At 47.8% G+C, this 142,757-nt stretch overlaps 1 protein-coding gene and 1 long non-coding RNA gene across 3 annotated transcripts; one reads left to right on the top strand and one right to left on the bottom strand.

Annotated features, from left to right (window-relative positions):
* Positions 1 to 72,924: 72,924 nt before the first annotated feature.
* Positions 72,925 to 89,976, bottom strand: LOC114016681 (uncharacterized). 2 transcript variants are annotated; one of them, XR_003561299.2, is made up of 4 exons: positions 89,799 to 89,975; positions 79,662 to 79,820; positions 77,007 to 78,873; positions 72,925 to 73,393 (listed from the first exon to the last, which is right to left on the bottom strand). It is a non-coding gene; the product is annotated as an uncharacterized LOC114016681 (long non-coding RNA). The 2 variants fall into 2 exon arrangements; XR_008732011.1 differs by having other exon boundaries at positions 77,007 to 79,820; positions 89,799 to 89,976.
* A 16,284-nt stretch (positions 89,977 to 106,260) lies between these two features.
* On the top strand, positions 106,261 to 135,346 carry GARS1 (glycyl-tRNA synthetase 1). Its single transcript, XM_055708773.1, has 17 exons — positions 106,261 to 106,535; positions 110,147 to 110,248; positions 113,165 to 113,267; positions 114,383 to 114,524; positions 115,525 to 115,613; positions 116,986 to 117,062; positions 118,784 to 118,929; positions 119,982 to 120,131; positions 121,678 to 121,840; positions 122,739 to 122,903; positions 125,570 to 125,678; positions 126,223 to 126,367; positions 128,178 to 128,263; positions 130,955 to 131,064; positions 132,410 to 132,503; positions 133,447 to 133,637; positions 134,999 to 135,346. Exons 1-17 carry the CDS (start codon positions 106,365 to 106,367, stop codon positions 135,122 to 135,124), a joined length of 2,169 nt encoding a protein of 722 aa, XP_055564748.1. The 5' UTR covers positions 106,261 to 106,364; the 3' UTR covers positions 135,125 to 135,346.
* The last annotated feature ends 7,411 nt before the right edge of the window (positions 135,347 to 142,757 follow it).

Raw genomic sequence — 142,757 nt, 5'->3', positions numbered from 1 at the left:
GCCGGCTACAGCACCCAACCGTGTGCAGTCACCTCCGAGGGGTAGGAGGGGAAGGGAGGTGGGCTGTGTGGCAGAGCTGGGCTCTCTCTAAACACCACCCTGCAAACAGCAGCCAAGACCTTCTCCAGCCAGAGCTGGTCACAACAGTGTGCAGTTGCAGGAGTGGTAACATCCAATAGTGAGCAAATAAACACCGCACCTGATTTAAGTAAAGAGAAAGACAACTGAGGCTCTGCACAAGGCAGACCAAAGGTGGGACTCCTTTTAGCTGCATCTCAGGACTCCTATCTGCAAGCAGAGATCAACTCCTTGCTCTTTGGTATTTTATTATTTTTTTTAAAGATGGCTTAGATGCATGCAGAACTGCACCGGTGCTCCTGCCGCAGCACTGGGGTGTCATAAGAACACAGGAAAAACAAATATCACAGAGTCTCTAGATAAAGTCACTGTGCACGTTCAGGTTGACACCTGGGTGGGATGAGTTGAAACATTTCCAAGAGACCTGTTGTGGAGGTTTCAGAAAGCATTTTCAAGCCAATGACCTTGTCACTTGAGCTTCCGAACCTTGTGATGGCCAAAAAACCTTCATCCCTGTGTGGTGTCCTCACCTTCTTTATATAAACTCAAGCCCCAGGCAAGGGCAGTCGGCCAAGCAAGTACACACAAATTCATTCCTTCCCTCCTTCCACCCTCTGCTCTGCTCAATGACAGGCCCGACATGGGGCCTTGGAGAGAAAGGTCAGGACCATTTGGTGTCCTCTTACTTTGGCTAGTGAGAGGGTGTCTCTGGCTGTGCAGGCTTCTAAAAATAACTCGTGCTTGCAGAGTGGTTTAGCTCTCCACCATGTACAGGAATAAAAGGATGAGAAAGGTCTCCAGTGAGGGAGATGTCCAAAAGAGGTGCCACGTGGCACACTGCTTCTCTAGCAAACCCACACATATGCTTCCTCCTCCGTGTGAGCATCCCTCATGCTGGGAGAGGGGCTGAGAGGGAGCGAGAGACCTCAGAAAACCTCTCTTGGCCACCTGCATGGGTCTCACATGGGAATGCAGATGCCCCAGAGGGGCCAGTGACCGGGCAAGGAGACCTCCGGCGGTGAGCCCCTGGCGAGTGGGCTGGCAGCGGGGCCAGGGGATGCTGGCAAGATGCTTGCGGGCGGGCAGCGTGCCACCCTGCCAGATGCTGCATGTGGGTATGCAGCAGGCAGTGCGCCAGGCCGTGGGGAGCTGCTTCTGGTGGCCATGGTTTGGGGGGAGACTGTGTCTCCTGCAAGGGGACTGTGGGCTGCTCCTGTGCCGTCAAGCTGCTGGGTCAGGAGCGCTGCCTGGGGCAGGAGGTGAAGATGCTGGAGATAATCCTTCAGGAGCAGGTCTGCCTGCTAGAGGCAGCCCCTGGGAGAAGGCACTGAGGGAGATTTTAGGGCTTCATCTAACTCCCTCAGGACCCTGAGGGGTGCAGCACCACAGAGCACATTGCAGAGGTAGCCATAGCAGTGATATGTTGAGCTTTGATGGGGATCTCCTACCATCAGAGCTGGCCAGTATAAACCAGTCCACTGAAGGGTTCACCTTCTTATCTTTTTTCTTCTTTGGCTTACCGAGGAAGTACATCCTGTGACAGCAGTTACCCTGTGATTTTGTATACTGAATCCAGCTGAATGTTCTGCGAAAGGCATTTCTCACTTGGCTTTTCTCAGGCAATCCTGTATCAACCAATTAATTCCTCCTCTAAACATGCCCACAAAGTGTGACAAAGTCAGCAAGAGACAGCAGAAAAATGGGCCAGGAAAAGACGGAGTTACCCTTCCTTTCAAAATCAGGGGAGTGTTTCTAGCATGCTTACGGAGAGCTTGGAAGATTTCATCCTGAACGCTGCATGCGGGTCCCTTGGGTACAAGGAGGGGGATTTTAACCTGAAGGAGGAGGCAGACGAGAGCTGTGAGGAAGGTCAGAGGAATGGAGAGTCATCCCCAGGAGAAGGGACTAAATCCTTCTGTTGTTTTAGATGGATTTCAGTCATTGTATGAGCAGTATTATATTTTATGGCTGCCTAAAACAGCTGATTGTGGGATGTGAGAAATCACTGGCCATATATTCTGCGCTGTAATCAGGAATTAATCTGGCCGATTGCCTATAGCTCTGTGATTGCATCTCTCCAAAAAGAGAGCAGGGCCTTGTAGTATTTCTTGACTGAGGTCGGGGGCGGGGGGCAAATACCGAGAACAGTCATCAATTTCTGACAAGGCAGAGCAAGTGATGGTGAAGATAAATAAAGTAGAGGTCAATCTGATTTCCTTCCACAGGCCATTGTGAGAAGAAAGGGGCACGTGTGTGAACGACCTGACATTGTCCAGGCAACCATGCTATTAACCGTCCCCCCCACCTCTTTCAGCAGGTAAGAGTGTAAAACATCCCCAGGGTCCTTCGACACCCAACAGGGATTTTACATCCCCAATGCAAATCAGGCAGAGTGCAGGAGCTGTGGAAGCAGATGCCAGGAACACAGAGCAGAGCTTGTATGTGTGTGTCCCGCATGGTGACGGCTGCCTGGATGTGTGTACGGCAAAGCCTGGGGAAAACTTCTTTATGGGAGGGGAAACTAAGAGCTCTCTGCTCAGTTACTCCAACACAAAGCCCCGGGCAACTGCTGTGCTGTAGATTAAAGCTGTCTGAAAGCACAGCGTCAGAGGCAGCTCTGGTGCTTACGCTGGAGGACAATTTATCTAGCCTGGCTGAGCTGAAAAATAATAAAAAAATAAAAGTCCTGGTGGTAACCTGGGAAGGCTGTTGTTTCCCCAGAAAAAAAGATTCACCTAAAAGCCTTCTTGTCCTCCTGTCTCCTACATGAATAACAGGGAAAGGCACCGCGCTGGGAGTCGTGATTTCAGCAGCAGTCCCAGCTCTGCGCTTGTGGTCTGCCTTTCACTGTCTCCTCTCTGTGAGCTGGGGATAATCATACCTAAGAAACATTGCAAAGTTCTTCAGCGAGCATTTGACAGACATTGACTGCTCTTATTAAACGTGTTGGATTCACTTGGATGACGTCCTAACCAACATCCATCTCCCAAACCAACCTGATGTGAGCAAACCATTCTTCAGGCTATAAAACGATAGCTGTGGTGGGCAGGAAACAATCCACGTAACACTTCCAATTAACAGATCAGCCATCGCTTAGAAAACAGCTTTGGTCACAAGCAAAGAAGGATCCCAAAGGCTGATGTGGTCCCTCTTTTCTTGTTACAAGCCTCTATGTGCTGCTAGAAACCCATTTGCATCGTGCTCTGCAGAGAGGGGAAAGCTGGCCAAGGGAAGCAATACAAAATCTGTGCCTGGAGGTTCATTTTGCAGGGAGCTGCAGGGACTTTCACACACGTATAGAAACTTATTAATAATAAACAGAGCCGTCTGGAACATTCATACATCCCGCATAGGGCTTAGTGCTTCCAAGTCAGGGAAATTTAGCAGATGAGCAAAGAGGGACTGCAGGGGTACGCGGGAACGCCGGCGTAAGGCTGTACCCAGAGCTGTGAATCCCAGGAGAAGGGGGTGGGGAATCGCCTGCCCCTGATTCCAGGAGAGCCGGCCCAGAAACCAGAGCCAACAAAGGCTGTTATTGCTGGCAACCGTAATGAAATTAAAGAGATGCTTTGCTATCCATCATCAGGTGTGTCAGTTTTCAACACTTAATGGTTGGAAGTTAAAGCCTTTCTCAGCTACGTTTCCAGTCGTTGGCTTTCAGTTTCGGGCACAAGGAAGGGAATTACGTTAGAGGTACTGCAGGTGAGATTTTCTCCCTCCTGCCACACATTTCCGTGGTAATGCATCAGTAATGAGACTCTATGCGTAGCATCTTCCTTGCCAAAACAGGATAATTAATTCAGTTCTTTACCTAGTTAGTTGTCCAAAATTGCTTGGATTATGGGACAGAGACTAAGCCAGTCCTTTTCTTTGGTATATGACTGCCACATGTCACACACCACATCACGTCACCACCCCTCCTTGCAGAGACGGGGTATCTGAGGGGCAAAGCATCGTGCTGAGATCTCACCAGGAATCTGGGGGCTGTGCTCAGCCTCTCCAGGTGTGGTCCCAGGGCTGTCCAGGCTTTCCTTTAGCAGCCCAGGGTGAGGAACAGATACACGGGGCACATTTCAACTCAGTTCAGTTGAAGTGGTGTTGAATAAACCCTACTTCACCCTTTGCCGTAGGTTCAGTTCTGGAGTGAAGAAATGAACAGAACCACACAGAGTGTGAGAGTAACAGCGTATGAAGCATGGGAGGACTGAAGAAAAGAGCCCCTTTGCTTTCACAGCCACATAATGTGTGTGTTAGAGATACAGACTCCTTTTTGGCATTTGTCAGACAACAGCAGTTTTTCAAGGCTGTTTCTGACGGCGTCATATGGATTTTCCTTTTATAACAATCTCTCTCGTGGAAATCCCCATTGGTCCCTGCTATTCCAGTGAAGGAGACTGTCTAATTCAGCTCATTTTCCCCCTGGAAGATCCAGCTGATTATGCAATAGCAATGTGTACCAGCACATTAATGGCGCTTGGCACCTTCCTGGGCTGCACGGGAGGCAGTGGATATTGCTGTCGTTATGGAATTAGTCACGCTGGAAACACCGCAGGGTTTGTTTAATCCAAGGAGAAAAGAAAAAATTTGTTGGGGTGGGGTGGAGAGAGGCAACAACTGCAGCTTTCTGAGCCAGATGGCCAGGGACCCATGGCAGGATCCCGGCACCTTGGCTGGTGAGTGAGTGTCCCAGGACTTCCCCATGTTCCAGGCGCCTGTGGGTGTTCGTGGGTTTTAACTAGCTGTTGGCTGGAGTTTGGGGATTTTTCACCATGCAGGACCTTGACAGCTGTTTGGATTTTAACTGGTATAGAAATAATCAGGTCCCTGCAGACCCCCATGGGAGAAGGGTTCTAGAGGGAAAGACCCTGCCTCACCATTGCTGCAGGTGCTCGCCGAGGGGAGATGTTTCTGGAGAACCAGTGGTCATGAGTTGGGGATGCTCTTCTGCTGAGGAGAGGAGGGGTCCAGGCCAGTGCTCCCTGCTCTGCTGCTCTCCAGCTTTCATTGAAACACTGCACCCATGTCTGCCGTTCTGCAGATTCCCTCTGCCTCCCCCAGGCCTCTAGTGCCTTTATGGAGTTAAGCACTGCTGCCGCACCCTTCCTCCAGCATCCTCTCTTTGGAACTGAAGACCCAGCCCGAGGGACCACCAGCCGAATGATCTCGGTCTGAGCCCTTGTGCCTGACCATCTCCTGGCTGAAAGAAGAGGCGTGTCCTTCATGTGATTGGCTGCAGATGCCCCATGAGGTGTGTCCAACTCCTTTGGACCATCCTGGAGACATCTCTGCAGATGAGCTTGCAGCAGCTCAGGCCCACACTCACTCCACTGGCTCTTCAGCCCATCAGGGTTTCAGGCACCTCTGTTTCACAGCTGCGGTTGTATGCAAGCCCTCCTGGTGCCCCATGCCACCGGCTCAGTGCCAAGGAACCACAGGAATCACGCCAGCTGGAGATCATCTGCCTCCAGTCTCCTCCTCCCAAGCCAAGACGTAATGGTGTTGCAGCAAACTCGGTGGCTGCTTGTCCCTGACCTGTGCCTGCGTCAGGGCTGCTTAAATTTCATGTGCCATCAAGGGGCTTCAGATGGTGCCAGCAGAGCCAGCCCCCACAGGACCAGGAGAAGATTGATCTGGACTAAATTAATGCACAGACAGATCCCCAAAGGTGCTATGAGCCGCTCAGCCCATGGGAAACATTGCAGTGTGGTAATGCCACAGGGAACACAGCCAGAAGACTTGGCCCAAGGAGAAGGGATGTCTGTTCCTCCTGCAACCAGCCACCCACACCATAACCTGTCACGTGAGTTTTCCTGCTGTGCGCAAGGTCCTGACAAGGGACATTTTCTACCCCGCTGACCGGGTTGTTTCTGGTACCACAAAAAAATGACTGCAGCAAATCTGGCTGTGTGTTGGAGCGTGTCCCCCTCTCCCATCTCTGTGTGACATGGAGGAGAGCTCCCATCAGCGGTCTCTCAGTCATGGCAAGGGGAAAGCAAGACACAGTGGGGATGTGTCCTCCCCTGCTGGGTACTGCTAATTAACGTAAGAAACAGTACCAGAGGCTACGAGGCATTGGACTGGAGCATAATTATCTACATGGGATTCGCTAAGTGTGTTGATCTAGACAACAAGCAGGAAACCTCAGGGCCAGCCTCAGCTGAAGAGCTGCTGTATGAAAGCAGCACACCCCCCCCAGCCCTCCCCACCCCCCACCCCACACCCCACCCCGGGGATGCTCGGTGCTGCTGTCCAAGCCTGTGGGTCGTTTTGTGCCTGGCACAAGTCTGTATCGGGATGTATGCAACCACACGGGTCCTGCTCCCTGCCCCGGATGTCAATGGCGCAGACATTTCTCTCCTCAGTGCAGCTTATTTAATATTTATGCACCCAAATGCTTGGGAATTTCCTAATACTTAGTGTGCTCAAAGGTCCAGAGCTCTGCCAAGATACTTTGCTGCCTGGGTCTCCTTTCCCCTTGCACCAGGCTCTGTGTAGATGCCGTCACTGGGTTGGTCTGGTCTCCTGCACGGGGTTGGGAACAAGCTCCCCAGCTGGTGTTGGGGTCTCTCTTCATCTCCTCCATTTGCTTCTCCCAGGCACAGAGGGCAGGATGCCCTGGGCAGGCACCAACACTGGATTTCATCATGTCGTCTCCCTTTGCAGGCCATGGAAATGTAGTGAATGCCAAGAGGTAGGTGTCCAAAACGTGCCAGATGAATCACACCTCCAGAGGCACCTGGTTTTGTCCACTGAGTGCCAGTGGCTCAATAGTAAGTGTCACTCACTGTCAGACCCAGACAGCTCGTCACATGCCATAGGACCTGTGGGCTTTCGGGACAGTGAGCCCGAGGTAGTAAATATCTTCTGCTGCTTCTGGTCTCTGTGGGTGCCTCTTTGTGAGAGGCTGGAATTGAATGTACCTGCTTTTATCTAGCCTTTACTGGGACAACAAAACTACCCATTTTCATCTCTAAAGGCTTGGGAAGCCTGGGACAAAGGGATTTATCCTTAAGAGGCTAAACCAGGGGCTGCAGGACAACCCACCTCTCTTGGATTAGCCAAGAGGGGACGAAAATAGCCTCAGTCCCACCAGAAGCCTGAATCTGCAAAAGCAAACGGGGCTGGTGATTCATGCTGTGGCCGGCTGCCCGCAGGGTTTGCACGGGACTGTGCGCAGCCGCGAGCAGAGCTGTCAGGTTTCTGGCCCTGGCCGTCCTGAGAGCCTGCAGGAAGGATGAACCCCTTCTGAAACACGCCAAGACTTGGAAAGGAACATCACATCATGCCTGGCAGGAGGAACCTGCTCCAAACATAATGTGGCTTCTGTTCAAGGCACCCTTTGCTATTTTTGCATGTGCGGAGAGTGGAAAATGTGCTTTTTTATTTTGCCTTTAAAAAAAATACACGCAGAATGAAACGCAAAGCACAGGGCACTGGAGGCATGCTGGCACGGGGTGACGGGGAAAGGGAAGACAAAGCAGTGACCAAAACCCTATCACCTGCTGTTAATGTTAGAGGAGGGGTTTGGCCCTGTTACTGCTGTGTGTGCTCTCCTGCTGCCAGCCTGGCAGTCCTTGCCTTTGCTTTATAAAAAAGGAGTCAAGATGACTCACAGGAGTGATGAGGTAAAGGCTCTGGTGACCCATGGAGCAACACCACGGCTTCACGGTCAGGATCTGGGGCTGTGATCCGCAGCAGCAGCTCAGGGATGAGCAGGGATGAGGGTGACAGCCCGTGTGGCAGCTTTGGCACTGAAGTAATCCTTCCCAGGGCTTCTCCCCTGGATGGAGCCTTTTTTTGCACAGATTTTAGGGATCTTCCTCATCTTGATGGAAGAGGAACAGACCTGTATGGCCAGAGATCAAGAAAGCCCCAAATGAGGGGGCGGAGGGGGGAAAGAATAATACTCTCTCACTTAATATTTGATGAAAGCCGGTTCTGTCTCAGCCCACAGTGATCTGGTTTAGCTGTAGTGCGCAGGGGAAATTTCTTACATGTGTTTGCAGACAGACGCTGAGCCTCTCGGGTTATGCTGTTATCTCATGAGCTATCGTTCCTGCTGGAGTAAATGAGAAAAAGTTTGGGATGAGGGGAGGGGCTCTGGGTGCAAGGAAACCCCCAGGAATGGTTTTGAATGGTAACTGCAATCACCTGCACTGAGATTTGCCCAGAGGGTGGGACATAAACGCTCATCTCCTTTGTGGAGTGGGAAATTCTTTAATTGCCCATCTTGCATCTGAAAAAAAAAAATAATTCCTTGGGTAGGAAAGCTTCATCTTTTCCCATTCCCAGTGTTTGCAGTAAATAAAAGCTGTTCCCTGCTGCTTCTCTCGCCTCTCTGGTCTCTGGTGTTTCTCAGCTCTGGCTTCATGCTAGAGGTTTGAGCTGTGTTCTGCAGCTAAAAGCAAAGAAGATGGGATGGGGCTTTCTGCAGGGCAGGTGTGACACAGGGTGACAGCAGGTGTGGTGGGGTGGGATGGCAGGGGCTGGGCTCCCTTCCCCCCAGCCGGAGGCATGGGTGACGGCTCTCATCCCTCTCTGCTTTTTCTCTCTTTGGGAGAGAAGGACTGGCACCTCCCTCTGAGATCAGGGCTCCCTGAGGTGACTGTCACCCAGATGTGGTAGGACTGCAGCTTGGTATTTTGGTAATTAATTGCTATTTCCTGAGAGAGAGAGAACAGAAGACACTTTTTTTTTTTTTTTGGGGGGGGACGACGACGACATGGCTCCTCTGGGCCCCAAAGCTTTGGTCAAACTCTCCCTTGGCAAATCGTCTCTCCTTGGGAAGGTGCTCGGACTCTTCTGAAAATCCCACCCACATGGCATCACACGGGGCGCTGCTACCCATGGGGCTGATATGCTGCTGCATTGCTCCCACCTCCCTCCTTTGGGACCTCCGTGGTGATGCCATGGCCTTGCTCGAGCAGCGTGGTTAGGGCTGACAGATTCACATGCCAAACTAGGCAGGGTGTGGAGAAGATTAAAATATTTCCACTCATGGCTATCAGTGGCTTCTACTCATGGTTACTCCATGTCTGGCAGACTTTGCTGCTGTCTTGGTTGGATTGACCATGGGGTGGTACCCTGAGGGTAGGTCCCACCTGGACCTCTGCTTTAGAGGTTGGATTTAGAGACAGCTATAAGATGCTGCTGGGACATATGGATCATGCTGAATCTAGCACCGGGTGGCCATTCACTAAGAGAAGCTCTGGGGTGGCTGTGGCAGGTACCCTCGCTCCTTTCCACCTGCAAGGCATCTGCAACAACAGAATGATGCATAAATAGTGGCACTGGCCAGTTTCTTCCAACAGCACGGGGTGAAATGGCCCCGTGCTTGCATTGTCAGTTTAATTCCTCAGCTGCAAGCCTCATTTCTCCTGACACACTGCTCTGGACACAATGTGAGGTCTCACTGACTCTGTTTCCTCAGAACCAAAGGTCATTTACTCATATCTGATGCCACAGGTTGGTGCCACAGGGCAAGCGGTCCAAAAAATGAAGCAGATGTTTCAGCTTTCCAAACGGAGAAACCAGCATGTAAATTAAAGACGGTTAACTAAAAGAGCCAGTTCCCCACTCTTGCAAACTAAAATACTGTGTTTATCTACCTTCACATGCAGCTTTAAATGTGTCTTCCCCAACACAGGTCATCGGCACCTTACAGATTTAACCTCACTGTACATTTATGAAGAAAGAAGGTAAAAATAATACAGCTTCTCTGGTCCTTTGATCAAGGTAGACTATCCTGAAAGAGCTTGTTGTACCTCCAACAAGCCACAAGCACCAGGCGGAAGCTCCTGCATGGTGTCCACTTGGAAGTTAGACTGTGTGAGTGCAAATCCACTTCTTGCCTTGACAAGGTCCGTCTCCCTGCTCTGCCCCTCAGCTCTGGGAAGTGTGGAGCAGGGACAGGTCAACGGCTACTGCTTAATTTTGCTGAGGATGGTGCTGTAGCAGACTGTGCTGGCCTAAAGCAAGGGCTTAAATTTAAATGATAATATGCAGGAGAGTCCTGAAAGGGCTTTTTTTATGTTGGCTTTTAAGGGCTTTTGTCACTGTCTTGAAAGCACATCAGCTATGCCTGGGCTGTTAACCTAAACAAGACCAGGGCCAGCATGTGGACTCCTGTGATCGTCCACAGCATGTGTGCTCTCCCAGACCAATTAATTCTCCCACAGATGGTACTCAGGATCTTTCCTAACATGCAGGCAGGACACTGCAGCCCTGTTTGGGGTAGCAAGAAGGTGAGGATGTGCGCTGTGTGGTGCAGAAAGCCGGCCCTGACCCGTCTTATGAGTATAGATGTAGGATGCAGGCTCGCCTCTACGTGGGAAAATAACGCCCTTCCCAAAGTGAGCCAAGGGCATCGTTCCCCTGCAGACCTGCCTGGGGCTTTGAGGGTAGATGGATGTTTTGGGAACTATGAGCCAAGGCAAAAAATTAGCTAGAAAAACAGCCTGGGAGCCAAGCCCAGCAGAGTTCCTCAATGCCTCATTAGCCTCCCAAGCGTTGTCCGAGTTGCCCAGAAACATGCAGACATTTTTCCTCTGGACTAAGAACCATCCATGAAACTCCTGGCAGGGACCTGGCCACCGAGGCTGGCTTTGCATTGGGACCTGTCTTCACCACCCACATCCTACCTCACTGGTGCTGAGCTCCACTCGCACGCCTTGTGAATGACAGGGTTTTTTTTGGAAGTCATAAAAACCCAATCCAGAAGTGGAATAAGCTGATTAGGTCCAGGTTTGGTTGGTGCCATGAGGTGGGAGTGATGGGCAGAGTGTGGCCATCTCTCTGCTGGGGCACTGTGGGTGAAGGGTGCATCCCACCATCCCCTCCCATGGGTGAAGACCAGTCTCTGAAGCTGTGTGAGACACTCCACATGCTGCTGCAGGTCACCACCCAGTCCCCAAAATTTTCTCTAAGAGAGAATTTTTGAAAACGATGGGGGGAGGGGGAGGGGAGTCCCCTTGTTTGTTTGTTTCTTCCATCTATGTTTGGAGAGACAGGATTTATGGAAGTCAGTTCAGCTCCCTGTCTTGCCTTGGCTGATATATTTCTCCCCGTCCTCACTTCACTGCCATCAAGGAAGAGTTCAGGTGAGTGCTTGGGCCTGATGCTAAACCCTGGGATGCAGAGGGAGGCACACTGGGAACAGGAAAACCATGCTGGGAGCATGCAACACCACGTTAACGGCCGCTGTCCTGCAGCTTTTCCCACTGGGAGACATCAGCATGCTCAAATCCACCTCTGCCTTACAGAGAGGGAGGTGGAGGTCCAGGCACAGCCAGTGGGAGAGGCAAGGGATGGGAGGCAGGTCCCCTGTGGGACCAGGGATGTGCAGCCCTGGCGTGCTTGCACGCTCGCCGACTCGGCACAGCTGCTCCCCTCATCTGTGCGCATTCAGCGAGGCTCCATTCAGCAGCACCGCTTCCTGGAGCTTGAAAGGGCTGCTGATTATTTTTAATGAGCCTTCGCCTTGCTGGAGGTTTGTTTCACGCTGATTGCGTGGGCAGTGCCGTAGAGCCCTCCCGCCAGGCAGGTTTGCCCACCCTGCACTCCCTGGCAGTGCTCAGCACCTATGGGGAGCTTGTGGGGGGGGACCCAGCAGGTTTGGGGAGCAAATATGTAGGTTATGGATTGATCAGTGCCATGCCCCACTTGAGGATGGAGGAACCCTGTGGGAATGCAGGGCCCTGAAACGGGGGAAGGCAGCATACCCTCCAGCCTCGCTCTTGGAGAAGGTTTGACCTCCGCAACATCTGCAGGGCTTCCAGGGCACTGCGTGATGCCCACCCAGCTGTGACGTCCTCCCTCCCACCTAGCAGCAAGGTTAGGACATTTGGGAGGCTCCTGCCTTGCCCTCTAGCCTTCCCACACACCTGCGCCAAGGGCCCAGGGCATGATTCAGCTCATCCCAAAGCAGAGCAGGTGATTCACATCCTGTAAGTGCCTAAACCTCTCCATCAGCTCCAATGGGAGCCTGGGATGGAGAGCTGAGCTGACTGTCTTTGGATGCTGGGTCAGGCCCTTTACACCCGAGAAGACTGAGCAGCATCCTGGCTTTGCAGGAATTAAAATTAACGTGACAGAGGGTGATCTTGCAGCAATAGTGGTGCAAGGTGCAGTGCTTGGGGCTGTTGCTAGAAAACCCCAGTTCTGCTGAACATGGGGCTGCTCCATGCACTAGCTGCCTCATTCATTAGTCCGTGTAGTCTGATGGGACATACCCTGTTGAAACCTGCTACCCAGCTTTATTTTTTCATGTTACCCTTGCTGCATTTTTTTTTTCCTGAGAAATTATTTAAACAGATGGCTGAGCTTGATATTAATACACTTATTGCAGCATTTGCGTAGAGCATCTGTTAGGGGAAAAAAAAAAGTTTTGCAGGTTTAAAAAAATATTTTTTTTTTTCATCTTTGACTTGAATTCCAAGAATCTCAGAAGACGAGTACCTCTTCCAAGAATGTATAAAAGCTTCATTTATATACCAGTAGGATGCCACTCCACTGAAATGTCACTCACTGGCAGAAGATTTGGAAGAGGAGAGGGAGATGAATGCGTATATTACAGAACTGATCAAGCCTAGACCAAAAAAAGGGGACACTTTTAAAAGCAAGCTCCCAACCTAGTCTTTCTGTTGTTATTTGGGTCAGTCAAATAATTTAGCAACAAATTGTCTCATTTTCCTCCCTATATAGTTCCTCATTTATTGAGCTGTTCTGCTTGCATTGCTGATTTGGTATGTGGTGGTCGTCTCCTGGCCGTGCCCTGAGTTGACAGCCCGCTGAGCCCCCTTTCCTTTCTCCTGCTGCCTTCTGCCTTCCTTGGAAAGGAAAACAATGGGCACAGCCCAGGAGGTACCACCAGTGCATCCTCCCATCTTTGCCTTGGCTGTTCAGAGGGCCAGGATCTCAAGGTATATCTGGTATGTCCTTAAAGAGTGGCCTAGGTGAAGCTGTTGAGAAATTGCATCTTTTTTCTCTTAAGCAAGATCTGACAGTTTGTCTGAATTCCATATACCTCTTTCTTCCCCAGTAAAAAGTCTCCCATGATTATTTTGGATTATTAATTTTTGGACTAGCCCTCAGAGGGGCCACAATAAACATAGAACCTCATGAAGACCTGTGTGGTTCATCACTACACATACAGAGCAAGGGGACATTCCCTTCTGTTCAAACTCTCCAGATCACCTTGTTACCCCCAGGGGCCAATGCTTATCTCCCACCCAAAGGACTAGTTTGATGCTCAGTTACTTTATTTCTCCCTGTTATGACTGTGTCAAGCAAAGCTGAATAGTAAACCTTTTTCTGATGTTTTCAGCTGGCCTCAACAGCATGGTGTCTGCTCTGATGAACTTTAATAACAACATCTGCCCATCACCGAAAGCTGTAGGTCAGGCTAAGCCCTCAATCCATATGTGCATTTGTGTCATTGCCTCTGCAACAGGATTTCTCTCTAGTTTGCTGCTGTATGGTTTTACGAAGATGGCTATTGGTGCCTTCAGTTTTTATGTTGTCTTCCTCACGATTCCCACTCAAGTAGCATGGAGGATGCAGTCAGACAGCCAGGCCCCACTTTCTGACTCGTGATGGAGACTCTGATCTCAGCAGATCTCAGCTGCTATGGAGTCACCCAACCTACAGCAACGTCGAGTCAGAGTAGCACCTTTGATCTGGAATCATTCTGGATTTGGGGTTTCACATTGCAAGGGCAACAATAGCCTTTCCAGCTATATCCACACTGGTTTTCCCTTGGTTTTATACATCGCTGTATCCAGAGACACTATGGTCTAGTGTATCACAGGCGAGAGGCAGTATTATAAATCATAGCACGTACATGCTTTAATTATTTTGTCAAAATGATTTATAAACTCTAACTTACTGGAAAGTACCAGGCTGTACCCGTGGACCAATCTTTTCTGGTCTTTACCTGTGTTAACTCTGAGGACCTGCCATCCATCCCCCCTGCTATGCACCAGCCACCCCCCACCCCCGCCACATCCCCACAACAGGGTAACTCTGTTTATCCCATAACGAACTTCTCTGACAGGGTGTCAGCTCAGCCAGAGGAATAAAGATTCACAGCCATAGCCAAGGCAATGCCAAAAATACTTGGCATAAATGACCGCATCTCAGCACCCAGGTAACGTGGCTGTGGTTCAGGTCCCTTGCAGCGAGGGAGGAGGGAGAGGAAGGGATGCTGCTTTTTGAACATTTTTCCAGTGTTTTCACTTTTTAATGATCTACTTAACCCATTGCTGAAGGGTGTAATTTATTCCTTTGAAATATAACCAGGGGGTTTGCAGCCTCCATGCTTTCGCTCCGGCTGCTTTATCACTCGGTTCATTCCTCACAGTTTTGCATGACAGCACAAGGGCTGAGTGCAATGAACGGTATGCAGATAAAAACAGGGGAGAGAGGCTTTCTTTCAAAGGCCAAGTGCTGGTGGAAGAGCGAAGGGGAGGAGGGATGGGGGGGGAATGTGCTTGGGGGAGGCTCGGGAGAAGCTGTGAAATGCCTTTGGAGCAGACAGTGGGAGATACACAGAAGAAGTGATGTCGGAGGCTGCCTGATGGAAATCAAGGGCTGGATGTAACCCCACAGGTACTGACGGGTGGGAAAATCACAACCTTTTGCACTAGGGTGATGGGGTCAGAGGCAGTGATGGTCACCCAGGGGTATCCCATCTGCCCTCTCTGTGCAGACCCTGGCTGCTGAGACTGAACCTTGGGACATCTTGTGAGTGTGCACATGCGTCCTGCTCCCTTCCTGCGCAGTGAGGGTTTTGCTTTGGGCTTGCACTGGCCTTACGTGCTCCAGCCTCAGATCCTGGGAAGCGAAGAGACCCTGCAGGGAAGCTGAATGCTGTGCACGGAAAGGCAAGGGGGCACCCCTACAGCTTCCGTCATCACAGCAATTTTTGAGGTGTCGAGTGAAGATGTGCCCCTTTCCCGTGCCCTTTAGTGGAGGAGGGGGGGGGGGAGCAGGGAGGAGGAACTCCTGCCTGCTCCTCTGCACTGAGCTGCCTTCCCTGCAGGATCCAGCGCTATATTTAGAGGAGAGGCAACATGAGGGAGGGTTGACATGGCAGAGGACTTGTTTCCTCCTGGCTGGGGTTTTAAGTTGGGAGCAGAGCAGTGAAGCCTTGGGACCGGTTATCTCCCTGCAGATGGACCTGGAAGAGGCTCCTGCTCGTGTCCAGAGGCTGGAGCTGCGGTCCTACACCTCATCGCCTTTCCAGCCTGATGGGATCCAGGTTTTGTCAGCAATAGTGGGGCCAGAGCTGGGTCACAGCCCTTGACTCTGTGCTAAAGGATGAGGCTAGAGTCCCTGTGTTTCTCACCCCAGCTTCACCAGAGACACAATTTAACACTGCTAAAAAGCGCCGAGCTGGGGATTCCCTTCATGCTCATGCTAAATCTTTGCAGAAGGTCTGAGCCAGGTTGGGGCAATCCACACCCATTCCTGTTCCTGGTCTTCATATACCCACTCAGAAAATAAAAGTGCAGAGCTTTGCCTCCTCCTGCTTTTCATGAGAGTCTGCCTCCAGAAATGTGCTCCCTTGCTCTGGCTATTTCCATAATTAAAGCAATAAGCGGTGGATGTGATTTAAATCAAGCCTGAGTTCTTGAAAAGCCACCTGTGGTGTTAAAAGCAAGTCAATAAAGTGTGTTAATAGAAGAGTTAACATTTCAGCAGTGTACAGGCAGTGTTAATTATGACATTCCCCATCAGGCAGGTTGTTCCAGTGTCCCTCAAGGAACAGGCCATGGTGACAGGTTTTGGGTCTGAGCACTGTGCTCAGGAGCAGCACAGGTCATGAGTGGAACAGTATCAGGCAGGGTAGGCAGAAAGCATGGGAGAGGTGGTCTGATTTGCTAGTTAGACCCCTTAAATGCAGGCTGGTATCCCAGCCTGGGTCCCAGAGCCACTGGCTACCTGCTATTCTAGCTCCTTCGACTGGGATTTAAGCACATTTGCCCACAGACAAAGGCTGGCTTGAAATCACCCCAGGACAGGAGAGGGGACTAAAACATCCTTCTGGGCATCAGTGCCATCACCCTGGGGTGATCCCTGCAGGCAGTTTGCAGCTTTTGCCATCTGTCCCATGGGTTCAGTCTGTCCTGCTGAAGGCTCCTAGTGGCCTTCTCTGGCATGACCACACAGCTGGTTCTTTGCCCGTGAGGCTGAGTCCAGATTATAATCCTATTTATCACCTCCTTGGCACTTGGAGGTTCTCTCGGACAGGTATGAGGCATTAAAGCTCTGGGAAGAGGTATTCCAGCAGCAGAATGAGCACAGGACCCTCTACCCTCAGCCCCTCTTACCCCAGGGCTGGTGCGCTGGGATACTTGGGAACAATTTAGACCCATCCTGGCTTCAGAAGCATTGCAACTACAGATGGGTCAAGATGTGCTGGACCAGCTCTGCCCTGGGCTATTGTAAATAAATACCTTTGCCCACTTGCAGATTTACTTTTCCCAAAAATTGGAAAGCTCAGTCCATGCGCAGTTTGATAATGATATTGTTCTAAGTGGAAAGCAGAGGAGAATGGAAACAGGAGAATTTTACATTTGCAAGTGCCAAAATATTCAAACCAATGAATCTCAAACCAAATAAATTGCAAAATGCTTTGCTCTTCCAGACTGTTGTGATGGGTCTGCTCACATGTGCAGAGGGACAGGCTCCAAGGAGAAACAATGACACCAGCACCTTCTCAGAAAAGCCCTGAATTAGCGAGAGGTTTGGCACATACTTAATATTAAGCATGTGCTTAAATCCATCCCCCAACAGCACAGCTCTTAAACACGGTGGGGAATCCACTCTGGAGCCAGCCGGTAGCTGATACTCCAGAGCCGTCAGCAGGGACTGAAAACACGTCCTCAAGTGCTCTGCAAGGCAGGGGCCAAAGTCCCACTGAGTCAGCTGAGTCTCTGTCTCTCCATTTTTAATTAAATTCCATTTTTACAGTAGGAAAAAAAAAAAAAAGCTCGTCAGCATTTGATTAGAGCTGTTTCAGGTTTTTGATCAGCATGGGACAGATGACATGTTCAGTCTGTCATTAAACATCCTCCGACAGCTTCTAGAACTCAAATACTTGTCTTTAAAAAATGTGTTGTATTAGATTTCTTTCTATTCCATACTTGCTGCTTCATGATTTTGCCTTCTCCAAGTGAGCCCTCAGTGTGTATGGAGGACAGAGGAGCATTTCTGCTTGCGCTGCTCCATGTAGTGTGTGTTTTACGCAGCACAGACCCTGTTTCTGCAGAGCTTCAAGGGAAGTGGCATCCTTACCCCCATTACACATGGGGGAAACGAGGTGGAGAATTTGAGTGAATAGACCAAGGGCATGTAATAAGTTGGCAGCAGGGACGGAAACTGGGATGCTTTCACTTTGGCTCCTTGGACTGTGCCCTCTAATACCAACTGAACTTGGGATGCAGGTATTTATTTCTAAGGATATAACCATTCTCTTAGTGCGTTAACTAAAATGGCAGTGTCTGACTTGATTTTTGTCAAATGAGTGTGTGGTTCAGAAAGAGCCTGGGAGAGCCTGTGGGATGTGGAGAGCAGCTGGTGGCAGAATCAGGGGATCATTCTGGAAACATCCCAGCAGGACTATGTCCTCTCCTTCTCCTGGAGAGGGTAGATAATGCAAAGGGGTGACACAACCAGCTTCCCAGAGCAGGTCAGCATCCTCACACCGCCTGGGGTTTTAACCCCGGGGATGTTTTGCCTTGTCTGTGTCACCTGCAGATCCATGCAGGATCAATTTACTGGTGCTGAGGTTGGTCGCAGACATCTCCAAGGGAACAGCAGCTCAGGAGGAGCTCCCTGGGGAGAATGTTTTGGGGGGCGGCAGGGTGTGCTGGTTGTGTCGTCCAGCATCATGGGTCCTGCCAGCAGACAGGAGAGAGCACAACTCTGTGCTAATCTTTTTCCCAGTCCTGTGGTGAAGCAGATCGTGGGTGGATGAAAGAGACAAGGAGGGAGCAAAGGAGCTGTGGAAAAATGTTAGCTCTGCATCCCGTCCAGGACACCTGCTCTGTGTGCTGCTCGTTGCAAATGCAGGAGATGCCATCTCTTTCTTCAGGCCTCTGCCTCTTGCGCATTCATGGCTGGTGCCATACTCTCTTTGCTTTTCTCCTCCTCTCTCTTTAAGAGAGCTGCAAACTCCTGAGTGGCTTCTCCCCTGTGTGTTTCCTACCAGCACTTTGATCCGATGTGGTTGGGTTGCCTCACTCTTGCTTAAAACAACTCCTTGCTTGCAAATGTGGCTTCTCAACCTATCCTAAGCTGCCAAGATTGTTCTGAATCTGGAAGAAGGGGTCTAGAGAAGTGGGCTACACCTGGATGCCCTCAGGACCAGGGCTGTAGGTCTCCCTCCTCCAACCTGGATGGATTCCAGCTCACCCCATGTCATTCACCGAGCTCTGCAAGAGGAGCAGGGCACTGGAAGGGGATGGTATGATGCAGGTATGCCATGGTGGCAATGCTGGCCCTCCCTTCTCAGATCATCACACAAATATCTTCCCTGCTCCCCCCCACTATCAGGAGGAAGGAAATCTGCCCAAACAAAATCATTTTTGCTCTCTGTAAGTTCCTTGCCCAGGGCTCGACAGCAAAGCCCACTGTCTGCTGCAGTGCAGGACCTGCCTGCTCCTCCTTCGTCAGACCCTGCTCTCTGCCTGTCTCCATCCCTCACCTTTCATTCGATACCTGAAGCTACCAATGTGTAGTGCAGGGAATATCCTGCAGGATGTATGAAGCCTGGTACTCTGGTCTGTGATTGTTTCTTGGGTATTATTTTAACACTAACAATTAAAGGCCTGTGATAAGCCATTCCCTGCCCCTCACCACAAAGGCAAACTTACTGTTTCCACCCTGGCTGCTCTGTCTGCTTTCAGACTCTTCAGGCATTTCCTTTCTTGGCGTTTATCACTTCCAGTATATCTACATGGGCTTTATTTTTCTTACTAAGACAGACTGAAAAAACATCAGTTTCTTGACTGCTGTCCCCTTGGCCTGTCACTAAATATTCTTCATCTCAGGATACGCTCTTGAAAAACATAGAGATTCAAGTTCTGCCTCTCACGGCTGCCATTTATAGCTAAGATATATGTGTTATTATTCATCTCTCCAGTCTCTCCTCAGAAGCCAGCCCTTCTACTCACCACCGTGGCTGGATTCCCCTGTTACATATAACGTCTGCCTTTTCCCTGGATGGAGACGTTATTTATTGCCTCTTTCTTGCTTGGCTACAGAGAGAATAAAACCCTCCCCGCAGTTACCACACTTCTCTGAAAGGTGCAATGGCCTCATTTATCCGGTCTCCAGCACGAGCTAAGTCTGCCAGTGAAAACTAACGTCGGCGGCCGCCGGCGAACACGAACCACGCCAGACCTGCAAAGCTCAGCAGGTTTTCCCTGGAGATCTAGCAGTGATGGAGCGTGCAGGAGACCATGAATCATCACCCTGAGGGTGAGGCAAGGGCTGATAGTGATGATGGGGTGGGCAGCAGCACCAGAGGGAACTTCTGCCACAGCTGCTGACCACGAAGCGAGGGTGAGAGCTCACAGCTCTCTGTTAAGCATGTCTTTGATTTTCAGTCATGTGCTGTAATAAATTCTCCCAATTCAGTTCTTTTGGGACCCCTGAACGTGTGCAGCAGAGTGTGCAAGCTTGGTGGACCAAGCATGGTGGTCAGAGTGAGGCCACAGGGGAAGAGGAGCCCACCTCCTTTTCTCTCCCAATTGTTCCAGCTGGCTCCTTGGTACCTCCACCTACAACAAGGGAAACAGGGCAGGCAGTGACTACCCTGAGGACTTTGCTCCATGGGGCACCCCGGTGGGACGGGGACGGGCTTTTCAGTGCGGGAGGAGGATGACAGATGGCTGGGAGCTGCAGGCTGAGCAGAGCATCCTTGTCTCAGCTGTGGGGTGAGGGCAGGCACCCAGCTCTTCCTCTGCAGGCAGAAGGAGCAGGCATGGGCATGGCTGGAGGGCAGAGCAACAGCTCCTGCTGCTGCACCAGGGACCTGTCCGAGCTGCTTGGTGTTTAAGCATCCTTCTGTCATCTCCCCAGCTTCACTAGAAGCCAATTCACAGGTTTCTTGCTGGCTTCCTTCTCCCAGACGCTTTGAACCACCCAAAAATTGTAACTCAAGCCCCACAGGATCTGGAGATTGGGGGAGAAAACTTCTCTATCAAGGTTTTTTTTAAAAAAAACCAACACATGCAGGGTACTTTTCCTGTCTGGTTGCACTATGTAGGGTTGGACTGTGTAGTGCTTTTCACTTTTTCAGTGTTCTTTGCAGTGATGAGAGACTCATAAAATCATCTCAAAAACCAAACAGAGATTTTGCATACAGTTTACAGCTCCAGGAGCCATGGGCTTATTTAAATAAAAACCCGAATGGATTTCTGATGTGACTGGGGGAGCTGGGAAAACAGACTCCAAATTGTACACACGCTTGTTATCAAATGTCACCATCACTAAAACACATCAAAAGAAGGAAAACCCCAGGAGAGTTAAATCCCTTTGCAGAGCTGAAAGCCGGGGCTGCAGAGCCCGTGGTTCTGCCAGTACATCGCTTTGGGATGAATACTTACAGATACAGTCATTTTCCTAAGCAGGACGTCAGCTGCTTGACGCTTATTAGTGCTAATGAAAATCATACAGTCCGAGTTTGTGCTCCAGCCAGTAATTCCTCCAAGTGCTGCCATTTTCACTGTCATCTCAGGGAAGAAGCTGGAGATAGTGAACTTTAAACCCTTGCCAGTTTTAAACAAAGCAAAACCTTTGTACAGTATGCAGAGGGGTTTATTAGGTTGCCCTTGAATTTTATCCAGCTGGATAGGAAGGGACAAAAGCACCTGCCTTTATAATAGTCCTTTTAAAAATAAAATAAACGTGCAGAAGTCTCCACTGGACTCCTAAGATAATCCTTTGGGATGCCCGCACAAGCAGAGCTGTCATCCTGCTGTGTGCCCGTGGGGTCCATGTCCCACTGGATGGTGTCCGTGTCCTCTAGAGGGATGGTGACACACCAGCCCCGGGCTGCCCTCTGCATGGGCCAGTAAAGCTGCTTGTTCATGACATGGTGGAAAATCTCCCTTAAAAACGTGACTCAAACATTTCCGCTTTCTTATCCACCGTGGGCAAGAAGCCAGGTTAAGGTGTTGTTGGTCAGGAGTGTCCAGACCACAAGGATCACACATTTCCTATGTGATCTTGGCCAGTCTATTCACCTCTCGGCCTTAGCTTCCTTGCTTTTAAAGTCTAGGCAATAACAGGCTCTTAGAGGAAGGAAGCGTGAGGATTCCTATGCTAATATTTGTAAGCCACTTGAGGGATACATTGAGAAGGTCCATAAAAACATCTAGCAGCAATGAATAATGTTTTTTCTGGGCATATCTCAAATTCAGCCCAGGCTCCTGTTCCCAGAGCACCTGTAGGTACTAAGCCTCGGGGACACTTTTCTCAGCTCCATAAAGGTGGAGAAAATGGGAGGGGAAAAAAAAATCTCATCTTGCTCTGATGGGTAGAGCCTTCACTCAAAACTATGTATATCAAACCTGCACTAAAATCTGGATTCATTCCCTAAGATTTTTCCACTTTTGCTCTATTCCTTCCATGTTTCCTTTGGTGACCATGCTAGTAGATGGATGGATCTGGAGTATTGACTCATTTGTTCCATGATTAGCAATCACTGAAGTGTGTGACTCTCTTGACAGATCTCAGCAACAGCTTTCATTTCGCATAGTCCTGGGGCTGAGAGTCCCCCCCTTGGGTGGGTCGCTCCATTGGAAACGCAGACTCAATAGCGAAGGTGTCAACAGGGAGAAACTGAAGTTTACATTCACGTAACTGGGAATAGGATTTGTTCCAAAACATGCTATTTTGGGCCTTATTTCTTCATTGAGAAAATAAGACCATTGTGAAAAAAGAAGCTTTTACAGAAACATGTCTGTCTGATGGTGGGCAGTAGAAGGTGATCCATGACTTTACTAAGGAATAGGGTGGTGCTCATTAAACTAAATGTGAAAGTGGTTTCCATTCTAGGAAAGGACTGGAAAAGCCTGGCTCTTGTAATAAGGCATTACTTCACTTGCTTTGCTCGTGTAATCTATTGCTTTGCAAAGCCATACGGTTTTGCCTGTGCATGCAACCACTAGCATGGTGTTGGGAGGACCTCTCTGGTTGCCCTTCTGGAGGACTTGTCTTTTCACACATTGATTAAACATGCAGCACTGCAGACAGCCTGATTGTCTGCATGGTAGCCTGGAAGTCTTAGGTCCAGGGAATAAAAAGAGCCTTTACCGATGGCATCTATTTTATCAGGAGTCCTGTAGGAGGGGATAGCTCCTGAGTGTGAATGTGTGAGTTTGGAAGAAGTGCAGCAGGGCCAAAAGCAATGCACAGGACCTTGCGATTTTGCCCACCTGCAACGAGAAGTCCTGCCTGAGCAGTAAGAAATGGTGAGGCTATTGCTGCAGATGGCTTGCAATGGCACCTTTGCATGCCCTGCCTCCCTGCTGGGTACGGGAATGCCACCAACCAAAGAGCCGTCTGTTCCCATGCTGCCTGGATTGCACCTGGATGGCTTGCAAACCGGTGTAGGAGCTCAGCCCTGGCGTGGTTACAGGGGCAGTAAAGCAATGGTGACACCATCCTCAAAAGAAAGAGCTACTGAGGACATGGGAATTGCTATAAATAACTCCTTGTTCGGCTGTAAGCTGTGCAGCCCCCGCGCAGATGGGCAGAAATTTGCCTCGGGCCAGCGTCCTGAGACTCACCGTTTTTCAGGCTTACCTCTCAACAGAGTCAGGAGGGAGAGGAGAGCTGGATTAGGTCAGGCCGTTGATTTTTTAAGGCTTCTGAAATGTGGCTGTCAGGCCTTCTTGTATACATATTTGCATGATGCAGGAGCAAACATAAAACCAGCTGAAGCCCAGGGCAGCCCAAAGAGGAGTCCTGGGGGGTACAAGACGAGGTCTTCTTGCACTTCTGGGAGACAGCTTGTGAAAGCAGATGTGCTCTGACAGGCTGGTTTCTGTAGCTGGGAAAAGAGTGTGAATCCCAAAGCAGAGGGCCCTCGATGAAGCACAGCTTGCTGCCAGGGATTCCTCCTCCCTCCCCCTCTCCCTCCTCTGAGACACTGACACTGGAAATGGTCCTGCTGATTAGACAGCGTCTGAGCCGACGAGCCCGATGCTGGAACACCGAGTACTGTTCTGATGCCCACGTTTTCAGAAGGAAGTTGAAAAATTGAGGCAGATGCCAAAAACAGCCACAAAAATGATACAAGGGCTGGAAGAAATGGCTTGCAGGAGACTTACAGAGCTTGTGCTGTTTAGCTTGTTGGAAAGAAGATTGAGAGGACATTATAGCACATAAGAACCTTCTCTCTCAAAAAAACCCCAAAAAACGAACAACCACCGAACAAACCAGGTACTAAAAGGTCTTTATCAGAGCAAGGCACAGCGAGAACTGGTGCAGGAGGGCAAAGGCAGGCAAACTTTAGCCAGGAAAAAGGATTTGTGTTTTCCCCCAACTGTGAAGGTAATAAACTGCTCTGAGGAGGGGACCACGCACCACCTCCCCACATACAGGCAGGTTATTTTCTGATCATGCCATCAGTTCCTGGGTGCTGGACCTCAAACCAGTGTGGTGTACTGTATCCTGGAGCTTGAAGGATAAGATGCAACCATCCCTTCTGGCTTGAGGCTTTCTCATAATTCACAGCAAGGCAGGATGAAAGAGACCTGCTGTTAGGTAGCCACAACCCAAAACACAGATTTACCACTCAGAAGCAGCCTCATGTTCTCTGGCCAAAAGACCCTAAGGGCTAAGGTGCGGCTGTGGACCATCCCCTGATGTTCAAAGGATTGGTGCCCAGGGAGTCAGGTGTGGGGGGACGTGACACTGGGTGGTTTTCTCCTTTGTGGGCTGAGAGACAGTGAGTATCAAGTGAGCCTTGGTCATATCATGGGCAGTCTTAGTTCAGACAGGCCCTTGACCCACCTGTGAGACCTTCCTCTGGTGGGACTTCCAAGCCGGTGCCCCCATAAGAGGTCATGCATGGGAAGCCCTTGCCTTTGCTTTGTGGCCAAAACTGGATTGAAAATAGCTCCAGGCTTCGTATGGTGCAGACTCAGAAGCAGCCCCCAGAAATGGGTGAGAACCAGCGGCGTGGTTGCACATACCTCTGCGGGGCAGGGCTGGCCTGAATTAAGGGCTGACCGGAACAAGAAAATGACTTTCTGGAAATAGCCTGGCCCTGCTCTACCCACGTGCCATTTCCACCTGCGTAACAAGGTGTAAAACATTCCCCAGTTGAAACATTAGTTTGTTTTTACGCTGCCTCTGACTAGGTGTAAATACTTACTCAAGGCATGGACCAGAAAAAAAAAACCAAAACCAAACCATAAAGCTTTAAATGCTTTAACATTCAAGAAAAGTACTCTGTGTACCGGGAGTTTTAGTGATCACTTTGGGAGAGCCAAGTGTCTGAGCAAATTAGCCTTGGATCTGAGCAGACCTGCGAACGGCTGTCTAAGGGTGAGCAAATACCGTGTTATTAAAGACAAATGAAAGTAGCAATTGAACTGAAGAAGACAAAGAGTTTTGCTCATGTAGATGCTTAACAATTTTTTTCCTGTGAGCACTTCTGAGATCGAATCTGATACGAGCCAAGCCTCTTTTATATTCATTGGCCTCCTAATGATTATTTAGTGAAGGTCTTATGCAAATTACACATGTCACAATCCCTGCCGCTATCAGGAGCCAGCGGTTCATTTCAGTTTGAAGATTATGGTGCAGTATGAGACTTGTTTGTTCAAGGAACGCTCCCACTCTAACCTCTTCGAAGGGCTCCATTAAACACAGCGCTTCCACGTTCGTCAGGAATGTGTCTCTTATTTCCAATAAGCACAACAGCTAATTAGTTAGGGAAAGCGACCCAAAGAAAACAAACACAGTTGGAACAGAGAATGGAATTTCTGTAGCCTGTGGAATCCAGAGGAGGTTTTTGCAGCTGGGGAGCACGGCACTAGGCGAGGACCATCTTACACCGGGCACACATAAAAGCCAAGACCAAGCTGCTGTGGCAGAGCAGAGGTACATTCCCCGTGAGCCCAGATTGCTCCATAGGTAGCCAGAAGCCCATGCAGACTTGTGAAAATGCATTCCAGAAGGGCTTTAGCCACCCCTGGGGCATGATACAAATTTCATTTCACGAGATGATGAAGAGGCAACATGCTACCTGCTTTCCCTTCAGAGTGCTTTCTCCTTGAACCTACTGTCAAGGGAATTATTTCTGTCCAGCTGAGTCCTAAATCCTACATCAGCACGGATAGGATCTGGCCATCATCACACAGAGCATCACCTCCAAAGCATTTGCCCAGTGGTAAAAGAGGCCACATCTAGGTTTGCGTGAAACAGGGCATTCACAACCTTGCGTGTTCATATGAAAGCTAGTGCTGTGCAGTCCTAATTCCCTGGCAGGCTGCCTGAGCTGCCAGATGTGCCTGACACATGGCGGGACTGACGGCATCACACCATACAATGATTCCTGAGCAAACCCGGAGGGCAAAACCAACAGACAGAAATTAGCTCGATGCATGGAGACCCAAGGGATACCAGCTGCGGCAAGGCAGTTTACTCCTCTGCTGCTGATGCCATCCACAGAGCAAGGTTGTTCAACACAGACTAGACATTCCTGTGCTTGCTCTGTAGATACAGACCTCGGAAAGTTTCCCCAGGCTGTTGTGCGGCCGTTCCCTCATAGCTAACTTAGAGGGCTTCTCGCTGCCTACCTGACTTCTGCAAGGCTTAGCGTCAGGGGACAAAGTCTCGCCGTGGGTTGCAGGGGAACTGCAGGAATGTGGGCTGCAGACTTCACTGACACCGCGGTTTTGGTGTTGCTGCTTAGAGCCTGACTGCTCCACGGGGATCTGGCTCTGAGTCCTCACTCCCATCAGCCCTAAATTTCTAGTCAAAGTGATCTCTGCATCCAGACTGCTCTGCTCTGGCTCCCTAGATAGATAATCTTGCCTGGGACTCCTCCTAGCAACAAGTATGTTTGTGCCCAACATGATAGTAAACATGAAAGATGGAGTAAAAAGACATGCAGAGCCAAGAGAGCTGAAAGAGTGGCTTCCTATCCTGAGCTGAGTATCTGGCTCAGTTTCTTTTTTTTTAAGCTTGGACTGGCTTCATGAGTGGAATAAGGCATCAGATGTTTTCCCCTTCCTTGTCCACACGGTGTGTCATCTGCTCTGTAAGACTGTGTCAACTCTGCCATGGCCAAGTGGGGAGTGTGGTGCACCCAGCAAACACACAAAACTCCTCTCACAGCTTTGCATGCTGTCAGCATCCTGCATTTGTGTGTAACCTATCCTTCTTCTGCAGCTTTTTGAATGTGGTGGTCAGGAAGGGCCAGAAGCTGGAATCACTCCCTTTCTATGCACCCCAGTCTGAATATATTGCAATATTTGTTACATAGTTTGCTTATGATGTATATAGAGGTGCAGACTGTGAACATCTCAAATGCAAAACTGTGATTTGTGTTTACAGTACAGCTGGATCTGAAAAGTGGAGAATGCTACACAGGCTGTCAATCCCAGGCTCCCAAAGTCCACCCTCTGAGTCTTTGCCCTGTGCTGATGAAGTCGTAGCTAATGCATCAGGATTAAAGAGGGTCAAGGTCAGATTTACAACCACTGGGCCAAATCAATACCCAGCTAAGACCATTGATTTAAATGGCTGTTCAGCATTGTGGGATCTGAAAGGCATTGGAGTAGACAGGTTCTCTCTCACACTTACTACACAAAGTGACTTGGAGATCTGTTCAGATCTTCGTAACAGAGGTCCCCAACTGCTTTTTTGCAGCCTTCTTCAGGAACAGCATCCAAGGAAGAACTATAAGCAGGACTCCGAGAAGCTGAACACACGTGCTCTCTGGCATACACCTGGCTCCTTCCCTCCCTGCCCTGAAATCAGGCTAGCAGCAAACCTCCGTGAGGTTTTGTGGGCACCTGATCATCTGCCACTGTTCACACCAGGCAGCCCAGATCCTTCCTCTATGGCATGGTCACTCCTCAAGGTTTGGCTGAGCCAGTTCAACTCGTGATGTTGGAAAAAAATTATTCTTGTGTATTTTCCTGGCAAAGTTCATTTTCTCTCTGAAGCCGCTCACAGTGGGGTTCAACAGCCATGAGGGAGGAGGTACAGCAGAGCTGGGAGTGAGGCAGGGAAGCGGGAGGGATGGGAGGAGGAGCGTGTGGGTTAGCACTTGAAAATGTTAATTTCCTTGGGCCTGCATCTGTGTTCAACATAGGAATAGTCGTTCCTGGCTACTTCACCTCTTCAGGTTGCGTGGAGAAGAGTTATTCACTGGTCCCTTGCAGAAGAAGCTCCATTTGGCTGCTGCTGTGACAGAGCTGCTCCCTGGGGCCAGCTGGTCTCACTCCAGCTCAGAGCTCGCCATGACACTGGCCCAAGCCTCAGCCAGCAGCCCCAGGCTTTCCTGGGGAAGAGGACAGATGCCCATCACTATCTCTGCTTCTGCTTGCCATGAACCGCAGCGTCCTGTGCAGGTGCTGTGTGACAGTAAGAAAGAGGGCACAGCGCCATGCCTACAACCCAAGCAACGAAACACCACTTACCAGCTCCAGTCTGTGCCAGGCTGCCTCCCATTTCCAGCTGGGAAGCTGCGTGCTTCATGTTCATCTGCGAACAAATCTATTCACTGTCCCTTCTCTTTGCATCATTAGACCTTGAGCTCCTATGGCTTGCAACTCGGACTATGGTTATTTGCAGTCACAACTCCCCCCCTCCCCACCCAAGTGCCTCCTCCCTCTGGATGTATTGTCATTAAAAATATTTCTAACTTTCAGCTAATTGGCAGAGGTTACGTGCATGCTTCAGAAAAAGGGTAAATCATTATAACCTCATGCCTCTGTAGTCAATTATAGATTGTTTTCCCAGCTCAGCTGATTTGGCAGGCAGTGGCATTGCAGTAAAAAATGAAAGCCTTTAGCCAGCATGCCTGACGTCTCTGCTCGAGAGCAGCTCAAACCAGAATGCTGTATCTCAGTCCGCACCCCAGTCTGGGAAGAAACGAGCTTTGGATGTGAGCCTGTCCCAGGACTATGCAAACTGGGCTAGTGTTTTATTCATGCATTTGTTCCTTTTTGGCCAGGTCGGAGATGTTGCTTCTCAAATGCAGCCAGGCTGTTTTGCCCCATGTGGGGTCAGCTCCTTAGGACCATCTCTGCAGGAAAGGATGCTCAGGTGGACCCTCGCCACTGCTTCGATCATATCCCTTTCCTTGACCCTTGGTTTCCCTCCTCTGGCTCTGGTGCAGTGGGGACACTCCCTCCCACCTGGGCTCCCACATTGACCTCGGGGGCTCCCAAAGGACATGATGTAGTTCCCACCTAGCGCAGGCACACAGAGACACGGCCACTTGCATTTTCTCTGATAGTTCAACCTTCCCCAAGCAGCACAACCTTTGTGTCCTGGAACAAATGTTTGAGGAATGTCTGGGATTTGTATTCACAAAGACACTCATTATCTCATGTACTTCAAGAATTAATTTACTAAAGCACTGCGATTTCTTGTCTAGACACTACCAGGGGCTGTGCAGGGGCACAAAACCTAGAGAAGCAACTATGGACTGAAGGGTTTGAGTGTCCTTTTGGCCACTGTTGCAAAAGAGAAGCTGAAATATATCTTTTTTTTTCAGCAACTTGAGAAAAACAAGGTATTTGTACAAAAAGCAGGACTGGAGCACGTGTTGGGGCCTCACTAGGCAATGTCCAAGTGCTCTGTTTACCAGCCCACCACCTGCTAGGGCAGCACTGATTGTGCAGCCGTTCAGGGAATTACAGAGAAAAGCACTTTGGGATGTTGCTCAAACTAAGGGCAGCCAGACAGCACCTTCTGGACCATCTGCTGCAGAATTTGGTGCGGTGTAGCACAGAAACGCAGCTGCCTCCATGGTGAGTTAGACTAAGCCAGGGGTTTCAACCTGTTTCACTCCATGCCTGCTTTTACAAGTCAGCTCTTGATTTCACATCACATCATGAGCATCATTTGTGGTTGAAAAACACCCATCTTACATTTCCTTTTCACATCCACATGGAAAGGGCTGCCTCACGTTTTGGGGGTTCCTAGCACACACCACCAAGGCAATGCTGGAGCAACAGGTTGTCATGGTGCCACAGAAGATGTTTCTGGATGGTCTAGTTCTGAGGTTGCACGGTGAAACCTGAGGAACAACATAAATCACAGTGGGTCTCAAAGGTTGCTGTACTTGTGATCTTCCAGTTGAGATGGACAAGCTGGAAAATGGCTTCTAACCTGGGATCTTCTGCTTCTTTTGCCAATCTTATAAATGCAAAACCTCAAGTTTCTCCTTGGCTGTGAAAACAAAGGCATTATGTCCTTCATCCTATTTGGGTTCCAAGATTTTTATTGATGTAGAAGACCCAAGGGTTCCAGCCATTTGGGCAGCCCGTAGGAGTGCTAGATGTGCCTCTAGCCCATGGGAGAGGACCAAGAAAAAGCCTCTGAAACTGTTTGTGAGTAGCTGTCTGCTCCATAATAGGAGTGAAGAATTGAGTTGTTTGGTCCACTTGGCTTATCCAACAGAAAATGAAAAGGCATTTCATATCTTAATATTTAGTGTCTGCCGGTATCTGTGTAAGGAACAGGTTTTTGAGAACAGGTAGCTCGGTAACCTTGCTGGGGCAGTGACCTGAGGGTGAGAGCTAGTGCCAGAAAAATTGGAAGGCACAATTTTTAACAGCACGAGTGATTAACTGATGAAAGTGCTTCCTTACAACCTGCGCGTGAAGCCCTTAAATCACGCCTGGATGTTTTTCTAACCCATAGACTGTAACTCATCCAGAGGTTACGAGCTTGCTGAAGGCATTCCCGGATAAAAGGCCTGAGCAGGCAGAAGAGGTGGGCTGCAAACAGCAGCTCCTGGTCCCAAACACGGAGAAGAGCAGCCCAGCCACCACAACCTCACCTGCTGTTTGGCTATGGGTTTCTTCTTCCATCCCTAAACTCTTCCCTGGTGCTGCCATATGACATAACCCAATATTTCTGGAAGAGCAGGGCCCGGTTTGTGGTTTCTTGATGGAGTCATCCCTTGTGCCTCAGGGGACATCAGAAACAGGCTCTTACTACATTGCAGGAACATAAATTTCCAGGAAACTTGGCAAGATCAAGCAGAGCGCTGCCTGCCTGCACCACCTGACCCACAGAAATGGTGGCACTGGAGGTGATGAGCACCATATCTCACTTCCATGGAGAGCTCAAGTTGGATGAGTTATTCCCAGTTGCAATCCCCACTGAACCCAGCTCAAGTGGTCACACCGGTAAAGCTAGCCACGAGCGTTTCCATTCAGGAGCAAACTTGGACAGGGCCAGAGAAATTAGTGTTATTATGAGCAGGGGTCACCCAGCCAAGGGCTGATGTCTCCACCAAAACTGGCCACCCTGGGTTGCACCCACAGCCAATGATCCCAGGGTGAGTTTCTTCTCTGAAATCTATAACCCAATTTAGGGCAGAAAAATATGATCCTGAAAGTGTCTATTTTTCTTCACTGATGAAAAGGGAGCCTGGGGCGAACAGGTCAGAGACACACAGCAGCTTGTGGGTACCTGGTGTTGGTGAGGTGCACCCCAGCTGTGCCAGGGGCACATGGCTCTGCTGGGTCTCATGGGTCTCGTCCTCTCCTCCCCCTCAATTCACTCCTTTTTCTGAGCTTTACGGGTGCTTTGAAGAAAGTCATCCTTTGCAAAGGGCTCAGAAAGGCCCTGAGCTCAGTTTGGGATTTTTCCTGTACGACAGCGATGTCCTAATAATATCCTCAGCACAAAGCACGGGGAGGCTTTAGGAGGAAGGAACATGAGGTTCTCCTCTCTCTCATTCAAACAGATCTAAATTGCAGTGCTAGTTTTTTTAGCCAAACCTTTTTTTAAGGGGGGGGGGGGGGGGGGCAGGGGGCGGGGAAGGGAATTCAGCTATCCAGAAACTCTGTGCAGATTTGGGTCAGCTTTTGTTGAATTGCCCAAAAAATAATATATAAAAAAAAAGCCTGCAGGAATTATGTTCCATAAAGCCTGAGGTTTTCATTTCAGGATTATAAAATCAAGAAAAAATAGTTCACTTACAAGTAGTTTCTTGTTTTTAACATTGCCTATATTTTATCTTTTACAAGTGTTTAAAATCTCTCACAGTAAAAAAAAACCAACAACCCTTATTTCCCAGTTAAAACAAATGTTTTCTTCAGCAAGTTTTTTTCCTCATTAATTGATTAGTTCACTTCGAATTTTAAAAGAATTGCATTTCTGGTCAGCTTAAATCTGAACTTTCAATGAACTATACTGGTCACTGAGCTGCTTTATAAGCTTAATTAGTTAATGAAGTACTCGTTATCAGTGCCAAAGATTTCTTTGATGCAAATTACTAACACCTAGAAATGTAAATAACCCCCTAAAATCAGTTCTGAGAAAATCACATCGATTAATTTATTTTAAACACAACTAATGGATTGTATTGCTTGGCCAGTTAGTATCGATTGATTTTAAGCAGTAATTAACCACTCTCTGAGAAAGAAATATATTATCTTTTGCCTGTATGTTTGTATATGTAGGTATACAGAGGGATCAATACTGATCCAGTTAAACCCTGCTGCACTGACAAATTGCAGCTGTGTGCATTTATTATTTATACTGTTTCATAGGTATCCCAGTACATTGTATACAAGTGCATTGTTAATTAAAAAGTGATAAAATATCCAGTTAATTTATGGGCTGCAGTGAACCTCACTGAGAGGGGCTGGCACAGGGTGCAAGGGGGGAGCTCTCCTCTCCCTACATCGAGGGAGTTATCACAGCGGGGAGCAGGGTCTAACCTTCCTCCTGCCCCTGGCATTAGCTGACATCACCTGGAAAAATGGGCTCACGAGGGGGGAGCCTGCCCCTGGCACATGGTGTGCACCTAACCCACCCTGTTTTCCCCACCCCAGCACCTGCCCTGCTCACTGCAGCACCCAAAACCATGCTTTTGGGGCAGGTGACAAGCATGGACCTGGTGTGCCATCTACCCTGGGTACTGCCATCACCGGGTGAGGCTGGAGTGCAACTGCTCTGCTCACCCCAGCATCTCCATATAACCTAGTGGGCATGCACCGTCTAGCCTAAAGGAGCCTGTATAACCTAGCAGGGAAGCCCCCTGTAGCCTAAAAAACCCTGTATAGTCTAGTGGGCAAGTACCATATAACCTAAGAGAGACCTTCTGACGACAGGAGGTGCCCCCCACCTTTTCATTCCCTTTTATACATCTCCGGGTTCTCTGCAGAGTGCAGACTGCGGCGATCGCCACCGCTGCTGGGAAGCAACTCTCTCCTAACAAGATCTCCAAAGCAATACCTCCAGCAATAAAATGCCTTTTTTTAAAAAAAAAAAATAAATTTCTTTTGCTTTAAATACAGCATTTGGCTGTTCTAATCAGATGGCATCAGATGGTTTAAGTTTTTTGTTTTGGTTGTTGTTTTGTTGGTTTTTTTAAAGCACATTATTTATTTACGGTGGTTTTGCTAGGCAAGATTTTGCCTGAGGGTCAAGCGCGCAGGCCTAATACAATAGCCTGTGCAGTGTGTCTCGCAACCAGGCAGACAGAAAAAGCAGGCAGACACAAGAGTAAACTCTTGCAACATATTTTCCTCTTCATATTTTAGTGTTGTGGGATTAGAGTGCTTACGTTAGAGATTTTTTTTTTATTACTTTCTACGTATAGAGTGGTTAGAGACCTGCAGTGTTGCTTAATCCCATGATACGTCCTATATAACTTACCTTCTACCCATGCCCTCTTGTAGCATCTACTCAAAAACCCCAGCTCCTGGAGCCTGGTGATTATTCAGCAGTTTAAGAATTTTATTCCTTCTTAAAATAATAAAAAAAAAAAAAAAAGTTTCTCTCCCTCGTGACTGGAGAAAGCTGCTTGAATGAAACTCATCTGCGAAAACAACTAACATGCATGATTTTTAAAACCCTGTGGTTTTTTCCAGATCCAGTCTCATGATTTTTCGTGTTGGCTGAGGAGAGGGGAAAGCTGCCTCATGACCGTTGGTTCTCGTTAGTGGCACCACTGGGATTGTTGCATGTGGGAACGCGGCTGGTGAATCTGGGCGGCTTTAATACAAACCGCCAATGCAGCATCCATCGCCTCCCTCCGCAGGGCTGCGATGGGTGAGGAATCCCCGCGGGACACTTGGCACATCCAGGGGGATCAAGCCATGGCACAGGGCAGCCCCGCAGGCTCAAGCTATGGTCACTGAAACTTTGGGGCCAGTTGAACGATGGGTTTTTGACACTTTGGAAGTTGCATGTGTTCCGTACATCTAATTAACACTCTTCTATTCACCTATGATATTTATATCAATATCACAGTTAATTACAACTAATATTTAGTGTTACACCATGCTATGTATGCATTTATAAATAGAACCAAGGTAATTTATATTAACCAGAAATGCAGAAGGCGGGAAAAAATATGACAGTGATCTAATAGTTGTGAACAAAATATGTCTAAAAACATGTCCAGAAACTGGAATTGTTGTGTGGAGGAAATATCAACATAATGACATCTGACTTAAAAATAGCAAAACTTTTTGCAAGTTAACATGGGAGGCCTGAAGTGAGACGTTCCAGAATTTGGGGGTTTGCCCCAGTTTTCAGAGGTGGGGATTGAACAGAAAAGCTGAAGCAGGGAGCAGTGAGGAACCGATCTAAAACTGCTGAACCAAATGAAATCAGGCAAGATGCTGGAAAGTTTCTCGTGGATGAGTTCTGCTAAACTTGCCAAGTCCTTGCAGATGACTTGGATCCCAGCAAAATCTCCCAGTCCGATGGTAAAATTTGTGTTTCCAGACAACATGGACAACATCCATCTCTAGCCGCAGTGTGTAAGTCTCTTGCTGCGATGATGGTACCGTTATCTGATGTAAACTGCTGTCCTCTGCATGCCCATCCTTGGGTGATCCTCTTGAGCTCCCCAGGGCAGCAGTGGGGCTTGTCCCCCCATCCTACAGCAATGTCACCACGTTCCCCTCCATTTACCACCCCTGCTAGCTTTTGGCTGGACATCCCAGCCCAAGAAAACCCTGGCTTGTGTCTGGAGAGCAGAGGTGAACCCGTAGAGATGCAGCACCGGACCCCCGCAGTCTGGGAGCAAAGGGCCAAACCCTTCCCCTGCCAGAGATTTCATGGAGAAAATTGTTTAGTGGAAAAAAATTAGGGAATAATAGCTTTGAAGTCAGTGGAACTGATCTACACCATTATATGGCTTTACTTCTAACCCAAACAACATGAAAAATAGCTATCTAGAGTGGTTTTATTTCTTTTTTTTTTAAGGCAGATCAACTGTTATTACTGGAAAAAGTGAACAAAGGTTCAGGGACACAAGGACATTTCACTCTTCCAGGTCTGAAACCTTTTTTAATTTTTCCATTTGTTTCAGATAAATAATACAAATGTTTGAAACATTAAAATATCCAAAATTTAAACAGTAACACTTCAGTTATAAATAAAATTATGTATGGTATATATTCTATTACTATATAATCAAATTATAAAAACAAAATATTATTTATCTTTATAGTATTAGAAAACAAACATTCTTTATTTTTTAAAAAATTAAATAATTAAATATCTGACAGGTACAAGCTGTGCCTGTTTTTCTCTCTGCACCAGAAAGCTGTGAAAACTTTGGGGTCCAAACCTGAGGGTGTCTATCAACAACCTGTTTGAAGCTGCTGAGGACTGAGGACACTTGAATCCCTATAGGAAAAATACCCAAAAGTTTCTGGACCCCGGTTACAGAGGGAAACTGGATCAACCTGGGAGCACTCAGCAGCTCTGCAACCCAGTCAGGGTCATCGGTGGAGATTTTGGGGCAAAATCATACACTTTGGACTCTGCTGAAATGAAGAAAAAAGGAAAGGAATACAATCTGAGGGCAGTGTTTTTATCATTAGCTCCTGCCCTCAAAATGCTGTGGCAATAACAAATGCATCCTCCAGCACAGAAAAGAGAAGAAATAAAGGTTAAAGCTGGGTGGGACTTTATCTTTTTTTTTCTTCTTTTTTTTTTAAACCTTTTTACTTTAATTGCCAGTTGTGATGGCAGGAAAAAAAATAGGTAAAAAGCAAGAATAGCTAAAAATAGGTCAGATAAAAGGCGGTATATCTAGCCATAAATTATCCAGAGCCCAATAAAAGCTCAGTGAATGAGACAGTAGAATGTGTGGGGGCATGAAGACACAATGATATTAAATTAGAGCTTGCCTTCAAAACTGAAGAGGGTTGTGAATTACTCTCATTTAAGAGCCTTGCAGTAATCGATAGCGGCTTTTGCTGCCGGTGGACAAAATCTCATAAATTCCCTTTTATTTTAGGTGTCTGTGCAGAAGGAATGTGTGCCATGGAGGATTCAGGAAAGGCGAGGGGAGCGGGTCCCTGTGCGGTTGTGATCCTGGCACTGCCCGGGCTCTTCAACTTGGATTTGCTCCTCCTTCCCGCCCCCGCTCCCAAGGGGAAAGCAGGGTGCTAAATGCTGGATGTGCTAATTGCTGTGCCATCGCACTTAAGAGGTAAAACACTGTCAAGCTGGGCTCCCTTTGGAGAAATTAAATCTCCTTGAAATCCCCCGCCTACACTGTGTGCACCATCCACCTGGTCAACATCTCTATAACGTATCATCGGGTCTGATCCTCTTCTCGCTGTGTTTAGACCAGTGTAATCCTAATATGTAGGAACAACATAATTTTCTTTCACATAATTTAGCAATCTTCTAGTGAGTGCCCGAAGCATCCAAATTGTTTACTTCTGCAGCCACCTGAACTTAGCAGAGCTGCAGTGCACATCTCCTCGTGAGCCCTGTCCCTTTGTGGATTGGTGCCATTTGTAGGCTGGTACAATTTCCTTGCTTAAAAGTTCTCCATATCCTGAAACCTGCCGAGAAGTGCTGGTGTTGATTTTTAGGGTGGGATACAGTCATATGACAGATGCCTCTGGGCACAGAAGGTCTGCAGAACCCCTTAACCCATAGCCAAGACTTACTATGGGCCCCAGACCCCTTCCTAAGACCTAACACACTTAAGACCTGCACTGAAAGACCACAAGCACGGTATGCCACAGGAAGAGATGAAGACACACAGAAGGCATCTCCTGTGTCCCAGGTCCCAAGGGGATTCATTAAAGGCTTCCTAAAGGGACCTAGAAAATGAGCCATCGAAAAAGGTAAATGCCAGCAGTGCCCATAAAGTCCCAGGATAAGCCAAGCTTCTTTGCCTTCCTGTGATATTTGCATTGCCTCTTGCATGTCAATCATTAGTAGGAATCTGCTTCTGGTGCCATTACCTTGGGAGCAGCTTTTCTCTGATGGGCTTTAGGAAACAAGACTTCACCACAGATGGACATGATCCTTAAAGGCATGGATGGACATCACCCTTGGAGGAGCTGAGTAAGGACAAGGCTCAGCTTATCAATGCAGAGAAGAACAAACACCTGCTTTTGGCAATGGCACTGGCCAAAGGAGTTATCAGGAATGTTCTCAGGCTCTTTGGAAGGAAACCGTCCTGACGTGCCCAGCATCCCTTGTCCAGCCGGGGCTTCTCAGCCATACATGTGAGAAAGCAGAGGCCAGCAGTTATCTGCATTCCTCTCATTCCACCAGCAAAGTCTCCCCGTGGTTCATTTCCTGTAGAAAGGTATTAAGGAATATTAAAGGGATAGGAATCTGCTCATTAAAGACACGTCCAGCAGATCCCTTGCTTGCAAAAGGAAAGACTGCAGGGCTTAATTTACCCAATTATTGATGATTGATTAGCAAGGCCATTTTAAAATGCTTTTGATCCCCGAGTCCCCTCATTACAAGCATGGCTGGGGCTGAAGCGTTGGACTATTCCCAAGTAATCTCGGAAGCCGAGGAAGCTTTGAACAAGTTTTTATTAATATTCCAATCGATAAGCACGAAGAAGCAGCTGAAGAAAAGCATTTTGCCGTATTGCATCCACTGTGCCAGGTTTTCAGCAGGGTTGGACAGCTCGCTTGGATGCATAGCTGAGCCGCTGGGTGCCTTCCCTGGCTGCACGCTGGGTGTGCAACAGGACCTTTGCACACACGCTTGGCCGGGAAAGCCTGTGCAGCTGCAGCGATTGTGCAAAGTGCTTCAGATCTGTGCTGCAGTCACGGCTGCATGCTTGTGGGAAACATGTCTGAAACACTGGGCTACAGAGGAAACACACGTGTGCAAAGCAGCCCAGGCTACAGCTGCTTCGGGATTGTGGAGGCCCCCAGGTTGTAATGATTTGAAGTGTATCTTTTTGTCTGATGTGCTCAAATTTTATGTCTCTCACTGTGAGAAGGTGAAGAAACAGCCGACCAACCCAAGAAGAGCCTGTTCTGTTCAGCCCGAGTCCCCCGTCATGCAATGAGCATTGCAGTGAAAGGAGGGTGGAGAACAGGCAGAGAAATGGCAGGACGGGTCCTGCCGCTGGAGGCAGGGCAACAGCCAGGAGTTTGGCATGGGAGAGAAACCCTGCGTGAAGCTGTCCTTGGTGTGCCTCTTGCGCTTCAGGCTATCCCTATGTGAACAGTCATGTCCCAGTCTGATCCCAGACCTGACTTTGAATTTGCACCCAGATAACCTCCAGATCCGACTCCAGAACGATGCGTCTGAAGGCTGGTTGGAGGCAGGGCTACTCAGGAGACGCATGTGGTGCCAATTTGGGTTTGGGACTCCGGAGACTTGTTCAGCTGCAAAGTGATCACAGGTAAATTCTCAGACACAGATGACCACGAGGCATGCCGAGATCTACTGATGAGAAGCCTTCTGTACAGAGTAGGAATTCATATTATTATTAATCAGGGTCTCACATCTTACCATCTGGTTCTTATTCTCAGCCTGGCTTCCAGGTGGCAGCAAGCTGTTCAGATGGGCTGGCTCCCACCCACGGCACTCCTCTGGGCTCTTGGTGCCCGTCAGCGTGAGCATGAAGATCCCTCCTGATCTGTGCTTGCAGCGCTGCCTTATTCATTTGCACGCGTAAGGGTGGGGATGGTTCAAAAATCAGAGATGGCATCGCACTTACCTTGCTTTAGGTGGCTCCAGCACAAATGTTTGTCTCTGAACTCGTTGCTGCAAGTTCCTCCTTCAGTCAGTGGACTGAAACAGGCACTTTTAAGACATGATTAATCTGTTTTGTTGGAGGTGCCAACTCCAGGGTGAATTGTGTGCTAGTTTCCATTGCCAAGACTGTTTAGACAGATATGAATTGTAAAAAAAAAAAAAAAAAAAAAAAGTCCAGGCTGACAGGACGTGTCCAGGTAGACATCTACAAGGGAGATAAATTAAATGAGATGCTTCCTAGCACAGGTATATGAAAGTGTTTCCTGTAACTGGAGACTGGCAAAATCTACTTTGGACCAGAGGACTTTATTCTTCTCAGCAGAGATTCACGCAAATAATACTAATAACAAGCCCCACACTTCCCTGAGTACAGTCATCTCCTCTGCAGATTGAGAAATAATTGCACGTGGAGCCCCGTGACTGCAATGCAGTGACCAAATTAATCACCTGAATTTAGGTCCTTGTGGGTGCGTTTCTCCCCGTGAACAAGATGTCCCAGCAGCTATGAAAGTCAATCGAGATGAAGTTGATAGCTTGCAGTAGTTAGGTGTGATGCAGATGACCGGCCATTGAAGTATGATTCAGTTGCCTAACATAAAAGACGACGGTATTTTTGATGTCATATAATGTCGCATTTGGCCTCTTGCTACAGAACCAGAAAGGCATGGGTCACCTGTAAACCCAGTGTCACTTGGGTCTGGTGTTTGCCAGCTGCATGTGGATGACTTGGATACTCTGGACATCTCAAATGGCATGAGCCATCTATATTTAGGCAACCAAATTGCTCCCCTGTGACACTGTGAGTCCACAGGCTGAATTCCAGCCTGGATCATCACTACAGTGAGCATTTAGGCAAAGCCCCCGCACTCCTCAGAAGGAAAGCGCCGCCTTGCTCTGGGTTGCTCCTCTCAGCCCGATGACGGTGTTTTGCAAGGACTGCGCTGTCCCATGGCAAAGGCGTGCACTCTGCTCCTGGTGCTGCTGTGCTGGTTACTCGTGCTTTCCTGTTAGTCTGTCCACTAACATCTCCCTGCTGGCACGACATGTCGGATGAACGGCAGTCGAGGAACAAACCACAGAAGTGGCAACGTCTGACAGGGATGTGGTGGCCTTGGAGAAATTTTCAATCACATCAGACCTGAAATCGTTGTCATGCTTGGTTTTGTAGCTTGGCAGAGTTCTAACAGCAGATGTTAGCACTACTATGACTTTTAATGTTAATGTAATTTTAAAGGACTCATTGTCTAAGAGCTGTATGCTGTTGTGCTGCTCAGTGCAGAGCAAGGACACAAACAGCCTGAATAACTGGAAACATCGGTTGCACAGTTTTGCAGCATGGAGGAGACAGATACTGACTGAAGCTTTCCGGGTAACTTTTAAGTCTGAGTCTTTAGTGAAGTGACTCCTAAAGTTCAGATTGAACTTCATAGGCATTCATTGAAATAAGTTACTCACTCTGAGGATGGTGCTGGTAGAAGTTTGAGGTCCTTAGCTTCCAGTCAACCAGAGCTCATCCTTTTGAGGAAAGCACTTAGCTCTTTTCAGCTAGCTGGTTTATCAAAAACAGCACTGGAGGGTCATATGTAAACAGAGGCTACACTATTTGCTTTCTGGTCTTACTGGAAACGAAGAGTACTTTCCATATTCAGTAAGGTTTTTAAACAAGCTTGAGGAATCCTTTCCAATTTCTCCAGAGGCTTGCCTGGAAATGCTGTAAAGCATCAGTACAGATATATCAAGTTAGTATTCATTTTCTTGTATCTGTAGTGATTAAAGTCAACATACAATAGCCTTTATATGAGAAGAAAATGGGAAGCAGAGGAAATGCATTGCTGAAAATCATCAGAAAGTTCTTTTTACTCGGGAAGAAGTACAGTTAAACAGAATAAGTAAAGGTCAGCACATTCAATCTTCAGGTCATTTCTTCAGATTTCATCAAGAGTTGCATGTCTCTGGTGGCATTTTAGGTACCATTGACAAGAGATGAAAGAAAACACACCTCCCAGCTCTCCTTGGTAGAGCCATGAGGTTTGTTGCTCTTCTTCCATTCACCTGGAGTCAGGCAATTACCAGGCCCTTTCAGTTTTCATTTTTTTGGGGGGAAAGTATGTTTCAAGCTTCTATTATAATGAAGAAAAGGGCCAACACTGAAGATTTAGAAAGATCAGGTTTTGTCAATGTAAACACCTGGCTTTCTTGAGGGTGCATGGGATTTGAATCATCATATTAAATGGTGGAGTGAGTAATTCTGGACCAGCACTGCCCCGGTCAGTGTCCTGTCCCCACATCACTCAGCAGGTCTATAGAGACAGATGAATTAAGGGGAAGAAAAGGTCAGGTTTGAGCTGGGGAAACACGGGTGAAGGCAGACCTGAGGAAGACAGTCACTGTGCCTTGGCTCCTTGCCTGTGACACCCCCATAATGAGTTGTGAGGGCAAACACATCACATACTGTCAGGTGCTCTGGAAAGCACTCCGAGCAAGATGAGTAGGTTGACTGTCAACAGGCTGACTGTCCTCTTTGAGCTGCTTTCTGATATGGTCTCTCACCAAAACACTGTTTTACCCTTTCAGACTGGAGAGCTGATTCCAGCCCTTCCTCACGTGAAGCTCAGCTATCAGTCACAGCTGGATGTCTCGATAGCTCATATTAGGTGACCAAGAGAGAAGTTATGCTGCAACATTTCTTCATGGCACAGAAACACCTGGTGCACAGATCCACCTGCCAGCTGGCCAGGAGGACCAGGATGGCCAGTAAATCTTCCAGCCTGCTTTTCTTGATCAAGGTGGTGTCTGCAAGCTATATTCCTTCTGGGACAAACTCTACCCTGGGAGACTTATGGGCAATTCCCATTTTCAATACTCTTTCTGGCCTGGTGGAGTTTATCTCACCCTACCCAGCACTGTAAAATTGGAGTCACTTACTGGTTGCATCCTGGGGCATCTCAATTCACAATCGGTGCCAAAGTGCAGGAAACATGGCTACATTTTGTCCCCTCAGATATGGCATTTAGGTCAGGAAGGGAGTTGTAAAGATGACTGTTATTCAAGACAAAGAGCCCATTAACCTGTGCTGGGTGCACATTTGTAAGGAGAAACTTCTCCTGACCCAGGGAACTCTCTGTCTGGACAAAAGGAGGGTATATGAGACAGAGGAACAAGCAACATGGAAGGCAGGACTTTCATTCCCCTGGACTTTGGTTCTCCAAAGTTCAAATCCTCTGAAGATCTTCTGAACTTTGTTCCTCTGAACCTGAAATGTTGCTCTGGCTGGGACCTTGGCAAGTGGTTGGGTCCAAATGTGCCTCAGTTTCCCCTCCACAGTAACAGGGGCACCAGTACTTGTCCATGCCACTGAAGCTTTCCCAGCGCTTGCAAACTGTTCAGACACTGTGTATGGTCTTACAAACTGAACTGGGGATTGTAAACTATCTATGCACATAAACTGAGAGTTTTAAGAGGGGAAGAAGGAAGGTTTTGTTTGTGTATTTTTTATTATGGGATATAAACAGGCAAATAAATAATTTACCATGTGGTCCATGCTTTAAGGCAGCCCAAGTCCTTTCCTGCTGTGTCTGCAGAGCCCTATTTGAAGTCAGAGACAGGCAAGGGAGAGGCTATACATTTATTTTATCGCTTTACAGAAAGAAAACAAGGTCAAATTAGTTGGAAATGAGGATAGGAAAGAATGCGACCATTCTCATTGCCTAGGTCCTGGGAGTAGTGTCTGCATTTCTTGGGTTCATCTCACCAGCCTTTAGATGTCCACATCATGGATGTCTCCTAAAGGACTGATCATAGGAAAGCTCCCTTTATGGAGAAGATGGGTCATTTCTACAGCATGAGTCATCTGATCTTGTCTGAACTATTGTAGACGAGTTAGATAAGGATCATCCTCTGTTTTCTGGGAGAAGCCTGCAGCAGGGAGATGGACTGGCAGCACTTGTGGGCTGAGACCAAGAGGCTCAGAGGAGAGGACAGGCTTCTGCTTGTTATTGGGTGGCTCCAAAATCACAGAATTTGACCCCTGAGGACTGCAAATTTAAGGGCATTATATTTCAGCACACCCAGGTGGTGCTAGATTTGTGCAAGAAGCCAACCAGGAAAAACAGAATCTTTAAAGAAGTTTTTAAATATTGTGGGAATGGATACACAACCTGAAAACATGGCTGAGCAAACTTCTGTTAGATCTCTTGGTCTCCTCCTCCTGGGACTAGGCCTGGGATTCAGTCAGCTGCATGCTGTGATCTCCATCTACATCAGTCAGCAGAGTTCCCAATGTGGCTTCAGCTCATCCCCACTACAAGCTGGTGTTGCATTGCTTCAGCCCCAAACCAGTTGTGAGACACAATCACATACAAGAAACGCCTAATTTCCTACTCTGAACCAAATCAAGAAGGAAGGGATGCTTGGACATACACCCTTAAAGCTGTTATGCAGAGTTTGGCTCAGCCTTGACATTCACGTAAAATTGCCCACCACCTCCCCAGGGTGTCCACCACCACCCCAGCATCAGAGTTCACAAAACCTAAGCTTTCCTTAACTACATCCAGGAAAACAACGCCCCTTCCCTCCCACCTCTGACGTACCACCTGGACTAGAAAATTTGGTGCTTTAGAAAAGATACAAAATGAAAGCCATGAAGTAGGTAGGAGTTTCCTCTGGAAAATCCAGGCTCGTCAGGACAAACTTCTGGGCCTGGAGACAACTATTGTGTTGAAAGGAAACTCAGTGAAATACTGGGAAGGGAAAAGCCGTGTTCATGTTTCAGTAGGTCACAAGGTGCAATAAATGACCATATTATTGAATGCAAATATGTACTCTGGATCAGCTGAATGACTCTTTGAGTTTGGTTAATCAGTTACAGAATGGTGTTGACTTTTCAACAGACTTCAGAAAGGTCTTTTTTTTTTTTAATCCAGACCAGATTTGTCTCTTTTTAGGAAAGAAAGCCCATAGCATCTATGGTACATGGCACTGCCAAACCTATTTTGTATGGATTCCTGCCTTCGTCAGGCCCTTCAAGGAGAGGGGACTAGAGCTTGGCAGGACAGTGGATTGATGAGGTATTTCACTCTGACCTAAAGGTCAAAACTCTGTAGCCTACGGCATTTAAGCAGCTCTAGAATTCAGCTTCCACCTAGATACAGCAAATGATATCACAGAACTACAGAATCATAGAGAAAAATTGGTTGGAAGGGACCTCTGGAGATAATCCAATCCACTCCCCTGCTCAAAGCAGGGCCAACTTCAACAGTTGCTCATATCTTTACACTTCTTCAGCCTGTGTTCAGAAATAAAGTCTGTGGGTGAGTCTGCTCTCCTTTAGCAGGAACTGTGTAAAAGTGGTGCTTTCCAAGACCTTTGCTAGGGAGATCTTGGCAGTACAGTAGACTGGGTGACTTTTCCCTACAGATTCCTTTACTGGTGCCCTAGGCATCGTCTGCAGTCCAGTCCCATGACTTAGACTTCAGTGGGAGCTATATCTTCATGGTAAAGTAGCTGGTTACCCTCCAAAACAAGCCCAAAACTTTCAGCATCTCTCCTTAAGTGGCTAGGGGTCAATACACAAAAACCAACCACACTACCCAGTGTGTTACACGAAGATGATGAAAAAGTTTTCAAAGAACATATTCCAACGCTGAAAGGACAGAGCTGCTGGGACATTGTCATGGAGGCAGGAGGACACTTTCTGATATTTTTCAACATGTTTAGGCCTGTATTTTTTCTCCATTTCCAGGCAAAGCTGGTGCATGCTGTGACAAGAATTGTGTGAGTAGCAACAGGTCGATATCCCCAGAAATAGAAAAAACCCAATAGAGATAGTGAATTGTGGCTTATACTCAGCGGGACAGCAGCATGTAGTCCAGCAGACTTGGTTTCTTTTGCTGCCCCACTGAAAGTAACAGCCCTGATTCCGTGACACTTCCTTTTCTTCCACCCTCACTCAGATTTGACCTAGCAGTTATCCCCCATGGCTGCGTCCCACAAGTGACAATTAAGGCCCATGTCCTCCTTCTGTCCAACCACCAAGCGAAGATCTCATGCAGGGTGACACGCAGGAGCACAGCTTGCCAACAGACTGCAGCACAAAGGTTTTCCTGCAGGATCTCTGTCTTTCCGGGTAGCTGATGATGTGGTGGGTGAGAAAACTTGAGTTACTTTGAGGAAGAAAAGCTGGAGGGGTTTATGGTGTTAATCACACATTTTCCTGGAGCGACTTGGAAGTGAAACCCTGAAAGGTTTGAGCCAATTTGTGAAGCTTTGCAAACTTTGTCTTCTGGGTCCCATCAGCAAAGTTGATGGTGTCAGCAGAGACCTGGTGTCTCGGGTCAGGACCTGGCCCATACGCAGCGTGGTCTGCCCAAGGTTGTGTTAGACCCACCTCAAAGAAATCTCGCTGCTCATTCCCCTCCGCTGTAATTTATCAATGTAGCAACCTCATTGAGGAGAGGCATCATTCTCAGTTTTAAATTCATCACCTGGTTGTGAAGATGCCAGGGTACCCAGTGTTGCTGGGTATGTGGCAGTGCTCTGGGTGGCTTAGAGAAGCCCTTGGTAAAAGCAACATCGCAGCAGCTGGAACAAAGGATCAGCAGCAAAGCTAGTAACACACCATAAATGTCCCCTTCCAAACTCTGAATTAAACACCCACTCAGCTGAAACGTTTGGATGATGAATATCATCATCTGGGGGTGGGGGGGGGGAAATCAAGGCGGCTTTATTTTTTCCAGCATTACAGAAAGTATTTCCTTCCTCCTGCAGATGTGCAGCTAGGCGCTGGAAACAGTTACCCGTCAAGTTCAAGCAGCTGTACTCATGTGTCACCAGGCAATGAGACTCCAGGCCCGAGCTGTCAGCTCCACTATTGAAATTAATGGGCCAGACTGTTTATGTTAGTGGAAACCATCCCATTTAAATATATATGTTATGCTGAATACATAACGCAACTGTGAATTGGCAGCATGGAGAGAAGGGGAGCGGGTCTGGAGAAGGTAAGATGGAGGGGGAAATGGCAGGATGTAAAAAGAGAAAATCTGGGAGAGGGAGAGAACATCCTCGAGGGAAAGTTATTAATTTGATGAAAGAAGTGTAAGGAAAGCCAAGAACTGATCAGATAGCACTGGAATGAGAGAGAGGAAGAGGAAGACAGTTATATGTATGGATAGATGGATGGATAGATATATAAGGTCTATGCAAGAAAAAACTTGGTGTGGGATTGTATCAATGTCCCAAACATCAGAGGTCACTTGGATCAAATATGTCCTAGGGTCAAAAAAGCTTTCAGTGATAACAGCGATCTTCAGAGATCAAACACAGTCCAGGAAGGGAATGTGCTTTTTTTATTTTCTTCCTTGCTTAGTATTCAGGAAAAGCAGCTTTCTCCTGCAGCATTCTGCAGCATTTAAAGAGAGTAAATAATCAGGAACATGCTGCTGGAAGAGCTGGGAAGGGGCCAGAGAACATGGGTGTGAGGCAGGGGAATGGCCAGGCGCTGGCAAGGTTTCCCACATGCAGGGGAGTTTGATGGGGACTTCTGCATCTGAGCTGGAGGAGAGGAGGGGGTGGATTTGCAGCCTGGCGGCACGTGGATCCCGTCTTGGGACAAGGCGATAGACCAGATCCCCTCCCAGCGGTTTGCTATGATGCTCCCAGTGTGAGCAGCCAGGATGGGAATCTCTTGCCTCCATCAAAGCATCCCTGTTAACTTCTTGCAAGTGTTTGGCTTGCCTGGGCTTCCTGTGGAGGGATCACACCCCACAGAGATTCAGAGAGCCTGTTGTTGTCACTGTCTGGGACATCCAAGATGACACTGGGCTGGGGGGAGCTCCACGGTCATGCTGGGCTAGGGATGGGGGGACCTCCAAGGTCACTCTGGGGTGGGGGACAGTTCAAGGCTTGGCAGAAATAAGTGTTACTCCACCAGCAGGGATGCTGGGGACTTCTCCCTGCCTTTGATGCATCAACAAGAACCAGGAACCATTTTTTCAGATGTTGATAAAATTCTTATTTTGATGAAAAGAAACAAAGAGAGGGGAAGAGACCTTATCTTGAGATCAGAAGCACCGTCTTTCAAAAGTAACATTAAAACCAGAGATAACCCAGAATCTGATGATGACTTAATTTGTAAGGCAAATGGTTTCTTCATCAAGAAGAAAGATTGTTCCTTCCAGCCCCCCATACATATATATTATTTTTTCCTATTAGAAACATGAAGCTTCTGATCTGTAAAAGAATGTGCCTTTCTTTGTGTGGAAAAAGTTGGTTTTTAACAGCTCTTTTTCAACGGTGCTGCTGCAGTGAAATAAATCCCTTTCCCATGCCTGCAGTGGTGGGATGGCGAGATGAGAGCAGAGGCTGGGAGACACCGTGTTTCCCTGCATTGCCCCACAGCGCAGCCGTGCAGGGGGAAGCAGAAATGATTCAGAGGTTAAAACATCAGCCTGGTCTGCGTGTGTAAGCTCACAATGCCAGGAGTGTGTAAATGCGTTTTTGTTTTGAAGGAGGTTGTGTCACCGTGGTTGCCTCAGCTCTGGGGTGCTGGGGGAGGCAGCGGCTGGAGAGGGAAGGGTGTGATGTGAACAGATCCCGGTGTTCACATGTCAAGTATTAACGGGCCAGGAACGCTGCAGCTGTAAAATGTGGAAACAAAATAATTCTGTTTTGCAGAAGGACCCCGCCGAAGATGACTCCACCAGCACACGATCCACCAATCCATCACCTCCCAGAATCCCACATGAGAAGGTGGGATAATTACTATAATTTTAATGTACTCCAGGATGATTTAAATACACCAGGTAAACTAAAAATATCCTGCTTTTCCATGAAGGCGCTGACTTTCTGAGGTAATGCTGCCCCAGAGCTGCTGATGGTTCATGTGCCAGCCCTTTCTACTACCCCTCAGGGCTCCATAAACCATGTCACAGCTCTTGCCCCTTCACCGGTGGAAACTCTTTGCCTCCTGCATTTTACACACCTCTCCTTTGGGGAAAAAAAACCCCAACCCACCGCTGTTTCACTTGCAGCCTGGAGATCAGGCAAGGAACTACGTCTCCCATGGCTGTGGTAGAGCTGCAGAAGGGACAGAGGATGAAGAGAACGTCAGCAGAAAGGGTGGGGAGCGGAGAACCTGGGCCAGATGAATGCTTCAGTGTGCTTGGAAGTGTCAGTGAAGCAAATAGTGTGTTTCTAACACGGTCCTGGGCGCTGAAATACTGCTTAAATTGCCTCCAGAACTGACATGAAATCTGAAGATTTGGAAATATCTCCCGTGATTGATTGAGTGACTGATTGATTTGATTATATATATTTTACATGTGTGCGTTAGGGCTTGATTCAGCTGTCTAAACATAGTTTCCTAGAGCCAAGTCAGATGCTATAGGGTAGCCAGCCCCAGACTCCATCTCTTGCTTCTGAGGACTGCTCGTCTTCCCTCAGCTCCGTGTCACTGCCAACACTGTGGGATGGCTCAGATGTACAGGGGCATCTCAGATGGCACCAGGCTCCTGTGTGTAGGCAACTGAATCCCACCCTCTGAGTCATTAAAGCTCGCAGAGATCATGTTTGCAAGATTTTTCTCTGCAGTCACTGGGACCAGAACTTTACCTTAAAAATAAATAACATCCAAAGCCAAGATTCTTGGATAGTCAATTAATTTTGTGGGGGCTGGTTTGGAAGTATTCTGAAATCTAATCCTCACTGTAAAGTTGGGAATCTTGGCAGTAGCGTCAAGAAGCAAACTGTGTTTATTTTGCTTAGAATTGTTTCTACTATACGACCAGGAAATAATAGAAAAAGAGCCTCTTCTCCTTTAATTTATTTTCAGAGGTCTTCATGGATGCCTTGCTTGTCCCCAGTCCTGCTGGAAGGAAGGAAACCTAAGATGAAGTTGGCTTTTGCACTTTTCCAAATGCAAAATTCCTAGATAAGCTGTCCTGACTGTTGATGTTAATCAAAGTGGGTTTAGTAACACAGAAGGTCACTGGACCATTCCTATGGATAACTTGTTTAATAAACAAGGTGAAACATGCTTCTCCCCTGGCTGAGGATCTGGGTTGGGCTTCAACCAGTGCCAGGGAGGTTTCTGGTTTGGAATTGCACAGTTCTTTGGTCTTAAGGAAAGAATGGGGGCAAGTGGGTCAGTCTGGGTTTTGCATTCATTTGTAGGGTCTTCTGCCTGAGACCTCTGCAGGGCAAGCTCATGCTAAAGGAAGCAAAGGATTTCACAAACTCCAGCTGATACAAAACCAATGACCTTTGTTCTGCTCCTCAGTTGACCAATGTGAAATTATTATTGCAGAGATAAAGTTCATAAATTTTTGTGTCTGGCTTTTTTCCTAGATCTTGTTTAACAGTGTTTCTTGGCAGTTTCTTAGTAGATACTTTTTAGTCTTGGCTCCCTTCCTAGAGCACTGGCAATTAAACACATTAACATGCATCTTTAAAAATAGCGAGGAGTGGGTATCCAGGCTCCCCAGATGCACTCCCCCGAACGTGGGGAGAGCCTGCAGCAGAGCAGAGCCCAGAACCAAACCACGCAGATGGTGGAAAGACATCCTGGTCTCCCAACATCCTCTCCAGTCTTTGTGTCTAGGACCTCCACACCCTTTTTCCTTCTCCCTGATAAGTTCATGCCCATCACTTCCAGACTTTGCAACCCTCGGCTGGCTTATACAGAAACTGCTGTGTCAAGAGGAGGTCTTTATCTTTAAACGGTGCTACAACTGAGGCTGTTCTGCTTCATGATAAAGCAACCTCCATCTGACATGTTTTCCAGACTGCTACAGTGTCGGTGTGTAGAGGAATTGTAGAGGAATGAAGGTGGGTTAATTAACATTGGTAATACACAGCTGTGGGCTGGCTTCAGGGGCGGTGGGTTGGCTGACGTGGATCATGTGCAGCTGTGGCTGGTTCCTGCTGAGTAGTTAAATAGTACCGAGGAGGATAAGAGAGAGGGATCTAGGAGAGGTGAAGGAAGCAGAGGGAAGAAGAGAGTCCTGGATGTAGGAGAGAGGAGGAGGCGGCGGCGGCGGCGGCGGCTAGCTGGAAGAGGAGCCTAGAGAAGGAAGAACCCAGATGCAGTAGAGGCAAGCAGCAGTGTGGACTGGCCTGAAGAGGATGAAGAAACAGCATGGACAGTAGATGAACATTTGAAACCTTGTGTGAGACTGATGGTGGTGCCAAGGCATGGGAGGGCTGGTATGGGGTGGTAAAAGCCTTGTTGTAGCCTGGTAGTTCTGTTAGTGCTGTGACATTGGTGTACCTGTTGAGCTGGGAAGAGAAAGCCAACAAATGGTCCTTCTCCTCCCTCTGCTTGAGCTCGGTGGTGTGGAGTGGAAATGGCCTGGCTGGTAACTTAAGTCTGAACTTCTCTGCCTGAGCCTCTCTTGGCCTCTCTAAAATGCAGAGGAAACGTATCTCCAGATACCAACGGCTGCCTAAGGAGAAAGAGCCCCCTCTGGGAGGAGCACTTTCATTTCTGCTTCTCTCCTTGCTTGCCCATCAGTGAGGACAGCTGGCAAGAAATGGTGTGGGGAAAGACCCAGCTGTTAAGTGAGCACAAGCAGAGGCGAGGGCTATACATCCATACTTGTGCCCCTCTCCCTCTGGCCAAGCAGGTGGGGATGGAGTCATAAAGCAACATGTGGAGGAAGAACCCTGATTTTAGAAGAACCTCAAGAGACATTGTCACTGCTGTGGCCAAAAGCTGGCCCCCCCAGCCTGGACGTTCTGTGTTACACAAAAGATGTAGCTCAACGCCTTGGTAAAGGGCAAATCTACAGGGATTGGTGGTAATGGTAATGAGGGGTGGATTTGGGGACTCTGACATAGGACTAGGAGGCATCAGTCACATAGATATACTAACGAGCTGGATGAGTGTTAAGGAAGAGGAGTTGTAGTCATTCTGTTTTGGGCAGGGATGAGGTTCCTAGGCCCTGAGGATGTCTTTGCCTCTCTCTGTGATGGGTGGTGATGATGGCTGTCCCATAAGTTTTTTAAATTAATCATTTTGTCTTGAAAGTTTGACCCTTTTAGGCTCCAATTATTTAAAATCAACAGGAAGGTTGTGGCACTATCTCACAATAGCCAGTCCTTGAGGCGATGCCTTCCACCAGACATTTTGAGGTTTTAATCATTTTTGGTGTTCCTCATAATTTCAGTTAATAAATCCAGGGTAGTTACTGTGATGATTCATGCAGGATGCATCCTGTTTCTTCTCTCCCACATCTTTCTGGCAAAAAGCTGCTATGGATTAGGAACTCTGCCCTTCATTTTTGGAAATTGCTCTCCCACTATAGGCTTTAAATGAGAATTGCTGTGGTATTTCACTGTGTGCTATTTCAGAGCGCTGGCTTCTTTGATGCAGTCATAATCTATATGGAAAAGAGGTGTGTACATGAATCAATGGTATAGTTCAGCTGCATCTGCATTAGAAAGGCATAAAAATGAATGAAATGCAGTCACTGAAATGTGCTCTCCTAGGATGCTATGCCAAGTTGGCACTTCAGATATACCCCAAAACACTTCAGGCGTGGGCTGCAGAGCAAACAGGGTCCTACAATTTCATGCCACGGTTTCTACATTTCTGTTTTCACCTCTGGTGACTAGAGCATGTCAGGGTTTGGGTGAGCTGCCCAAAAGTTGCATGATGTGTCTTTCATCTGTTTTTTTTTAAAAAAACCCAAACAGTAAAATGATTGGGTTTCTATATCCATGTTCTTTTTATTGCCCACTTCTAGAAAATATAGATGTTTTTCAGCCTACACTCTGGAGGAAGGCTGCTCTTCTCTGTAAAAGAGGCTACAGAGCAAACTGTGCCCGATCACCTTCATACAAAACAGTTGGTCCATGAAGCTTTAGGCAGTCTGAGGGGGTCCTTTGCAGGAGAAGGATGTGTTCTCTGCTTTGGGTCTGCCCAGCTCACCAGCTGCGATAGTAAAGCCACCCAGCCCAAGACCTTTTCTGCTCTATTTGATCAATTAATAAACAAAGCAGTTAAAAGAAAACAAAGCCAAGGATTCTCAGGGGAACAGATGATCTTTACCTGCTTTCCTTGTTCTCCTGTAACAGTGAGGGGAAAAAGAAAGTAGCCTTACTTTTGCCCAACCTGATTCCATCACCTCTTGCCACTCACATGCCAGAAGTCTACACCCCAACACAGCCTACATCTCGCTGAGGGAGGGGACCACACCACCCAGAGCAGGCACTGGTGGTGGGCTTCAGTCTCTGGGATGCTGAAGACTCTGCTTATAACAGTGGGGAGCAATAGGAACTGCTGGAACGTGATTCATTTCATCCTAAAACTGACATTTAAAATGGGTCAGATGATTCCCCCTTGGGGACTGCCATTTTCTCACCACTGACTGAAGGGAGCCTGGGCCATGGCTGTAGGTAACTGCTGTGAAAATATTAGGTGAGATGAATCTCACCCCTTTACTGGAGGGATCTGAATATGTACTTTAGGTCCTTCCATAGACTGCATAAAGGGGGCAAGCCAAAAGAAGAAGCCATTAGGCTTTATCATTACACCCTTGATCTCCTAATCAACTGAAAAATGCTGGAGACAGCAGAGACTGGATTTGGCATCTCTTCACTTTCCAAACTGCTTTAATGGCTGTGCTTCTCTTTGCCTTGGTGCTTTCAGGTTATGAGTCAATGGGAACATCCTCGCTCCAGTTTTAGAAGCATGAAGCATGTATTTCTGCTCTTTGTCAAAAGCACAAAAGAGAGCAGGTGGGAGAGGAAACGAGCAGCCAGCTCTATTCAACATTAACAGCTTTGCAACTCAGAGGCATGTTCAAGCGAGTTTATTTCCCCCTTCCCCAAAACTGGCAGGTTGAGTAAAAGCACTTGGTAGAAGAGTGACCCCAGGGAGGATGAGATATCTTCTACCTAATTATCTCTAGTCAGGGTTTGGCTCTGCTATTGTAGATGTTAATCTTTCACACCCACTGCCGAATGGCCACATAACAGCCTTTGTGGTGAAATCCGTGAATAAAAGGTAAAGGAATGTGATGTTCTTCTTGTTTTGCGTGGTTCAGGATCAAATGCATCAAACACCAGTAGCACATATCGCATCACATAGAGCTGTGCCTTATCACAAGGCTGTATCCTGTTGGCATCACAACACCCCCAGCCTCACAGCTGAAACTCCTCTATCAAGCAATCTCTGCCCTGAGGATCCTGTAACTAAAAGCTGAATGAAGAGGGAAAAAAAAAAAAAAAAAAGGCAAAAAAATGCCCAGCACAGTGTGCAGGGAGAGCTCTAAGCTTTGATTCAGCAAAGACTGAGGACGTGTTTCATTTAAATGAGCCCTGAAATTCACACCCATCACTAAGCCTTAAGAAAAATCTTATAGAAGTAAGCCATGATTATTTCTCTCCCTAAAAAACCCAAAAACAACAAAAAAAAACCCCAGTAAACTAGAAACAACTCCAAAGTTATGAAAATAATCACCATTCACTTACAGCCTTATCAGCTGTGGGAGATACTATTGGTTTCTGAAGGATGTTTGTAAGGCTGTTATCTACTGAGATCAATAACCACCTTGTAGTAAAACCCCACAGAGTTGCAGAGGCAACCACAATATTCCCTTCAATTGTTGCTCATCTCATATTTATGGGTGTGCGGTCACAAAAGCCAGCTGCAGGAGCAAATTCAGACCTGGCCTAACCTGACACAGTCTCTTTGGGAGAGGCACACAATCCTGCTGAACCTGAACTTTCAAGTAATAAAAAAAAAAAACACTTAGGAGAACATTTTTTTTTTTCCCCTCCTCAAATTGCTGACTTATGGGGCACTCAGATGATCCTGGTTTTAGCACAGGTTTGGGCTTCAGTGTCAATGTCATCACTGCAACCTGTATTTCTACAGGCACTCCTGACTGCACCTTATGCTGAAGGATCCCTTTTCACGTGGCCTTTAACCTTGGTCTTCATCCTCGGGTTTATATGGTCCTTAATGACATAAAGCATGGGCAACTGTAGCTGTTTGGAAAAAAAATAATAAGTGACTACATTACCTTGCGTTTGTGAGGAACACCTGGCACTAAAATAGAGAATTGCCATGGCTCAGCTAGCGCTCCATAACTCTTTACACTGCACTGCTTGTATCCTTGAACTTGACACAGCAGGGTGAAATGGGAGAGTGGCACTGATCCAAGCCCAGGTTTGATAAAGCACTGCCTGTTTGGAGTCTCGTAAATCCAGCAAGAAAGCAGAGTCTTAAAAGCAAGGAGGTGTGGAGCAGGTAATCACAGCTCTGGGATGGATTGCTGCCACCTGTGGGGTGTACGTCAATGCTCCATGCCCTTCCAGACGGCAGGGTCCAGCGGAGGAGTTTGCAAGAGCAATTCTAAGACCTGCAGCAAGCCTTCACCCAGACGAGGTCCCTCCTGGTCTTCGAGCTGGTGACCCCATGTTCTGGCTCCCCAGAGCACTGGCAGTATCGCCTGTTCAGTGGCAGCCAGCACGTTTCCCTGCCACCTGCCAGACCTGCCTCTTGTTTTCAGGCTACCTGCAGGCAGAGGAGGCACAGAGCCTCCCCACTCCCCCCTTTCCCTATAATATCAGGCTCTCGCACAAAGATGCTGGGGGTCTCACGAAGCTCATCCCTCTCCTGCAGAGGAAGGAAAGGCCTTGTGCTGTCCTTGTGCCCCTTGGTGCTGTTTTGCTTTATGCCTCTGCTAAATCTGTCCCCAGGGCTCAGTGTGGCTGTAGCAGCTACGGGACTTGGCACCCAGGCTCTGTTTTAAGGTTGCCGCGGTGACTGAGATGGCAGCATTTAAAAATGGCACAGGCTGTTATTTAATGCCAGCTGGGTAGGGATTGCAGGGCAGGTCGGTCGGTGACCCGGCGTGACCCGTTAGGGGTTGGCAGCCCTTTACAGCAGGAACATCATGGGGGGTGACCAGGGAGAGGGATTCACATCTGCCTGCATCCGCAGGGAGTCGAACATTTTGGCTGCGGTTCGGAGACGTTTCCCTAAGTGGAAAGCACTGAAAGCTCAGGCCAAGCACCGCTGTAACCGAAACTGGTGGTGAAGAGCAAGGCATTTCATCTTACAGCAGGCAGGCATGCTTTAATTACACGTGTGTAGTAATGAGGGGAGCAAGAACTGATGATAAGAGATGCAACAGCCCCAACAGAATTAGCTTAATTTCTCCTGTGCCCTTAATTATGTTTGAGAAGGAAGGGCTTGAGGGATATAAAATACTTGGGGAGGCGAGGGGGAAGGGGAGGCATCATGATTAGCTTGCAAGGCTCTCCCAGGCTGCCCCGATCCCCTGCCTCCTGCAGCCATAGCCCCAGCGTTCCCCAGGGACAGTGATGTCACTGCCGGGGACACCATCCTCCCTAACGTGGGATGGCTACAAACAACCTGCAAGGTCACCCTGGGGGTGTACCCAAGTGGGGTGTACTGTGCTTAAAGGGGGTTTTGCACCTCAAAAGCAATAGCAGCTGGTCAGAAATGGACATCATTTCAGCTGCACCACAGCTAGCAAAGGGCAGACGTTGCCCAGTGTCAAAGTGAATGGCAGTAAGTCAGCACTTTGGCAGCTTGGTGGGCTTTGTAGATGCACATACACTTCTGAATCGCTCATTATGAGGGTGCATTAATAAGCATGAGTGCCAGCCATGTGGCTGCGAGCAGAGGAGGGAGGACGCAGCTGCCACGCGACAGGGAGGACGGGTTTGGCAGCTGCTGTCCTCCTGTGTCAGCCAGGCCACGCACGTGGCAGCTGTGCTGCTGGCCCCCTGGCCTTCTCATGAGGCTGCCTTGATGTCCAGCAATGGGGAACCTACCTTCATTTCTCCATTTAAGGTCAAGTTTAGTCCTACCTGCCTATTGTCATACAAGTCGTCTTCTACCCTGTGGCAGGGACCACCTCCTCATTCAGCTTTTCCACAGTCCATTAAAGCTTTCCCAGAGAGGAAAAATACTGGTTTTGTTGTAATTGCACTAGGGTGAGGCCATTTCTCCAGGCAGCACCTGGATGGGAGGCTCTGGGTGGCACAAAGCTCAGCGTGCCCCTACCTTAGGATCTTTGCTGACTCTTCCAGGCAGGAGGAAAACCTCATCATGCATGTGGCCTTTTAAATACCTCTTCTAAGGTCAGTCATCCTCCACGAAGCAGATGCTGAGGCAATGGACATACTCGTAATTGAGCAGTGCCAGGAAATGTTCCTGGGAGTTACATTCAATCAGCCATAGTCATGGTCCTGGTGTGCCTCTGGTCTACATCGCTGGCACCTCCCAAACAGCCCCTGGGCATGGCTTAGGGGCCAGCACAGACCAGGAACATCCCCAACATGAGTGACTGTCAGTAACCGCTGGGTTGGGTGTAAGGGCAAGAGCCATTTCTGGGCATAGAGCTAAAAAAAAAAGGTCAGAAAATAGCACTTAGCGTATGTAGTACTCATATAGTGTGTCCTAAATGACCTGCTAGGATGTTTTTAGGCAGCTAAAAAGAGGTGAAATGAATCCTGTCGTTAGCACCCTTTGGTGACCAACCTGAAGCCTTTGCCAGCTAAGGTGCATTGCAAGGCTCCTATGTACCGTAGCTCCAGCCCCCTGTGCAGTATGGTCTGCCTCACCAAAGACAGCCGTGATGAAGAAACCACCCTGCCACTTCTTCAAAGGGTGTCTTTGTTCGCAACCTCCAACCCATTGTTAGTTGGTAATAAACTCCTCCTGAGCTGGAGGGGCCAGCTTTACCCTCCCCATCAACCCATGCCGTGCATCTGAGTCATTCCATAGTGGCTCCAGCCCTGGCCATGAGAGCCAGAGCCTCCCGACAGAGCCTCCCGAGCCCCACAGGCTGCTCGTGCCCAGCACCAATGCTAGCTGCTCTGCTCAGTGCCCATGGGGTGGGAAGGTCCACGAGGGGAGGGGAGCATCACCACCTGATTGTCAAGACAAGAGATTCAAGATGGTTTTCTCCAAGACCACCCAGGAAAAAAGTGGTGATACGAGATCAGGATTTGGGCTCCCAGCTTCCAGCTTCCAGCCCCAGGCTTAAACCATGAAACGAGGGAAAAAAAAAAAAAAAAAAAGCAAAGCATCTGCAAGCCACACAGTCTCCTGTTAAAATAATTTGAAGAGATTAAACAATGTTAAACTCTTAATCTTTCAGCCTTTTCTCAGGCTAAACTCCAGTTAAAATCAAATATGCAAAGACCTTAATGTTGGGCCATAAGGCAAACAAACTACTGTGATCGCTTTTTTTAACCCACAGAACTGTGAGAACAAGTAATTACCCTAAATCTACAGCATTCTCAGGAAGAGAGCTGTATATAAAATAGGTTCCTTATGACTTTTGGGGCCAGCTTTGTAATTTTCCTTTTTGGAATTTCTGACACACTGAAAGGAAAAGGAAATTTTAAACTATATCTGCGAGATGATGGTATGACACTCAATTTCCAGAGTAGAAATTTGAAAATAAAAACTTCCACGTGAGTTGATAAAGCTTTAACTTTGAATATCTATCCTGATTGTCTCTCTGAGAACATCCATAAAATCCTTAGAGTTGGGGAAACAGAAACCTTTAAATAAAAATGCTGGAAAAAATTCCCGGTGAAGGAAAGAATACAGCCTCTTTAACCACTGCATTTTGTTTATCGCAGTAGATTATGGACTTGAGAGGAAAAAACCCTGAAAAATAATTATGGGTTTAGGATATAATAGGGCAGCTGTTATGAAATACATAAAAGTTTGCTGTTTACAAGGGCACTTGTCTTAATATTGTTATCCCCAGGTTTTCAGAGACCAGTAACTGAGTCCTGTGAAATACAGCACAGTATTGCGGGAAGAGAGGCGGCCACTTCCAGCAAAGAGGAATAAACACGATGGGGCAGTTTATTATAGCGTATTTATGGAGATAGCCTTTTTTAGGACCTTAGCTGAGGCAAGAGTCCAAGTCAACATCCCACAGAAGCCTTTATTCTCCTGCTGAAGCAACAAAACCTGCAGGCGCTCGAGATGATGATCCATAAAGCAAGAAGGGATGATTCTTTACTTGTTTGCACCGGCGTAAATCAGGAGCAGCTCTGGTGATGTCAAGCATGTTTGGGTTTCCTCCACACAGTGCATAGAAGCAAAGGATCAGCCCCAGCCACAGACCGTGGCGGTGCTTTAGGCTTTTTGGGAATGTTTTAAAATATGTGTTTTATTGTACTGCAGCAGAACAGCCTATAAAAGGCGGTGACTGAAAAATATCATTTTAATAATGGGGAAAAAAGATCTGAGTTTGAGTCAACAAAAAGACAGGCTGTATTTGGACTGTCAGGGGCAAATGACTCTGTTCAGCCTTACTCTTCACTCGCATAACTGGCATAAAAGGGGAGCTGCTCAGGTGAAGTGAATGAGGTGGTGGTGGGACTAAATCATGGTGAGAAAGTATCAGGCCTGAGATTTCATTCCTCGCGGTCTCAGAAACCACTGCTTCCCATGGGCTAGATTGTGCCTGTATGAGACTTTCCTTCCTGGCTTTTCATAGCGATTTATCTTTACTTGCAGTGCATTATTTAGCCGTAAGTTGTACCCTTGTGCTATATGATCTCCAGGCAGAATGCATCCCTTCGTAAGCAATGAGACAAAGCAGGATCTCAAGAGGTGTAGAAACCGTTTTTTGTATGTAGTGACTGGAATAAGGGATTTCTCCTTATTTCCCAGAATTTATGGAGGGTTGGTGAGATGCAGGTTTCCAAGCCCTCACGTCCAGCTGGGAACAGGAGCAGAAACTCCTGTCCTGCGAACCAGGACTCCTCTGTACATGGAGGTCACTCTCCAGGTACTAACATTTGCCAACTACTGTTTTGCAGAATGAAGCTTAGCAATGAAACGGGAAATATTCAAGGTTTTTTGTTGATACATTGCACCTTGCTTCTTCACACTTGATTGTTGCACCTTGTCACCAAGGTCTCCAAACCAGATCCTGATCCTTCAGCATCCAAAAGCTGGGTTCGTAATATGAGGAGTAATATAGCTGTGTCACAAACTCATGCAATGATTTGGGTCAGAGGAGATCTCTGGAGGTCACCTTGTCCGACGCCCTGCCCAAACCAGGGCTATAGCAGTGGACAACTTTGAAGTTACACTGCATTGCTCACAGCCTTAACTGCAAAACTGTTCAGCCACTGAGGAGGGTGGCTGTGATTCCCATACTTTATTATTCTTTTGTTTAAGTCATCTGAGGATTAAAAAATATGTTATCTTTTAATTAACAATCAGTTTAGCTTCAGATTGCAGCATAATTTAATTTATTCAGAACATTCCTAGAGTTAATTGACACCAACCCATACACAATAGCACTTTCTGTCTTGGTGCATTTCCCAGTCTCCACCGTGCCATGGTTTGTGCCATCCGGATAGCACAGATACATGAAAAACGAGATCAGTCGTGCCTTGAGGCTACTTCTTGCACCCTGAAGTCACATTGACTTCAAAGGAATCAGATGGTTTGGTGCAAGCTGAGATGCTTCACAAAAGGACACCTACTGAAGTCAATGAAGAGTGAAGAACATCCACACACGTTGGTCTCATGGCCCGTTGAGCTCAGGTTCTGTCTCCACCAAGGGATCAATAGTCAAGAGATCAAGGGATCAGGACCAAAGGATCAAGAGCGCAGAGGAAAGTATGACATCAGGGCAGGCATATGTGGCATTATTTTGAACACTAGTCCCTAGTTTCACTACTTTTATTTTGTGGCTCTTAAAAGTGCTGTTCCTGCATTTAATAGCCCTTCAGGAATTTCTCTCCCATGAATCAGCCGAGCATTGTTTTCAACCCATGTAAACTTTTTACCTTCACTCCGTGATAAAAAAGCGCTGCCATCTGACAGAGGCAGTACAAGTTGCAGGTGCAAAGATATTAAGGCATTTTATTGCATGTGCAGATGCGTGAGCCTCAGCCCTGCACTGAGGTCAGCGTAGGCTGGAGAGTTAAATCTGTCAGCACAGGGGAGCAAGCAGGTCATTCCCTTTCATACCGCTGTCTTTAAAAAGCCTGCAGTTTTCAGCCACGTCTGCCCTGTCAGCCACCATGGCTTGGCATGGTGTTTTGTAAAACACTGAACAGAAATTGCTACAGAAATCAATCGGTACAGAAACCAACACTGAACGGCTCAGGAAGGCAGGGACCCAGGAGACAGCACAAGCACTCAGGAGTAGAGACGGTGTGATCCCCAGATTTATGCTGGCAGCGTGGAGATCCAGTGCCAAAGAGGTACAAAGATGGGTCGCAGGGTCAGCTTTCACTCTTCAGCAGGTGCCAGATGATAGACTTTGGAGTGAACCAGGTTCCTGTGCAATGTGCAGAGAGATGGAAAAAAACAGTGATGAAATGGCTGGACACATTCCCACCTGCTTCTAGTCTCTTTTGCATGTTACTTACACAATGTTCAAGTCAGGTTTCAGCTCCAGGTTTGCATGCCATGCATGGGACACAGCTGCCCATACACACAAACACACTTGCATCTCTTATTGCTGTGATGCCCTGGAGTATCTCCCCTGGCTTCCCACCACAACTCCAGGATGCTGGAGATATCCTGTAGCTCTTGCATCATACTGACGTGGATGTTGCAGACCCCTGCTGGCATCTCAACTGCACCCTTATCAAGCCCCTAAATCTGGGGAGAGGGTTACCACAGGAGCAGCAGATGCAGTCAGCAGGATTTGGGTCTTCTTGCTGCTCTGGTGATTGCTGGTTGTTTTGGATCTGCTGCCTAACATTAATGTGGTGTGTCCTGGCTTAGCCAGGTGTGAGGCAAAAATGTGCATGTTACAGGCCAGTTGGTCATTTTGGCGATGGAATGAATACCTCTGTCAGCCATAACCTTGTGGAAGCATCACTGTCTGCAGGAGCCTGAGCATGCTCACTCCCCATCGGATGTGCACAGGCTGGGGGGGATGCTGCAGTAGCTCCGGCTGTGCACCCTGAACATGTGTTCCACTACACATTTGTCATTCTCACTTTTTTCTTTTTTTTTTTTTTTTCCCAGTTTGCATGACTTCACACACCAAGACAGAGGCTTCGGTCAGTAGATGACGTTGTGGAGAGTCTTGAGCGCGTTGTTTTTAACCCAAATAATTTCCCTGATTCTGTTCCTGGGGTGGCTACTTAAATGCCTGGATTGGCACAAGTCAAGAAGCAGGACCAAGGCCAGAAGCAAATGGACAGGCCTTGGTGGGGGTGAGGATTGCTTTCCATGCTGTAGTTTCATACTAGCTATAAGTGCTTGTGAATCAATGGCCTGATTTAAAGCATTCATAACATTAAGCATTTAATTAATAAAGTGAATAACTAATGAGATGTGTCCATACAATAGTAGTCATTATAATATTATTGCTAATGAACAAAAATTAAATAGCGATTGTATGTTGAGAGGCAGTAATAGTGCTGACGTGAGATGTCATAGGGTCCAGTCAGTCCTGGCTGTCCCCAAGGAGGGTTGACACACATTCCCAGGGAAACCTTCCCGATACTGCATCCAGCCTTTCTTTGCCTTCCTCACTTTAGCATCACCTTCAAGGATTGTGGACTTATGAGGGCTTCTGGGTCAGGCAGAGCACGTGTTGGGAGCAGGAGGTGGTATCATGGCTTAGGAGCAACAGTGTGGTGGTGTCTTCCAGAGCTCCTGCACCTTCTCCTGTTATGCTGCTGGGGGATGGCTCCCTTTGCCCCCTCCCTCCCCATGCCCAAACACGCTTTCTCCCGTACTCCCTCAAGCAGAGTCTAGAGAAACTTGACAACAAAAACTGGAAAACCACCCTTACCCATTGCTGTGCACCTCGTGTCAGGCACTGCAAGGACACAGGAAAAGGTGCTGGTTTCTCCCCCCCAGGTACAGGGGTGGGGGGCCTTGACAGGGACTTTTAACTTGCTGGTTATCACCAGTCATTTATAGTTGCTTAATTATATATACTTATATATATATACTTAAGGCCAGCTGCTTTTGTCTGAGTTGAGTCCTATAAATTAGAATTAAATAATGGTAACTGCAGCAGAGATTATGATGGCAACCTTATGGTGATATATGTCCATGCTGGACCCTTTGTGAGCTGTGGGATGAAGCATGAGCTTTCTACAGTCAGGAACAGCCCAGAGAGTGCGTGGAAAATTCAGGGGGAAAAACTGGTTTGATTTTTGGCCTTCTTAAGGGAGGAAACTTGCAGGAAATATTTTCCTGGCTGTGGGAGTAGCCAGTGCGATGGGTAACATGTTCTCCGTACATACGTACCCGTCTCATTTTGCATCCTCAGGAATGCAAGGTTAGCAGGAAAATGCAGCTGGGAATCTGTGATGAAAAATTCTGCCGACTCTTCAAAGAGCATCTCTGATCGCTTTCACAGGCACGTTCAGCTTTCAAGGCGATGCTGCTGACGTGAGGGGCTTTGGCTCCGAGAGCTGCGGGACCACTCTCCGAATGGAGGGGCTGTGCCGGACTTGGGGAAAGAAGTGCTGAGGCTGTTGGGAGGGGACAAACATATAGCTGTGGGGTGCCAGCTGTTGCGTTGTTGATGCTGGGGGACTGTCATGGTATTTTGGGGTGCTGCACCCAATTGTCTTCTTCCCTGTCCAGCTGTGCTGTGACAGCAATCCCTTCCCCATCCATCTATCCAGCCAGCCAGCCTTGCAACCCCCAGCACCGTGCAGAAACCCCCTCCCCAGGGGCTGCTAAAGCTCTCACTGACTTGTGTTGTCCTTTTTAATCTCCTCAGTCTACTCTCTTCAAATCCCCTGAGGTTTCCTCCCTCTTCCATTATTCAGTGGCCAAGGCCATGGCTCGGTACAGGAAGCAGTCAGGATGGGAGAGGAGAAGACAGGGCCAACTGGCAAGATAAGCTGTTGGCAAGAAATCCTCCTGGCTCCTGCTCCCCGTGCCGCTTGGTGCTCAGACGCCTGCAGAAATGAACCCGCTCCCAGGTGCCAGCCACAGGAGGTGGCTCATCTGCAATGGTACAAGGTGGTCAGGGCCACAGCAATGCTGCACTTAACTCACCCACCTCTGGAGGAGCCAGCAAGGGGAAACCAAACGGTTGGGGAGCTGGACGGGACTTGCAGAGATATCCAGGCTCTGTGTTAAATCAGCAAAGGATTTTTGGCCCCTTCTCTTTTACCGAGAGGCTGTCCCGTAACATCACTGCTCCAGTAGTCAGAAACCTTCTCATAACTCCTAGGTTTCATTAACTCAGTTTCAGTTCATTTGCCCTTAATTTTGCTCTGCTTGATCTTTTATGTTTACCCCTGAGATGGATGTGCAGAGGGCAGCTGTATCCCATCTCGGCTCCCATTTCAGTACACTAAGCAAGGTTGGGGAGCTATTCTTGTGGGGCAGAAGGTTCATGGATCAAAGGTTTTGCTTTCACTTGCGTCAAGTGATTTTCCCTAAGAGCAGATTTGTCTTGATGTTATTAACATAGCTCACAAGAGGAAAAAAATAAAAGAATGTCATTAGTCCTGGTGATGCCAAACACATACACATAAATACATGGGTTTTTTAAAAAAAAATAATTGAAAAGGAAGATCCATCATGATATCAAGGCTTGTGGAAAAAAACGTGTGTTCGTTTTTTTGCATGAGCAATCCCATTTGTGGACTAGTGCTAAAAGAGCTGCTGGAGGATGAGGGCTTTCAAAAGTTAATTGATTAGAAGAAAATCCCACCTCCTTAATAGTTATTCAGACTCATTTCATATTTTACAGCTATTACATAGTTATAAAGTAGCTGAGAGAAATGCCCCTGGATTACAAATGGGAAATCTATTTCTTATGAAAAGATCAAAGCCACAGTTTCCATATTTGAGCACCTCTACCAATAAATCACATGCCAGGATACTAAATTTAAGCGTCAGCTTTCTGGTTCCAGACCAACAAGACTGTCCAACTACTCCAAAGCAGAAAGCTTAATTTTAATTATCTTATCAAGTGTTTTTAAAATTAGGTACATATAAAGATATTGGCAATTAATATGCTGTTCGGCTCTGTCATTTAACGAGCCTTTTCAAAGCGATTGCCCGTGGCTTGGGATCAGCTGCAGATGGTCACTCTTAGAAGTGTTTCTTGACTAAATAGTAGCTTACTCCACTGAGGAGTTATGCTCTTGTGGTGACAATCCATCATTGCTTACAAGACCGGTGTTGTCGGTAAAACCTTATTTACTGCTCCTCTGACCAACTAAAAGCTTTCCAAATGGGCAAGAATACACGTCTCTAGAGAAAATCAGAGACCTTCACTTCTGGGAACAACTCAGCTGATCCCCTGAAACTCTGAAAACACTTTTTACAGACCTGTGCTACTGCACAAAAGAAATCCAACCCAGGGACCCCTAAGCTTGATCTGCCAAAAGGTTCAAGAAATTATCAACAAAGTCAGTGAAAATTAAGCAAGGGTGACTGACTTTCTTTGGAAGGAGAAAATTAGGCATTTTCTTGGTCTCTAAAGCTTCTAAAGGGAGAGCTTTTTTTTGCTCAGCTCTGGGGCAAGGCTAGGTAAGACGCTGCAATTTGGCTCTTCCATTTTGCATGCTGTTGTCTGGAGTCTCAGGCTACCGTGGTGGTGGGAAGTCAGCGTTAGTCCCCTAGAAGGCAATGGGAAATTTACCTTTCATTTTGTGAAGGTCACACTTTTTTTCTTTTATGTTTTTATGAATCTCCAGTCATAAGAGTCCTATCAGGAGGTGAGAATCAGCTAGAAGGCTCTAAACATGACTTTCAGATATGCAAGCATAGAAGTTAAGAAGAAGTCGCAATTACTAATTTTAAAATCTCAGCCTTTTTTACAGAATGACTTGGAGCAGGACTGAGGACTGGCTCTTGATTTTTCTCTGTTCAAGGTCAGCAAAACTGCTGAGGGGAGTTAATTTTTAACCTCCCTGTGGAGTGCTCTAGCAGTCAGGAGATGTGAGGTGGCATTCAGCTGGTTCACTCGTCAGCTAGCTGTGTGTCTGGTGCCATTTGAGGTGGCCCAGGGAGTCCCATCTGGCCTCCAGCTGGGCCAGAATGGCTTATGTCTTCTGCAGGTCTTATGCCAGACTTGTCAGCCCCCTGCCTTGAATGCTCTGGAACTTCTCAAAGACATTGGCTGCTTCTGTTTAGGCACTGAATTGTACCCCCACGTCAATGTCATCCTGTTCTTGATGTGCTGCCTGCAGCTAATAGGAGCAATCCTCTATCCTGTACCTTGTGCTCATCCAGCCTCTCAAGACTGAGTATGAACAGCTAAGAATCTCTGGATCTTGCCTTCTTGATCAATAATTCCCTGGGTGTGAGCAATGAAGGACATCCCTGGCTTTCCTCTATGGTCAGATGTGAGAAGGGAAATGAAAAGCTCAGCACCAGCCTTGCTGGGGCTCCACTAGCCAAATGATGTTGTTCTTCCATGGACAACAGGCATTTCATCCCAAGTGCTGTCATCCCACAGTTCAAGAGCTGTACCCTCACCATCCTGTGCTCTGCAGGGGGGGCTTGGGAAGGTCCTTGGTGCAACCTCATCCAGGTGGCAGCAGGGTGGCTTGAGGGGGAGGGAGCGCATGGCATCCAGGACAGTGCTGGAAAGCAGATAGGGCTAAGCACAGAGACCAAAGAGCTCCGAGTTACCCAAAATAGCCAGTGGATCTGCAACATGCATGCCTGATACAGCTGCTGACCTCCCTAGGTTTGGAGAATGTTGGCCATGCCTGCCAAGCTGAGCAAAAAGAGCCGTGGGGGCAAAGCCCCTTGCAGCACTCAGGCCATAAGAAAGATGTGAAGAGCTGAAAAAAAGGAGCTAAAATCCTCATCCTTTTCAAGAGTATCTACTCAGCCTTTTCATTTGTCTGCCAGCTGTAAAGCCGCCTCTTCCCTTCATCACATTTTCCCGCTCATAATTATTTCATCAAATCAACTTCTTCTTCTCTCTTTTTTTCTCCTGCAAGTTTCAGACTGCCTAACCCCACTCTGCAATAAATCTAAAACCACAGCTGCTTCTGCATCCTTCATGCCTGAGTGCCTGTTTTTATTGAGGGCTTTCTATTAGAAATATATATGTATACATAAATATATATTTTTTATGTGCCTTTCTTTTCCTCCCAGTGCTATTTTCTTTCCACTGTCTTGTTTTCGCTCCCTCTCCGGCCTCATATGGCCATTTGTCACTTTTTGGATTTTGTTTTTCTTTTATCAAGATGTTTTCTCCAGGAATGTTTCCTGTCCATGGAAGCCGCCTGGCCCATTAACTTCCCCAGTTCAGCTGACAGCCTGGACTCCGAGTCTCATCGCCTTGTGATACCGAGTGCCTCCGAGATACAGCAATTGCTTGGTAAAATAACTTAGTCACATGCATGATAGGAAGAAGAAATACTGTTTCAGGGTAAAAGAGAATAAATTTTACAGCTGTGCTGAGGTCCCTCCCCCTCTCTGTTTTTTTTCCCCTTCCTCTTGCATGATAATCTGATAAATGGCTGTGAAAGTTTGACTGTTTCTTAGCTAGAGCTTTCCTGAAGGATTTGCCGCTGCAGACAAATTTGTGTTGAATTCCTCACAAACACGCCAAAGAGTCCAATCCGTTGTCATCCACGAAGATTGATCAGGCTTGCATCCATGCTATTGACACAGAGAAAGGCCTTTGAAATCTTTGTTTAAGCACTCAACCGGTGCAGTGAATTATCTGTATTTAAATTAGCGAGCTTGCATTTGAGGATTCATTAGGCTTCCCTGCTAATTGGGTCTTGCTAATGATGAGAGCATCGTTAAACCCACGTTGTCCCCACCATCTTGTTAGCTGGTGATTTAAGGGATCATAAAAGGCAGTCAGCAGGGAGGCTGCGTGACTCCAGAGGTTGTTAATGGCTTGGTGGTTTGGTGCCAGCTCAACATGTGTCTGTGTCACAAAAATAATTACCGTGGTAGATGCCACGCTAAAGCACTGCCAGAGGACACGTGCAGGGCACGAGGTGGTGGTTTCTCAGCCCCGTGTAGCTGAGGAACGCTGCTGCGGCTGCTTGAACGCCCTTGTTCATGGTTTATAGGCAGGCAAACCTGGAGCCTTCCTGGAGTGAGAAGATGCAGGCTAAAAGGCCGTGGTTAAGGTGATCTTTGTTGTTGTCCACCGTCCAGCTGACTGCAAAAGTTAATTATTTAGCTCCTCTCTCTCACCCCCAGGCTAGGGGACATTGCAATTAATGTGCACAGCAGAGGTGGGGTGTGTGTGTGTGTGTGTGTGTGTGTGTGCAGGTCCAGACCCCACGGAGAGCCCAGATGGGCGCAGCTATGTGCAGGTGATGGATGAGCCTGTCTTCTCTGGAGAAACATTTTCTTACAGCTGATGCAGCCCTGGGGGAACCCGACCTTCCATTGCCCGTCCAACGACTGCTGTGGATCATTGACCGCTGCTTAGCCTCCTCTTAAGATGAAATGCTGCTTCATGCTTTGTTAGCAGGAGGACTGAGGGCCGGGGTGTGTACCAGCTCTGTTACGGGTTGCTTTTATAAAAGGAAACAATAGGCTAGGGGTTTTGAGCAAGAGCATTTTTAATTCAGCCAGGGCAGTTTTAAGTTAGTGCAATTAATGGCATTTGACTGTGGTTATCTCCTTTGACACCTGGTTATTTGCAGACCTGGGGCACTCCTCAGACGGTTGCACCATGCATACAGCCTCCTCCGGATGGTCGGGTCCCAACAGCTGATGTAGCGAGAGCGCCAAGGGGCAAAGAAAGTAAATGAATTAGGTAGTTAAACCTCCACCTCGATGATTTAGTGATAATTACATATTGAAAAGCAAAGCAAGCTGCTGTTTGCATAGCAACTGCAATATAACTACACTCTAATTACAGCTCTGTCACTGATGAAGCTGGCCATTTAGAAAGCTCCTGTCCCACCTCTGTGTCTTCTCTGGCATGCATGCTCCATCCCCAGACGGCGGAGCAGGGGAAAGTGAAACATGGCAGCAGCAAACAGACAAATCCACCTCAGGGTACAGGATGCATGATGCTTCAGAAGCACCTGAGCTGTACGAGGAGCCTTCACCAGTGCAAGAGGACAGTGGCAGTACCCATGAACCCACTGCTGGAGAAGAAGACTTGAGTCATGGAAGGTCCTCTCCTGGGGGAAAAAGGAGTAGATGAAGGTGCCCCGGTGTAGGGCAGACCACATGCCAACTGCTCCTGCCAGTGGTGAAGGTCCAGGGAATGCCATGAGGCAGGCAGTCCACATTTAGGGCAGAAAGGCTCAGAAACAGTGTGTGTGGTTGTGTGGGGTTTCACTTTTTTGTTTGAGTTGCAGTGTGGCTGGAAAGCCAAAGAAACAGGGCAGTAATATGAGAGTCATAGAATGGTTTGGGCTGGAAGGAAGCTTTAAAGGTCATCTAGTCCAACCCTCCTGCCATGGGCAGAGATACCTGCCACTAGACCAGGTTGCTCAGGGAATATGTATGTGGAGGTGACCGGAAACCCATCAGAGATGGGCCAGGGCATCCTTCAGATTCATCAGGGAGTAGGTACTTGAGCCTGAAAAAAGGTGGTACATGCCGGTTGAGCAAAACCCACAGAACAGACTGGGTGGATTTGTAATTATTAGTTCCCACAGAGCTTTCCACAGGTGAATTTGGCTCTGTGGCCCATTTAGAGCCAAATAATCATGTTATACATTCTCCACAAAGTGATGCATCTTCCTCTCCTTCTGCCAAATCGTCTGATTTGAGTGCCAGCCTGAAAGTGTCCTACATATTCCTAAACTTTTCCAGGGGTCTCAATACAGAATAAAGCACCAAGGCACTTTGGTGCTCCCCTTGACCTAAAGAGGGTTAAGACACAGTGGGGACAAGCCGCCAGAGACGTCCCTTTATCAGTCCTGAGCTGAATCTTGACTACCTTGGAGAATTCATAACCAGTACTAGGTGATAAAGCTCAGAGATTTTAGGGGTCACAACTTTAATAAGGCAAAAATGAGAAGCCATGCAGGCTCGTCGGCATCTTGTGCCTTCTTGGACCACTCAAGGAACAGAGATGTCCCCCCAGCAGGTACGACGGTGGGTCTGGGGAAGAGCCATATGGGAGCAGAAGCTGAAGGATGGGGGGCCATCTCAAAATGCAGTATATCTGGGAACAGTTGGATTAGGCCTTTAATTATGTAGGCTCTGGAGTCCTCGTTGCAATTTATCACAACCCGGCACAGATGTTAAAAATAGGGCAGATGAATCATGCCCTAAAAGTGCCTGTTTCTGCTGACTACAAAGGGAGCCTGGAGTGACCGGCTCTGCTGGAAATGTCTGCATTGTGGATATATGAAGTCAGGTGAGAGAAATCCCACATCTCCCACTGCTTCATCTCTGTTTCTTACCTGGAACAGTCACTTTTCAAGATAAAAGGCTGTCCCAGGCTCCAGGGCTACTTAATCCTGTACTGAGCTGCTTAAATAAATGACAGCGGTCAGCTGGGTAGAAATTCCTGCAGACTTGTTTGCGAAGCCAAAGTCAATTTTGAAGCAAGGCTGTTTTACTTTAGTGCAGTGGACAAGCATTTCGCAGAAATTTTGGAGCTAATTTAAAGGGGTTTAGTGCAGCCAACAGGAAAATGAGTGATGCAATCGGCCCACTCTTCTTCATCTTGCTTATTCTGAGATTAAATTCAAACTATTGTATTCCACCCTAACAGTTTGCGCTTCCCACAAGTTCTTGTGCTGACTACACATATTTCCCTTATGAGAATTATTGTGGGGGTAATGGGAGGAATTTGGGTTCTTATCTCTCCTCCACCCCAAACAATCAAGTTCTGTGCCTTCCCAGGAGCAAGTATCTCATCTGAAGGTTTTCCATCAAATTGAACCCCAGGCAAATTGTTGATGAAATGATATGTTTAAATGTCATCAAATTGAACCCCAGGCAAACTGTTGATAGAAATAATATGTTTAAATGTCATCATTAGGTTTCACTGTTATCAGCCTGCTAAGAATAGCAACAATCATGCACACTGAAATTTGCAAACTGATGGAGACATCAATGGTTTCCTACATCTTCTATGCCACCATAAGGCTGAGAGTTTATACTGAAATCAATTAAATTTATGGTGCATGGTGGATTGCTGGTTTTTTTCCTAGAGAAGTGAGAGATTTGAAAAAGGAAAGAGGAGAAACTGCAAAAAAATCAGCAGCCAAGGCCAGTTTGACCATGCAGGTTTGACGGCAGTGCGGGTTGTGATGTATAGACTTGTGCAGTAGGAAATGGACTGTAGCCATGACGGAGCATCTGTCAGATGATAACTTGCAGTCATTTGCAATCTGTGCTGGAGGCAGACCAAAGGCCTGAGCCAACACTTCGAATTATCCGAGCCTTTTCTCTGGGCCTTAACTCCATCTTCTTTACATCCCATAGAATAAGACTCTTCTGCTGCTCTACTGTAGCACAGCAGTGACATCCAGGGGCCATTTCATTTGCTGTTGAGATCAGCCTACTGATATCCAAGAGCATATGTACCTAAGCCAAAACCCCACTGAAGTTGCTTGGAAAGATCCCCATCAATGTCAACAAGCTTTTGATCCATCTGTTTTACTCCATGTTTTTTAACAGTTAGCAAAAAAAGAGCTTTCGTGCCCAATTACCTTGGTCGCTACCTTTTTGGCTGAGTAATCTAAGAAAAACCTCCCTCAGTCAGCCTTCTGTTCAACACACAAAGTGACCTTCTGTGCTGTGATTTACTCGGTCCCACCACATCTCCCAAAACCAATGACCTACAGCATCAGCAGTAGGTCATCCACATCTCTGGATCACACCGATAGCGTAGCCTCAAGCTTTTGCACCAGCTGCCAGTCCTATTTGCGCCTGTAAACATGAGATCAGCAAACTCCCAAGTCAAAGGCAATCAAACATGACCTTAGCCACCTTGATGAGCAGTTGGCAGCACCAACCTGCCAACCTTCAGCCATCTTGAATGATGGGTGGTCATCTGGTCTTGGTGGGGGAAACTTGACCTCAACATGACTGGTTCACATCTCTCACCTGGATTTAATCTGAGTTTCTCAGACTCCATCTCGTTACAACTTTTCCTAATGTCATTTCCAGCATTTACACCTGTGCAGATGTTGGTAACCTGGAGTAAAGTCACTTCCTCATTTTTTCTTGGATATGTGGGGGTTTTTTCATTCTAGAACAGGTTTTCAATGCCTAAAATCACTCTGGCAGGACTTCTCCAAATCTCTGCTGTTTCCTTAAGATCTTTTTTGGACATGTGATCAGGACTAGACATAACTTTTCAGAAATGGTCTCACTAATGCTGTTTACAGAGATAATATCACTTCACCACTCCCACTTCATATTTGCTGGCTGTGCAGCCAAGGATTACTCCAACCTTCTTGGCTAAGGCATTGCTTGGAGCTCATACACAAGCAACTGTCTACCAGCACCGTTTGATTTGGTTCTGAGTCACCGCTTTCCAGGATGTATCCCTTCATCTCCTAGGTGTGACCCACGTCCTTTGCTCCAAAATACCTGACTTTTCCCGTGGCCACACTGAAGTAAGTTGTTCAGTGATTCCCTCTTCACTCATCAGCACCTGCCCACACAACCATCCCGCACCCATTGCTACTTACCACCAGTCCCATTTTCATACTGTCTGCAAATTTTACCAGCTCTCTGTTTTTTGGTTGCTTTTTTTTTTTTTTTTTTGCCATTTGCAAATAAGGGGCTGCTGCTTTGTGGTTATTGGATCATTCTACAGCTATTTGCTCTTCGCATTTTTCTTCCTCCCACTTTCTCTCAGCTTACATTTCACCGCCCGTGCTTTTACTCCTTTTCGCTAATATCTGTCGGGTCTGTTTTTATTTTCTAAAGGTGGCTCTTTTGGCTCAAATCACTGGACCTGATGGCAAATGTTTGGGTTTGGGGAGAGGTGTAATGAAAGAGGATCACACTGAGAACATGCCCCGCACGTCTCTGCTCTGCGTAGACCAGACATGCACCGTGTGGCCCAATGTGATGCTCATCCTGCATTAAAATGAGAGTATGAAAATATTCCACAAAACAGAAGTGCTTAAAGCTACCAGAGGTGGCTCTCCAAAAATCCCTTTTTAGCAAAAAATAGTTTTCTCATGGTCCGGTAACTGTTTTGATAACCCTTTCCCTGGTGTACCAGAATAAAGAATAAACAGGTAGCAAAGGAAATATTTTGCTACAAGCTTAACTACAGCAAGGCAAACACTTTCTCCATTCTCGTTTTCCCCCTTTTCTCAGCTAGAAGGACTTCTTTTGGGGGGTTCCCTGGGTGGGACAGGGCAAGCTGGAGAGCTGGACTGAGTGCTCATAGGAAAGAAATTAAAGAACAAGTGAAGATTTTGCAATTGTATCTTTAATTCCTGGTTGGGGTGTATTTGCCAGTGAAAGGAGCAACTAGGGGGAAAGAAATCAGAAATTCTTTTTATAACTAACAGGCAGTATGTACCCAGCTTGAATGGAAACAGGCAACAAGAAGCCTCATGCCAGAGCCTTGTTAAATGCACAGGCAGAGGTTGGGGTTTAGGGTTTTCCTCTAACAAAGCTATTTGTGTTCCTCCACTTCAGCCACTTATAGAGCTTCTTCCCCACGGTGCCAGGGAAGTTCATCATCTTTTAATCGTAGTAAAATCATAATGCCTGTGCCCATTGCTCCTTTTCCCATTTTGCATTTGGAGAGCTGAGGCAGGGCAAGTCAAGCCCAGCACCATGCAGACAGCTGTCGGGAGCGAGGGATGGGTGATCAGAAGAAGCTGGTGCTGGAAGTGCCACACCACCCTCCCTCTTTCCCTGCCTGACCCTGCAGCGGGGCATGACAGGGGACTCGACTGTCACCAGGGTGAGACGCAATAGATGACCTCTCGGTTGGAGAGAGAACCTAACGTTTCTGTTTCAAACCAGCACTTCTTTGGACCTCTTATGTAAAGGATAAAAAGCTTTTCAAAATAGCCAGCATGATTATTCATGACTACTCATTTGCAGCAGTGCTTGTTTGCCATGACAGCGCTGATGAGCTCACCTGAATAAAAATTTATGGGGGAGAACTGATGGCTGAAGGTTTTGCACAAGCAAAGGCGTGGGCCAGCATGGTCCCTTTGCACTGGCCACTTGCACCCCACTAGACCTGGGACCACATCCCCCTCCCAGAGCCGGTCCTGCCCCTGCCCTGGCTGCACTGTGCCGGCTGGCACAGGGAACTCCTCCCTGAGTTATTCTTTCCACTAGTATCTGCAGAGGGGAAGGGTTTGTGGGCAAACTGGGTTTCCGAAGGAAGCTCTTGATGGATGGGCACACCTGGGGGGTGATGATTCCTATAAAAAACACCCGAAGACATATGCCCAAGGCTGCTCAAGGAGAATGTGGCAGTGCTGGGGAGGGAGCCCAGGTCATGGAGGTCCCAGCCTATCTCAGGACCCTTTCCCAGCAGGCAGCCTGTCCTGTTCCCTCCTGCTCACCGCTGTCTTCCGACCAGCAGGCTGCAGGGACTGGAATTTCCTGACTCCCAAGACCCCAACTGTCCTGCCTCAACACCCACTGAAGCCTCCTTTGCTTCCCCCTCCCTGCCCCCCCCCCCATTTTGTTTGTCTGTGGTTTTGCACAGGGAAAAAACAAAGTAACCGGAGGTTTCTGGGAGACCATACTCTGCGCCGCCCATCAGAGAGCAGACAATAATATTTAGCTGCTTTGATCAGTTTATTGTTACAGTATATTTAGATGGCGAGCTGCAAATTCCAGCGCAGCAGCAGCTGCAAGCAATGTGGTGCGTGTGGCGCAGTCCAAAACACAGGCAGGATTTGTCAGTGCAGCCGAGCGGCGGTTGGGCTGTCTGCTGCGTGATGTAACCCCTCCTTTAATTTGTTTTCCAGAAAATTCATTTTTGAGAAGTGCTCTGCGAATGGCTTGGCAGCAGCCGGAGGAAATGGGCTGGGGAGGACGTCAGCTGTCAGCCCGCAGCCCCCGCTCACCAAGCCCTGGCCGGCGGGATGGCGTGGGGGCTTGCAGGGCTGCCTTCCCTGCCCGGGAAGGGCCTTTGGGCTGGGTCCATACTTGAGTTACTCTCGGTCAACTGGTGCGGCGAGCTCCAGAGCAGGGATCATATTTATTTGTATGCTTTCACAGTGCACAGCACAGAACAGTCTGCACCTGTGGATGCGACAGTAAAACGAGTGATTAATAATAAGCCAAGGAGCCAGTGCAATTTAATCTGTGTAAGTGAATGCAGTTAACTGGAGAAGGATGCTCAGGCTGGCTGAGGACGTCCTTCCTTTCCTCTGTGGGCCTGAGACAGCACGTCCAGGCTAAAGCCTTGCAACATTTAGAGCATACAGCACAGAGAGCCTTGCCTGCTCGGTTTTGCTCCACTTGACTTTTTAATCTGTAGGAGGTGAACGGAACGTGGCTGGGAGAGGGAAGAGTGCCAGCTGCAGCGGGAGAGGGGCAGAGTGGCAAGTGATCTGCTTGTCCTTGACCTTGTTTGTATGCTTCCTTCCTTCCCTCCTTCCTTCCCTCCTTCCTTCCCTCCTTCCTTCCTCCCTCCTTCCCTACCTCCCTTCCTCTCTCCCTTCCTTTCTTCCTCCCTCCCTCCCTCCCTTCCTTCCTTCCTTCCTTCCTTCCTTCCTTCCTTCCTTCCTTCCTTCCTTCCTTCCTTTCTCCCTCCCTCCCTCCGTCCCTTCCTTCCTTCCTTCCTTCCTTCCTTCCTTCCTCCCTCCCTTCCTCCCTTCCTCCCTCCCTCCCTCCCTCCCTTCCTTCCTTCCTTCCTTCCTTCCTTCCTTCTTTCCTCCCTTCCTCCCTTCCTTCCCTACCACTGCTCATGTGTATTATCACAGAAGATCCCACTGACTCGCTCTGAGGTCCAAACCCTGTTACATGTCTCCTCCTCCTTTTGGAAGGCAAGGAAAGATGGGTTGCTCTTTCCCATGGTCTCAGAGCTGCAGGGACCTCCAAGGCCATCATGCCCACATGTGGCTTCAAGCAGAACCACAGCAGGTCCAGCCCCAACAGATGTTGCTATAGAAGAAGCAACATCTAGTGCTTGCTCTGAGAGACTTCCACAACCTCCTAGCAATGGGTCCTGGTGACTGGTCACCCCTCTCCAGCAGGAAGCTTTGCATGATGTGTACCCTAGATTTCCCTTGGTGCAATGTAGCAATGTCCCCTGCTTGTCCTGTCCCTCAGGGACATGGAGAACAGACTGTCCCTTAGTGCCCTCAGCAGCCTTTCAGAAGCAGACCATGGCCTGTTCTGCATTTCCAGGTAGTGAATACGTGAAGGAGTCTAGTTTCTTTCTGGAAAGGAGGTTCATGCATCTTTTCCTTCTGAAAGTCTTCCTTCCTTCCATGAGTCTCACTAGGGCCATCAGGGGAGATGACTACTGGGAGTAAAGTCACTGGAAATCAGCTCCCTCACTTCTTCCATGACCGCTGACCCTGAGGCCAAAACTGGGCTCTGTGCAGCACAAACGGGTGCAGGTGATGGTCTTACTGGCTTCAGTGGGACTAACTTAACATAAGCCTAAATGCTTCGCTGGAGGAGGTCAGAGGCATCTGTAGTGGCTCACTGCAAGAGGTGGTAAGGGAGCACTTGGGGACTTTCCTGGGCTTTGGGGCATGGCAACTGCCGAGCGTCACGGCTTAGCGCTGTGGGTGAGCAGGAGGGCAGTGTCAGCTCCGCTGCAGACTCCTCACCACCTTGCTGCAGGTCACCTACTTCATAACTCACTGAAATAATTTCTCTCTGCAAAGAAGGGCAAGCTGAAGATTTTGTTTGGCCAGATTGGATTTTTTTTTTTTTTCTTTTGGAAAAATAACAGCATAGCATTTCCTCTGCCTTGTCCTCTCCTGTGCTGTACTGGTAGCTGCACTGAAGCTGATTGATTAGTTTAATAACAGGCAGTTGATATGCAGCCATAAAATTATGCACTTTTACTCATCAGCCTGATTGAACTCCTCTGCTGACTGTACAGGAGCAGAATGGCAGAGTTATAATAATGAGGGAAAGAGCCAAGGGAGAAGTAAGCGCGGTGGTGTTATTGTTGTTGTTTTAAAGCTGAGGAAGAAAATGACTCCAGGGAGGAACTTTTCCAAAATAAATACCAAAATACAGAGGGAAAATGTTAAGATGTAATTAGCACTGGTACAAGTGCCATTAAATGTCTGCTGGTGTTGGAGGCATCAGCAGAGCTTCTTTTACACCCACTTGGTCTTTGTTGGGGTTCAAGAGGTTGGGGCTGACCCTGCTGAACACCTCCAGTTCTCTCGTCCTCAGGAAGGGTGAGAGGGGCTGAGCCCTTTGCAGGATGAATCCACTTGATGGGAAAAAGATGGGAATTCTGCTTTTTATAAAATTTTTCTTTCTGATTCTGGCCAAGGAGGGAGCTGGGAAAAATGTGTCTGGGAAGGGTTTGTCCCCTCTGACTCCATGCTAATGGCAACAGTGGAGAGGAGATAGTGTGAAGGAGGTGCGGGAAGTACTGGGGCTCTTGCATGCTGGCCTGGTGAGGACATGACTCCTGTCGGTGATGTCCCTATGGCCCTGAGCTCTGCTCTCTGCATTTCGGGGCACCGGAGGAGCTGAAATCAGAGTCTGTCCCACAGGGTGTCAATCATACTCTCCAAAGCCACCAAAGGGAATTGAAGGTTCCTGTTCAGCCATGAATCAATATGCAGGAGCAGGCAGTGGGGCTCGCTGATGAAAAGCCACACAGCCCCCATCCATGCATGGAGAATGGCATTTAAGACTTTATTTCCTAATAACATATTTCCCAGCGCTCCAGCGTGGCTTGCTCGGTTGACAGGCTCACTGTTTGTCCTGGACACATTCATTTTATTTATATGACTAATTTGTCTGCGAATAGGTCAGCCTGCTTCTTCTGCCTGTGATTCCCGTCAGTCTCATTGCTGTGAAACATTTTAATTGCACCTAGCCCCGTGCTGCAAGCCCCAGCGTGGGCATCACTCAGAGGTCTGGCTGCCTTGTCACCAGGTCCAGTCTCCATCCAAAAGACCCAGTACAAAACTATCCGATTTTCCCTTTGGGGCAGATCTCTTGGGGGTGGGAACAGGGGAGGGAACAAGCACCATTTGGCATTTATTTTCTCCCAGACAAATGCTTGGCAGATGGTTGCACAACTCTTCTTGCCCTTGTCCCTGATTGCACCCCGTCCCAGGTTGTTCCTGGAAGCAAGGCTCTGCCTTGTTTGCTCCAAAGGGCTTTGGGTCAGGCCATGCGTGGCTTGTAAAATGCTATTGGAGATTATACACAGCTGCACTGACATACCCAAGGGTGCTGCTTCTCCAGCTACCCCCCTGTTTATTAGGGGTGCCCTCACCTGTGGTTCTTGGGTGGGCTTTTCTCCTGGGTTCTGGCTATGCCACCTCCTGTTTCCCACCTCCCCCTGGACAGGAGCAGTTGGGTTGCTGTTGGTGTGCGTTATCTGGGCCAGATTATCTCTCTAAGACCCACAGGTCAGGAAACTCCTCCACAGCTCCCGAGATACAAGTACTGACTGGTACAGTCACCCTGTCAGGCTGGAGAGAAGTGTCCCCTGAGGACAGAGGGGTACTGTTTAGAGTCATGGCAGGTTCCCTGATGTCACCTCCAACAGACCTCAATGCCCATGCATGGGCCCCTGAACCCTGCCAAGGTGCCCAGTGACCACCATGGGAAGGCAGACCCTGAGCTCACGTACAGCCCTTGGACTCTGCAGGGGCAGGACTGGGAAGGACTCTGTTCCTGTTCTCGGGCAGGACTGACTCACCCTGTGCCAGTCCTGATGGATGTTTCTTCTCCTTATCCTTAGAAACCACCAGTGATGGAGATCCATGATCTTCCCTGTGGTGACTCCAGTGCCTCACCAACCCTGAGCCAGAGGTGGGGTTCAGATACATCTCTTAGACATCTGGTATCCCTTTAGGCACCCTGTTTTCTGTGATTCCTTGAGATTCCTGTGAAACCACAGCCTCGGGAACCTCCCAGCAGGAGTACAGTTAGGATTTCAAAAGCTGGAGCCCTGGTGAACTTCATGTTCCTCAGGGCAACGTCCATAATCATCCGGCTGCTCCTGGCAGGGTTTCAGGGCTGGCTGCAGCACACCTCTCCTGGGTATTTCTTGCGGTGTGCTATGGAGCTAAAGCAGAGTCTGCTGAAAGTGGTGGAAGTCTTTTGACGTACAGCATGGATGGATCAGACATTGTGAAGAGCATCTTTCCCCAAGCCCAGGAACCAGGGGCAAGGTCCTGGGTTGATGAGTTTGGAGCTGGAAGCCCTGAACTCTGTTTATTCTCCCAGCTGTTGCAGGTCTGCTTCCTTCCGGCAGCCTGCAGTTTTTGATAGACTTAGCAAAGGAAGGTGTGGGGTATTGCACCTGAATTCAGAGTGATGTTGGTGCTAGAGCAACGCCTGGCTCCATGGCTAAGGAGCAGGCCTGCACGTGGCCCCTGGGCCGGAGTAGAAAGGATAAGCACACTGTGTTGTAGCAAAGACTGCTTTTATTTGTCTTCATCTAAAGTAAAACCAGACCCCACAAATCACTAACAAATTGCCTTTCTGCAAGTGAAAACGTTGGTAAAAGCTGTCAGGGTTTCTTTATGAAATGAAGTTGGAAAAGAAAATTTAACTGCTCCTTCAGGCTTCCCTTCCCCTTCTTTTTCTGGTAAAAGCCCCATTACTGGGACGGAAAGCTTCAGTATTGAAATCTGCCATTAAAGTTTTAAAAGGCAACAACCACCACAAACCTTTCCAAATAATTTGGAGAAAAAAGCAACAGTAAAAGCTACCAAAGCTTTTTCCCCAGTCTGTATTTTGGGTAGTTGCAAAGAGCAGCCCTTTCCATGGTAAAGTATGTCACAGGGAGAGAGCAGAAGAGGAGGCAAAGGAAGTTAACATGTGGATGGAGGCTGCAACAACAATGTTCTGACTCAAAGAATGTTGCAAACACATTGAGTATATTTGGAGATATTTTTAAACCCGTTTTAAACCAAAGCAGAACTTGAGGAGAAGGTAGCCCAGGGCAGGAGGAGAATGACATGGAGTTTGAGTTAGGAATCCAGGCAGAGTGAAGGATCATCAGCCCTGAGAGGGAGCTTCAGGGCAGCATGGAAAGGGGCAGGAGCCGAGGCAGTGAGTCTGGGGAAGCCGCCAAACTGAGCAGGTTGGCGTGGGACATGGCAGGTCGCTAATGCAAGAATAGGTCGTGATATAGTCCTGTCTTGAAGTCACCCAAATGTGCAGAATGCAAACAGCAGCTTGCAAGGTGCCAGGGCCAGCTGTCTGTACAGCTTTAGGTATGGCCTGAAATAGCAGACAGAAACTCTTAATAAAAACAATGTTCATACAGCAGCTCTTGCCTACTGAGAGGGGGAAACCTACCCAACAACAAGTCCCAAGTGCTCTCCTGCTCTGCGCAGAAGATTTGGCTGAGTGACCTCCTCAGGTCCCTTCCAACTGATTTATTCTCTGATCCTACGAGCACAAGTCAATGTGCTCACCAGGGTCCTCATATATATTGTGTAAAGGATGATGAAGAGGGTGTAGCAAGTGAAGATCAGAATGAATTCTGTCCACAGTGAATATCTTTATGCAGACTTGGAGTATCATAGAATCACGGAATCATGGAACCATCTAGGCTGGAAAAGACCCATAAAATAATTGAGTCCAACCATAAACCTAACACTGCCAAGTCTACCACTAAACAATGTTCCTAAGTGCCACATCTACACTAAACACCTCCAGGGATGGTGACTCAACCACCTCCCTGGGCAGCCCGTTCCAGTGCTTGACAACTCTTTTTGTGAAGAAATTTTTCCTAATATCCAGTCTAAACCTCCCCTGGGGCAACTTGAGGCCATTTCCTCTCGTCCTATTGCTTGTTACTTGGGAGAAGAGACTGACCCCCACCTGCCTACACGCCCCTGTCAGGCAGCCGCAGAGAGCAACAGGGTCTCCTCTGAGCCCCCTTCTCTCCAGGCTGACCTCCACCCACCCCGCCATGCCCTCAGCCGCTCCTCGCAGGACTTGTGCTCTGGACTTTCCACCAGCGTTGTTGCTCTCCTTCAGACATACTCCAGTACAAGATACACATAATCCCAAGGATCCCTACAGCAGGTCTTGGTCCCCCTCACAGTACTGGGGTTTTACAGACCTTTCCAGCAGAATCTGGCTTCAGTTTGGGGATGTCTCGGATCATCTCCATAGATTCTCCTTCCCTCCTCTCCCCAGAGAGTTACCATTGCTTGACAAACGGGGACTTTACACCCAGCTGAGACAGAGGCAGGTGCACAAGAGATCTCAGCCCTGCTGCATCCCTCTCAAGTTCTGCCATTTTGTATTCCTCCACTGGCCACCATCCCCAGCCCTTTCCCAGAACAGCCTCTCTGCCTCCCTGCTGTAACACAAACTCCGAGTGCCATCAGACCAGAGCTGGCAGCCACTTCCCCTGCGCTGCAAGGCCAGCACGCCCCGTTGCTGCCCCGTTCCACCATCCGTCATCTGCCATCTGCTGCACACAGCCAGGCCCACCGCGTCCTCATGGCCCTTTGGTCCACCTAGGAGAGAGAGAAGGGAAAGGAGGGAACTGGGGAGGAGGAAAGAAGAGAGAACAAAAGGGATGGAGGAGAGGAGAGGAGAGGAGAGGAGAGGAGAGGAGAGGAGAGGAGAGGAGAGGAGAGGAGAGGAGAGGAGAGGAGAGGAGAGGAGAAAGGGTAAGGGTAAGGGAAGGAGAAGGAGAAGGAGAAGGAGAAGAAGAAGGAGAAGGAGAAGGAGACAGAGAAGGAGAAGGAGGAGAAGGAGAAGGAGAAGGAGAAGGAGAAGGAGAAGGAGAAGGAGAAGGAGAAGGAGAAGGAGAAGGAGAAGGAGAAGGAGAAGGAGGAGAAGGAGAAGGAGAAGGAGGAGAGAGAAGAGAAGAGAAGAGAAGAGAAGAGAAGAGAAGAGAAGAGAAGAGAAAACTAAAGATTTGCCAGTAATTTAAAATATTTTATAGAAAGTAGAAGGAATGTGGCATGAAGCAAAATGCCGGTCTTAAAAGTGCTGCTCATGCTTGCCCCTCTGCAGGGGCAGCTCTGTGGCTGCCGTGCACTGCAGGACGGTCTCTGCCTTTGTTTTCTTCCGCTGAAGTGACCTCTCGGTCACTCCAAATGTCACGGCAGCCTGCGGAGCCACGGCTCCCTGCGGCAGCCCCTTCCGGACACCCCCGGACACACTGTCATTTGACGAGAATCTTGGCTTCAAGCACCAGAGGGCAAATCGGTGTCAGAAACAACAGAACCACCGGGAACAGGAGGCAGAGGGGGTGCAAAGCCGCGGGCTTGGTCTTAGCGATCATTATCAATTAGCACACACAATACTAAAACTTTGTGGACTGCAACAGCAGCCTCAATGGGCCAAAATGCCCCAAATTCCCCTCAAACACCATCTTTGGAAATAGAGGGTTTCTTCATGTTGCTTCACCATTGGACTTTGCACCCGACATACTGATAAAACCTCGACCAACACAGGCAACGTGTGGCAGACTGCGGGGTCCCTCCCAGGTGGCACTGCTTGATTTTGTGGTTGACATTTAGCTATCACTGAGATGGGCACATTAAAACCATGATAAGGCAAATATTTGCTCAGCATGAAAAGCTGTGGATAGGTAAGTTGCCTGGCATTACTCCCAGCATGTCCCGCACAGGGTGAGTGGGAATGCACGGACTGGAGATGGGAAAATCCCAACCTCTGACCATTCAGAGGCTCTTAAAGAGACCAGTTACCCCCTGGGGAGCCCATCTTCTGGCTTAAAGCTCAATTTGCCATGTGAGCAGCATTGATTTGAAAGTATCAGGTGCTGGATTGATCTACCTAAATCTGTTGAAATCCTGATGGAGCAGTTGATGCAGGCCAGGACGACACTCATCCCAGCTTCCAGCAGAAATCCAAACTAGACCAGATGAGTTAGTGCCTCCAAGGTGCCTCTTTCCCTCCATGGCCTGCCAGCGTGCCTGCTAGCTGCACACAAGGTTTGGGGGGGTGGGGGGAATGTACACTGCTGCCCTTTGAGCGTGTCCTAATCATCTGTCAGCATCACTGTTAAAAAACCCTGCCTCCTTTCTAATGCAAATTCACCTGGACCTCAGTTTTCCAGCTCTCTGCAATTGTCACATTTTTCTCAGCTAGTTTAGGCAGCCCTGTATCCTCTCCCCCCCCCCCCCCCCCCCCGAAGGCAATCCTCACCCGTAATGAAGTCCAGTCCCAATTTTAGCTTGTGTTTGTTAACCCTCTCCCTGCGATAATTACCTCCAGCTCTCAGATTATTTTGGTGACTCAACATCCCCAACTTCCCAGCATTGTTTCGCAGTGGCTGCTTCATTAACACCCTGTGTGGAAGCAACCTTACTTCTGCATCCCTCTCACACTGACTCAGCCCTCCATCTCCAAGACAAAACCAGTCCCTTCTGGCCCTGCTTTGGGGCGAGTTCATGGCCTGCTCTTTCTCCCCTGTGACCACTTTATCTTTTTGCATCCTCACTGCTCTCTCCATGACCAGATGGGACTGTTCTTTCTTTGAATGCCACTTGCTAGTAAACACTGGTCCCAAGGCAACCATTAATTTTTTGTCCAGCATCAAATGAATCCATAGCCACTATACTGAGGTCCTCAACCGAGTGATTGCACTTTCAGTACATGATATTGCATGCTCGTGAAATGACCAGCTGTGTTTTTAGAAAGACTAATGCTATTCTGCTATTACAGCGCAGGTTTCTCAGACTGAATTCTCTATTAACTGAAGTCTTTTCATTTCTGTATATCAAAGACCGGAGCTCTTCTCCACTTGCATTCAATGGCTCATAACGGATCCCCACCACTACTCACTCTTGGGTAACGTTAGCTCAAAGATGCAAAGGCATGAAAAACTCCCTGGCTCTGAGCTATCAATAAATCTTAAATGGAATGTGGGGGGTTTATTAATGTGTCCTCTGCTCCCTCTTGTCCCTTCCATCTTCCTCCACATGTAACAGCCCATTACTGCACCACTCCACTCACCTGAATCCCTCATTTGTCACCCCAGACTCCCTGCAATACTATATAAACCACTGAAAAAACTCTCCTTCTCTGTCACATCGCTTCAATTTGCTCTTGTTACTCAGAATCTGGTTTTGTTTTGCATTTGCCTGCTTTACCTCTGCCCATTTCATTATCAGTTTGATACCTTTTTGCTTGCATTCTCTACGCTTCAGCTAAAGAAAAAATCAAAAAAATTTCCCACCTGGGAGCTGTCGGCTTGCTTTGCTATCTGCCCATCTTTGTCTTCTTCCACAAAACCAAAACTTTCAGCTGCATATCGCAGAGGAGGCAGCTCACACCAGCATTTTTTGCTTGCTTTCTCAATCTTTCAGAATCATCTCCCAGCTGCTCCCCCTCCAAATTATTTCTTCTTCAGACACATGGGTTCTCTGAAGTCTGCGCTGACCTGTGTAACTCCATGTGATCTTCCATCTGTTGTTGACTTCTATGTGTTTACTTACGAAGGGAAAACTGAAAATGTAACTTCAAGATCTGGCCAGTGTCACTGTCATTCCTCAAAATTAAATTCTGCCGTGGATTGAACTCTGATTTGATCTGCTCAAACCTGCTCTGGTTCAGCCCCAGGGATTCTGACTGAGGAATGACCCATGAAATGCTTTCTGTGCAGTGCTTCATCTCATGTGGGGCCACCTCAGCCTGTGGAGAACCAAGGATGTGAGCCGCAGACATGGATGAGGAATGGACCACACCGATGTGGCGGGCACAACCACCAGCAGTGAAGTTATTTAGCTCAGAGGGGTCCCTGGAGTATCTGTTCTTTATTCCCTGCTCCACCATGGGGTACAGAGCAGTTCCCAGTATCGGCATCATGGTGGTTGCCCTTGCTAAGGACAGCCACAGTGGGAATAGCTCTCCAAAACAGACCATAACCCACTGGTTTGAGCTTGGACCAAGACATGTGAGCCTGTTTTATTGGGAGCCAGACCCCCTCCACATAACAAAGACTCTGCATCCAGAGGCAGACTGGACTGAAGGTGTGTCTGGATTTATATGTACATAATCCTCTCTCTGCTCCTGTCTCCATATAGGCATACAAGATTCCACCAGCTGAACCTCCGGACCAAGTATATTTATACATACATGTATATGTGCATGGCTGGTGAAGTGTACTGAAAACAGTTTATTTCAGAAATAGCATCATTTTTCCTGGCGAAGGAGAACAGCTTCTCTTATTTTCTGTGCCACTTGCATTTTTGGGCTTAGTGAGGCAAAATGCCAAGGAGCGACAGCATGTTTACCTAAGAGCAGCTAAAAGAGCTGTGTAGCAATCAAGGTATTGAGTGGGTTGGGCTGAAAATAGATCAGCTTGGAAAGACTTTGATCAAAAATATTCAGCAGGGGACTGGATGGCCGTGAGCACTGGTAACAACTTCTTCAGGAATATATCCCCAATTTGCCAAAGCTAATTAGGTGCAATGCTTTTATGCAGTGTGGCCGTGGTCTGCCTTGCTGACTCACTGTGCCATAGTTATCCCCAGCTATGGGGACTGCATTGTACTCTCCCATCCTTTGAGGTTTAACTTTCTAGGTCAACAGTGAGGTGCAAAGACACATGGAGGATCCCCCCTGCACAAACATCGAGCAAGGTGCACACTGCTGCCTGCAATTACTCCTGAACCTTATGGAGAAACAGGTTTCATTATAGGGACTGATTTTTTGGAGGGGAAAATCTCTTTTGAAAAGGTGTTTGTGGCCTCACTGGGACATCACTGAGCCCTTCACCTCAATCTTTCTGGGACAATTATTTTTGTTTAACCCCTTGAGGCTCTCCTAAGCTCCCACCAAAACAGGCTCCAACCCTTTTCACAGCTGATAAAGTTTTGCCTCCTCCTTTCTTGATGAGCAGACATGCTCTGCCCTCTGCCAAGCCTAACCTACCCTTGCGATTACCAAACTATTTGCCTGCAGTTTCACATATCTCACTTTATGCAATACCTTGTGCCAGCTCTCCTTTCTGGGCATGTCTACATAGCTATTTTGGCCCAGGATCTAGGTCTGGCATGTCTCTTGGCATCCTGACAGTCAGGACAGATTACAGAAGAAAGTGTTCGGGCACTTTCGGCAGCTTCAGGAAAGTTCTCACCCTGCGATAGGAGAACACAAACACAGCCCAGGCTTTGGCTTTGAAGGTGTGGGGATACGACAGGTCTAGTCACAAGCCCTGGGCTCAGGTCCAGACAAAATGAACAACATCATCGTGTCTCTGTAGCACTTTGTTTGGAAGTGTTTCCGGTCCTTCATTGCCTTATTTTGTAACAAATGGCTTAGGATATTGCACTACGAGGCTTTTATTTCTTTGCACTTCTCCAGCTGCAAACATCAGGGTGACCTGGTCGCTGTGTAGGGCTGGGAGAAAACTACCCACCAGACAGAGCACTGTAAAACCAAGGGCTCTCTGCAGACTGCCAGCTGTGGAGCTTGTTACAGACTTTGGTACCTACCGTTATCACGAAAACCACAGTTACTTCAGGACTTTGCCTTTCCAGGGCTGCCAGACCCCTAGTTCTGTACACCATTAGTGGGAAGAAATAAAAGCACCACGTAAGGGTTGTTTGGCCAGACTTCTGCAGCTCCCCGCCAGCTGCAGGGCACGCAGGTCACTGTTCTGGATGATACTGCAGGCCCGTCCCCCCAGCCCCGCTGATGTGTAAGTCTTTATCAGACTCCATAGGAAGTGGTTTGAATGTGGTCCAGGCAATTACCTGAGGCTTTCCAGCCTCCTACATCATATCTGGCACAGCCAAGCTGAGGGTGTCAGGGTTGCTGGCTCCAGGGCTCCTCCTCCATGTCATACAGCCCAGGTCTTCTAATGGCCAGGGTAGTTTTTAGTACTCTGTAAGAGGCTTAGAAACCAGATTACTATTTGATTACAATGATACTGGCCATGCAATTTTCCTTGCAGATCTTGAAAATTGCCTTGGTGTCCACATCAGTCCTTTCCTCCATCAACTAACAGCACAAACCTCATTGATTCCCATATGTACTGCTGCATGCCTACGGCTCTGAAAAACTCATGGAGAAAAAACCTCAATCATCACATTTGGGTTTAGAAAGAGGGAATCAGAGCGAAAATTTTAAAATGGCAGACATCTGTAGTGCCACTGTTTTCCTCCTGGGCTCGCGATGCTGTGCTGGTTTCCTGCCCTCTACTCAAGCTGAACAGATTTCCAAATGCACAAGTGGTACAAGAACCAGCAGCTTGCCAGCTGACTTCTCCTCATCAGAGAAACCTGTGGATGGCAACAAGTCCATGACATCTCCTAAGTGAGCCCAGAGGGGCTGAGTCCTCAGCCTTGGGAAGCAGCAGGCTGCAGTTTCATGGAAAACAAGATAGCAATGAAATGTGTGACCTTGCAGCATCAGTCTGAAGGCCCTTCCTGCCTGAAAAGTCAGACTTTTCTGACTGTAGGCAAGGCTATGTTTTCTCCCTCACAACACTCAGTTAGAGGTGAACGCGAAAGGAAATTTCAAGCTTTGTAAGGAAACCAAGGATAGCTTTTAGCTTTTGCCTGAATATTTTAGATGCTGTCTTTTAGGATGTTCCTTGTACTGCTGAATCTTGGGCCAGGCACTGGGGTTTAAGAATTATGGGTTCAGGGGAGATGATTTTGGAAATGGAGGGTAGAAGGTCAGGAGGCACGGCATTAGTCCTGCATGAACTGGTTAGTTACTGTGGATCAGCTGATACTCCTCAATTTGTTAAATCAGGTAATCTGACCTTAAATCTAAGCCCATAGACGCAACCACTGAAAGAGCACTTCCAGGAATAGGCTATTTACCCTGTAGCTGTACACGGAGTTACAGTAAGATAATGACCCAGGGATGTGGTTTATTTCCCTCTGGTTGCTGTGCTTTTTGGGTGCTCAAATGAAGGCTTTTTCTTTTCTGTTCTTCTTTTCTTTTTTCTTTTCTCTTTTCTTTTCTTTTCTTTTCTTTTCTTTTCTTTTCTTTTCTTTTCTTTTCTTTTCTTTTCTTTTCTTTTCTTTTCTTTTCTTTTCTTTTCTTTTCTTTTCTTTTCTTTTCTTTTCTTTTCTTTTCTTTTCTTTTCTTTTCTTTTCTTTTCTTTTCTTTTCTTTTCTTTTCTTTTCTTTTCATTCTAACATTAGCACTCCCCTACTTGGTGATGCCCAGGGTTTCAGCTTTAAAATGGAGAAAGCTACTGAAACTAGAAATACATTAGTGCTATCTCCACGGCCAACATCTCAGCCCTGCTCTGTTCATAGCACCCAACTTGTAGATTCTGTCTCTGCAGACAGGCTGCTGGCACTGACTGTTCATCATTATGGGCAAAAGCACCACCATACACAGCACATCAGCTACAAACGCACAGATACTGCTGCAGTACAGCTGGCTGGCTGTCAAGATGGTTTATTTCAGCATGCGATGAGGACCCTGTCCACTGCCAGGGGCACAGGCGCTTGATCCTGCTCACAGCCAAGTTCCCCAAAGATGCTCGGTGTCTGTTACTCCCAACGGTGTCATGCCACTGAAAATTCCAGGTGTCCAATAATCCCCGTATGAGCCAGCACAGATGTCAGCCATCCAGCCAGCTCCTTACTTGTTTGCATTCGATGTGCATTTAGAAGCACGCAAAAATAAAATGACTGGATAACACTCTCCTGAAGACCACTTGTATTTCATATCACCTCAGCCTAGTGCCACATTGAAAACTTGCCTGGAAACCTGGGAAAATTATTTGCAGGGCTGCTGAAGCTCAAAGAATAGGTCCAGTCAAGGGCCCTTTATTCCTTGGCTTTTCCAGGCAAGGTTTATGCAGTTGACATAGGGATCATGTTATTTTTCAGGAAAGAGTTTCAGGGAAGAAAACTAGTAGATACTGAAAGCACTTCTGTGTCCTGTCAGTAGCACCAGGGTGGGACATCTGGGTCCCTATGCAAAAATACCAGGAGTCTGTTGCATTTTATCTGATTACAAGGACAGTCAGGAGCTGACTCCCTCAGCTCTCAGAAGCCTGCAGAAGTGGCCTGATGCTGAGGGGTGCTGCCATGGGCTAGCTGATGCTCCACCAGGTCACAGCTGCCGTCCCTGGATTAGCCTCCCTGGGCTCCCCTTACAGCCAGGTATGGCCCTTTTAGGGCACAGCTCATTTCACCCCAAAGGAATCATCCAGAATAGGTAAAAAAATTCTTACAAACCCATCTTGCAGGCTGCACCCTCCTCTGAGCACATTAAATCTCCGGTCTCATGTGAGACCCCCTGCCTTGGTCAGGGGCTGGAGGATGAAGATCGGAGGAGAGGAGCAAGACTGCTCGGCCACGCAGGAGGCATTAGAGGAGTCATCATGCCTTGGTGACCCTCTCCAAGTTTTGCCCTTAGTAATGGAAAAAACCCTGGTGATGCTTTTCAGGACTACTAGTGAAATTATTGCTCCCCTTAATTCCAGCAGAGATGGAAGAGGGGACCTGTACAGCCCCTCAGTGCACTTACACATATGTTTAAGTGCAATACTTCCGGCTTTCTTGCATGTGGCCTTTTTAGTGGCCTCCGTGACAGGCATCTGGCTGCCCTCCAGGCTGCTACTCTTGAGTGTCTCCAGCTGATGTTGGGGGAAGGTGCCACAGCCCAGCTTTGCATCTCTCTTACATGGATCCAGAAGCCAGGATAGGAAGACCAATAAGAGTGCCTGGGACCTTCTCTGATCTCTGTCGCTCTTGTAGCTCAGCATCCCCCTCATTATGTCCCTATTTCATTCCCAGCCCTCATGCCAGGGAAAGCCTTCCTCATAGCTCCCATATGACCCATAGACTAGCCTTTCAGGTCCACAGCGGGAAGCAACATCCACCATCTCCTCACCCAATTTATACCTCTCTAGGTAAATTAAAATAATGTCATTTATGCTTCATGTTGAGTTTTTAGCTGCCTCCACATTGCCCATGTTGGTGTAGAACCATGGAAATCTGGGAGTTTGCCATGGACTGCTACAGGTAAGATACCCCAAGTATTCATCAGCACCTTGGGAGGGTGCTGGCTTTTTAAAATCCATCCCAGTAATCCCTGGCATATTTGGCAGGATATCAGGCAGATGTGGTCAGGCTATTTCTCTGTCTGGTGCATGTTCACCGCTTGTTCACCAGGTGATTGTTTGATGATACCTTTGCAGTCCTGGAGAGTTGAAGCCTACAAGGTTTGTGCAAACAGGCAGCCAGGTAGAGAGGGGAGGGAGAGAGAAAGGGAGGTTTATTATTTTGGGGGCACAGGAACCTATCTAGGTGTTTAACTTGAATTCTTACATCTGGGGAAGAGCAGGTCACTTACGGATCACTTGTTGCTCTAAACACCAGCCATGTGGCTTCACAAGGAGCAAGGGAGTCTGTTACCTATCCCAGTATCTCCACTCACTGTATCATTTCAGGCTGGTTTGAACTGGGGATAAGACCTGGAGAAGAGTTTCTCTAGCTAAACCAAGTCCTCACCAGCATCCTTGTCCTGCATGGACAAGATGACCGAGACATCAGGAGCCACTGGCAGTGACTGGAAGTCTGATGACTACAACTGCTGGAAAATATGTGTGTGCACACGTGTAGGTGGTGGTGGGCTCACAAGCTGCTTCACAACCTGGCCCTGTCCCCAGCACATCAGGCTTCAAAGTTGTGCATTTGTTTTCATGCAGAGCAGCTCATCTGTCCAGGCGAGAGCACGGTTAGATGTCAAGCCCTACTGCAGGTACCGAGGGGATGGGAAAGACCAGCCATGAACAAGCAGCAGGCGTTCAACCCAGACCATCTGCTGCTGTTGGACTAATCTCTAACCTGTGGTCTCAGCTGGCCAAGGGAAACTTGTTAGGCTGAATTTATGTCTCTAGCTTCAGGTTACAGCCTGGCACATTAAAATAAACCAGCAGTGACTTTGGGTTAACTTAAAAAGCTGGACTGTAGATGAGAGATGGAGAAGAAATCATAGAAGGAGCTGTATACGATTACCAATGTGGGGAGAAGGAGACAACCCCATGCCAACAACAGCCTAAGCATGGCTAGGGCACCTCCCTGAGAAGAAGGAAAGGATGGAGTACCCCAAGGTGAAGTGGTGGCTGAAAAGAGGCTTGGACCCATGGAGAAAGGTGCACTTCTGCTCTGGGATCAAATGTTGTGTGCTCTGAAGAAGCAAATTTCAACCATTTCTTCTCTTATTACTATTGTTTCTTGTTACCATTGTTTGTCTTGTTTTCTCTTGCAAACCATCCTCTGCCAGAGAAGTGGTTATCCTGAAAACTTGGAAGCATTGTGGAGGAAGGAGGAGAATTAATATATTTTTTTTATTCCCTTTTTTAGAATGTGAAATAATAATAATAATAATTAAAAAAAACCACTCAGATGTTTTCACCACTAGGGAAAAGTAAGGACAGAAACAGAGGAGAAACGTCTGGAGGCAAGAAAATCTTTCTCCTAGCTTTGTTTAATGCTGGAGCAGGAATAGATGGATGAAAAACATTAATAAGAAAAAGGTTGAGGAGTGGACTTGAAGGCTGACTTACTGCTTATCTGATTCCTCCGCAAACCATGCTGGCAGTCTTGCAGGATGGTTTCAGGTGGCGTCTGACCGAGTCTCCCAACCCATCTGCATGTGGGTTTTGGGTGTGTTTAAGCTAAGCTGAACCTGCTGGCCATTTAAAGTTTGCTTTTACATACACTGAGAAGAACTGGGCTGGTTGGGCTGACCGTTACAAAGCCTCTTTCTAGGAAAGAGGCTTTGCGCAACAGAAGGGAAAATAGGTCGCTGTCAAGGTTTAGGGCATTTGCGAAAGAAAGTAAACAAGTGGTGCTGCCTGGCTGGGTGAGATGGGAGGTCAGCGCCATGCTGAGCTGGATCTGCCCCCTGCTCAAAACAAGGCTGTACTTACAAGAAGGTTTGGCTGGGAGGAAAGTCAGCTCCATGTTTATGGCAGCAGGACTCAGATCACTACCCTGCCCTGATTCTCCATGTGGTCCCATCCCTGGCAAACCATTTAATCCCAGTGCCCTGTCCGGGTACAGGGAGGAATCACCGCCCCGTGATGCCCAGGGCTTTGGGTGCCAAGCTCAGTGGGGAGCAGCTTGCACCTGGGCATGATATACCCAGAGCAAATGCGGCCACTGGCACTGCTATGGAGCTGCTGGTAAGAGTGGGAGGCTAATGGGGATGGAAGGTTGGTACTGGAGCAGTTGCACCAGCCACAGCCATGGCAGACTCAGAGCAAAGCCTGTCCCACAGAGACTCAGATGCAGAAAGAAACAAAAACAGGGCAAAAAATAACAACCACCGATCGACTGCACAAGCAAAGTCCTTAAAAACGCCCTCAGGCATTCGCCCAGCAAAATCCCAGGGGAGCTCAGCTGCCTCCCTGGATGATACCGAACCACAGCAAGTTACCTTCCCACCGCCCTCTTCCCTGGGGTGTGGGGCTGGGGGAGGCTGGGGCGCACAGCGAGCATCATCCGCTGCAAGAGGCAACGGGCGGCCCTGTCCTCGCAGCAAGGGCTGTGGTTTTGCCCTCCCTGGGAGGGGACAGGCTGTGCTGGAGCAGGGCTGTGGCACCCGGGGGGCTGCGCAGGGGCTCTGCAGCACATCTGCCAGCCGCCTGGCCCCCACCGCCAGCCCGCGAGTACATCTTGTTTGTGTTTTTCTGCGGAGCACACTCCCAGTGGGTTATGTCAGAGGTGAGGAATGCAGGGCCACCCTGTGTCATGAGATCAGACTTACATTTTTAGGCTGAACGCTTACCGTATTTGCTGGGAAGCAGCATGCAGGCGGCACGCGGGGCCCTGGAGGGGTGGGAGATACCCCTTCGCCTCCATCCCTCTTTTCCAGCCCTTGCTCCAGCAGAGCCGGGTGGAGCGGATGGGGCCCGTCTGCTGGAACAAGCTCTCCCTCTGTTCCTCGCAAGGAGTAAGAAAGGAAATGCAGTGAATTAACGCGAATGAAAAGGCAGCAGTGAAAGGCGGCTGGGCGCCATGCCAAGCACTCGGAAAACGCTGGCGGAGAGAGGTGGTGGTGAGCTGCTCTCTGCCGCTGCTGAAGGCATCGACACCCTGGATTGCCCCACGGGAGAAACTCATCCGAGCACCCGTACCCACAAAATGTCACTGTCCCAGGGGCTGGAAGCGTGAGGAGAGGCACGAGCCCATCCAGGGCCATCAGGGAGGCTGGGAAAGCTGGGCTAGGGGCTCTTGATATGGAAGACATTTGCAGGGTCTGACCCAAAACACTGCTTGGATCAGTGACTTCCCCCCAGTTTTGTTGCTGGGATCCAACCCCTATGTCCAACCTTTCCAAAATTCCTTGACTGCTTTGCAGGAGGCCTTCTGCTTGAGGGAAGCTGGTGCAAAAGAACTCTCCTGATGTCTTGCAGGGCTGCTGCAGTGCTTGCTCCCTGGTTTTCCCACTTAAGACTCCTTTGCAGCTCTGCTTCCCACCTAGGGCAGAAAAAGGGGAGCCACTTTGATCCTGGTGCCATGGCACAGAAAACCCACCGAGGCAGTGTCAGATCCTGGCGCAGGGAAAGGCTCTGCTCTGGCATGGATTTTGTTTTCCTTTTTTCTTTCTTTCTTTTTTTTTTTTTTTTCTTTCTTTTCCTGTACTCGTTGCAGTAGTAGGTATCCTGAGCTCAAAAAGCCAAAAAGCAAAGAGAAACACTTCTGCAGACCGTGTCCAAACTGAACGACACTGTTTGTCGTTTGGGGGTGGGGGTTTTTTTGTTCTGTTTGGCCTTATGGAGGGTTTTGACATGGTGGTGTTTTGTTCTGTCAGAAGGAAAACAAACCCTGAAATACCAAATTCTTTCACACAATGGACTTTCCTTTCTCTAAACATCCCTGTGAGATGGGCCTCTTGCAGCTCTCTCCTCTTCCCAGAACATGAGAACAAATACTAGGAAATCTGGAGAGATGAACTGCATGGAGCTGGCTGCAGCAGAGGAGCGCGCACCAGCCCCACGCTACTCAGCATCTCCGCTGCCAGCTAGTCCTCACCTGGAGGGGACTGGTGAGCCTCCAGCCGGTGTTGGTGATCCCTGTGCTTCTGGTAGGCTTCTGCTGTGCACTGCAGACTTCTTTTTGTGTCCCTCTGAGGCATGACAGGGGACAATTTCAGGTTCTCATCTCTTATCCTCCATCACGTACTACCCCTGTTTGTCATGTCACTTCCATGTGCAGTTCCAGACTTCACCGGTCACTTTGCCATAGTCCCAAAAGCCTCTTTGGGAAATTTCCCCCTTTGTGGCAAATTCTGGTTTTGGGGTCCTCTCTAGGCTTGTGGTCCTACAGAGGCATCAGAGAGTGTCCTGTGGAGGTGAGAGAGGTGACCAGCAGGGACAGGAGGACAGAGCAGCAGCTCTGGGGGGACCTTCAGACCCAGCACCCTGCCCTGGCCAAGAGGGTGGAGGTCCCACAAAATGTGAAGGTGATGTGTTGACAGGAAGGGGCTGGTTGCTTCCTCGTAATAATGAGGAGGGAAAGGCTATTGCATGGATTCCTTGGGAAAATAAGGCTTGTTTCATGGTTTGGGATGGTATCTTCTCTTTCTCCCTGCTCTCTTTGCCTGCCTTCCCCTTAATAAAGTTGTGCTTTGATGAAGTTTTCTATCACTGCGGGGTTTCTATCACCCAGTTTGAGACTGGGTTTCATCTTCCCTGGACTTGGAAGAGAAGGAAAAGAGGGCTTGAGGCAGCATTTAGCAACAGCCCTGGACACTGAACCAGGACCAGACATGACCTGGAGAAGGGGTTGCAGTTCCATCTTGCCTGATCCAGAAGACTTCTGCACTATGAATGACAGGAAGAAAGGATCTTGGCTTTTATTAGTATCTTTCAGGTGTTTGGCATGCTTGATGGAACAGAAATCACCATTAGCGATGATTATAAATATGTAGGCTTGATATAAGTTCGGTTCAACTGCAGTGAACTCATTCGCTTTTGTTACGCTCCTTCAATTTGGAGGAAATACACTGACACTGCTTAGCAACCTTTAATCATTTTGACAGAGAACAAAACTCTGGGAAGGCGGGTTTGTATCTGTTACCCTGCCCCAAATGGTTACTTGATCTCCCACGTAATAAGTTATCTGTCCTTGCCATTTGCTTCTAATCAGCATTATTTTCCGAATTGCAATTGAGCGTCCTGAAATCACAGAATCATAGAATATCTCAAGTTGGAAGGGACACATAAGGGTCACTGAGTTCAACTCCCTGCTCCTCACAGGACTACTGTAAATGCATATTGCTTGACTTTAACGCGGTGCTATCCCTCGTTCTGCAGTGTGGCCGTGCACCATGCTCTCTCGGGCAGATCCATGAATATCAGGCAGTAATATTTCCATCTGACCCAGGCAGGCAGTTGCTGGTTTGACTCGGCATGCTCAGCAGTGGGATGTGCTGTCCCTGCCAAAGCAGATACTGTAGGTTCTTTATTTCCTAATTGTCACTTTTTCTATGACTGCTTCAAACAGAAACAAGGAGCACGGAAAGAACAGTGGTTCCCCTGTCAGGGATGGCACGGAAAAGGCAGAAAAAAAGACTAAAGGAAGAATGTGGTGAAAGGCACCACCATATCCAGGGGCCTGACTCTGATCTCACTTGGAGCAGTGTAAACAAGCAAGTTACAAAACCTAGGAGGTCTGACTCTGGTGCTGGCACCAGAAGGACGAGGAAAACATATTTTAGAACAATTATGCTGTAGAATATACATGATATCCTCAAAGACATCTTCATCAAACAGTGCAGAGGTTTGAGTTTTAGGGCCCGATCTAAACACTAGGGCCACAAGAAATGGATCTTTAACCCAGTATAAAGCGACTCTGTTTTACGGTTTCTAAAAATTTTGTATTGTTTGAAAGATTTTCTGCCATAAGATCTCCCTGCTGGGACATCCTGCAGATAGCCCAGACTCATCTCCCCCAAGCCCTCCACCTATCTTTCTGCTCTCTGTACTCCAAATCTCTGGATGACTCCGTCATTCTTTGCAAACTGCCTTGGCTTTGCCCTTTTCTGCTGGATACTCACCCAACCTTTCCTGAGCTACTGCCATATTTCCCCCATTTTTTGTAACCACCAGCCATGGTAAAGCTCTCTGCTCGTGTTCAGGACGGGACTGCCCTTGCCTGTAATCCTTCCTATGCAACTCACTGGAAGAACACCCCACACACACTTGGACTCTTGAGCAAGTCAACTCACCCACACAAAGAAAAATGAGGCAGAGCTGGTAAGTCTGAGTGAGGTACAGGCCAGCCCCTGTGGAACAATAGGACAGGATGTGCTGGGAGATCCTGTTCCTTGGTGTTCTCCAGGTTCCCATTAGGAGACAGGCAGAGCTACCTGGCCTGTGTGGATTCAGCTAGATGTCCCTCCTGGCCACCTCTCCACTGGTCACTGGTAGAGGCTAGGAACATGGGGCTGCTGCTCCACCTCTACCCATGTCCTCCAGGGTAGACCTAGAGGCTTGGAGAAGCAACGTCATGGTTGATCTCTCTGAAGGCCAAGGACACTGAGAGTGCTGGCACCAGTTGGGTGCCCTGTCCTGCCACAGAGAGGTCTCTTGAGCACTGTCTTAAGCTAGGTATGTTTCTCCAGAGTATGGCCAGGAATTCCCTGGAACAGCGCTTTATTCAGGGGCATCATGTATCCCACAGTTCCATGAGCAAGTAGATTGTCACGCCTCATGATTTATCCTTCCTGGTTCCCATGGAGCAGTGAGAGCCACAGAAGCCCTTAGTGGTTTTGGTTCTCCTTGGCTATGGCTCATTCCTCCAGTCCTTCTTGCTCTTACACCCTGCAGGGCAAAACAGAAAAGATCCCACTACAGGAGCAACACACATGGGCCATCTCCCTTTACGCTAACCAAGCGCACACTCCATGGCTGTCCTGCAGCTACCCGGGGGAATGAGAAGATGTCTGGGAGATGCTCAGGGGTGCTACTGTACCGCTGCACAAGCTACTTCAGAAAAGGGTATAGAAAGGATTTCATGCAGCAACAGCATGGTGATTTAATCCACTTCAGCAGGCTCTTTGCCAGGCATATCCTGTCCAGCTTGTGTTGAACTGACTGGCAACAAGGCGAGCCAGTGGCAGCCCACTCCAAATGACCAAAATTCGCCTCGTTTCAGTGCTCAGTAGCTGATTCATGTTTTGCTTTTCTGTCCCACCCAGTCCAGAGTGAGTTCAGCATGTCTCCCCAGGCTTCACTTTACTGCTTTCAACGCCCTCCCTCCTCCAGAGATCTTCCCACATTCGTGGCCCAACCCTCTGCCACCAGTCCTCTCCATTCTCCTGGACTGGACACCATGCAAGGCAGGAGCCAGCAGCTTGCTGGCTTTGATTCATCATCATCTAGGAAAAATGCTGGCTGATCCTGCCGGCTATGCTTCCTCTTGCACCATCTGCCATTCATGATAGCCAGCCCCAGCACAAAGACGCGGTGTTTATCTCCACCACGCTGCCTCATGGGGAAAGGTCACTTCTGGGGTCACTGTTCCCATATGGCACTGCTGAAGATGGCATCTGGGAAGTGGAGCTGTGGAAACAGCGCTGTGCCATGCCCTGGCAATGCAATGGCATCCTGTCTCGTTGCTTTTTCTGTGGTAGGTAGGTTTTTGCTAAGGTAGTGACTCAGGAACATCAGCCTATATGCAAAGCTATGCCCTCCACAAACCTCTCCAGCATGTCCTGGTGTGCCAGGGAACGTGGCCCTGCTGGCTGCCATGGCTGACGGAAGGGACAGGCTGCCGGTGGCTATGAACACTGCAGGACATGCTCTGAATTTGGCAGAAAAAGCATGGCCATGGGATCATGGGAACAGATCTATATCCCACCAGCTCTGTACCACCAGGTAATGCTCCAGTTTGGTCTCAGTGATTTACCTCTCTATGGTGGGAGCTAAGAAACAAAACTGGAGGATTTCCCATGGGGCTCAGACTCCTGAATGATGCAAGCATATATGGCCCCTTTCCTTAAATAACTCCCGAGTGGAGCCAAATGGGTTTTCTCTCCAACAGATGGGCTGCTGACAGGTGCTGTTGGAGGCTGAGAGATGGAAAATCAAAGAAGATGCCCTGACATGGTCTGTCACTAGCTTGAAGAGAAAAAAACAGGTGAGATCCAGTTTCCTTATTCTGCCACAATATTCAGATGCTCTAGCAGTGCAATAACACAGACATTTATTAATTTTCCCTCTCTGTTCTGGTGGGTCAGGAAAGTATTGTTACCTTGTCTTAAAGGCAGGAGAGTGGAACGTGTCTTAAAGATGGGAGACTGGGATATATCCTTTGGGACAACAAGGATCTGCTTACATAGCACAGATCCCAGAAGAAGCAGGGTTGTGTCAGAATGGCATTCTGTAAAATAACAGAAAACAAAAGCTTTTCTTTCTGCCTAAATCAATAATTTCTGTGTTTCCTCTGTGGTTCACTTTTAAGGGCTTGCTGAATTCATGGAGGATGTGGTCACACTCGTTGGAAACTGCAGATGCTACAATATATGAACACAAATCTGCATTAAACTCACATTTTTGATGAGTTAAATCTCATGTGCTTTGACTCTTCTTGCAGGGTGATGGCAGGCTGGAATAGTTTTCATGCCCCTTGGAGAGCATTTGCTCAATACTTCTGATATCTCCTCCTTGATTTCTTTGACAGGATCCAGTCTTTTGTTATATACTGATGTCACTGTAGCCTAGGAGAGAAATCAACAGTCGTGAATTATGGGCTGTGCTGGTAGGACATTTCACTCTGATTTTAGTGTGAACAAATTCCAGATAATTAAAGATGAGTTCAAGCTACAACATTTCACTTCTGGCTTCTGAATTGCCCTAAGTGCTGAGGAGTGTCTGGGTTGAGTACTTTCACGTGGGTTGTTGGGAAGGTGAGATCCTTCAGCAAACATGGATCTGCACATAGGTCTCAGTTCTGAAGAAGCCTAGTAGTATAGCAATGCTGCTGTATCTCCACTTGGGAAACTTTCAGCAGACTTTGAAAAGAAGTATCTCAGAATGACTAGGCTGAAGCCGTCACGTGTTGTGTGGCCATTCTTCACCTTTAGGCATGGCATTCTCCAGCTGGTCCTTCACCTGCAGGTCATTTCCATCCTGCCTACCGCCTTCTGCTGCCGAGCACCTGAGGGATAAGGAAAGCAGCATCCTGGCCTGTGGGTATGTGTTTCTGAGATGGGAGAGGCATGAGGGCACTGACTGCCAGGACATAACATCTACCATCTCTGCAGAGCATCCTCATTTTATGTGTAGAAAAGCAACTCCGAACACTAGCTTCATAAAAACAAAAAGGGGTGGGAAGAAAGAGGCTAGAGTCTTGCTTTCTCCTTGAACAACAAAACTCTTTGACTCCAAGCAAAAGCAAACTGAAGTCACTGCATTTTGAAGTCCCTTTGGAAGAAGATGTGCACTGTTGTGGTACAACAGCGAGGGGAGGGTGTCCCCAAGCACACAGCCACCCTAGGGCACGATTCGAGGAGTAACTCAGACTTTTCCATTTGAATGCTCCATTTGTTATAAATAACCATAATTTTTAATCATAACTTACTACCCGCTGGAAGCCCCGCAGTAATGCCATTGTCATCTGTAAGCACTGGAGCCTGGGGAGAGAAAAGCGTAGGATGTGTTTAGTTATTTGATGGGCTCTTTCATGAGGGCTATGTTCAGATCTACCCATGTGCACAAAGCAGTGCAATTTGGAAAGTCTGGGCAGTCTTTGGCAAGGTCCTTTTCATACACTCCAACTACATCACCACACATTGCTCCTTAACATAGTAGTCAAGACATATGTGAATGCACTCTTGCCTACCCTTGAAGTTTATAGGTCTTGCTGTTGGTTAAAAATCTGAGAGAATTGGGCCAATATGTGGACATTGTGTCTGGAGGATGCCTCAGCTTGAGTTTTGGAGCTTTAACTTAAGATTTTTAACTCCTTGACATCGCAGGGGCAAACACTTGCTTTGCGGTCTGATGAACCCCACAGTTTCCAGCCAAGCATTTGACCTAGAGAGTCAAGCCCATTCCTGTGTACCTCACAAGGTAAAATCATCAACAACAACAAAAAGCACTGGAAACACAGCCTGATTCAATTGCCCTGTAAAATGCCACAATGGCACAATCAGATATGGAGCAGTCTTTTTACCACTTGGAAGGAACAGAGGCATGGACCTTCTTTGGATGTGAAACTAAAACACTGCTTATTTCTGGCAGAATCTAAAGAGCTTATCTTCACATTCAGGGGTTCCATGCTACCCTGTGAGGAGCTTCTCTGTTAGATCAGGCTGGGTCCATTTAGGGAGCAATGGGTTTGCATCATCCCAGGAGTGTGCCTGTAAGGAGCAAGACAGTTAAGGTGGGTGCTCATCCCAGCTATTGTCAAGAAATTGATTTTTAGTTGACAACATGAGGGGCTTTCTTTGTGATGGGTGAGGAAAAGAAGTCACCAGGAAGCTAAAACCAGAGAAGGATCAAAATGAGTATTTAAGAAAAAAAAAATAATAGAAGCATCTGGCAATATATTTTCTCTTTACATCCTTCTATGGTGTAATGGTCATTCACCACCCGAATTGTGCTGGTGGTTGTGGCTCCTCTCGGGGAGTACACATGAAGCAGTGCTGTATTGCACATGTGATGGCCTGATGAAGAACTCAGTCCCTGGGGAAGTGTCTGGTGACTGGTGGCTTTAGTGAGTCCTATAGGAAAGCCACTTGTGGTGGAGAGAAGCACTTTGGATCCCAGCTGGTTCATGTTTTACATATAAAAAATCAAATTATCATTTAGCATGCAATCAGCAGATGGAGTAAGGGTTTTTCAAACCAGAACCATAACGGGTTGTGTCAGTTACTGATCTTTAGCTCTCTTGGTCAGAGGTCCCCTGTGACTCTCCTATACTGCTCTGACACCATATGGCCTGGAGATCCCTGTGGACTTGAAATCCCCCCAGCTCCAGCCCCATGTATGGGGTGCAGGCCTGTCCCACCAGAGACTGGCTGAAAAATATTGATTTCCTTTAAGAGCTCAGGAGAGGAGGCTGATTCACAGATGCTGTTGTCTCTCTGTTCACAGAACAGTGGGAGCGAGGACAAGCTTTCCATGTAGGCATCAGCCCCAGGTGGGCTGAGCTCTGGATCCGACATCGCACCACCCATGCGTTTATTGTGGGTTTGTCTCTCCTTGGAGGCAAAGGGAATACAAAGACAACCCCTCTGCCATGCCACGGTGAAGGTTCCAGCCACAGGACAAGAACACTGAAATAATTATCTGTAACATGCAAAATCTTGGTCTTCTACACCAAACCACAATGCAGACCCCTGTGTCCTATGTCAGCCACCATGGAGCCAGCTAAAATTAAATAAGCTGCTGTCTCCACCGAGCTGAGCCATATTCATCCTGGCAGCCCCAAGGTGCCATTTGTTGCTGCTCCTTCTACAAAATGCCACATCCTCTCCAGGGGATGTTTTCAAGTCGAGGTGCCCTTTCAGACCTGAGCTTCAAGGGTAGGAACAAGCCACCTGGGATCAGAGGCAGAAGAGAAAATGACTGAGGCATGAGGTGTTCAACCTGGCGACAGTAATAACTGGCTCAGATTTGTTCGGCTCATGTATACGCACAGGTGCTGTCAGAAGCGGGATGTAGGGGCATCACCAGCTCTGAGGTGTCACTGCTTTCTGAGTGCTACACACAGGTGCAGTTACTGCCTTGCTGAGGGAGGGTATCAATCTTTCCCATGTGATTGCCTTGAGTGCTGGAGCAGCAAACCCCTTGTTCTGCAGCCCCCTGCACTGAAATCAGCAGCACCCAGGGGTAAGTCCAAAGAAACGGCTCCTTGGAGGACAACCCACATGCACCTACTTGAGGGGCACAGAGTTCTCTCCATGAGTGTCACAGCCACTTTGCAATTTGGGAAGAGGTCAAAAGCCCCTCCATGGCACACACCTGAAGGGGCACTTCATCTTCTCTGCCTGAAGGAATTTGTCCTAACTAAAGCGTTTCACTTGATGATCCTTATGGGTCCTTTCCAATTTGAGATATTCTATGATTAAGGAGAAGTCAAAACTGAATCACTGCGAAGTGCCAGAGACAAGAGTCATTAATACTGGAATGCAAGTTTTAAATAATTTTTAATATGCTCTGTAAAGCATCTATAAAAGGCCCTTAATCAATATGCGTTTCAATTCCTTGCATTAGGGTTTGCAGAATTTAAATTCACAGCCGTGGAAGGGTCGGGAAACCAACCTGAATTTCTATCAAGAGGTCTTGCACAGCCAAACCTGGGAGACAGCCTGGATCCAAGTCATCAGGTGGGTGTCACCAAATGGATCAGACCTTTTTGGTGGCCTGTGCCACAATGAACTGGTGGTCCCAGTCCCCGGAGAATGGGTGTTGGGGCACATCATTGACATGGGGGCAAGTTTTGGAGTCCCTGTCGGTGGCAGCAACCAAGATTTTTGCTTGGCCATCTCTACCAGTACCAAATATTCACAGGCACTCTTGGCAATTTAAGCATTAACTGACCATCCCCTGGTGTGAAGAGCGGAGGGGATAAGGATGGACTGAGCTGTAGATGTTAGCTTTCAGGGCTGCAGGTGCTCATGCTTGGGGACTCCAGACCTTCGTGTGCAGCATTCACATGCCCTCATGGCATACACCATAGATTCGATAACTCTCTCCCTGTGTCAGTATGGGGCTAGTTTTGTGGCCAGTGCACAGCAAAGCAAGCTGGCGCTCCTGTCTCCTGCTGCCGGCAGCGAGAGGAGGAGAGCCATCACCTCACAGCAGGAGCACGGAGAGGCACGAGCTTTCCCAAGGCAAGGTGGGACAAGGGGACCTGTCCGAGAAGGCACTTGTAGGAGTGTGCAGGGGGCTAGGTGGTTTGAAGTGAAGCCTGTGCTTAAGCATGTGGCTGGATCAGGGCCAGAGGTACAGTAAAGAAATTTCCAGCAAGAAGAAACCTCTAGGAAGAACCAAACCCTAGAGGAAGTTCAGGGTGAGGTTTGCGCTTCCTATTTCAGTCTAAAAAAAGCTCTGTCCCAGGAGGGGGTGAGTTTCAGTAACATCTAGTTTGTCTGCCCCCCCACCAGTCAGTCCAATTCTTTGTATCCAGGATAGGGGTGATGAAGGTAAAGCACATGGAAGCTCCACAACGCAGATGCACCCCCAGAGCATCCTTCCCTGCAGCCAGCACCCTGGGGTCCAGGCGCAGAGCAGCAGCATCACACTTTGGTTCGTAGGTGGAGGGATGCACTGAAAGGGGCAGAGATGGTTGTTGCAGCTAACTTTATGCCCAGAGATGAAAAGAGGGCCTGGGGACAGATTTATCCCATGGCTGTTTGCATGCTCTGTGCCATGGGTTTGCATGCGGCCAGCTATTTCTCTCCCTAGACAGCCCCCAAACACAGCTCGGGGGTAACCAGAAGCTGGGGGCTGCTACCCTAGGAGCAGGCTGGATGCAGCCACCCCGTTTTAAAGGCTAAAAACCCACAGCCCTATAGAGGAAAGCCAGGTCAAGTAATTTACATGCCTGCCTTAGGCCCTGCTTAGTTTACCGCCAGCCAAAAAATCCCCGGGTGCTGGGAAATCATCTTGAACCGCGTATGCACATCGCTGCGGCTCAGCTTGTGTTGGGAGGGATGCATCCGTCTGATTTTGCTAACTGGATGTTTGAAAGGAGCTGGGGAAAAGCAGGCGGCCTTTTGGAGAGGGGAAGAAAGAAAGGAAAAAAAAAATAAAACAGAAAGAAACCAAAAGCGGGGGCGGGCGGGAAGGAAAAGGGAGGATTTTGTCCCGAGGAAAGGCAGCCCAGAGGCGTCAGGCCCGTCCCCGCCGTGGCGCCGCATGGCGAAGGCCCCTCTCGCTGGGGCTGGGCGCCCCTCGGCTGCGCACGGCGCCCCGGCGCGGCCACCGGCGCAGCCCCCCGCGCAGCGGGCCGGCCGGGGGGAGGCAGCGGGCCGGCCGGGGGGAGGCAGCGGGCCGGCCGGGGGGAGGCAGCGGGCCGGCCGGGGGGAGCGGGGCCCGCGGCGGGGCGGGCGGCGCGGCGGGGCGAGGGCCCGCCTGCCATCTAGCGGCACCGGCCGCGCCGCCTGCCACCCACGCAGCCCCGGCGCGGAAAAACACCCCAAAGCAAAGCCCGGGCCCTGCCGACACCCCCCCGCCCCCGCCTCCATCCCTGTGCACGCAGGGGGATCGGTTTCTGTTCTGGAGGGGGGGGTGGTGGGGTGTCGGAGGGGTTTCTGCTAGCGGGGTCTTGTGCCTCTGCCAGGAAAATGCACCGAGACGTAAGTGCGGTGGAGCAGAAATGTATTTGCGAGCTGACGAGCCAGGCTGAAGCAAGGAGCCATGTACTCCTGCCTGTGTGTAATTTCCTTCACGCCCCCTCCTTACACCTCCTTTCCCCCTCCTTTTATGCCTCCTCTCCCCCACACACACACACTTACACCTTTCCCCCTTCTCTTATACCCCTTTCCCCCCTCCATTTATACCTGCCTTCCCCCTTCTTTTCTACCCCCTTTCCCCTCCTTTTATGCCTTCTCCCCTCCCCCCCCCCCCCCCCCCCCCCCCATCCTTACACCTCCTTTCCCCCTCCTTACACCTCTGTGGAGGATTTTTTCCTCCTTTCCCTCCCTCCAAAGAAACCCCCTGTGGCCACAGCCGGGCTTTCCCCTCCTCTCCATCCCTTCCCATCTTCTCCAGCCTTCCCCCTGCCTCCCATTTTGTGGCCTCACAGCTCCCACCCTGCTGTGGCCCCGATGGGGACTCAGAGCAGGGGAGCAGGGGGGACAATGCCACGTTTATGTTCTCCTTCGGTGACCTCGTATCTCCTTAACACCCCTCGGACCTTTCAGGGGTGCTGACACCCCTCTGTTTCTGCACCCGAAGGTCTGCAAGCTGAAGAGGGCGTGTGCCTGAGCCCCCTCTTCCTCTGCCTCTTCCTGCAAATTCCTTCAGGCAATAAATCTCCACACACACACACATACATTGTGCTGGGGCTGTCCTGTGCCACGGGGGTGACATGTCCCATTTCATCCCCACGGCATAACCTCATGCCCAGGGAAGGAAAGGCTCTTCAAAGGCCACCCCAGAAGAGATGGAGCAATGTGCTCCCTATGATCCTGTCCTGCCCCACAGCCCCGTGGGGTGCTTTTAGGGGGGCTGCAGAGAAGAGACCCAACATGGGCATCCTCAAACAGCCCCCTCAAGGTGCTTAGCAAATGCAAAGAGGCACAGAGCTAGAATCGGATGTACAAGGAGGGGAAAAGCTGGGCTCTGGACAGCCCTGAGATGTCAGCCAGCAGTGATGGTGTGCCCGGGGTGCCTGGTGGTTCACCCACCCACGTGGATGCCAAAAGGAAAGCCACCGCTGAGCTCGCCTTGCAAACCGGCACGAGGTGTGGGGTTCAGCAGCAATCCTCTGTGCTGGTAGAGGGCTGAGCACTTCTGCAGCACCCCAGGACCCAAGAGAACAGCGGAGATGGTACGGGCATGTTATCATAGAATAGTTTGAGTTGGAAGGGACCTTAACGAGCTTAAACATCTAGTTCCACCCTCCCTGCCATGGGCAGGGACACCTTCCACCAGCCCAGGCTGCTCCCAGCCCCGTCCAGCCTGGCCTTGGGCACTGCCAGGGATGGGGCACCCACAGCTGCTCTGGGCAGCGTGTGCTGGTGCCTCGCTGCCCTCACAGGGAAGAATTCCTTCCTTATATCTAACCTAAATCTCCCCTCTTTCAGTGTAAAGCCATTCCCCCTTGTGCGATCGCTACAGGCCCTGCTAAAAAGTCTGTCCCCAAATTATGGGGAACCCCATTATGTGTCTGTGCCCCAGCCCACAGACCCTCCATCAGCAGTGGATGCCCGAAGCCTTTCCATGCAGCTCCATGCTGATATAAAGGTTTATTTTTAGCTCCAGTATTAGCTTCATGTTGATTCCCAGACATACTCAGCTCTTCCCAATGACATCGCCTTGCAGATGGGGTCCAGCCAGCCCCGGGTGTGACCCAGTTCTGGGAGGCCAGTTTGCCCGCAGTCCCCCATTCGCAGCTATGGTTTGGTGTAAAATGCTGCCTGATGTTTCTCCCTTCCTGCCCCAACCCAGCAAGGACCCAGCAGCGGGCCTGGGGTCAGTGGCCCCTAAATCACACTGCCAGCCTTCAGCAGTACCATGGCAAAAGGGGCAGTCAGGGTTTCCTTGTGCACTCCCTACCCGCGCCCCCCCCCCAGCCTTGCTCAGGAAACATGTCCACCCTCCTTTTTCTGCCCTTTTTTCTTCTTTTAGTGCTTTGCTGCTTACCTAAAAAAATGACATGACTTTCAAAGTTCAAGTTGACTGTACAGTCCAATCCTCGTGCAAGCCCGGAACACGGGCAATCTAACGTGTCATGATGGATTTACTCACAAGGACGGGTCTTATGGCTCGGTCTTGTGCTCTCAGCCAGGTGCTTTTCAAAGCCCTTCGGGGGGAGAGCTGCACCCCCAGCCTGATGGGAATGGGCACGGAGGTGGTCTTTTGGGTCCTTGTGTTGAGGTTGTCCTGTACCACCAGGCCATGGTGCTGGGAACGGGTGCTGGACATGTTTCCTTTGCAAGGAGAGACGTTGCTGGGGCCAGCAGCGTGCACGAGGTGGGATTTCATCCAGGGAAAAAGGCTGGAGGCACCAGCCCCGCCCATCTCCATCCTCCTGATGAAGGGCTGCAGGGGACCAAGCATGCTTGGCTGCTGAGGACAGGAGGAAATCTTCTGGGAAGAGGGGAAAAAAAAAAAAAAAGGCATTTTGGAAAAGTGCTGCTACCTGGTCCTCCCGGTTCAGCACTGGCAAACCGAGCTTCTGGTCACTGGGGTTTCCCGTTTCACTGGGTCCTGCCACCTTCCCACCACCGTCGCGGTGTGCCTGCTCCCCATTCCCTTGCAAATTTGCTTTTGGGGATGGTTCCGCTATCCTCACACCTTTGATCGATCTATCCTTACACCTTCGATCACCGTGACGAGCTACAGGAGGGCTGCAGAGTCCTTACGCTCTTACCAGCACTGAATGAATTAAAAAAGAAATAATCTGGAACAGAGAAAAGCTCAGCATTTAACCGCACACTAGAGCCCTTTCCAGTAAGGTACGGCAGCGAAACAGAAACAGCAATTTGCAGCCAAATAAACATAACAGTGAAGCATTGGGAACAAGCAAGAGCATTCAGGACGAGCAGCTGCCCCACTCCCCCAGTCCCCCTGTGCCCCTGTCCCCCTGTCCCGGCACGGCACCCGCCGGGGGGGGCGGGAAACACCGCCGACCCCGGTGCGGGGGTGGGGTGGGGGAGGGGAACGGCCCGGGGGCGGGGCACAGCGGGCGGGGGTGGCGGCTGCACTGCGGGGGCAGGTGGCCCCGTGGGCCCGGCACTGCCCACGCACACCCGGGGACACACCCACGTAGGCAGGCACTGCCTACGCACAGCCGGGGGGCGGCAGGTATTACCCACGGACACCTGGGGTGGGATAGCCACTGCCCACGCACAGCCGGGGGACACACACAGGAATTGCCCACGCACAGCCGGGCCGGGACACAGGAATTGCCCACGCACAGCCGGGGGGGGGGGGTGCAGGAATTGCCCACGCATAGCCGGGGGGCGGCAGGTATTACCCACGTGTGCGGTGGGACAGCCAGTACCCACGCGCAGCCGGCACACACACACACACACACACCACGCACACCCAAGCACGGCCCACGGACACCCCGGGTGCCTGTGTACGTGTGCGCGTGCGCGCGCGTGGGTGTGCGCAATACCGTGCTCCACCCCGCGCACGCGCCCCACGGGCGGGGCGGGGCCCTGACCTCGCGCATGCGCAGCGCCCCCCTCGCGCCGCGGCGGCCGGGTGGGAGCGGGGGCCATGTGCGCGCGACGGGGGCGTTCCCGCGCGCCCCCTGTCGGCCCGCCGCCCCGTGCCGCCCCGCCCCGCGCCGTGCCGAATCTGCGGCGGGGCGGGCGCCGGCGGCGCTGCGGCGGCCGCTGCCCGTGCGGAAAGTGCGGCGGCGGGGCGCGGGCCGGCTTTACGCCAGGCGGGATTTCATCATGCGGGGGGGGGTAGGGCGGCGCGCCGCGCCTCTCCATGCCGCTGCCGCCCCGTAGCGCCCTGCCCGCCCTCCTGCACCGCCTGCGCCGCCTCGTCCGCCCGCCCGCCGCCCCGCTCCGCTCCCGGCCCCCCCCGGCCGCGACCCCCATGGACGGTCCGCAAGCCGAGGCGCTGCTTGCGCCCCTCAGGCAGGCGGTGCGGCACCAGGTAACCCGCCTCGGCCCGGCTGAGGGGCGTCCCCGCTGAGGCGGGTGGCGGCTGAGGGGGGACACCCGCCGGGGAGGACCCGCCTGAAGAGGGGTCTCCCGCCTGCGGGGCGCGGATCTCTCTGAGGGGGACGGGTGCGTGACAGACCCGCTCGGAGCTCCGGGCCCGCGGCGGCCGGCCGGTGCCTCGGCTCGGGTCTGTGGGGAGGTGTCCCCCCGTGTCCCCCCCCCGAGCCCTGCCGGCTGGCGCGGGCCGTGCTCCGGGTGGGTGCCCCCCTCGCGGAGTGAACGCAGTGTCTCCCCACAGCCCCGCAGGGCCTGCTCGCCACCTCCCCGCTCCCTGCTCGGGGGCGCCGCGCAGCCCCGGCGGGCTCCGGCCGGGCAGCCCGTAGGCGGGGGTCCGGGAGCCGGCCTTGGTCCCCGGGGGAGCGGGGGCTGCAGGTGCCTCCCCTGGGGTGGGTGTTGCGCTGCCCCGGAGCAGGGGCCGGCAGGGGGTGGGTGACAGGGGCTGCCCGCTCCCCTCCCCGCAGCGGTGCTGTGCGTTGGAGTCTGGCAGAACTGGATCAGTTCGTCAGGCTGCCTGGCGTCCCTCTCCTGGGCTCCGTGCCTCCTCTGCCCCAGCTGGGGCTGACTTTGTCATGCTGCTAGGGCCCCGTAGCTGGCTCTTCGCGTTTTCTTTCCAAAACAGCCTGCATAGGTTCCCTGATCCCATAGGGTCACACGATGATTTCCCTTTAAGAGCAGAGTTCGTGCTGGGGTTTGGAGGTAAACGATATTCTTTAGAATTGCATATTTGCCTGATGTGCTAAGGCACATCCTCCTTTGCACATTTTCCATTTCATCATTCTTAGTTGTCTAGATACATAGATGTCTTCTATTAGCTGGGACTGCATCATGTTCTCTTTCATCTCCCTCACAGGTGGAGCTGTTATCTTTATCTTCCTTGTTACCTGAGAGTGATTTATTTGCCTTATTTCCTAAGTGAATCTTGATCTTGGTGCTCTTGCTGTGTACGTTAATGGCAGTGGAGCTTGTTTATAGCACATGGGAGTTCCCCTTCCTTCAGCAGCAAGACCTATGTGTGTGGGTTCCCCATATGCCTCCTTTAAGTGGCAGAATCCATAGTCTTCTGCTTAGCTGCACACATAGCTACGTGTGTGTAGATCTACACATAGATTTGTGCATGTGTTTTCCCATTAAATAATTGGATTTATGACCCTCTAATTATACCAGCACTTCAATGAGTTTTTATTATGAATCATTGTACAGCATAATGCCTTGGCAGGAGAGCTTCTTGTAAATAAAACTATGATCTCTAGAGCTAGCCAATTTATTTACTTTAAAATCCTGCGTCTTGGGTGCTGACGTTTGCCTTTAAAGTATCAATGCACCCCTTCTTTCTGGCCGCCTGTGGGATTGAAACAGGAGTGTGGGGTGCCAGGGAAAGGTTTGTGGGTAAATTTGTGTAGCTGGGATTACAGATATTGTGTTGTACAGCTGACAGTAGTAATTCCCTGAGATGATTGCACAAGAGGAAAGGGAGGGAGTAACGATGACTGGGGTTGGTACCTTATGATGCAGAGGACCCTGTCTATCAGCTTGTGGAGAAGCAGTTTAATTAAACCTAAGGGACTCTTAACCTATGGAGAGGAAAGTGAGCAGCCTATCTTCCTGCAGCAGTGCCTGATGCAATAAGCTGCCGTGATCCAGGGGTGGATCCCTCTCTGCTTTACTGGTCTGTGGGACAAAGCTGCAGCAAAATTTGCCACATCGAGTGCTGCTGTGTACTCCTCCTCTGGGTTGGGCTCAAGATCGTAGCTTTAATTAGGTTGAGTCCTGTCAGCAAACATAATTATTTGCTTCAGTTGTGTGTTGTTGTTTTTTTTTTCCCTCCTTGCGTATGTCTGAGTACTCTTATAGATCAGGACAAAGAGTTGCTGTATGCTGCTTTTAGATGCTCAGCAATGAGCAGGGTGGTAGCTCTGTTGAGTCAGCAGTAGCAGCTTTGCAGCTTCCTTGACGTTTTTCCACTGCCGACCCCCTAGCTCAACAAAGGCAATTTGGACTTACTACTTTAAAAGAAAAAAAATACAAGAGATCAGATCCCTCCCTCTGCCACGTTACCCAGGAATGGCAGTTGAAATCCTCAGCCCTAGAGTGAAACTTTCATATTTTGGTATAACTAGTTAACAGGAAGGAGAGTGCAGATTTGTTCTGTTCTTGTAGCCATCGGGGTTAGGGAGTGTGACAGGATTCTTATTTTTCTCTTTTCTTTTTGTGTGTTTGGTTTAGTGCAGTCTTTTGAGGCTTCCTCCTTTATTAATAAAATTAGCCTTTTGAACTCCTTAGTCTCTGAAGCACTTTTAGCTTTTCTAATGTGATTACTGAGTGGCAATCTGTGTATTGTCTTCTTTTTGATTTCTCAGTCACCTGTAATATTAATGTCAGAAAAGCTCGGAATTGATGAAAAAGCTGTTGTGATGGAAATGTTGTATTCTGTTTGCAGTGGGTTTTTTTCCTTTTTTCCCCCTTCTTTTTGTTTAATGGGGAAGTGCAAGGTGCAAGAAAAATGCTGAACTTGGAGCATCCCATTCTTAGAACATTCCACATGAGAAGGCATTGACATCTCTGTGCTTTTTCCTTCTGGGTCAGCTCCTTTGTCCTTCTCAGTAATTCAAGATTGACCTTGGTTTTGGCTGAAGAAGGGTGGACTCAAAGGAAGACTTTTAATTAATTTATCTCCAAGAGCAAGCTGGGCGTGACTGCTGAGGATCATGTTCAGAAAAGCATGCTGTTGGATACTTAGGGATTGAATGCTTCCCTAGGGTTAAAGGGAAGAATTTTCCCCACAGGACGAAGAGGCCTTTGTGGAATCATAACAAAGTGATGGTGGTTTGACTCGGGTCAAGACCTCAGTGTAAGCCCACTGCATGGTTTTGGTGCTCTGAAACGTTTAGACTTCGAGGTTTAGTTTATTTCATTTTTTTAACTCCATTCCTTCCCGAAGTTGCTGGATAAATTTTAAAAACAGTAACAGTTTTTAGAGATAATGCAGTACCTTGTTTGCTTAGACATTAGGCTAACAATGCCTGTCTTCTGTGAGACCTTCTTCTAAAAATTTGTGTACTTACTGGCCAGTTTTGAATAGATGTGACAGAGGAAAAGAGGTCTGAAATGGTCATAAATTTTGAAGAAAAGGGAAAGGGTAGAAGGAAGAGAAGCCTTATTACTGAGGAGGAGGGCACAAAGCCTTTATTAACCATCTGAGAATCCACTTGGTGCATCCTCAAAGACAGAAAACTAGGATTTGTGGGAATCTGCTGTGAAGAGGTACATACAGGAAGATAGTTGCACACTGAGGTTTAATAACAGGTCTGGGATTTAACAGCGGGGGGGGGCATTGAATTTTTCTAATAATGCCTAGTTCTGCTAATTCTCAAATGCCTTCTCACTTGTACCAATTTAAGCAGCCTCTTGAGACCTGCGTGGAGGAGAGCTGGGAGCCAGGATGAAGCCCTCCTTCTGGAGTGACAGGGGAGCTCAAAGAAGGAGAGCTTTTCTCTATGGCATTCAAAGAAAGAATCGGTGTTGTGTTTTGTCTCCTTCTTCTAGGGAGAACTGGTAAGGAAACTGAAGGAAGAGAAAGCTCCTCAGGTGGATATAGACAAAGCTGTAGCAGAGCTCAAAGCTCGGAAGAGGGTCCTAGAAGCAAAGGTGAGTCTGGAAATTAAATTTGAGTTCCGCAGTTTTGTCTGAAAAGCCTCGAAATCTCTACTTAATGCTTTTTTATAGTATTGATTTGGGCTAGACTGTTTGAATGACTTCTGAAATAGTTTGCAAGTTTCCAACTAGTGGTAGTTTCATTCTTTATCTGTTACGCTGATACCTGTTAGCATTAAATAATAGTGTGCAAACAAATATGTGTTCAGGTTGTTTGTAAGTCAAAGCTGAAATTCAGTGTGTATGTTGCTAATCTTTGTTGACTGTATAGATCTTTTTTGTGTGCAGTGAGAGGATGTGCTGCTTGCTCTAGCAAGTTTCATTTTCAGCTTCTTTGTGCGGATTTAAATTCCCAGACTGGCATAGAAGGTGTTTCTTTAGAAACCATTTTCTTTGCTACTGTTTAAACAAAGTTTTTGGAGATGTTTCAAGTAGCCTATGATTTCCCTCAGCCTTATAGAGAGGGGTATATTGAAGTTGCGCCCCCTTTTTGAAAATGCGAATGTGCTCTGGAAAGTCTTTCTGCAAATGGAAATGATGGAAACTCAAGTTTGTTTTGTCTCTAGATTCATAAACAAGAAAAAACAGGCTTCCTTATCCTGCAAGCTCCCCTCCCCTTCTCAAACTGAAACAATAAATAGAAACTCCTGAACGGAAAAACAGTCAGGTAGGCAGATTCAGCCAGGAAAACTGTGAGGTTCTTTCTGATTTGTATTTCATATAAAAATGATTTTGTGCTTTGGTGGTAGTCTTAAAAATAAATTAATAAATAAATACACCACTGCTTGCAACTAACTTACTGTGAGAAGGTGAGTGTAGCGGAATTAAACCAGTCGACTCTGTTTATCCTGCATAGTCACATGAGGTGAACAGTCAGTGCTCCCTGCCGGCTCTGGCATGATGGTTACCTGTTTGCATACGTTTAACCCAAGTAAAAAGATGTCATTTTTACTTAGTATTTGGCATAGAACTGTGCCTTGAAACCATTGCATGAAACCCATATGGATAGCTGTGTTGTCCTGGAGTAACTAGTTTCTAAATATCTTCCCAATTCTGTTTCCCAGCCCTCGGAAGCTTGGCGTAGAGTGACACAGCAAGGCAAGTTAGGGGTCATGGTATGCATTTGAGCCCCACCTTCCGTTGGAAGAGTGCCTGTAGGATGCAGTGTAGAGGCGTGCTTACCAGTTACACAATTTGTGTGGGTGGTATCCCTGTCAGTGCAAGAATGACCTTGCAAATGCAGCATCTGCCCTTGTGAGTGCAGCACTCCAATACAGTCCTTCTTGGTGGTGTTTCCAGCAATGCATCAGTCACTTGCACCTTTTGCAGAAGGCAGCAGTGTGAGTGCTTGTTAGCTTTAGCAGCTGGTAAGTTTTCTGCTGGTACAGTTTTCAAGCCCTGTGACTCCTACTTAAAGATAGCAGAGTGGCTCTGAATTTGAGGCTTTGAACAGGGCAGAGAAGTTGAGTGTTTAAAATTCCTTGGCTTTATGTCCTCAAACTATATCATAAGTCAGAGATGATTCTGTTTCTCTACGGAGTCTTTCTTGCCCTTGAATACTAACACAGGTACTTTTCTGCCTTCTATTTATGAATATATTTATGTTTATGAATGCCAGATAGAAGAGACTGTTTCTTTGACTTCTGCAGCAGTTCATGAACTATTCTCTTTAGGTAATAGAAGAGGGCTCTACAGTTTTCTGTGCCCACTCCAGTTGTTCCTCTACTAGCCGTTTCTCCCTGCCAGCTCAGAATTGGGCTGTGTCACTTGCTCTTCTTCTTCCAGCTCTGGGCAAAAGCCATCCTTTCTCTTAAGAAACCCTGGTCATTGTGAAATGTGATTCTATGATTTTAGGCAGAAAGTGCCAAATGGATTCCCTTTCCATGCTTTAAAAGTACTTTTCTGGTGCTTGCTGTCATGTGTGTGCTCTCTCTGTCTTTGACTCTTTCCATCTCTCATGCAATTACTCCTTGGCTTATGCTAATTCATGGGAGCAGCAGATGTACAGTGCTTTTAAAATTAGGCCACGTTTATTTGTCTTTATAGATGCTAAAAGAAGAAAAGTTTGAAACTATTGGTTGTACAGTACTTTCTGTTACCAAAAGGCTGTTCAAAATGGTAGCATTAGCCACTGAGGAGGATCTGAATTAATTTATTGAGCTTCTTGGCTTCACTCTGCTTTAATTATCAAAATATCATGCTTGAAGAAAATCTTTCAGGTCTGTTGACTTCACTAATGGGAGTTGATTGCAAAAAATCGTAGGTTTTCAGGTAAAATGGTGAGCCTGCTGTAAAACATTTTCACAGAATCTGGGCAGCGCATTTAGGCACTCTTAAATAAATTTTCTGAGTGCAGCAGGCCGTATTTGTGAAAGCCTACATTTTGCAAGTAGATCTTTGTGCAAGTAGCAGACATACACCTTTGGCAGAGCACAGGGATGATGATGATGTTTGTAATTGTCATAGTCAGAATTCTTTCATGTGAGGTACACTTTATTGAAAGCTTCATTTATGCCAAGAGTTAGATATTTGTAGTTCAAGCTAGTCACTCCAAGCTCTTTTTATAGTCAGGAGAGGGAAATAGGTCAGAAGAATTGCTTTGGAAATTGACATTTTCCAGTGATTGTAAAGAAAGCTGAGGATGACTAGCTTAGACTTAGTTGTCTGAAAGTCGGGACAGATGAGTCTGCCTCAAGTGTCTAAAATGCTGCATTCGGACAATCATGCTTGTAATTGAGCACTTGAATTTCAGTGTGACCATTGCTCTTTGGAAAATGAGTATGTTGGCAGGATACCTTTGCTTCAAAATGGGGTTTACAGACTTTTGACTCATAGTGGTGAATGGAGAGGATTTCTCCTCCTGCCAGAAATGGGAGCAATTAACTGTTTTTGGTTTGCTTGAATTAACAGGAGCTGGCCTTACAGCCCAAAGATGACGTTGTGGACAGAGTTAAAATGGAAGATACTTTGAAAAGGAGGTTTTTCTACGATCAAGCCTTTTCTATTTATGGAGGTACGGATATGAAGAGATGTACATTTTAATCCATTTAGGCTAATGTTGTGGTCTTTCTAGGTGTGTGAAATGACATCGTGCAACATTACATTAATGCAACACAAAGGCATTATTTTTAAAGTTGGCTTTAAACTTTACTTCTTGAGTCTGTAAGCCTTTCAAAAGTTCCCCCTTCCTAAAGTCTGTGGGTGGGGAGGGGGCTCAAATTTTGTCTTTTGTTTTCTGAATGTAAATGAGTGGACCTTAGGCTGCGTGTTCTGAGCAGTTCATTGTAGAAGATTGTTTCTTTGCAGAGGGGTAGGGTGTTTTGGTGTTTGAGGGGGTGATCAGCTTATTTCCTTGTGACTGTTTGTCTCTGTCAGAGCTTTTCTTGGCTAGATAGTGCGCAAAATTAACATGAACCTTAGAACCTGTTACTTTAGTGAACTTTGTCAATGAACAGGTGCAGGTGAACAAATGTGGCTGTTAAACCTCTTCAGAGAGCTGATTTGAGCATTTGGGGGGGGCAGCACGATGCCTGTATTGTTCCTGCTCTATCACCTAAGACACTAAAATAAATACTCTAGGTTGTTTTATTGGATTTTTCTTTTTTTTCATTGTTGTGCCTAACCTAGGGATCAGCAGATATGTGTTATTACTGACAATAACGTACTGCTTTGGCCCATACATTATCACCTCTTCTGTATTCAGATTCTTCCTTCAGCTAAATTGCTTGCACAAAACTCTCCACAAACTGTAATCCGTCGGTGGAGGAAGTGTGACTTTCACAGTTGTTGGTATTTATCAGTTTCAGCTTCTACCGCTATCTGAGGGCCCAGTGGGCTCCGCAACTGAACTGTATTGGTTAGTGTGTAGGGCAGTGTCTGTCTAGGTCCTTCATAGAGTTTACTTTCAGCCTTTATGTTATGGGTCTTTATGTAAAAAGCCTCTCTATGGTGAGCCACATTCCGTATTCTGTTTAGCCCAGGGAAGCTGGTGCTTCATGCTCAGAAAATGACTTCAAGCCAACTGATGGAAACACTGGGAAGGGAGGATGTTTCCTCATAACAATGCAGGTTCATACAATGTAGGACCTACTGCATTTTATTTTTTTTTTTACCTTATTCTCTTTGCAGGTGTCAGTGGTCTGTATGACTTTGGGCCTGTTGGGTGTGCTTTGAAGAACAACATCATCCAAGCATGGAGACAGCACTTTATTCAGGAAGAGCAGATCCTGGAGATTGACTGTACCATGCTTACGCCAGAGCCGGTTCTGAAGTAAATATAGGTCTTTTTTCTTTCCTGCAGCATATAATTTCTGGTTGTAGTTGCATTTTACAGTCTTCTGTAAAATTACCCACAGGAATCTTGAGACTGGGTCACCCAATTTCATACCTTGTTGCAGTGCAAAATAATTAGATGGCAGTGCACAGGTCAACGTGAGAAGCTGTTCCATAAATCGGGGAGAGCAGTGGGACTTACGTCTGAGAGTCTGATGTCTTAATGTCTCCTTGCAGTCCCATTAAGAAATAAATTTCCATTATCCCTTTTTTTCTAAAAGATCAAGAAGAGAAGAAAAAGAATTAGGTGACTTGCCTAAACCTGGAACACCTGAGTCATAGTTTAGGACAGTGGCCAGGTTGCTCGACCATCCTTTCCTTCTCTGTGGAGGGGTGGCAATCTGCAGTGTGTTAATTGAGCTCTGAAAGCAAATGGTGCCTCTGTAGCCCTGGGGATTGAAACCCTCTTTTTATCCACACGCCAGGTAGAAGGACCATCTTCCAGGGTGAGGGCATAGTTCAGATTCTGGACACTTCACCTCCACATGTCTCCACTAAGACTACCCACAGGTTTGCTAAATATGTCAGGAGCTTTTGGACTGAGAGCCTGAGTGGAGTGAACTGCATTACTTTGTATGGGTCATGGCACAACGGGCAGAAGCTTTCATGGATCACTGGTACAAAATAGTGGAAATCTGTCCACCTGAATTACTGGTTACTCTTCACAACTGCGTCTATGTCTTGCTTTGATCACGATGCAGTTCCTACAGGCGCTAAGTGTCATCTTAAGGGACACGTTTTAAGATGTAGTGACACAGATCAGATTTTCTGTGGGATGGTACTGCTTAATGTCAATCTATAACCTGAAGCAAGAGTGAGCCTACAGTTTGGGTGCATAGTTTAAAGCATTTCTTTTTGGTTATGGTCTGTCCACTGCGACAGTACCCAGGGCTGTCTGGTGGAAGTTTTCATGTTCTTTTTTCTATCATCTTTTCTAGGACTTCTGGCCACGTAGACAAGTTTGCTGACTTTATGGTGAAAGATGTGAAAAATGGGGAATGTTTTCGTGCTGATCATCTCTTAAAAGGTTTGCTTTTATTCCAAGGCTAGGTGGCCTTGGGGATTTCTTGCAGTGGTACAAATGTGGGAAAAGACTTATCTTTCTCAGGGGAGGCCAATTGGTGTAGCCAGTCTTTTGTACTTGTGTTTGTAGTTCGTTAATCCTACCATACCAAAGATCCCCGAAGTTCTCAGTTTCAGCCAAATGTTGTGTTAGTGTCCTGTGTTACATGGTTGGGTCATTTTTATGAAATCCTGGGTCATCAGGCCATAAAAGATCACTGTGTTGTCTAAGCTGAGGACTCCCTATATAACAACATTCCTGTCCTCTACCATGTTCTGGTTTTTGTTTTCTTGAGTTTCAGTTGCTTTTTGTTTGGAACTGAGAAATGACTTAATGATGATACAAGGGGACAGAGCATGCTTTCCCTATGCAAAGTTCAATTACGTGGTGACTGCTGACTTTCGTATACCTTAGAACTCAGCTGACTTTTGGGAATGCTAAACAGACTTAATGCATTTCTTAGGTTTGCAAAGTCTTCACTCTTCTTTCTGGTTATTGATTAAAATTTGTTTAAAAAACCAAAAAAAAAAGGAAAACTTTTTTATGTACAGCTCCATTATGAAAGGAAGGACTGTTCTGCTCTAGGTTTAAGTTGCTTGTGCTCTCCAGTTTTCTAGCGTTTTCCTTGGAAGTTAAGTATATAGAACAATGCGCACTGGCATCAAAGCTGCTTTCATACTATTTTGTTAGAATTTTTGTTTTATTAAAAAGACAAACAAAAGAAGCCCATCTGAGCTCTGCCCACTTGGCACACTGAACAGCATCTTAAACAAGAGTGTCCCTGTCTCTTCTGCAGCCCATCACTGGTTAACAGCCACCTGCTGTTACTGACACTAAAAAGTTGGATTGCTTTTTTCAGATGAGTGGGAAATGTTGGCATCGCTGTCTGCCTTTGTATCTCATGGAGAATGTTGTGCTTTAAAGTGGAATGCAGTCTAACCCTACTGTACCAACTCAGTGCATGCCTCTGAGTGCATTTGGATAAAATTAGCCATACTGGCTTGGGATCAGATGTTGCTTTTAATTTCCAGTCCGTATAGAAAGAAAATAAGGAGAAAGGGACTACAAAGCCATTGCTTGGGTTTAGAGGAACGAGTATTGGAAAGAAACTAGATAAGGACCTGTTGTTTCCCCTGTGGTGCGTCACATCAACAAACTGTAGATCAGCATTGCCCTGATGACAGGAGTGGAATTACCCTGATAGACACTAGCAAGACAACGGGTGGGTATACACTAACAGTCATACTGGAGGATCCTCCTGATTTTTTCAAGCGTTAGGTTGGGGTCTGTGATGGTGTTGCAGTACAAACTCACTAAGTACTTCTTTTGCTTACAGCTCACCTGCAAAAGCTTATGTCTGACAAGAAGTGCACAGCAGAGAAAAAGGCAGAAATGGAAAATGTTCTAACGCAGGTGGGTGCCTGCCTGGGGAGGTGGATGCTGCAGGGATATGGGTGTAACTGAGGAAGTGCGATACACCGAGTCCAGAGGCAGTGCCCCTTCTGTGTCTCTGAAGATGCTCAGAAGTCTTTGCATCAGAGATATATGTCCGGCTGTACATGCTCCTAAATACTGAAGACTTAGTTGTTAACAAATACTGTAAACTTGCTGGTTAATCGCATCTCCTTCCTTCTGCTGTTTTGGAGAGTAACTGCTGTTATATTTGTCCCTTGAATGTTGGATTGGTGGGGCTGAAGCTATGTTCTTGGAGCTGGTGTGCTCTGTTCCGCTTCACGCCCTGGCAAAAAGCCTGTCTCTTCTGAGTCCTCCCCCTGTACCTTTGTAAATTCCTGACTGGGATTGTGATACAAAGGAACAGAGACGGATGAGAAGTTTTCTGAATCAGCTTAGCACTGAATTGGTATGTTTTAAAGTTGTCTTGGCTTTGAAGTACTTGAGATTAATTCCTCTGTCTCTAGCACCCCGCACACATTTTTCCTGTTTCCCATGAGAATAGCTGGTGCTCCAGGCTGACATTCCTGAGCAGCTGTGCAGATGTTTGCCTTTTTTTATTTGTTTTCTTACCTTGTTTTTAATGTTTGTTCTTATGACTTCTAGGATAAATACTTCTAGAGCCATGCATAGAATGAATGTTTCCTTCTAGAAAGAGCAACTTTTTTTAATCCTGTGTATTGCACCACTGGGAAGCTCTCATTAGGTTTTTCATACTACCACGCTGAACTTTGACCATTCTTTAGGGGAATTTATCTATTAATGAACTCTTATCTCCTGTCCTTTCTCTTATACATGAAGAATCATGACAATTAGTGCTAGAGGCAGCTCATTAGATTTTAAATTTGAGTGTTAAATCATTGCTGTACTGTTCAGTATAGACCCTTTATGGTACTTGGGTCTAGTAACTACATTTAAATGTACATATGCAGAAAGCTAGTACGTTAATGCACAAGACAGTTGCAGAAATTGTGGGTCTTGTGCAGTTAGATTGCAGTTAGATCTGTAGTTCTGCTGCTGCTTGATTCCCATCTTCCAGAGAAAGGGGAAGGTAGGGTCCTGGAAGGGGCTGAGATTATCCTACTTGTGAAAGTGTCCAGTCATTGCCAAATTGTTTTCAGAGCAAATGGAGAATCTTTCACCAGGAAACCCTGTGCTGCAGATCTGTTCTATTTAACTAAAATGTAGAACAGCTCTAAAAGAGAGCATCTAATGCACAGCTTGACTGCTGTGTTTCATGCACCAGAAGAAAAAGAAATGAATGCTGACAAAGCCCTGCAGAAATTTTAGCTTTCTTCTCTCTCATTGCTTTATTTTTTCTTTTTTTTGTTCCCAACTCAGTGCTTCCCATGCCTTAGCTGAAACTGTTCAAAAGAAGCTGCTGGTGGGTGGAGATGCAGTCCCAATGACTTTTCTGCTTTACACCCACTGTTATGCTCAGTGCTTGCATTTCTATCTAGACTTCAGACTTTCTGTGGTATGACTGAGTCGTGGACTTATGTTACTAAAATGGGTTTGCAGATGTGCAGTGTATTCTTCTGTTACTGGTTCAAACCTAGCTTGTGTGAAAATGTCAAGATTTCAGAGCTGTAGATCATGCTCAGCAAAAGATGAAGCGGACATAATTAATTCCTGTTATCTTGTCTAGTAATTAAAATAATTCTCCTGTGTTTTGGTATTAGTTGGACAATTATGGCCAGCAAGAACTTGCAGATCTCTTTGTGAACTACAATGTGAAATCACCAATCACTGGGAATGACCTGTCCCCTCCTGTTTCTTTCAATCTGATGTTCAAGACCTCCATTGGGCCTGGAGGAAACATGCCTGGGTAGGTACTAATCTCATTCTGCTCACACTGTCCCTTCTTCATAGATCACTTGGAGTAAAAATGCAGTCTCAACAGGATTGAAATACGCAATTTTTTCTTGAGTAACCTTCCCTTGCCTTTCAGTCCCAGCCTGCTCTGGCAGGTCAGCATTCCTTGTATCTTGGTGAAAGGCAGGATAATCAAGGAGCTGTTGCAGAGTCGTGAAAATACTTGAAGCAGATAGACCATGTGGATCACAGCTATGCCCTTGCTTGTTGGAGTAGTTTCCATAAAGCCAGTTAATGCTGAATCCGCAATTGTCAGCAACTGCTTGGCTATAGAGAACCTGTTTCAGGATGAAGTTATTTAGCAGGGTGATCGTAGCATCAGTTGCTAGGTGTTTGTAGTTAGTATGTGACAATGTAGAAGCTTTCTTGTCTTGAGTTGGGGTCTCCAAAACTAAGACAGAAACCTCTGTTGACGAGTGGAGGATATAATTCTTGCATATGCTCTGGGATGGGATCAGAGGTACACGTCATATGTCTTCTCCAGTATAGTACATGAAATAATCTATGTAGGTGGTATTCTCTGTGGAAATCTCAGATCACTGTAGGGGTTGTAGGGACGTTACACTAAAGCCGCTTCACAGTTTGTGTGACAGCAGAGCTGCAGTTACGTATCGCCTGCAAAACTCACCTTTGTAAGCAGGCTGGAACAGCTCAGGACTACATAGGAAAGGCAAGGGGGGTGCATTCCTTGTGACCTCCTTGATGTCACTGGCCACTGTACTTCATTCAAACACCTTTTTCCGTTCTGTGCTTGCATTTCAAAAGCAGCCAAATCATCCAGTTTGCGTTTGAGAGTAACTGGAGTGCTGTGTTTGGGCTGCGGCTGGTGTTTGTTCAGTCTTTTCCCCTCAGTCTGTTGCTTCATTATTTTGTGTCTAGAGTTCAAAAGACTCGGGAGTAAAAGTACCACCTTTAAGTTTTGTAGTAACTGTGTTTTTCTTTTCTCACTGATTTCCCCTCCATTTTATCTTCCTGATTTTTTCCTCTCCCCCCATCTCCTTTCAGCTATCTGAGGCCAGAAACTGCCCAGGGAATATTCCTCAACTTCAAACGTCTTCTGGAGTTTAACCAAGGCAAACTGCCTTTTGCTGCTGCTCAGATTGGAAATTCCTTCAGAAATGAAATCTCACCCCGCTCCGGCCTCATCAGAGTGAGGTACTGCAAATTTCCTCTTTTAGCAGGAGGGTACCTGGGAGCAGGTAGCGCCTCCCTTTTTGTTCCAGTGTTCGTACATGATTATGTCACTTTCATGCTTGCTTCCAGAGGCCTCCAGATTATGTGCCTAGTGAGTCTCTGTGTTCATGGACAAACTCTTATATTAAGATTTTAACTACAGAGTTCTATCTAAGCCTGGCTGGTTAGAAGTAGGAGCTCTGAAATAGCTGCTGTAATAGAAACACCTACTTTAAACTCAGTTTTACTAACAAAATTTGCTTCCATCATAATCTAAACAAATCATAAAGTAGCTGTGTTCTCTACAGAACATGCAGCTTTGCTTGTTTATATATGTTCATGTGATTTACTTTAAAACTGAAATCTGGAATCGAAACGTGATTGACCTTGTAGCGGTATTTTATTGCCTTGGTTTTGCAGTTCTGCAGCTTAATACAGAAAGGAAGTTGTGAGATAACCTGACTCAGGAGATGTGTTTGTGTCCCAAGAGCAGTCAATCAGGAAAGCTCAGAGTTACTGAGTCTCAGGTTGAAAGTGATTATTGTATTTCCTTAAGGATACTCTCTGTGTTTTAACCGAACTATTTTGAACAGAAGTCTCTTCTGTCTAATTTGGAACAAGAGCTCCCATGCGCAGTCAGTGTAGTTCTGCCATGCACACAGGCAGAATGTGTCGTAAACTTGGGAACTGATTAATATGGTGCTGTAAATGGTGCCACTGAGAGGCAGTGGCATCGTTAGCACTAAGGGAACTCTGGAATTTTCTTAGTCCTCATATGCTCTCTTGCACATCTGGGAATGAGAACTTTTCTCATTGAAATGCATTTTCAGTCAAATATAAATTATATGCTTGTGACACATTTATTGGAGACTGTTATGCTATCATAGCAAATTATATCCTGATGCCTGTGATTTAAAGTTAATGATTACCTAGAGCTTTTTAAAGGTTCTTGATAGCAAGCTAATTCAATATAAAGCAATTTCAAGCAGGAAGGTTAAGAATCAGTCTGAGTATAGATGTGTTAAAGATAAGCTCTTAAAACAGAATGTACACCGTTGCTGAATGTAGCGGTATCGTTATCTTCAAGAAATTGTCACCTCACCTGGTTATTTTAGGTATCTCTCATGTGAGTTAAAGCTACTGAATTAATCAGTGGCTTATTCTTCATTGACCCTGTAGGAAATGTACAATTCTAATATGGGCAGCAGTCTGGAAAAACTCCAGAGAACTTCTGAAAGTATTTCTAAAGGTGCTAATCTCTGCTCTGAATCACAGTGGTGATAACCATGTCCTGGAGATCTATAGATGAATTTGTGGAAAGTTTTATTAGGAATTCAAAGATAAAACTAAATCCAGTGTCGAGGCTGGTTCATATTCCAGTCGTCTATACATTGGCTCGGCTCTTGGTTTACATGTGTTTTTAAATTGCTGACTTGCTTGTGAGAGGCTAAAGCATAAACTTTTATTAGATTGGCTGTGTCTAACAGATGAAATATTTAATACACGTGGTTGGTTGTGTTTCTGTTAGGGAATTCACCATGGCAGAAATTGAGCACTTTGTGGATCCCAGTGAGAAAAATCACCCCAAGTTTCAGAATGTGGCAGATCTCAACATTCTCCTGTACTCTGCCAAGGCCCAGGTCAGCGGGCAGTCCGCCCACGTAATGCGGCTGGGAGATGCTGTCCAGCAGGTAATGTTCCTCTAGCAGGCACATGGAGCTTGCTCTTTTGAATATTTCCTTCAAGGCTAAATTACAAACTGTTATTTTGATGCCAGCTGGGGTTTGCTCCCAGATTTAAGAGTCGGTTCTCTTCAGTGAATCAGTGTGGCTGAAATCCAAGCCTGGCCCTTGTTATCAGTAATGAAAGGCTGCAGGTTGTGTTGGGATAGTGGTTGGAGGCTAAGCTTCACACTTGGCTGGTGGGAGAGCAGCAGTAAGGAATACTAGGATCTGCCAAAAGCTCAGCAGTGACTAGGAATCTAATACTTGGCTGCTGACCCCCATCAGTACGTGGCTGGCACATTGGGGTTTCACTACCTGATTCTCCATCCATGCAAATTATGAATGAGTAGATTGACCAGCCTCCTTCAGCCCACCCACCAAAATACTGCCCCCCCCCCCCCCCCCCCCCCAACCTAAATGGAAAAACCCCAAAACCAAACCACCACCACCACAAGAATGCCCCCCTGCCATTGTACTGCAACTGCGAACTGTAGGGTACAGCTGTTGCAGGGTCTGGAGCCGTAATTGCAGTTCCCATGCAGTCATCATACCTGTGCCTGTACTGTTGCAGAAAATACTGCGAGGTATTTTCAACTAGGTGATCTTCAGAGACAGTTAGTGATGAGTTCTAGAGTAATAATAACTTACTATTTTGTTCAGATGGAGATACTGCCAGTGGCACTGGGTGAATTTGAAAAGATTTAATAGTTTCAGGAGAAACAGTACTTTATCATGGGCAGCTGCAAGAAGTTCTATCTCTAACATGTCAGGTTGTCTGCAGAAGTACAGCAAATCATTACTTTGCTTCCTTAGGAATTAATGTCTGTGGTTTGGTTTTTTTTCTTCCTGCTTTTTCCCTTTCCAGGGTGTGATCAATAACTCCGTTCTCGGTTACTTCATTGGCAGAATCTACCTCTTCCTTACAAAGGTCGGTGTATCCCCAGAGAAGCTGCGCTTCCGACAGCATATGGAGAATGAGATGGCTCATTATGCCTGTGACTGCTGGGATGCAGAGTCCAAAACATCGTATGTAAGTGACAAAGTGAAACAGCAAGTGGCACTCCCTGTCAGATCTGTTGGTAGTGCAGGAAGGGGTTCTGGTTTATTTCTTGTTTTTTAAAACGAGGGCTATGAGTCTGATGTTTCTGTCCAGTCCCACGTTGGTATGAACATACTTACTGCAGTGAAAATATTCTGAATCCAGGATTAAGGGAACAGGTCAGCTCCCTGCAGTGAGCTTGCACAGAGTTTATGAATTGTTGATGTTTCCTTGTAGGTCCATGCTTCAGGCTCTTCTTTGCTGGAGCCTGAAGTTGCCTGGGGACTTTTCTCTGGTTGAATTTCATATAGAATTAAAGGGAACCAAGTCCTGGTGCTTTCCAAAGGCTATAACCCCTGTAACAGCAGTGGGGAATGATTTGTTTTGCTGGAGGCATTATTCCAGGGCATACTCCATCCTGCTTGAATATTTGCTTTTCCTTTCCCACTTCCAAGCTGTGAGAAATGAGTTAATTCCTGCCAGTTCAGACAGCTGGTGCTGCGAGAAAAATTTCCCAAGGATTTTTTGTCTTCCTGCTGAGCCATTAAGAGCTTTTCAGTTCAGGCCTTGTTGAGTGCTTTGTCTTTCTTTTGCATTGTTGGTTGGATTTTGAAAAATGTGTTGCTTTTTTCTTTCAGGTAAACCAGCAGTAATAGGGGCAAAGCTCTTAGACTCATTTTAGATTTTCTTGGAGGGCTTTCAGCCTCTTCAGTAAGTCTCAGCCAAGTATATCAGCTGGAATTATAGTTTCAAAAGAAATGTCGTAGAAGGCGTAGTAACTAGACTGTATTGATTATGAAGTCATTCCCCTCTTCAAGGGTGTAGAATCTACTTTTGGGGGTTGAATCTGAGTAAAAAAGAAAAAAAGTTATTTCATTATTTTTCCTTCATGTAGTGAAGCATATGTTCTTCTGCCTGGTTAGCCTTTCCAAGGATTCTAGGATATATGCAGATTTCTGAAAATACCTAGACAACTCTGTGTATTCTAGTTCCTATAAGGGATCAAAAGATGTGACGGGATTTTGCTGAGGTCTGTGGGCTAGCCTGTGACATTGCAGTGACCCTTATCTGATGGATGACCCCATCTGCAGACCTGACTGGGTTGAGAGCCAAACTGGTAGCATGCTCAGCCCAAAGGTGTCTGCACATGGAATGGTTCAAGGCTTCAGATGGTGCGGACAGCCTTACTTACGGGCAGGAAGAACCTCGTACAACCTAGGAGTGAGGAGGTTGTGTGTGGTTGGTGGTTTTTCTCTGTGTGGTTTTTTTGGCTTTTTTGTTTGCTTGCTTGGGGTTTCTCTCTCTCTCTGATTTTAAGGAGCTGAGATAGACTTACCATGAGCGATGTTCCATTACAGCTAGTTAGAGGAATAGAAGCCAGTAAAGTTCTGCCAAACTTAAGCAAAAAAATTCTTTGCATCTTGGGTGTGTGATTTGTCTTCATATAGAACAGACCTGTAGAAATGATTGAACCGATGGCTTCCTTTGAATATAGACAGCTGATTTCCCTAAGTTCAGAGCCTCTCATTGCAGCCAGCCCAAAACAGGCTGGACATGCGTGTGCCATACCACGTAAATAAGATTAATAAACTTTGCAAGCCTTGTCATGGATAGGGGCAACACTCAGAGCAGTATGTCCCAACAGCCTAACCCAGAAGTGAGGACAGCAATCCCAGGGGCATGACAAAACCACCGTGTGAGCTAGGCTTACACTTTGGTTTGTCACTTAACTCTGACCAAAAATGTTTATACCAACTTGCAGCACTCTGTAGTAAGCAGTTAACTGCTCTGAATAGCTTAAAATCCATCCTGTAAAATCATTACATAAACCTGTATTTTGTGTTTTCTGAGAAGTAGCTGTAGTACCCTAATGGTTTAATTTGTGAAAAATTCCCCAAGATTTTCTGGAACACCATGATTCTTCAAGCACTGGAATTTCTTCTGTTGACATACCTTTCCTGACACCCTGCTATATCACTGCAAACCGGAAAACCACACAGCATCTGGCTGCCTATATGTCCATGCTGATGTGACAGTGAATGGAAAGCAGCTGATGTGCCTTTTGTTATACAGGATTGTCTTTTAGAAAACCCAGATGGTGGTTGTATTTGCTGCAAGTGTAAGGAGGCTTCATCTATTCCGTGTGCGTGAATGATGTTTTGAGATTCCTCCTTGCTGTACATAATGAAATGTTGAAAGAAGTGCTTTCCTTGCATGAGATCTGTCTTGGTAGCTCATAAGCCAGGCTTTCAACCGTTCTAATGGGGCTGGTTGCCTGCTGTCTGTTCCATACTTGCGGAGCAGTGAAGCCCTGAAGGCATGATGTCTCATGTGCCTGTAGCATGTGGGTGATAGGACTGTGTGCTCTGGCCCCAACCCTAAGCTATTGGCACAGGGCTGTGTTCTGCCAAGCCATGTGGAAAACCTGGCCCTGAACACAGGCACTGGTTAGATAACTGATCATTTCCTCTGAAAACAAATGGAATCATTCAAATGACGGAGCAACTAGTGAGTGAGGGCTGCTTATTGTAACAGAGCTAATTATGTAGAAAAAACAGTCATGGGAGCAGGGAGGGCTTAAGGGTGAGTAAACATATTTGATGCTTAAGTGGACAAAAAAAGTGAGTTGGTGAAAGCTTCTGCTTTTGTTTTTTCAGGGTTGGATTGAGATTGTTGGCTGTGCTGATCGTTCCTGCTATGACCTCTCCTGCCATGCCCGTGCCACCAAAGTTCCTCTTATAGCTGAGAAGCCTCTCAAAGAACCTATATCCTTTCAGAATAAACCAGATTCTCTTGAAGTGAAAAGTGATCTGACAGTGAGATGTCTTTGAGAGCTGTGCAGCTCTATTTTAAATTACATCTGTAAAGTTAACAGGGAAACCTGGAGCTACAGACCAGCATGACTTTGGGAAGTAACCTGCAAAGAACTGAGCACGTAGGTGACTTTACCCTGGTTGGCAAAGGGGCTTTACTATTTTGCTTGGTTTTTTTCTAACTTAATGCTAGGCTCTGTTTTGGCTGTGAAGCATGGTTTAAATATGAATGTGGGGTTACTATCCCAGGTTACTCAATGACATTCCATGGTTCTGCTGCTAGCTGTACTTGTAAAAAATGTATTCTTGTATTCTTTCAAAATTCGTGATGTTCTGCCTTTCAGTATTTTTCTATTGTTCCTTTCTTCTCTTGGAGAGGAGTTCCTTAATCCAGTAGTGGAGGAGATTTCTTTGTGTTGAGTAGCAGTTAGCTTTGACATAGCAAAAGAACCAGGCCCTGCTTTCTGTCGTCTCAAACTCCTTAACTGCCTTGTACAGAACAGTTAACATTGTTCAGTTTGAGGCAAATAAGGGAGCCATTGGCAAAGCTTATAAGAAGGACGCAAAGGTGGTGATGGAATACCTTTCCATGTGTGATGAGTGTTACATCACTGAGATGGAGCAGCTACTCAACGAAAAAGGGTGAGCTGGCTGTGTGCGCATCGTAGCCTTCTCTGACACCTCTGATGAAGGTTCCCAAAGTGCTGCTGGATTAATTTGAGCCACCTGAAACCAGCTTCCTTGTGAGAGAGTAGATTGAGTAGATAATCTGAAATGTTTTAGTGCTCTCCCACCCATTGTGGTCATCCATCAACATATCTTTTGATGCATGCACATAAATGTGTAACCACGGTATTCAAGTGTTTATGTTTGTGGGAATGAGGTTCTGGCTTTGGTAGGATCATCCCGTAAGAGAGACACTTCAGTGAAATGGGCAGTGTTTACTGGCTTCCTGCTCTGCTTTGAGAGTTGGCCAGGACTGGCAAATGGTTTTGAACTTAATTTTAAAATTAATCAAATAATTCTGTGAGTGATGGAACAGAGTAGTTAATGAGAACCAAAACTTGTGTGAGTATCCTCCGATGCCTAGTGATGTACTTTAGGACCTGTTACAGCCTTGGATTTATTGGGGCAGCAATTTGTATGTTTTTCCTCGACCTGTCGGCTTGTGTTCCTAACATGCAGGAACTGAAAATGTAGGAGGTCTCTACAGCTGTCAAATTTGGCTGAAGTAGGCCAAGCCAACAGCTGTATGCATTATGAGAAGGCTAATGGTGCAATAATAAAAAATAAACTTAATTTCCTGCTTGAAACGGTGCAAGTTGTAAAGTCAGTGAACACATTCCAGAACGGTAGTGGGTTTTTTCTCCCCTGAGCTATAATTTATTTCATTTATATTTCTACGAATGTGCAAGTGTAGAAAAAAACAGTAGGACTCAAAATGGGAAGAGACGCTATTGCAGAATACGGTGATGTGTACACATGTCAAAGCCAGAAGGGAGTGAAGTTAGTTCATCCAGAATGCCACTGAAATGATTGAATAGATGAGTTATAAACATCCCAGGCTTGAATTAGATAGTAGACTGAAAATCATGACTGTTGTTTCAGTTCAGCATCCAGTTTTAGCTGCATTCAGAGCAAAATCTTTATAAACTTCATCCCATTTGATACTGTGTCAAAATGCAGGTGATTAGCACAGACTTTTTTAAGAAGTTTTTTGTTACACTAATGTGAACGCTTCAGTGAGAAGGGTACCATTGCTGACTGCATGTGTTGACAGTATTGGTGTGCTAGACCTACCTTTTGTGTGACCGTGTTTGTATAAATCCATGGTGTGAAGCCCTCAGGTTTGCAGCAGCAATTTTCTGTTAGGATGCATAATAACAGATGTTTGCTTCCTGTAAGTGGGATGGGTCAATACAGCCTAAATTCTCGTTAGCAAGGAGCGTGTGCTGGTTGCAAGCTAGCAAGGAGCAAGAGAAAGTATTTAGAAGGCCATAATATCAAAAGCTTTAGAAATAACTAACAAAATAACTGTGCTGTGTCCTTGCCTTTGGCATTTGTGAAAATGAAGGTACCTTCTGACACAGCTCTGTGTCCATGAGAAGTCCATGTACTTGACGAGATGTACGGTCTGCAGCAAGTGCCTGTTTTGTGTGCCTCCCTTTTTTTTTCTCTTGATGTATATGCTTCATCCTGAGATTCTTCCATTTCCTAATTGAGTTTGCTTCAGGCTGTTAACCACAACTAAGTTCACTGTGATTATGAAAAGGGTTGTTTTTAATGTACATGTAGTAATTTTATTATTAATGTAAATTCCTTTTAATGGGAATGCCACATGTTTCTTTGATCTCTGGGGTTTGCACTGGCTTCTATCATTCTACTCTTAAAGTCAAGTATAACTTGTTTATTTATTGCTGGAGCTTTTAAGTGACTTCTTTTTCCTTTGCAGGGAATTTACTGTTGAAACTGAAGGGAAAACTTTTAAATTAACAAAGGACATGGTTACTGTGAAGAGATTTCAGAAAACATTACATGGTAAATTTGTATCTTGTTTGATCTTCAAAATTAAGAGGCAGATGAGGATACACTTTGAATATTAACTTTTATTTATTGCATTGTCCTGTTAGTATTGTGCCACAGCACAGGAAAAATAGCAAATTTCATTTCCTTGAAATTCAGCAATTTAAGAGAAAGTGTTCACACAGCAGTGGGATTTCAGTGACCATTGATGCAGGCCTGTCTGCCTGCTTCTCGGCTGGTCTATTCAGTGACCCGTTTAACAGACTTTGGCTGGCATATTATGTTCATGCTGCTTCAGTTGCATATTCAAGGATTTGTAAGGTTCCATGTGGTGCTAAGAACCATCTGCTTCAGTGATAGAGGAGCTGGGGAAGGTGCACCAGCTTTGGGAGCTTTCATCTGTAAGTCCGTTGCAGTGCAGCAGGTGGGTTGCAGCAGTGTGTTCAGAAGGCTATGGGCAGATCTCTGTGCTCAGAGCTGCTGTTGTCACTCCGCTGCCTGGAGCCAAGTCTTCCAGCATCTGCCAGCTTGCCAGCCTGCTGTCCTGACCAGACTCGGTAAGCTGACAAGTCCAGTCAGTTCCTCTGGTAGTTGATAATCACATCAGCTTTGATCAGGGACTGCATCTCCACAGAGCTTTTGTCCTGATGTGCAAGATGGGGCTAGAAGGTAACTTTCCAAAATGCATGGAATTAATTCCTCAAAGTCTTGTCTTTCCAGCCAGCTCTGTAAGTGCCTCACCCAATTTCGTTTGGGAAGTCTTTGACAGAGCTGGAGACTGGGGCAGATTTTTCCCCAATTCATACTGTAACTAGTGGATCATCCTGTCCTAGGTTGAGGATGTGATAAATGCTGCTGGGAAGGGGTAGAGCAACTTGTAGCGGGTGCAGAATATACTGGTTCCTGCAGCTGCTGAGCCTTTGAGATGTCCAGGTGTCTTTTCAGCCAGCATGTGCTGCTGCTGTGCCAGGCTTTACTTTGGTACAACTTCAAAGAACGAATCAGAGTTGGTAACTGTTAGAGACTGTACTATTGCTGGGGGCCAGCAAGCAGAACACCAATTGCTGATTTTCCTTTAAACTTCTATGTTTGGCAGTTTGGCTACTGTCTGCAAGCAGATGGCAAAGTTTATGGTTTCCCTCTGTCTTGTCTTGAAAACTGGTTTGTCAATGCACAAGTAAAACAAGACCATCCTCTTACTGTGCTCAACTTTTGGGGCCCCCAATATAAGGAGGACATGGACATGTTGGAGCGAGTCCAGAGGAGACCACGGAGATGCTCAGAGGGCTGGAGCCCCTCTGCTGTGCAGACAGGCTGGGAGAGCTGGGGCTGTTCAGCCTGGAGAAGGGAAGGCTCTGGGGAGACCTTAGTGCAGCCTCCCAGTACCTAAAGGGGCTGACAGGAAAGCTGGAGAGGGGCTTTTTACAAGGGCATGTAGCAACAGGACAAGGGGGAATGGCTTTAAACTGAAAGAGGGGAGATTTAGATGAGATATTAGGAAGAAATCCTTCCCTGTGAGGGCAGCAAGGCGCTGGCCCAGGCTGCCCAGAGCAGCTGTGGGTGCCCCAGCCCTGGCAGTGCCCAAGGCCAGGCTGGATGGGGCTGGGGGAAGGGGGCCCTGCCTGTGGCAGAGGGGTTGAAACTAGATGATTTTTAAGGTCCCTTCCAACCCAAACCATTTTATGTCACTGGGATTATTCTTTTGGAAGGTAAAGTCCCACCTTGGGTTAGGTGCTTAATTGAGGAGGATTGGCTCTCTAGGCACATAGAGCAGGAGGCAAGTCAGGATGCTACCCTTGATTTTCAAAAGCAGCTGATGCCTGTTTGGTGGTGTTTCTTCTCCAGTAGATAATCTGAGCTTTTTCTAAAAAGCTGTACTGTCTGAGCAGGGCAGCTGTCCACTGAGCTCCTTTCATACACAGAGGGGAGAAGGAGGAAAAAGCCTCTTTGACAGACATGTGGCAAGGATTGAAGAGAATGACGAGTATATAATAACATAGCACATCATGTCCTCTGAGAATTTTTGTGAACACTAGCTAGTTGATCCTCATTCTTTCCTACTCTCATAATATGTTGCAGTGGGATGGAGAATAGGGAGGGGGTAGCGGCATTGAAGCAGCTGAATGACTCAAGAATACATGGGGAGTCTTTGCTGAATTTGAGTTGGATCTGAAGCTCTCTGCTCAGGCTGCTAGATACTGAAGCTGGGTCTGTAGATTAAACCAGTGTGGGACAGGGACTGATCATTACCCTGCCATCATTCGGGCTGTTTAATTGCTAGCATATTTCCTGGCATGGTTTTGGTCTGTGCCAAATAGCACTCTCCCAGACAATGCCTGGACATAGCTTGTGGCTTGATGTGGAACTGGTACTGTTCCTGGTGAACAGTTCAGGTGAGGCTTTGCTGTTGTTAAATGGAAGAGGGTTTATCTGCATGGATGCAAGTTGTGCAGTGCTATTGGCTCTCAGGGCCAGAGCAGGGGCCCCGACTTGTTTTTTATAACTTAAATACATCCTATACCTGGACTAAGTCCAAATCTCTACTTCAGGTATTTGTATTTAGAGCAGAAGTGTTTAACCTTGTATTTCCATGTGCTCAGCTACAAGTAATCAGAACTTCTGAGCAGAAATGTAGCTTCAGTAAACACATCTTTTGTTGTGTATAGGTTCTTTTTTAATGGTGATGTGGGTTCTTTTGTGTTCCAGTGGAAGAAATCATTCCAAATGTAATTGAACCCTCATTTGGTATTGGGAGGATCATGTACACAGTGTTTGAACACACATTCCACATCCGGGAAGGAGACGAGCAGAGAACGGTGAGCTTTCCTGCGGCTGGGCCTCAGCTTAAACCAGCTGCAAGCATTTGCCTTTCCCTGACATCCAGGGAAAGGGCTAAAATAAGACGACTACACAATACAGAGTAGAGATGGGAAAACCCCGGTGGACTGTTGAATTGCTGGTTTTGCCAGCGTACGTGTCACTTATCCATGCAGACTGAGAGCATTCTGGGCTCTGTGTGTGTGTGAGGCGCTCACTGTATTCCTGGCAAGGGGGTGAGAAATTCCTCCTTCTGGATTCACGCTTGGCAATGTCCCATTGCTCAGAGAATGGCATCTCTTCAGTGATGATTTCCTTTCTCTCTGCTGCTTTTCCTGGAATCATACGTCTGTGCAGCAAGATGGACAATAGACTGTTTTCTCAGTCTCTCAGGAAATTCAACCTTCTCTGATTTTGGGCACCCCTAAAATCTTGGCTTGAAACTTTACTGTTTCTGAGGGAAGTGCATGTAACATGCAGAGCACCAGCCTGTTCCAGCCAGTGCCCAAACCGTGATGCTCTGCGCAATTGCTGGTAGCCCATGGGAAGCTGGCTGTAAACTTGATGCTGGTTCCTGTTCGTTGTGTCTGACTGCTAGACTGCGGTTGTAGAAAAGTAAAACAGCAGCACTCCTTAGCGTCTCTGGTTGCCACAGGACATGGTACGGTTATGGGGAGGGGGTGGGGGGACAGGGTTCAGGAACCCAGAGTTACGACACAGCTTTCAGTCACAAACTGCTCGTGAAGTCTAAAACATTGGACTTACCTTCCTCATACCCACTCACTTTCTCTCTGGCCTGGGCTGCTCTGTATTGTGGTACATCTCACCTACATTACTTCTGTACCCCTGCAGGCTTTGCTGATTGCCAGGAAAGGTGGTGTTGGGTTTTTCTCCCCCCCGCTTTTGGCACATTTTGCTGAGGGTCTGTGGAGGGTTCTGAAAACCTTTGAGCTGCATATGCTCCGTGCGTGTGCAGTCTCTGTGGGAAGCAAATGGAGTTTGGTTTAGACTGTGCATAAGACTAAATCTCCTGGAAAGTCCCCTCTAACCTTCGTTTTTCTGTCATTCCAATGAGGTTCACTTTCTAAAGGGAGGGCTCTGGTAGATCTCTTTTGGTGGGAAGTAATGTTTAGCTGTTGGGAGGGAAGGGGGAGCAGACAACAGCTGGAGAAAATTTTGCTTCAGTGGTGTGAGATGTTACTGCTGGGGCCCTGAATGCTAATGTCTTACAGAAGGCCAGTGACTCCACTGCCTCCAGCCTCAGTCAGAACTTACTCTCACCTCCTAAAAATCTGGCATAACCATTAAGCTTGTGTTTATTTGTGTTTTTTCTTTTTTCCTTAGTTCTTCAGCTTCCCAGCTGTGGTAGCACCATTCAAGTGCTCTGTTCTTCCTCTAAGCCAGAATCAGGAATTCATGCCTTTTGTCAAGGAATTATGTAAGTGTATTGAACACTGTGGGTCCAATGGGGATGTCCACTGGGAAGAGAGGTTTCTTCCTCCGTGCTATAGGGAGAAAATAGCATTGGGATTGTGTGGTGCTTGCATGTGCAAAGGGAGAGCCATTGAACTAAAACAGCTGAGTTGGCTGGTATCAGTCTGTGTTGGGTATCCATCAAAGTCTTTGGTCTAACCTCAAAAAACCACCTCCCTGCCCTTCCCTGTGTTGGTTTCCTGTGTAAAAAAACATTTTTTTTCTTTATGTGTCAAAAAAATGTCTTTCCCACTGTTTAGAGAAGCTGTCAGGAGCAGTGGGGTTTTGGTTTTGGGTTTTATTTGTATGGGGTTTTTTTTGTTTCATTTTTTGATTTATTTTTTTTTTTCTGAATGTTCTTTCTTCGCTCTTGTTGGCTAGCTAATTTATTGAATCGGTCCCAGAGCTGCTGAGCTTCCAGGCATTCTGTCAAAATGTGCACTGGTGCCATCTAAAAGTGAATACGTGAAGGATAGGAATGTAGCCTGCATGTCAGACAGTGCCTTTTGCTGTCAGCATCAGTTCTGCTCAGGACCTTGGTCCCCGTGCTGGACATGCCCCTGCACACATGTAAGGCTGGTGTGTTTTTGAGTTAAAGCAGAGTTGTGGGACTGTAATAACAGGTTGAAGAAGTTGGTGACTTTGATTTGTGGGTGAGAGCTGAGTGATGCGATGTGGAGGCTTGTGAGAGTAGCAGTGTACCTGTGGTTTGGGTTTGAGCTTGTAGTCTTGGCAGGGACTGGAACATTGGAACTTCTGTCAAAATAAAAATGACAGCCTGTGATGCTGCTTGAAACCAGGATGCAGGACACATGGTGCCTGAGGATATGGGAGGCCTTTGCTAGGATCATGGTGCCTGCTGAGTATGTAACTAGTCCTGGTGATCCCCCCTTCTCTGCTTCTTGCAGCTGAAGCACTCACCAGGAATGGCATCTCTCACAAGGTGGACGATTCCTCTGGATCCATCGGCCGGCGCTATGCCAGGACTGATGAGATTGGCGTGGCCTTTGGGATCACGATCGACTTTGACACTGTTAACCGGACACCTCACACCGCCACCCTAAGAGACCGTGACTCGATGCGCCAGATCCGAGCCGAGGTAAAGGGCAGGCAGACGCATTCGGCTGCTGACTTAGGGGCTGGGGGAGAGTGTTAGCTGCTGACTCTGGTCTGTGCGGGAGCTGCCTCCGGCTCTTGTAGGCAATTCAGCTATTCTGAGAAATCCCTAGGGAAGAGATAATGGTTAAACAGATGATGCTGGCCCTGCTGCTAAAATGAGACTTTTTGGGTTTTTTTCTTAGATGCAGAGGGTGTTGATCTTACTTGAAAGCCATGCCTTGCACTGATTGCACTGTTCTTTAGAGTGCCTCTTTCCAAGTGAAGGCTGCTGAGTAAATGCATTTGCTGGGTTGTCTGGCTTTCAAAAGCAGGGCTTCTCTGAATCCAGAGGCACCAAAAGGCAGAAGATCTTTGCCTGATACAGACTGGCTGATGGAGCACAGCTCAGGCATAACGCCTTAAAGCTTGCTTCCTGCCGCTGTTGCTTACACAGCACTGGAGAAGCTGGTGAAGTGTTGCCCAAAAGCCACGCCTGCCCTAAGCATGCTCTGCTAGTATGGCCACGATAGAGTCTGGAATAGCAAACCTCCCTATGGTGGTGTCATTGCCTACGAGCAAAACCTGCTCAGAGCTCTGGACGTGCAGTCTCGGCGCCTCTGTCACGCTCTTCCCTCCCTGGCCCCCACCAGGAACGCGGTTTGGCTCCTGCAGGAGGAGGGCTTAGGGCTCATCTGCAAGGCTGAGCTGTTACAGCTCTGCTCTGCGCTGCACAAAAGCACCTGTACTGCTTGGGGCTGCCGAGCTGGCTGTGGGTTTGGTGCAGTGTAACAAGTAGTGCCAGTTCCTCAGGGCACCCATCTGTCTCTGTATCACCTGGATGACCTCTCGCTGCCGAGCAGCAGAGATGAGACTTTGTTATCCTTAAATTTCTGCAGATTGGCTAGTTTCTCTGGCTGATCCTTTGTACCATAACAGTGTGCTATGGGAAGCAAAGAAAAGGCAACCGGCGGCTTCTTTTGGGCTGGTCTTACAGTAAATAGAGCCTGGCTAAAGCCTGGCTTACAGCATCTTTTGGATGTGTGTGTTGTTTTGTTTCCCTTCTAAAACTGTAGCGTAACACTACCAGCGATGAACCTTGCTGTGGTCCACCACAGTGACAATTGCATTCTCCTCGTGGGTCACCCTGAATAACTGAGCAGTCTTTGCTGAGATGCCACAGACTGTGTTATAAGATATCCTCCTAGTTAATGTTTTTTTCTCCCCAAAAATGATTTTGCAGGAAGGCATCTTGCATCTGTTCTGTTGCTGATCTAAAAATTACCCCTATTGACCAAGTATCCAACAGAGCAGCTTGGTTCTGATGACTTTATCTCTCATATGTCTTTGTGACTTTGCCTGCAGATCTCTGAACTTCCTGCTATCCTTCGTGACCTGGCAAACGGTTATCTAACCTGGGCTGACGTTGAGGCTAAGTATCCACAATTTGAGGGACAAGAGACTGGCAAAAAGGACACAATAGAGGAATAAAGAAAAGGACCTGAAGTAAAATCCTGTCAAATGTCCACTTTTTACTGTTCATGTTAATATGAAATAAACTTATCAAGTATTATTCAAAGCTGCATTGTTTGTGCACACAGGGACTATTTGTTTTTGGGTTTTTTTCCTCAATTGCTGCCTGAATTTAACTTTAAAAAATGAAATAATTGCAGTCCAAGTTAAAGGTGTTACGAATAAAAACGCTATTATGTATGCCTGCTGCTCTGTGTTCATGCAGCCTTGTACTTTCTTCAGAAATGTCTCTCTTTCTTTTTTTCCACTCCTGCTTACAGGTTTATTTCAGCCCCTAAAGAGGGCAGGGACCATACACCCTTTCATCTGAATTCAGGTCACCTTGGACTCTTGTACAAGACAGTACGAGTGGCTTGGCCTCGTGTTTATGGAGGGATGATCAAGGTGTCGGTCTGCCTTTCACCATTGCAGTGCTGTGAGCAGCTGCCTTAAGAGATAGGTGCAGTGATTTTGTTTGGCTGCAGGTGTTTAATACCAGTTTCTGCGGAACTGGGACCATTTGCATGCAGGGGAACAGAGTGGGGGCATGGAAAATCCTGTTCCAGTTCCTGCTCTTGTGGGGCATGGCTGGTTTGTGTGGCTGAGGGAGCGAGCAGCTAGGAGCGTGGAGAGTAGGAGCACTGGCAGGGATGCTCTTTCATTAAATGTCTTCTGGCAGCAAGGACAGCAACCAGAGGCTGCCCTAAACAGGTGGGAAAAGAGCCAGGCACCCTCTGACTTCCCCAGGTGCTGTCAGTGCCTTGCTGCAGCTGGAGGTGGGAATGGCACCTTGGCATTCCTGGAGCACTAATCCCAGTCTGACCCGGACCAGTTTGGAGGGGCCTCACCTCTCCTTGTGTTTCAGGCTGTTGTCCCACTGGGAAGCAGAGGGGCAATTGTTTTGTCTCCTCCCATGGCATTTCTCAGCTGTCCTCCAGCCCTTGGAGGGGGGCTCTGGTACCACCGTCACAGGGATTTCTATCCCTGGGCTAGAAACCTCTCCTTCAGAGGGTAGGGAAGCGTTCTCCTCCAAGCTTTTATTTGGGGTTGAAAACACTCATTTAAAGACAGGTTAGAAAATGCGATCCCTGGCACTGTACTGGGTGTAGCTGGCTGGAGATCTGTGAGGAGAGGCGGTGTGTTGGGCTGGGAGGGCAGGCGCTGGGCAGCTTCCAGGAGCCCTGGCAGCAGTTAGGGCTTTGCGCTGTGGGCTCTCCCTGCCGCGTGCGGGTGGCTGGTTTCCCGGTGTGACTCTTCCAGGGCTCTGTTATTGTTCCTGCCATTGTCACATGGCTGCAGGGGAAGCCAGGCTGGAAATTGTTGCAGTGGCTGGGTCTTTTGCAGGTTTGCAAGAGCTCTCTTTAAATGTGACCGCAGACAATGCTGTGCAGTGAAATCAAATGATAACCTGAGACTTTAGCCAAAGTTATAGTTAATGCTAAATTCCTCTGAACCACAGAGCCTTAGATATGAAATACATTGGAAGTTCTAGGGAGGCTCTGATCTGATGCCCTAAAAAATTCCTCAAATTCCCAGTGGGGAGAAGCAAAGCTGGTGTTTCAATGGGAAGACCCTGAGCGGTGCAGCTGGAGGTTGCGATTTACCTGCCTGCCCTTACCCGTCTGTCCCTGATAACTAAATCTGAGGGTGGACACAACCTTTCTTCAGCCCTGGTGGAAATGAGGCATCTGCTGCCGCTGGCTCTGTCCACCGCAGGTGCATAAACCTGCTCCAGGAGGCTTTAGCTGTGTTAGAGCCTGGCATAAGCAGGTCTGATGCTCAGCAAGAAAAGGCTTTAAAAAACAGGGATGCAGAAGAGGATGCTTGAAAACGTCAATAGATTTGTGTGACTGCAAGCTCCTTTCTCTGTGCTAGCAGCTGATAGTTTCTGCAGACTGACAAACTAATTAGTGAATACTTTGAGTAATTTCCTTTAGTTTTAGCTTAACTTCTGCAGAAGCAGATGGACCCAGGGGCATTGGAGATGCAGGCACGGAGGGTGAGGGTTTCACCATGCCCATAAATCATTGTGCTGCTGATTTCATTTTGTTTTGCTGGGCTTGGCTGCATGAATTTGTCCTGGTGGTGACAGCAGACATGTAGTCACCACTTTTGATCATCTTTTTCCTCTTCAGACTGCATCCTTGAGTGAAACTGCGGTTTTATGGATCTGTCTTGCACTTGAAAGAGGAACAAGACCTGGAGTAAGGCAAATGCACTGGGGTGTTTCTTTAGCCTGGGGCTGCTCCAAGTACCTGCAACGGGTGAGCTGTGGAGCTGTGTGCCTGTGGGACCCTGCTAGGAGGCTTTCCTAGCCTCAGTTTCCCCTGTGCTGGGGTGAGGGAGGGTCATCGTCTTTGGCAAATGATCCAAGATGCACAGAGCTAATATAATAACTTAAGCCTGGTTATTAATTTGAAACACGGACTAAAGTCGAGATGCCTGCATGCCGGGTGCTCCGCAAGCCCAGCCAGTGCCCACAGGCAGGGAGAGGAGTACAGGTGGGTAGGCAGGGCTTTCCAAAGCCATCGGTGCTTTGGGGTGTCCCCACTTCCAAGGATCCGAGTGGACCTTGCAATGACTTGGGTTTTGAGCTAGATCGAAGGACCTTCCTGCAGCCCAGCAGGTGTCGGACCCGTCGGACCCGGTCACTCCAGCTGCTCCCGCTGCCCATTGTTGCCCTCTGAGTAGTGGCTGGAAAGTCAGGTCATCTCTTCATCCATCTCCTCAGCCCCTGCTGCTGGGTGTGCTTGAAAAAGGTAATTAAGCACCGCCAGGCTGCCAACAAATGCAGCAGCACTATATCCTTAATTTAAGAACAGGTACAAGTTTGCAGCTATGAGTGGACAAGCCACCAGGGAACTAATTAGACAGCAAATTGTGTCTTGGCATCACTGCTTGGCCTTCAAGGAGGAGTGTTAGCCCAGGATGCAGGTAAGCCCCGCGTGTGGTTTGTAGTTAAAAACCTTGTTATTTTAGAATACAAACAAGCCCCGGAACCAGCTGCCCTGCGTTAAAGACCCTCAAGCGGAGACCGACCAACGCTAGCCACAAGCGAGGTGCTCCTGCCATTGCAGAGGGCAAGGGATGGGGATGATTTTGGAGGAGGTGGAATCTGGAGCCCTGCCAGCGGGGTGCTGATGGTGGCTGCCCAGCCCTGCCTGGGCAAGCTGAGCTGCTCATCCTCTTCTTAGCTCCCAGCCTGTGTCACTGGGAAACGTGGCTGGCTGAACACGTGTGTTCTTGTCCTGACTAATACGCACATGGTCTGCAAAAAGGTGCTTGCTCACCTGTGTATTTAGCAAACAAATAAAAAGGTGGGGACATGTCTGAGGACATAATTAACAATTTTAGGGCAGTCCTCAGCAGGACAGTGCAGGTGTTACCTGCTGCTCCAGCAGTGTAAAGCAGCAATTTGCCAGGCTTTAGTGGTGTGCTGATCGCTGGCTCCTGGGTGCTGCACCCATCAGCTGGTGGGTACTGAAAAACTGGGTGCTGTGACTTTGACCGGCACTCGATCAGGTAGCGATCTTCAAAATCCTTCAAAGGGAGCTGCAAAAAGTAGCTCAGAAGAGGCTGTTTCATGCCACTCTGCTTAAATTGGCCGCCGGGAGGGCTCTGCCCTTTGCTGCTGGTGCTCAGGCACCGAGGAGCTGAGCAGGATGCGCCCTTCAGCGACCGGCTCCTGCTTCCCAGAAGAGGGTGCTGTCAGGCAGAGAATAGCAAGGAAGGAATTTAGACGTTGACACCGTAGGCTTTATTTTTAACTCTTCCTCGTGTGTCGGTTGTGCTGCAGCCCTGGACCTCCAGGTCTGTGTTGCTCTGATGCTCTTTGTTCCTTCAATGGCTGAAAATGTTGTTGCAGCCCGGATTTTAATGCAAGCGAGACAACAATCAGTAGAAAGTCTTAGAAGCGTAGTTCGTAGCAGTTCCTCTTCAGGGGAGCACATAGCTTAAGTGCAGTTTGGATCCCCCTGCCAAGAGCTTATGGAGCTGGGGCGGGAGGGGGTGGCGGGGGGATCCATCTGATTAAATGCAATTATTTACTGTGTGGGTGGCTGTAGCCTCTGGGGCAGCCTCAGCTGTCAGCAGAATCTGGGGCCTGATTTTTTTCAGTCTTAAGTGGGCATTGGGAAGAAGCATCGTGAAACTGCTGGTTTTGCTCCAGGGATGGAGGGGGACATGGGGGAGGGGAGCACAGCCAGTGGTATGGCCCTCACCTAGCCCACGTGTTGCAAAAATCCCCCTGCTAAAAAAAAAAAAATGCTGAAGGTGACAGGCTTGTCCTAACAAAGATGGCTCCAACAGACGTACTTTGGAAATTCAGCTTAAACCTTGATTCCTATCTTTGCCGTGACCTGCAATTCACCTCCTGTGCTGGATAGGCAGAGTTTAGTATTTATAAGTGGGAGCTGCTGAACCTCAATCTAACTCTGCATCACTCTGCCACACTCATTTCCATGTTCCTATCTGAGTTCCTATCACGTAACGCTCCGCTTTCTGCTGTAATATGCAGCTATCTCCCCTGCAAGAGGATGGGAGAACATTGCTCCTTCATTTCATAAAGCTACGAAAAATGAAAAGGACTGGCAAAGCCCATCCGTCTTTCCTAAGTAATACCTCAGCTCACATCGTCAGGGCTCTAGCTGTGGATTCAGACAGTATTTAGGGTCACCCCCACTTTTAGGAAGTATAAGAAGAAAGGTTCATTTCTCTTCTAATACAAGAAGTGGTGAATAAGCAATAAAATTAGCAAATTAGCAAAAATTTGAAATAGGTCCTTGGAGGAAAGGTCACCGTGTATTTGTGCTGTTCTTCCTCTCCTTGGTTTACATCGCCTGGTGGCTGCTGGCTGGTCTGTGAAGGCTCGGAGGTGTGGGCAGAACCAGAGTGGAATCAGTTGTTTTCCCAAGGGGCAGCACACAAATCAGCCCCCACAGGCTAAATCCATCTCTGCCAGCCCTTAGCTGGTACGGTGCTAAGGGCCAATTGATCCGTAATCGGGTTAATCAGGCACTGCTTGAGAGCAGGACACGGCCTCTTCCTTTAAAAATTGATGTGAAATGCAGCTGCTTTGCAGCAAGAAAAGTGAGAGACAGCACCTATTCCCAAAAAGCCAAAGGAAAGAAAGCTTGTCAGCGACTGTCCTTTCCAGTTTTCACATTGCGGTCAGAGCAAAGCTCTGCTCTTTCTTCAAAGGCTTCACGTTAGTGGAAGGGGTATGTAATTGAGATGTGTTGTTACAGCAACTGAACAGGAGCCCGAGAATCAGAATTCCTAATCCTCTCCCAGGTAAATGATTCCATGTTTCTGAGCTTTGGTTTCCACCAGTGTTAGGTGGTGGAAATCTCACCTTTATAATCGCCTTTAGGGCTGGTTATGCTGGTGGGTATTTGCCACCCTCCCACTAGCCCCAGCACGTCCTGGCTGAGATCCCGTGCCAGTCTGTGCCCATCCAGCAGGCAGTTCCCAATTGCATTGTTCTCAGAAGACATAAAAGATGAGCAGAGGTCTCATTCCTCCCTTTGCTAACTGTTCCCTCTCTGATTAGGGGCCCTTCAGTAATTTTCCAAATCCCACGACGCCATTTGCAAAAATATAATGATGAAAAGAAAAGCCCACGATTGAATTTTCTGCCTCTTGGGGGAAATCAGATATGAAATAATAAATATATATTATATCCTCCAGGCAAAACCCTGCTGGTCACTAATACCTACAGATTAATTGTACTAATCTGGTGTGATCAAGGGGAGGTGGTTGGCTACTTGGCACTATTTTGGTCCCTTGCTTATGAAACTCCATCTCTGTGTTTGAAAGAAAAGTCTTTACATAACCGTAATCACTCAGATAAGAAAAGGACTAAACTGTCCCGAAACATTTTATCTTCTGCACAGATGCTGCCTATGAATTTTGACTTGATTAAATAACATGGCAACATAATATTTTGTTCTGAATAACAAATGTCCCTCTGTGGGAGGGAAGGAGCAAGTCTGCTCTGTCAATCGGCTGTTTGGCACAAACAGAAATGGGGATTGATGGAGGCTGGAGGATGCAGCAATTCACCCAGTTGGTGAGAGTTACTGGGAAAATAGCTAAGGGACGCTGGAAAGAAATATCCCATTGTGTCACTGAATGGCCTGTGACACATTTGGTTCAGAGAGGTCCCCAGGTGCCATCACAAATCCCAAAGCAAAGTTCGGGTCTGGGGCAAACCCAGGAAGGGGGGTGCCTGCAGAGCAGCACCTTAGCTGGGCACCCCAGCCGGGGGTTTGTTACATGACAGTGGTTTGTATCTTGTCTACTTCCCGCTTCTTAAAAATGGGTTTTCTCCTGTCCCAGGAAGCATGGCACTGGGCTGGCATGAGGAAGGGTTTTAGGGTGCTTGTGATGCCAGGTGTGAACGCGAACAAGAGAGGTTTCGTTCTCGTGTCCTGCCCTGCTGCTCGTTCCCCCTGAGGAGCTCCCATTTGCAAAGCTGTGATCACCAGCAAACGGCAATGACGTGAGCAGGAGACAGCCAGGACGCAGCAGACCCTTGGAGACAAAATGTCTCATCTGTCACCGTCTTCATCTGTATTTTGCTGTGTTTAGGACTGATTTTTGAGGAATGATTTACACCAAAAATGAGTAAGGACTGTGCATGTGATTTTCCAACTGTTTATAGAGACACTTGGAAAGATAAGTTCCTTCTCAGTGGTTCCGATAGCAAAACCTCAGTCTCACACAATCCCCCCTTCAGACCTGCCATGGGATGAGGGCTTGAATCGAGATGAGGGTGCTGGTGTCCTGGTGCCAGGTGGATGCTTCCATCCCAAGCTCTCCATTCCCCCACCTCCATCCCACTTTGGATGAGTTGAAGCCAACGGCACTGAAGCAAACCTTTTTTTTATTATTATTATTAATTTCAGCTTTTTATTAGAAAAATAGAGGCAAACTATCTGCAAATCAGGAAATACAGACAAAATCTAGGGGAAAGAGGTGAATCTCATAGCTGGAGGTTCCTATCCAGTAAAAGTGTGCTCAGACGTGATACTATTAGAAAGAAGGACAATTGCAAAATGTATTTACTTTTTTCTTTGTAAAAAGAAACGTAGGGAAGACCAGCACATAGCATTGGTTTGTATGTTAATATTTCAGTGGGTGTTCACAACTCCTGCTAGTTCCTCCACCTCCTGCACAGCCAGTAAATAAAAAGAAAGTCATAAAAAATGGCAGTGCTGGGTTAACGGTTGGACTCGATGATCTTACAGGTCTTCTCCAACCTAAATGATTCTATGAAAAAAGATACCTGGGAAATAATTATCTCCCTCTGTGGATTATACCAACCTTTCCACACCCTTTGTACCAGCTCGCTCCCTCGGGAAGCCACACGCAGCCGGGACTGTTTGCAGGCGGAGCTCCACCAGCACAGCGCGTCGTTAAGGGCTGGGATGCTTTCGCATCAGAGGCATCTGTAGTGCTGACTCCGTGTGCTACACGGAGTTATGTCTAATAACTCCTGGCCATTGCAGCCTGTGTCCCTATGGCCTCTGCTCTTTTCCCAAATAGACTGGCTGCTGTGGGCTAAAACCACCATGAACTGATGGGGATGTCTTGCCCTGAGCCCAGCTCC

Source organism: Falco cherrug, chromosome 4, assembly GCF_023634085.1.
Source record: "Falco cherrug isolate bFalChe1 chromosome 4, bFalChe1.pri, whole genome shotgun sequence".
Taxonomy (NCBI): Eukaryota; Metazoa; Chordata; class Aves; order Falconiformes; family Falconidae; genus Falco; species Falco cherrug.
The sequence above is the reverse complement of the archived record's forward strand: the minus strand, read 5'-3'. Positions and strand labels throughout refer to the sequence as shown.

What these genes read in the sequence shown, in the direction of transcription:
- GARS1 (XM_055708773.1), top strand. Translation starts at nt 106,365, where the DNA reads ATGCCGCTGCCGCCCCGTAGCGCCCTGCCCGCCCTCCTGCACCGCCTG. An exon ending in CAGAGTCCAAAACATCGTAT is followed by an intron (nt 122,904 to 125,569) that starts GTAAGTGACAAA and finishes TTGTTTTTTCAG; the next exon opens with GGTTGGATTGAGATTGTTGG. An exon ending in AAGGAGACGAGCAGAGAACG is followed by an intron (nt 131,065 to 132,409) that starts GTGAGCTTTCCT and finishes TTTTTTCCTTAG; the next exon opens with TTCTTCAGCTTCCCAGCTGT.